The sequence below is a fragment of the Myxocyprinus asiaticus genome, chromosome 25 (genome assembly GCF_019703515.2).
Source record: "Myxocyprinus asiaticus isolate MX2 ecotype Aquarium Trade chromosome 25, UBuf_Myxa_2, whole genome shotgun sequence".
Classification (NCBI taxonomy): Eukaryota; Metazoa; Chordata; class Actinopteri; order Cypriniformes; family Catostomidae; genus Myxocyprinus; species Myxocyprinus asiaticus.
The window spans coordinates 36,548,015-36,666,353 of record NC_059368.1 but is presented as its reverse complement, the minus strand read 5'-3'; the positions used below and the strand labels follow the sequence as shown (position 1 = coordinate 36,666,353).

The following is a 118,339-nucleotide window of genomic DNA, read 5'->3' as shown; positions in this document are numbered from 1 at the left end:
TTTGGTACAATAAAATTGGAATTTCACAATTCTTGGTATTTGAAATTCAATACCACAGTAAAAATGGATAATATGCTATTGAATACACTCCTTGATTTAGTACTGAAATAATAAAATATTAATGTAAATATAAATACAATAAATAAAACAATGGCATGCTGCCTTAGTGTTTCTTAACCAAGTAAACACTGCTTCATGCTTTTTTGTAATTTTTTTTATTTATTATTCAGTTAAATAGTCATTATAACAAAGAAGTAGCTTAAGTATAAAGTAAACTTAAAGAACATAGTAGGCTAATAACAACAAATAAATAAAGAGCAGTCAGTGGCTTTCTTTTCAATATTGTTGTTTGATTAATATTAACAACCTATTAGACAGCGGCAGACCTATTAGGCTGCGTTAATGTATTTACACTGCAAAGACTTATGCACAGATCCAATATTTTGACACATACCTGATTTGTTACACCTGTTTGCATGCACGTAAGACATAAGTGACTGTTTATGCCAATCACTCGCAGGATGGGCACTGACCATGAAGCATATTTTACCTTTGGGGCGTGCAGCCGCATTTCTGCATTCACCAATAGCGCTCACACTTCACGGAAAATGCGGCTGTTTCACATCTCTACCTTGTTTACACACAAGATTTCACTCAAAGCTTCAGCTCTATAATGGAAAAAATGCATTCATATGGACTCCAGTTGAAACACAGACCATGCATTTTGCTCTGTTTCAGGAAAATGTCTAGGTTTTCCCACACACTTGAGTTCGCTATCTATGCAGATGTTTTCTCCATCTGCGCGGGAGCAACATCAGAAGTGTGCAACACTACACTCAATGCGCTTTACATAGAGGACAGGGGACTCATATTCTTTCATTCATTCATTCATTCATTCAGATACGCTACATAGATAAAGCTGTGTTGCTTGATGGTGTCTCAACAGGGGCTGTTCAGTGAGGCCATGATTGCCTTCTCCAAAAGTTTCCAAGCAGCTAAAAGCAGTCACAGGACAACAAACAGCTCTTGCAGAGGCGAGGGCATTCTGTAGCGCAACAGACTCGCTTGCATTCCTCCTCAGGTCAACGTCCCCCTAAGCTCAGTGCCCCTGCTACTCCACCTCCCAAGATGCAAGTCAGCGGTTAGGCCCCATTGGCTCTGGCCAAATTGCAAGATTGCACTTCTGAAATGCCGTTGTCCCAGCAGGAAGACTCCACCTGGGCAAGGACAACATTCCTGACGGCACAAGCACCAAGTGGGGACCAGAGCTCATGCACCTGTAACTGTTCACTCAGGCTCCCAATAAGACCCGAACAACTCATCAATGTCCCCGTAGAGTTTCATGGTTGCCAGGATCGAAATGATGTCAGCAGCACTGTGTGTGTTTGTACTGTTGTTGGCTCCATGCCAAAATGTTGTCACATTCCAATAAAGTTTTCATGCCCCATTGAAATTGCTCAAGGCACATACATGTGCACAAAAATTCGCTTATTTCCAAAAAACAGCATGTCAAAACACGACCGATGATGGGAGGTGCGCAGTTCCAGGTGGACACGGGGCTCCTGTGTCCTCTGGCCAGTTACACATATGCATGGTGAGGTCTTCCGGGCCTTTCCAGTTGGGTGCTGAGCATGAGCGAACATGGCTGCATGTTGCAGTTCGTGAGGCGGCAGCCTTTTTTCAACTGTGTTGTATCCCCCACAGTCATGGTGCGAGACGCGCTGGATCACATTTTGAACTACCTCAGTGGCTGGTTGCTTTTAGCGCAGTCAGAGGAACAAGCTTGCAAACACAGGGATTTGTTGCTCGCACATTTGGAGCATTTGGCTAAGAGCGTGTTGGTGTCCAGCTCTCGGGTTTCCTTTTTAGTAATGACACTCGACTCGACTGCGACCATTTGCGTTTGATCGATGATCGCACTCAGTCTATCCTCCAGTGCTTGATGCATTTCAAGCTAGGGAGAGCTTTTCCACTGAAACACTTTCAGTGGGTCTTGGAGCTGATGGCCACTGATGCAGCCGCTATCCCCCTGGGCTTGTTACATATGAGGCCTCTCCAGTGCTGGGTCAACTCGAGAGTACCCCGTTAATCACGGTGACATGGTCGCTTGCGTCTTGTGGTGATGTGCTGCTGCCTAGCTGCGCTAGCCATTTGGAAGACAGCTACGTTTTACCAGAAGGGCATTTGCTCGGTCAAGTGACCAGACGCAAAGTTGTCACAATGGACACGTCCAACACAGGCTCGGGAGCTCTGTGCAAAGGACATTCAACCTTCTCCTCTGGTGCTAGAAGCATATCCTTATGATACATGCAACGCACATCCCTGGTCACATGAACTGTGGCGCAGATATGTATTCATGTCAGGATGTGACACAGGGGGAATGGAGACTTCATCTTCAGACAGTTTGGATGATTTGGGAACTGTTCGGGGAAGCCGAGATGGACCTGTTTGCCTCCAAGGTGACACGCATTGTTGCCTCTGGTACTCCATGACTCACGCTCTGCTGGGCTTGGATGCTCCAGCTCACAGATTGCTCTAGCAAGAGAGAAGCACAATCTGGTATCCGCGTCCAGAATTGTAGAAGCTTCACGTTCGTTTGAAACAGATGGGATGCCATAGCCAGTGCTCAACACTATATTACAGGCCAGAGCCCCCTCTAAGAGGCGGTTATATGCCATAAATGGTGAATTTTTGCTGACTGGTGTTTCTCTCTAGGTGTAAACCTGGCACATCACCCTGTGCAGTCAACATTTCACTTCCTGCAGGAGCGTTTGGATGCAGGACTCACTCCATCCATGCTCCAATGTTGCTGTTATAGCGACTGGCCGTGACCCCATTGGTGGTTTGTCAGTAGGCAAACACCCATTGGTCATAAAATTTTTGTGAGATGCATGGCAGCTGAGGCCCCCTTGTCCTGCTACCATTATGGTCTGGGATTTAGCGCTTGTGCTAAAGGCGCTTACAGGTCCCCCATTCGAGGGCTTTCTTTAAAGACTGCACTTCGTCTTGCATTGGCTTCAGTTAAATGCATCGGGGATCTTCTGGACATATCGTCAACAACTCTAGCTTGGAGTTTGGACCGGGCTTGTAGTCAGATGAATTTATTCTCAAGCCTAGGAAAGGTTATGTGCCCATGGTTTTGGCCACTCCTTTCATGTCTCAGGTGGTTATCTTACAGGATTTCTTCCCTCCTCCTTCCACATCAGATGAGACTCAGAAGCTGCACATGCACTTCCCTGTGAGGGCGCTACACATTTACATTGAATGTACGAGTCAAACAAGGTTGACAGATGCTATTGTGCTCGCACACGATTCGCAAGGCAAAAAATGTCCTATGGGAGTTAAAGGTTACTCTACCAGAAGTATGGCCTCCTCCTAGGCGTGGTCTAAGTGCTTGTCCCTGAAGGACATCTGCTTGGTCACTGGTTGGGCTTCCCTCACACCTTTGCCCGGTTTTACAACTTGGACGTCGTCTTCCTTATCTTCCCTGGTGCTTGCTGTGAAGGAGGGTTAAATTTTCAGTGTTCACCACCATACTAGCTAGTGCATTTTTTCTTGACTAATTGCCCTTCAGACCGCATTAATTAGCACTACCAGCAGCTTATCTAAGTTTAATGTCATACTACCATTTTGGCTAGTGATATTATGCTAGCAGACGGTTATGGGCCACCCTACATCTTCCTCACCATGAACTGACATAGTTTGCCATGCTTCACTACCCGGGAGGGGAAAATTATCATTGAACATTGACTTGGAACTAAATTTGATCTGTTTCTCACAAGTTGTGGGGCTTCAGAGGACTTGAAACATAGCACACAAGTCGTATGTTTTTACTGACATGATCCACCATAGCAGAGTAAAAAAACAAGTAACAGAAGACCTTTACTCAAGGTTAATTTAAATGCATGCATTTGTTTTGAGCCTAAGTATTTTGTTAAGCATTTTCACAAAGATTTAAGATGGAATACACTAGAAAAACATTATCAAGCCAAGCAAAGTTGAAAAAGTAATACAATTCTGCCATTTACTCACTAGTACAAAAACAGTAGAGAACAGTGGTATTTAACCAGTAAGAAGTTCATGAGGATCAGCGGTCATTGAAAGCGGGCACAGATGTTCCTCTGAGGGCCTGGCTGAGGCCCAGTCTGCTGCTCCTGTAACTGATGGCGCAGCTGCTGGGAGTAAGGGTCTTCAAGGGACTTTACCGATACAGTGGTTTTTGGTCCTGTCTTCCATTCAATCCCACTGGTGTCTACAAGTGAAGCCTCCACAGAGACAATGTGGGTGCCCAGGATGGAGAAGTTCAGCAGGAATTGTGTGCTGAAGTAATCATTATGAGGCTCCACCTTCTGTTCAATCTCATTCATCTTGGAATCAAGAGGAATCTAGAATCATGCAGAAATGAAAGCATAAGAGTACTGCACACAATCTTTCATTACTGCTGTCCCTAAGACCAAGTTTAACACTTGTAATTTACACATCGAAACATTATAGTTCAAGGCACTTCTTCTAGTACAAACATTAACTTTAAGTCTTTATTAAAACAAAGGCTTTTTAACATTTGTATCAGACAAAGTGTCTTGAACTATAATTTTCCATTTAAGTTATTCCATGCAAAATCAACCAAATTTCAGAAACTTTCCCGGCTGAAATGTTTTTTTGTTTTTTTTAATACTTTTTATGAAGAAAGATATACATGAATGATGAAAGCCAAATTATTAAATGCCATGGATCAATATTTACGGACTAATCAATTTTTTTTTGTAGAGGGGGCCAAAATGACAATTTTTGCCTTTGATTTGGGAGCAAAACTATAGGTAAAAAAAATAACCATAGAAAGGTAGAAGTGTCTTTTTTTTATTTTTATTATTTTAATACAGAGACAGATAGGCCCATAAATAAAATACGTTTTTTTCAGCACCCCTTGTTGCATTGTCAATGATGTGAGCCCAAAAATTTTAAGAAAAATAAAATAAAAAATGGCTTGCTTTCCCAAAGCTGTAACTGTAGAAGTATTAAAAAATATTAGGGGTGGGTAAAAATATAGTTTTTCCGATGCATCGCGATCTTCATTTGAACGATATCGATCCTTAAATCCCAAAATCGATCTTTCACTCAATGCGCAACCTTCCACTATAATGAGAGGAAATCACTTGCATTTGCAACCAAATTTCACACTATGCGACTAAAGTGAATTTATGTGGCAGCTGGCTGGTAAACGTTTACATTTCACTCACCAGTAATTGTGTAGTTTAGTCGTGAAGTGTTCAGCAGCGAGATCCTTTCACAGTGTGTTGAGAGTAAAAGTTGTTCCGTGTAATGTGTGTTCAAGGACGAGATCCATGCGACCTATTTGTCTCTTTTAATACCCTTTCTGTTCTTTACAGTCAGTTGTTGATCAAAAACAACTACAAAAAAACATTTAATTCTAATCATGCATCACACAGATGAGGTAAAGCCATTCGAATCCTCTCTAGTTAATAGAGGTGCTGTTTACAGAAATTCAGTTTTTTTGTTAAAGAGTCAGTACCGGTTTTAACACGTGTTCAACAAATCTATGTAAATAGTACAAATTATGCAAATTAACAATAATTATGTAACAAAAATAATATATGAAATATAATATCTTATTTATTGATTGAATACATTTATTTGTTCATTTTTAAAAAAGCAAAAATGTGACCAAAATGATGAAACAATAAAATAGAATTAGTACAATTATAATTTTACTAATGAACCTAGTTAAAATGTCCCCTGTATAATTAACAGCATTAGCTGGGAGAGAATTTCTTTTATATGCAAGCAAAAGGGATATCATAACTGAAATAAACCCATATGAATCGATATTGAATCGAATCAGGAAATCTGTATCAATACCCAGCCCTACAAAATATCTTAATACTATTAGATTCTGGTTAAGAACAAACTTTCCTTTTTGTATTTTCAAGGCCCTATATGGTTAAAATCCCAGAGATATGGGGCTCTCAATGCGTCTCCATCCGAAAAATTTTTACATTTTACCCATTTTCAATGGTCGAAAACCAAATGTGGGTCACATGGTATGAAGCTAGTTTTTTTCTTTTCCAACAAAACAAAGGTAAAAAGAAAAGACAAGGCCTTAAAATGAAGATACATAAAAGGAAACTTGGCTCTGAAACAGAATCTAAAAGGATATTAAGATATCTATAATACCTCTTAAGTTATAGGCACATAACTCGAGAAGTATGTTTTTTTTCTCACAATTTTTGGACTCTCACCATTAGCATGTAATGCAATAAGTGGTGCTGAAGTCAACTGATTTTAGTAACAGACCTACCTATCTCAGAGTAGAAATAACACTGCCACCTTTCTATGGTTATTTTTTGACCAGCAGTTTTGCTCCAAATTAGGTGAAAATTGTCATTGTGGCCGCCCTCTACAATATAAATATTGATCCATGGCATTTTTTTTTTCTTCCCAATTTGGAATGCCCAACTCCTAATGTGCTCCAAGTCCTCGTGGTGGCGTAGTGACTTGCCTCAATCCGGGTGGTGGTGGAGGACGAATCTCAGTTGCCTCCACGTCTGAGACCATCAATCCGTGCATCTTTTCACATGGCTTGTTGAGTGCGTTACCGCAGAGACACAGCACATGTGGAGGCTTCACTTTATTCTCCACGGCATCCACGCACAACTCACCACGCGCCCCACCGAGAGCGAGAATCACATTATAGCGACCATGAGGAGGTTACCCCGTGTGACTCTACCCTCCCTAGCAACTGGGCCAATTTGGTTGCTTAGGAGACCTGGCTGGAGTCACTCAGCACACCCTGGGATTCAAACTAGCGAACTCCATGGGTGGTAGCCAGCGTCTTTTACCACTGAGCTACCCAGGCCCCCCTACAAGAAGTCTATTATTATAGACTGGTCCCTCACATGGGGATTATCAAATTCAGGGTCCTTGGCCTTAAAGTTTGAAAACCCCATATCTAACCTGTATGTTCTTTCTGGTCCATAAATGAGGAGCTTTTTTAGCCAAAAGCTTGAGGTCCTGAATGGCGAGTCTTTTCACTGCTTTTTTGGGGTTCACTTGGCACAGCATCATAAAAACGCAGTGTTTATGGCTATAGACCCTGAAAACAAGTGAAACGTGATGGGAAAGCACAGTGAGTCATACCACATATGTAAAGACAGAACGCAAGAACGTGTTTACCTCTGAAAGATTGATTAGCTCAATTGCAAAATAGATCATGATAACATAAAACAATATATTGATTTCTAGACACTTTTTTAATTGTCTAATCAATGCTTTACTCGTCTGCCTCAATAATGTAATGTCTTTGAATTATTTAATATTATTCTATATTAATATTATGAAATTTTATTATATATTTGTATTATTATATATTAGCCTAAATTGTCGGTAACACTTTACAATAAGGTTCCATCCGTTAACATTATTTAATGCATTAAGGATCATGAACAAACAATTAAAAATATATATTTTATAGCATTTATTCATCTTTGTTAATGTTAGTTAATAAAAATACAACTGTTCAGTTTTAGTTCATGTTCAATGTGCATTAACTAATGTTAACAAATACAACTTTTGATTTTAAACATTTATTAGTTTATTGATGAAATTAACATTAACTAAGATTAATAAATGCTGTAATAGAATTGTTCATACTTAGTTCATGTTAACTAATGTTGTTAACTAATGGAACATTATAGTAAAGTGTTACCAAATTGTCTTTATTTGGGAGTCCTTTTCAGCAAACACTTGTATATGCGATCGGCATATCATGTAATACATTTTATTAAAAATGTTAGTCGACAGAGACTTTTAAAATGCATCTAGCTTTTTTAACACAAAAATGAATTCGGTTTGAATGGTCCCTAAAGTTCAAAGTATACTTCTGTTTTCTACATTACTGATTACTGATTACTGGTATGCGCATAGTATGTGTGACGTGCATTTATATCAGTCAATCATCAGCACATTCTGAGCGGACTGTCCACGTGCAGCCCAGATTTTCTAGACCAGTCCTCGTCTGCACGCATCGTCGGCACATGCCCATTGTTGACTGCACTAAAGGCGCATCACAAAGCAGACGTAAGGCCCAGGTATCCTTTTTTTAATCTACATTATGGAACGGATGGCGCCCAGTCGACCACATTGGCTTTCAAAGTATACTCTTTTGACCGCGAGTGAATACCAACACGTTTGATGCATGCGCACTACGACTGCTTTGTGATTCTCTTTTAGTGCTGCAATAATGTGCACAGACAAGGACCGCCTGCTTGTTGAGAAAGACGCACAGACTGTGACAAATATAAAATTTGCATCATGCATACTGTGCGCGTTCTGATCAGCAGTGCGGACAGGGGCGGCCTGGCCATCGGGACCACCAGGAGCTTTCCCGGTGGACCCGTCCCAGTGGCCAACAAAAGCCTAATAATATCTTACACTGTGTACCAAAGCACAACATTTCCATATTTATTTTTTCTCCCAATTTGGAATGCCCAATTCCCAATGTGCTTTTAAGTCCTCATGGTCACGTAGTGATTCGCTTCAGTCCGGGTGGCGGAGGACTGAGGCAGAGGACCATTTGCCTCTGCGTCTGAGACCGTCAACCCGCGCATCTTATCACGTGGCTTGTTGAGCGCATTGCCACGGAGACATAGCGCATGTGGAGGCTTCACGCCATCCACTGCGGCAACCACGCTCAACTTGCCATGCGCCCCACTGAGAACGAACCACATTATAGCGACCACGAGGAGGTTACCCCATGTGACTCTACCCTTCCTAGTAACCGGCCAATTTGGTTGCTTAGGAGACCTGGCTGGAGTCACGCAGCACACCCTGGGATTCGAACTAGCGAACTCCAGGGGTGGTAGCCAGCGTCTTTTACCACTGAGCTACCCAGGTCCCCCATGTTATTTTAACTGTATGTCTTCATTCATTTTTACACATTCATAAATTGGGGATTATGTATTGTGTCTACCTGTAAACTTGTCTTAAGTGCATTTCACCCCTTTCTCTCTTTGTTGACCGTGATTGACTCACATGCTGAACTGAATCATTCTCACTTCTCATTTACCTCCATACACTGACTCATATTTCTCATTCACTGATATCTTTCTTTTTGAAGCCCAAAATATACTTTGATTTTGACGCGAATGCTCAGCGTCTGCGTGCTGTTGAACGCGAGCCAGTCAAATTATACTCCATCTGACTGTGCGCGCATACACAGGCGGTTGGCGCATGCGCGCTACGACTGTACGAGACACCGGACAATTTCTCTTCAGGAGTTTAGACCCATAAAGATGTCTTTATATTTCTTCAGACTTGAGTTATACAAATGCAGGTAAAGTATCTCCACACACACGTGTTCTTGATGTACATATTTACTGTTGCTTTTACCTTCATCTCCTGTCATTTACTGGCAATAACGTCTTCTATATTTTCTTCGTGACAGCAACGGCTCAAATGGGAGTATTGCCACCTTGTGGATCCACTAATTCATGCAAAGAATTCCAGGCGCATGCGTATTAGCCACGTACAAAGACGCGAGGTTAGAAAAATCGGGCTGCACGCGGTCAGTGCTCGCGCACTCTGCTGATGACGAGATTTGCGTCACGTGTCCTGCACCGAAGTATACTTTGGGATTTAAGCCACTGAGCTCACGTTTGAAGCACGAGACTGCTTTGGTGGCTTTTCAGGCCTGTAAAGAGTGACTAAAGCATGTGAAAGAGTGACTAAACCCCCTGAAAGAAACCAATACAACCCCTTCACTAAACTAGTACTAGTCGGTCATTTGAGTCTGAATAAGTACTGATAAACTCATTTTGCGAACGAAATGAATGACTCACTCAGTCATCTCATTCGTGATTGAGTATCTGCTTAATGATTAAAAGAGAGGAGGCATATGCCATTCGTTCAGTTTGGCATGTGAGTCAATCGCGGTCAACAAGGAGAGAAAGGCGTGAAATGCACTTAAGACAAGTTGATAGGTATGCACAAAACATAATCCCCAATTTATTAAATATAAATAAAATGAACGAAGACCATACAGTTAAAATGACATGAATTACCAATGGAAATGTTGTGCTTTGATGCACATTGTACGGTATTTTGGCTTTTCTTTTCTTGTCTTTGAAAAAATTAAGCCTAGCATTTGACAAAATACTGTAGAAGCAAACAAAGAAATAAGACCTGGTTATTGTGTTTAAACTCTATTTTTAAAGCGTCTTCGTACATTTGTAGACATGCAAATTCCATTTGTGTTGCTTTGTCCTGCTTTTAAAGACTGACTTTAGCGCGAGCCAATAGCATTCGAAAGCAGGCTGTGAAGAAGCATATCATTGATTTGACCCACTAAACAAATACTCCTCTTGACTGAACTAGCCGGTCATGTAGTTCATGAACTAAATGAATGTACTGGTAAACTCGTTCATGACGAATTGAATGAATCAGTTATTTAGCTCATGAACGATCTGCTGACCGGCTGAACGAGAAGAGGAGCAGCATCTCGTTCAACAACGGGCCGGATGGATAAAAGTGAGTGATGAACACACATAATGACATATGGATGTTATAGCAACTCTATTTTTTAGGCTAGTACTGTTCGCCAGTTTCATCATGATACGATCTTGTATCGATTCTCTTAGCCAGCAATCCAATGTTTGCCGATACCTCAAAGTCTGCCATGATACGATTTGATTCAAGGGCCTGTGATCGATATTACGTGCCTATTTCAAACAACCAATTACATTTATTGTTAAAAATGCAACCAAAAGTATTCGCATTGGGACATCAACAACAAAATAAGGTACTACAGTTAATACAGAAAAAATTATAATATAAAAAATAAAGTCATACAATCACATGCAAGTGAGTGATCATCACTCGTTTGATGACAGCTCAGTGCCTTGTGGAATGAGGTAAACACTACAATGACAACTTGTCATCTCTACAACAGTCAAGCAAGTCTTTTGATCCAAAATACTTAGTTGAAGTCATTAGTTTACATACACCTTAACCAAATACATTTAAACTAAATTTTTCACAATTCCTCACATTTAATCTTAGAAAACATTCCCTGTCTTAGGTCAGTTAGGATCACTACTTTATTTTAAGAATGTGAAATGTCAGAATAATAGTAGAGAGAATGATTTATTTCAGCTTTTATTTCTTTCATCACATACTCAGTGGGTCAGAAGTTTACATACACTTTGTTAGTATTTGGTAGCATAGCCTTTAAATTATTTAACTTGGGTCAAACGTTTTGGGTTGCCTTCCACAAGCTTCTCACAATAAGTTGCCAGAATTTTGGCCCATTCCTCCAGACAGAACTGGTGTAACTGAGTCAGGTTTGTAGGCCTACTTGCTCGCACATGCTTTTTCAGTTCTGCCCACAAATTTTCTATCAGATTGAGGTCAGGGCTTTGTGATGGCCACTCCAATACCTTGACTTTGTTGTCCTTAAGCCATTTTGCCACAACTTTGGAGGTATGCTTGGGGTCATTGTCCATTTGGAAGACCCATTTGCGACCAAGCTTTAAATTCCTGGCTGATGTCTTGAGATGTTGCTTCAATATATCCACATAATTTTCCTTCCTCATGATGCCATCTACAACCCCAATTCTGAAAAATTTGGGACAGTATGAAAAATGCTAATAAAAACCAAAAGGAGTGATTTGTAAATTATATTCACCCTTTGCTATATTGAAAGCACTACAGCTACACATTATATGATGTTTTCCGTTGTGAATTTCATTGTTTTCTGAAAATGTACAGTAATTTCAAATCAGATGATTGCAACACGCTCCAAAAAAGTTGAGACGGGCAATTTAAGACTAATAAAAATTTGACGAGTTTAATAACAAGGTGATGTGAAACCGGAGATGCTAAACAGGTGAGGCAATCGTGTCATAGTATACAAGGAGCCCCTAAAAACAGCCTAGTCCTTCAAGAGCAGGGATCGTTCAAGACGTGTCAATTTGCCAACAGATGCTTCAGCAAATAATCCAGCACTTTGAGACCAATGTTCCCCAAAGACAAATTGGAAGGATTTTGGGCATTTCACCCTCTACAGTGCACAATATAGTTAAAAGATTCAAGTAATATGGTCAAATCTCAGTGCATAAAGGGCAAGACGAAAACCACTTCTGAATGTGCATGATCTCTGATCACTCAGATGCCACCGATTTAAAAAACATCATTCATCTGTAATGGATATCATGAATATGGGCTTGGGATTACTTTAGTAAACCTTTGTTAGTCAACACCATTCGCCGCTGCATCCACAGATGCAAGTTAAGACTTTACTGTGTAAAGCAGAAGCCCTACATCAACACTGACCAGAAGCTCTGCCAACTTCTCTGGGCTCAGTCTCATCTTAGATGGAAAGCAGAACAGTGGAAGTGTGTTTTTTTTGGTCTGGAAAGTCCACATTTCAAAAAGCTTTCGAAAAACAAAGCTGTTGTGTTATCCGGGCCAAAGAAAAGGGCCATCCAAGCGGTTATCGGTGTCAGGTCCAAAAGCCAGTGTCTGTATGGGCAAGGGGTGTGTCAGTACCCATGGCATGGGTAACTTGCACATCTGTGAGAACACCATGAATGCAGAAAGATATGTAAAAATTTTGGAGCAACACTATACTGCCATCCAGCACCGTCTTTTCCAGGAACATCCCTGCATTTTCCAGCAGGACAACTTCAAACCACATACTGCCTGGATTTCTAGTGCATGGCTGTGTAAGCAGAGAGTGTGGGTGCTAGATTGGCCTGCCCGCAGTCCTGACCTGTCTCCAAGTGAGAACGTGTGGTGCATTATGAAGCACACCATACGGCAACGAAGACCCCGTACAATTATGCAGCTATAGACTTAAATAATGGATGGGGGAAAATTCCACTTTCTAAACTTAACAAACTTGTGTCTTCAGTGCCTAAATGCTTAATAAGTGTTATTAGAAGAAATGGTGATGTTACACAGTGGTAAACACTCGACTGACCCAACGTTTTTGGAGCGTGTTGCAATCATCTGATTTGAAATTACTGTACATTTTCAAAAAACAATTAAATTCACAAGGAAAAACATAATATAATTTGTAGTTGTAGTGCTTTCAATATAGAAAAGGGTGAATATAATTTACAAATCATCCCTTTTTGTTTTTATTAGCATTTTTCCTACTGTCCCAACTTTTTTGGAATTGGAGTTGTATTATGTGAAGTGCACCAGTCACCCTACAGCAAAGCACCCCCACAACATGATGCTGCCACCCCCATGCTTCACGGCTGGGATGGTGTTCTTCGGCTTGCAAGCCTCACCCTTTTTCCTCCAAATATAACAATGGTTATTATGGCCAAACAGTTCAATTTTTGTTTCATTAGACCAGAGGACATTTCTCCAAAAAGTAAGATCTTTCTCCCCATATGTACTTGCAAACTGTAGTCTGGCTTTTTTATGGCATTTTTGGAGCAGTGGTTTCTTCCTTGCTGTGCAGCCCTTCAGGTTATGTCGATATAGGACTTGTTTTACTGGGAATATAGATACTTGTCTACCTGTTTCCTCCAGCATCTTCACAAGGTCCTTTGCTGTTGTTCTGGGATTGATTTGCACTTTTCGCACCAAACTACGTTCATCTCTAGGAGACAGAATGCATCTTCTTCCAGAGCATGGTCCCATGGTGTTTATACTTGCATACTATTGTTTGTACAGAAGAACGTGGTACCTTCAGGCATTTGGAAATTGCTCCCAAGGATGAACCAGACCACAATTTTTTTTCTGAGGTCTTGGCTGATTTCTTTTGATTTTCCCATGATGTTAAACAAAGAGGCACCGAGTTTAAAGGTAGGCCTTAAAATACATCCACAGGTACACCTCCAGTTTAGTGCACCTCCTATCAGAAGCTAATTGGCTAATTGCCTAAAGGCTTGACATCATTTTCTGGAATTTTCCAAGCTGCTTTAAGGCATAGTTAACTTAGTGTATGTAAACTTCTGACCCACTAGAATTGTGATATAATCAATTAAATGTGAAACAATCTGTCTGTTAACAATTGTTGGAAAAATGACATGCACGAAGTAGATGTCCTAAACGACTTGCCAAAACTATAGTTTGCTAAATTTAAATCTGTAGAGTGGTTAAAAAAATGAGTTTTAGTGACTTCAGTCTAAGTGTATGTAAACGTCTGACTTCAACTGTACCACAGGAGAGTATATGCCATCCGTGTTTCTTCTTGGCTACATCTTCCACGGTTGTATTGATTCTGTTACAGTTTACTGTGATAAATGTTAGTAAGGGTGTTGATGTGAAGATGTGAAAAGTCTTGTAATTGTTGTTCTCTTTCCCTTGTCAGCACGGTTTTAGAATATAAGGGCTCTTTAGCTGTTTGACATGGTTGAATTGCTCCAAAGCACTTTAAAAGCGAAAATTCTCATGTAGAATTCAAATGTGTCAGATGCGCCACCATATTGAGGGAAGCCCGATTTAATCGCGCATGTGAGCCGCTCTGCACTATCCTGTCACAGGAGCGCGCGTGCACATTGGTAGACCAGAGCGCAATTTAAATCACTTCGCGCACATCCGTGTCCCACGTGAGAAGCCTATTTTTAGCGCTTATAAAGCGATATGAATATCATAAGGTTGCTGCATCGCATGAAGGAAACGCATTCGGACGTTGCTATATTCAAAAAAATACATCGATCTTTATGCGTTGTATCGATGACATTGCATCGTTGGTTAATTGATAGATGCATCGATCCAGATCAATGGATCGTTACACCCCTAATACCCTCACACAGAGTGAATAATAACCAAAATGTCCTATCGGCAAAGATCTGCGCTCTAAGAGGTATGTGTTTATACTTTACATATATTTATATTAGTTTCTTATATATACACTACCATTCAAAAGTTTTGAAACACTTGACCGAAATGTTTCTTATGATCTTAAAAACCTTTTGATCTGAAGGCATATGCTTAAATGTTTGAAATTAGTTTTGTAGACAAAAATATAATTGTGCCAACATATTAATTTATTTCATTATAAAACTAAAATTTAATAAAAAATAAAAAAAGTTTTTGAAATTGATGACTTGGACCAAATAATAAAGAAAAGCAGCTAATAAGTGCCCAGCATAGATGGGAACTCCTTCAATACTGTTTAAAAATCATCCCAGGGTGATACCTCAAGAAGTTGGTTGAGAAAATGTCAAGAGTACATGTCTGCAAATTCTAGGCAAAGGGTGACTACTTTGAAGATGCTAAAATATAACACAGTTTTGATTTATTTTGGATTTTGTTTAGCATAATTCCCATAGTTTAATTTATGTTATTCCATAGTTTTGATGACTTTACTATTATTCTAAAATGTGAAAAAAAATATAATAAAGAATGAGTGTGTTTCAAAACTTTTGACCGGTAGTCATATGTATATATGTATATATATTTATTTATTTATTTTATTTTTTTAAGGTGTTGTGCTTATTTGCCCTATTTAAAATATGTAATTGTATTAAATTTTTTCCCCCAACATTGCTATCTGATTTTAACTGGTGTTTTTAACATTCACTTTTGCACATATTCTGGCCAACTTTCTGGTTTCATTGATTGTTTTACAGTAAATAAACATTAGTTATGTGGGTAACTGAAATTGAAATTTGAAATTGAAATTTCAAGCACTGTCAGCACTGTCCTGCGCTGTGACATGCTTTCTTCATCTAACTCTTTAATAAACAACATCTTGTATAGCTGTAATTATTATTCTTGTTACATATACATTATACTATTATACTACATTAAATGTAACTAAATGTTTCCATGACCTCATACCAACTGAGACAGCAGTTTATTTGCACTTCTAGAAAAACGTTGGGCCATTGCCATGATTTTGCCTAGGGCCCCAAAAACCCACGGGCCGGCCCTGGTAATGATAATATTGCACCTCCTTTCCTTTGGCCCATAATTCAATACAAAATGTTTTAATTGAGCCAGAAAATGAAATCATTGAGCCGGTGTGTTATGGTGTGGTGTGTTGCAAGCCAGGTGTAGTGAGCCGCTCTGGGCCAGAAAGTCCAGGGCAATGTTTTGTCCCAGTCCGCCCCTGAGTGCGGACAACCAATGTACACTTTGGCCTGTAGAGCGCATATGTCGAAAACGTTCGTATTCGCTTGCCATCAAAAAGATTATTTAGAAAAGGCAACGCAGTTGACCAAGAACATGGAAAAACCAAGTACACCCGGGCCTCAATAAACTATTTTTGTGATCTACAAACAGTCTAAATCTTTGGCGTAAACTATTCCAAAAGACAGGTAAAATATTGACAGCCTTTAATTCAGAGGGCTACAGCCATCAACAAAGGACATGGTCTGACCTGCTCGGGGATATCGATAAGTGAGGAGGTGGCCAGCTGGGTGAAGGTGTGCAGGGTGACGATGAGCATAGGTGTGGAGGGGTAGGAGGACACCAGCTCTTGAAGTAACTCCCTGCTGCAGGATGCCAGACAGGCATCATGGTGCATATGTTGTAGCATGGGAATCAACTTCAGCTTCAGTTCCACTGGAGTGTCCAGTCCTTCAGTGAAACACACATAAACAGAACAAATTGAAGTGATGACAGGCAAAATAATTTACACAAAGATATCACTTACCTTGAATCATCTCGCTAATCTTGTTGCAAATTCCTGCAGCAAAATCCCTGTAAAGAACGAGAGAGGCACAAAACCAGATTATCAGATTGGTTTAACACTGAATCTCTGAATGCTCAATACCTGTACTGAATAAAGCACTTGAGTGGTGGTGCTTGATAGTTTAAGGGATAGTCACCAAAAAATTAAAATTCTCACATCACCCTCATACCATCCCAGATGTGTATGACTTTCATCTTCTGCAGAACACTAATGAAGATTTTTAAAAGAATATCTCAGCTCTGTAGGTCCATACAATGCAAGTGTATGGTGACCAGAACTTTGAAGGACCAAAAAGCACATAAAGGAAACATAAAAGAAATCTGTGACGAGGAGGAGGGCGTGGCCGGGCCGTAAAAATGCACGCCTGGCCCTGAATTGTTCTAATCAGCTGCGAGGGGAATAAAGACGAGCCAGAGGCGCCAGTTCGAGAGAGAGAGAGAGAGAGAGAGACACACGCACAGTTGATGTGTGTCTATGTATAAGTTGATTGATATCAATCAAAGTTTTGTCGACTGCTCAGCCGGTTCCCGCCTCCTCCTTGCCCATCCTTACTCGTTACATTGGTGCCGAAACCCGGGAAGGAGGAGGGATGCGCTGTCGTGGAGTCCTCGCCGCTGCTGTCCGCTAGGGGAGGAGCCGCGGCCATCAGCCAGGGGACGTAGTCACCGCTGCCGTCTGCCAGGAAGGGGAGGAGCCGTTCCGTCCGCCAGGGGTCGGAGGACTCACTGCCATACGCCAGGGGAGGAGCGGCTTTCGTCCACCAGAGGGCGGAGGAGTGGCTGAGGACCAGGAGATGGCGTGTCCGGGGACTGGCGTGAGAGTTATTCTCTCTCTCTTTCTGTCTCTCCCCCTCACTTTTTCCCTCTCCCCTCTCCCTCACCTTGTTTCTCCCAGGGCTCCAGAGGCGGGGATGACCTATTGGCAGAAGGACAGCCAGAAGGGCAACACCTCCCCTCCAGGAAGGGAGGAGAGTACATCATGCCATCCCCGGCCTGAGTCGGGCGGTGGAGGAGTGTGACGAGGAGGACGCCCTGAATTGTTCTGATCAGCCGGAAGGGGGATAAAGACGAGCCGGAGGCGCCAGTTCGAGAGAGAGAGAGACACATGCGGCCGCTGTGTGTGTGTCTGTGTGTTTAAGTTGGTTTATGTCATTAAAAGTTTCGTTGACTGCTCAGCCTGTTCCTGCTGCCACCTTGCCCATCCTTACTCATTACATGATCAATATGACTCCAGTGGTTAAATCCATACTTCAGAAGTGATATAATAGGTGTGAGTGAGAAACAGGACAATATTTAACTCCTTCTTTACTATAAATCTCCACTTCACTTCCACTTTTACATCTGAAAGTCACATGTGGTGCCTGTTTAGTTTCACTTTCACATCTGAAAGTGAATGTGAAAGTGGAGATTTAGAGTAAAAAAAGGACTTAAATATTGAACTGCTTCTCATCCACACCTATCATATCGCTTCTGAAGATACAGATATAACCACTGGAGTCTTATGGATTACTTTTATGTTTGCTTTATGTAATTTTTTGAGCTACCATTAAGCCATTCAAAAAGCTGTTTGAAAACTACGTTTATTTTTGCAATTCCATTTGGTTGCACAGAAACTACACACTTCAACTTTAAAGGGATAGTTCATCCAAAAATGAAAATTCTCTCATCATTTACTCACCCTCATGCCATCCCAGATGTGTATGACTTTCTTTCTTCAGGAGAACACAAAGATTTTTAGAAGAATATCTCAGGTCTGTAGGTCCATACAATGCAAGTGAATGGGTGCCAAAATTTAGATGCTCCAAAAATTATATAAAGGGAGTATAAAAGTAATCCATACAACTCCAGTGGTTAAATCCATATTTTCTGAAGCAATATGAAAGGTGTGGGTGAGAAACAGATCAATATTTAAGTCCATTTTTGCTATACATTTTTCCCCTGTGCATGAAGAATGTGAATTGCCAAAAACACAAGAAGAATTTGAAAGTTAAAGTGGAGACTGACTGAGCCGGGAGGAGAATTTATAGTAAAAATTGACTTATTGACTTAAATATTGATCTTTTTCACACCCACACCTATCATATCACTTCTGGAGACATTGCTTTAACCACTGCAGTCTTATGGATAACTTTTATGCTGACTTGTGTGATTTTTGGACCTTCAAAATGTTGGCACCCATTCACTTGCATTCTATGAACCAAAACTGCTAAGAAATTCTTCTAAAAATCTTTATTTGTGTTCTGCTGAAGAACTAAAATCACACAGATCTGGGATGGCATGAGGGTGAGTAAATGGTGAGAGTTTTAATTTTTAGGTGAACTATTCCTTTAAGGAATCATGAGAAGCCAAGTAGCATAGACGAAGCAAAGTCAGTGAATGGATTTGTACCTGAGGGTTATTGCTCTGGCCACAGGATCATTGCCATGAATGACAGAAAACACTCTTTTGATGAACTCATCCACGTTCAGAATCTTCTCCAGGTGTTTCTCACTCAGCTGTGTGACCTTCAGCACACAGAGCCATAGAAAGTTGTTCCTAAAGTGAGAGATTATAATTTTAGAAATTTCACTTCGTACAAAGCTTTAAAATTAAGCATAAATTCAGTTCGGAAGTTAAAATACCAGGTACCTTTGATGCTAACAAAGTCATAATCTCTATTTATACTCAATGAGACAGTATTGTACACAATGAAATTGGTGAAATGCCATTAACTTCAAAAGAACTTCAGTGACTTTGTTTTAGCGAGCACTTTATAAAGTCAAATACACTAAAAATAATAATAATAATTTTTAGCCTATTTTTAAGATTTATGCCTTTTAATTTCATAACAGAATTGAATTGCCTAATCTTTAACAAAATTAGGTTAATAAAACTTGAATTAATTGAAGTTGTATTCATTTAATCGTGTTAAAGTTTAGGCAATTCAATTAGATGGAATTTTGTTATAAAATTGAAATGTGTGAATCTTAAAAATCCACTAAAAAAAGCTTTTACTTTTCAGAGTAGGACATTGGTTTAAGAAAAAGTTATTTTATGATTATCCACCTTTATCCCAAATAACAAGGTGATCTTAGTGACACAAATAACTGTGTTTTCAGCTTTGTATTGAGACAGCTCACACCTGTGATCGCCCTTCTAAAGACAATTTATTAGAATTAATAGAAATCTATTCTGAACAGGTTCTTCAACTGTATTTGTATTGCTTTCTATTTCCCATTATCATTTTCTGATTGTTTGGCAAAGGAGTAAGAAGACCATAATTTATCAGATAAAAAATACACAGTTAAATCCATGTCTTCTGAAGTGATACAAATCATTTTTGGGTGAACTATCCCTTTAAATCACTGCAGTCGTTAGGATTACTTTTATGCTGCCTTTATGTGCTTTTTGGAGCTTCAAAGTTCCAGCCACTATTCATTTGCATTAAATGGACCTACAGAGCTGAGATAATCTTCTAAAAATATCTGTGTTCTGCAGAGGAAAGAAAGTCATACAAGTTGGAGACAACATGGGTGAGTCAATAATGAGAGAATTATCATTTTGGGTTAACTGTTCCTTTAACTTTTTTTTTTTTTTTTTTTTTTAGATCAGAGCAAAAACTGTTTTATCTATCCCTAGAATTTGTCCTTACAAAAACATCTTGTAATATAAAGCAAATCCAAATGTTATGAGCACAGTATATTGTATTTCATTTCTTCTGAATATAAATGAAAAATAATTAATTGCATTGTCAGATAAACAGGTATCATTTAAGAAATGTCTAAATTGATCAGATAAGCGCACGAACAAAATGTGTGCATACAGTAAACAGATACACGTGTGTTGTAAAGCTGCACTTTGTCAAGCTCCATCAGCGCTGAATTCGCGTCCACTTGTTCGCCATACGCCTCAGACAGCGACATTATTTATTATTACGCTGTAGACTGCGAACAATCTGGAGCGCGAAACTGTTATGTTAAATAATTTATTAGTTAGATTAGATAGACTTTGGAACACGAAGTTTGAAACGTATGGCCCGGCTGAAGTGCAGGTCACGTGACACGCGCCGGCAGGACGTTACGTCGGTTGTCACGTGAACTGAACTGAAATGAAATGAACAGTTAGAGGCGAAAACATCAGCTCTCTATGGTGAAACCGACCAAACGCCAGTTTGACGAAAGAGGGCGTTGACTAATGTATCGGAATTAGCTCCGATTGGTCATGATTCGTGAGTTAATAATAATTAAAATACGAGACGGTGACAAGAGGTATTTGTGTTTTATTGCCCCGCCACCAAAGGTTCAAAGTCATTCACAAAATGTAAGAAATTCGGTGTACTAAAATACAATTTTTTTCTTGTTTTTTTTTTTTTTCTGGTATTTTCCCCATAAAATAATTAACAGTTCTATATATTGTTCTTTGCATATAATAAAAAAATAACAGATAAAATAGAACAGATAAAATAAATTAAGATTTTTTTTTGTTATGCAACCCAAGCAAAAAAAAAAAAAATATATATATATATATATATATATATATATATATATATATATATATATATATATATATATATATATATATATATATATAATTATTATTATTATAAAATAAAGAAAATGGTAATAAATAACACATTTTATTAGTATTATCATTTAATTTATTATAATTTATTTTCATTATTATATTGTTATTTTGTATTATTTTTATATTTATTCATTGATTATTATTATGTATTTTAATATTAAATAATAAAAGAGTGTTTTTAATGTTTAATAATGTAATTTTCTTGTGTGTGTGTGTGTGTGTGCTTCACAATCTTCAAAGCTCTGAACTCTGTGCACTTATACTTAATCCCTGTGTCCTAAAGTTTGGATATGTACGTGCATTTTCATGCCTTTTGGTGTACATGTATCTGTCCCCCTGTTGCTGTTATTGTTTTTTATTAGCCTATTGTATGCTATGCTGTGTTTATTATGTTGTTCTGGTATGGCAATTGTAATTTGTTGTCACTGTCATTGTTTTCTGTCATCAATAATGTAAAAGTTTAATATAATATAATCACAATAACAATTACAACGTTATATTGATTCACATTTTAAGTGTACTTATCGAATTCTCTGTTTACACTTTCCTACGATGTGAGTGCACAAAATGACTGGCAGCATTGTCAAATAATATTGATGACATTTTTGTAACTTGGTGAGACAAAACGGAAGCCGCATAACGCCCCCTGTGGAATACTGAGGCGTTTCAAACACCGGAAGCAGCTGTAAGCCAACTGCCGTTCCACTGTTTTCAGTTCTACCGTTTCGGCATTCCTGAGCATTGACCAATCAGAACAGTTGACGAAGTTTCGCGCGTAATTCGTCTTCTCAGCTTATTCATTGTTCGCGGGAAACTGCTCACTTGTGGTTAAAATACAGATCTAAGTGCAGCGATGTCTCTCTTCCACCATGTTATTGATCGAGGACTTTCAAAAAGACGTAACGGTGAGTGTGATTTGAGATGGTTAAAGGAATTGCTTTTGATTTACGCGTTGTCTGTTTTAGTTGGCTATTGATCTGTTGCAAATTCGGTACATCACTTGACGGGTTTCTGATGATCTTATTTTATCATTTAATCGATTTGTACTCAGACCATCGTCGGGGGCTTCCTCTGTCCTCTCTGTTGGATGGATTTCAATGCACTCGACAGGATGAACATGTTTCATATGGATCTTCAGCTGCTGCTGTGCCGCCGTTTGGATGCACGTTTTGCTCTGGTACAAAAATTAAACTCTTGCATGCACAATGAGTTCACATCTACTCATACGGTAACCCAGACTAACATGTTATGTTTTTTTTCTTTGCAAAAATGTTAAAGCCCCCGGCCAGCAGAGCTGCCTAGCTATTGCAAATGAAGAAGGGCTTTTGTCTATCTTAAATGCAGGAGAAAAACAGAGCACTATACTGAAAGGTAGGCTCATTTCTATCAATACTAGTAAAAGAAAAAAGATTTTTGTAAGTATTAATCACACACGTTTTTGTTCAGCTGCAGCATAAATGTATAACTTTGGTTTTGCAGAGTGGCAGGCACATGATAATGCAGTTTTCGACATTGCTTGGGTTCCTGGTGTGAGCAGCTTGGTGAGATTAATTTGCTTCTTTCTTCTTAAGATGTTCTCAATGCTTAATAGTAATAAACTAAACTGTGCCCGGTATATATTGAGAGCTCAAAATGAGAGATTTGAATATATCCATATACAGGTGACCGCCTCGGGTGACCAGACAGCCCGTCTGTGGGATGTGATCACTGGCGACCTGCTGGGAACATTTAAAGGTCATCAGTGCAGTCTTAAATCAGTGGCTTTCTCAAAGCAAGAGAGAGGTAACTCTACTGATCCCATGATGAGACTTTGGAATCACACAGTCCCATACAACTCCAATTGTGCCTGTATGAATACTGTGCATAGAATGCACATTTTCTGTATGTACAGAATACCTGGATGATACGTTTGCCGACATGTGCAGTATCCAACTATAAGTACAACACTGCCCTGTACACCGTATCCCGCAATGGAATGTCCACAATTTCACAACCCATTTTTAGTGACAAAAAACTCAAATAACTTCAAACATGGTTTTAAAGGGGTTTGAATGGTAAAAGTAAAACCAAAATTAAACCGGTAACATACTGAGGTCACATGATAACAATGTGGGATACTACTGTTTGAATTGTTTTTCCTGACACATACATTGCAAGAATATCTCAGCTCTGCTGGTCTATACCAGGGCTCTTTAACTATTTTCTTGCGGGGGCCAGATTATCCAGATGAAAACTAGCGGGGGCCAAAAAAAATTCCGTATTTATTTTAGCTAGCACTTTCATAGCAAGTAACATGTTACTTAAAAAACACCTTTAATACTGTGCATTTATTCATATTAATATAGTCACAGGGTATACTCTATATTGAATTATATTTTTTTAAGGTCTGGCCATAAATTCCTTCATAAGATCTGGCTGAAAAACAAACAGGACTTATACTCTTAACTAACAAATAATTTTTGATAAACTTTACTATGAAAAAAACCCCATCATTTTAACATCTTCGGGCTATTGTTTACAAATTATTAAAACTGAGGAGAAACAATTTGACCTGCTAAAGCCCTTTCACAATATCAACCCACATATGAAAACAATGGTCATAAAAAAAATGTTATGTTTACTTACGAATGCATTTAAAAGTAATTTTCTTTTTGGGGAAAAATTTTCTTTTTTCTCTATAAAGTATCATCCTATTCAGTGAGGAAAAAATTAGTCCTGCAAATATTGTGACTGCACACAATAGCCAGTGCAGGAGTTGATGCTGATAAACCCGTGCATCTTATCACGTGACTTGTTGAGCGCTTTGCCACGGAGACATAGTACGTGTGGCGGCTTCACACCATCCACTGCGGCAACCATGCTCAACTCGCCACACGCCCCACTGAGAACAAACCACATTATAGCGACCACGAGGAGGTTACCCCATGTGACTCTACCCTCCCTAGCAACCGGGCCAATTTGGTTGCTTAGGAGACCTGGCTGGAGTCACACGGCACGCCCTGGGATTCGAAATGGCGAGCTAGCGAACTCCAGGGGTTGTAGCCAGAGTCTTTTACCCCAGTGAGCGTTGTTAAACTCACCGCTGATTGCTGTGGCTCACGTCTATGAATGCTGAATTTTGCACAGAGAGCGCTCTGGTATTTCAGATCGGAGGGCCAGACAACAATGATTGGTGGGGCAGATTTAGCCCGCAGGCCGCCAGTTGACTAGACCTGGACTATACAATGCAAGTGAATGGTTGTCAGAAATTTGAAGCTCCAAAAAGCCCACACAGGCAGTATAAAAGTAATCCATACTAATTCAATGGTTAAATCCATGTGATGTGATGGGTGTAGGCAGGGGCATTCTTGAGCTAATCTGAAGGCCACATGAACTTTGGAGGTCTGTAGCGAATGACTCTGCAGAAAGTTGGCGACCTCTGCGCACTATGCGCCTCAGCATCCGCTGACCCCGCTCTGTCATTTTACGTGGCCTACCACTTCGTGGCTGAGTTGCTGTCATTCCCAATCGCTTCCACTTTGTTATAATACCACTGACAGTTGACTGTGGAATATTTAGTAGCGAGGAAATTTCACGACTGGACTTGTTGCACAGGTGGCATCCTATCACAGTGCCACGCTGGAATTCACTGAGCTCCTGAGAGTGGCCCATTCTTTCACAAATGTTTGTAGAAGCAGTCTGCATGCCTAGGTGCTTCATTTTATACACCTGTGGCCATGGAAGTGATTGGAACACCTGAATTCAATTATTTGGATGGGTGAGCGAATACTTTTGGCAATATAGTGTACATTGAGGGGAACAAGTCCCCCCCCCCCCCCCCCCCCCAATAATTGATATCCTTGTTGCTGTTTTGCTGCAGTCCATTATGCACCGCTGTTTAATTGTCATTAAGTTGTTGCAGGAATAACAGAATGGTTTAAAAAAAGTTAAACTTTTAGCGTGCACAGTAGTCTAACACCGCTCGTTAATGTCATTTGAGATAGCCAATCAAATCGATGAAGACGGGACTCGAATTTAAGAAACTGAGCGGGAACCTCATTGATTATTCCGGCGGCACGCATAACGCACGCATCAGTATTCACATTTTGGTGAAATTTGCCGTTTTTAATTAAAAATGTCACGTCAATACGTGATTTCATATGTTATTCATAATTTTGAATGTGAAAACATTAATGGAGCAGTTTTCAGCGACTCGGCTCAAGACAAAGAGCGAATGTGTGTGTATATTGTAAAGGAATTGAATGATTTCTTTATTTAATTCTGATTTTTGTACAGCATATCTCCTAAGAGTCTACTTTTAAAAGAGACAAATTTATTTTGGGTATGAGCCACCAGTTAAAGGAGTAGTTCACCTAAAAATGGAAAGTGTATTTTTATTCACTCATTTACTCACCCTTATGTTGTTCAAAACCCGTATGCTGGGTTTTTTCTTGGAACGTAAAAACAGAAATTTTAAGCAGCTCTATTCCATAGAACAACAGTTTATAGTGAGATCGAGCTGTCAAGCTTAATAAAGGACAAATACTATAAAGCACTATTAAAGGTTCAGTATAAAGACATCATAACAGTAGTCCATATGTCTTGCATTTTAAAGCCTTTATTCAGAAAATTATTGCATTCAGATCCGTTACTATTTTAAAGGACTAAAGAGGATCATTATATTTGTGACCTCAACAACCATGACCCCACCCACCCACAAAATGGTTTGGTCCCCCCCAATGTTCAAGACGTGGTTACAGCCTTGGGTGTAGGTGAGAAACAGATCAATATTGAAGTCCTTTGTTACTATAAATTCTCCTCCCTCCCTGCCCGGTAGGTGGCGATATGCACGAAGAATACAAATTGCCAAAATACGAAAGTGAAAGGGGACATTTATAGTAAAAATGGACTTCAATATTGATCTGTTTCTCACCCACACCTATCACCCCAAAAAAATAATACAAGTGTATGACTAGAAAAATGTGAATGATTTATGTTCAGAATGAAATACTCACATAAAGCAGCGAAGCTGGCACACTTTTTTCCCAAACAAATGTTATTTTTAACCAAAGAGTTTGTCGACTCTTCTGCATTTTTGTGAGTATTCTATTCTGAACATAACCTACTGGTGTATATAATTTAAAAAAATGTCAAGACTGTTTAAGTGCCATTTTTTTGAAGAATTCCTATTTCTTGTTTTTTTTAATTATGTGTTTGTTTGTTGTATTCCCAACACAGCTGTATTTAGTACTGGTGGAAGGGATGGGAACATAATGGTCTGGGATACAAGATGCAGCAAAAAAGGTACTTTTATTTAAAAACAATTTATTTTCTCCCCTTTTTTTTCCCCAATTTGGAATGCCCAATTCCCAATGCGCTCAAAGTCCTCGTGGTGGCGTAGTGACTCGCCTCAATCCGGGTGGCGGAGGACGAATCTCAGTTGCCTCCCCGTCTGAGACTGTCAATCCACGCATCTTATCACGTGGTTTGTTGAGCGCGTTACCGCGGAGACATCGCGCGTGTGGAGGCTTCACGCCATTCTTCGCAGCGTCAATGCACAACTCGCCACGCGCCCCACCGAAAACGAGAACCACATTATAGTGACCACGAGGAGGTTACCCCATGTGACTCTTACCCTCCCTAGCAACTGGGCCAATTTGGTTGCTTGGGAGACCTGGCTGGAACTTTTTTCTTTATTTATTCAGATCAAGGTGTAAATATATTGGCTGTCGAAAATGATTTAAAGCTTACAAAATATTTTTCATCCATCACAGATGGTTTCTACAGGCAGGTAAAACAGATCAGTGGTGCCCATATGAAACCTGAGAGACACACGCCTCAAACAAAGAAGAGGCGAGGAATGGCGCCCCCTGTGGTGAGTTCAATAAGCGTCTTTTGTTTTATTTTTGTAAGATTAAATGGGGTGTAGATCATAATAGCAGTTGTATTTAATGGGATGTTCTTGGACTTGGCTCTTTCATTAAACATATTACAAAATAAGTGCAGTTTTATTAATCCAGAGATTTTCACTCCTCAGGACTCCCAGCAGGGTGTAACAGTGGTTCTGTTCTGCGATGAGAACAAGCTCATCTCTTCAGGAGCAGTAGACGGGTAGGTTCAAATTAGGGCTTGAGTAGCTTGATCAAATGGAAGTGAAGCCTAATTTTTTTTTTTGGAACTTGATGAATGCAAACCGTTAAGATTAAATGATTAATAAATAAATAAAAAATCTGGCATAAGTGCCAAAACAGCTTCTTTATACTGTATATATGTGTTAAGACTAAGATTGAAAATAGCAAGACTAACATTAATAGGATAGTTCCAATTGTAAAGCTCATGAGCCACATCGCTGTTGCAAAACAACTAAACTCTACGCCGCTTTACACCCCTTAATAACAAGTTCTGCCTCTTCTTGTTTGGGACGTATCCCGTTTCATATTTTCACATTAGTTCATGTTTTCTCATTGCTCTTGCTTGTAATATATGCAAATTAGTCCTGTTTGTAAACCATCCACACATGATGTGACACATTAATGGGTCTCTAATTACTATTATTTTGTCCATTGACTAATCCTATCTGTCTGCCAGAGTAACACTCATATCACCCAATACCAATCTTTGCAGTAGCAATAAATGTCTGTCTTTAATAAAACAAGTATAAAAAACATGTTCTTGCGTGGACTATATTCACACATTCCATCATAAAGTACAATAAAAGAGGATAACAGATGCATACCATAGCCAAGGTTAGCATGTTAGCATTAGCACCATGAATGCAGGATTTAAACATAAAAATTATACTTTGTCTAGTGCATATATCTTTCAGTTATCATGGAGTGGTTATCGAACAGCTCTTTATTTATTTATTTATTTATTTTTTACTGATCTCATGTGGATTCCATTCATAGAATGAGACAGAAAGCATGATTTTTATTGAATATGCCGCCTGAAGCAAATGACGTACAGATGCAGAACTGTTTAAGAATACCGAAAACGGGAGCCTGGGTATCTCAGCGAGTATTGATGCTGACTACCACCCTTGGAGTCGCGAGTTTGAATCCAGGGTGTGCTGAGTGACTCCAGCCAGGTCTCCTAAGCAACCAAATTGGCCTGGTTGCTAGGGAGGGTAGAGTCACATGGGGTAACCTACTCGCGATTAGTGGTTCTCGCTCTCATTGGGGTGTGTGGTAATTTGTGCGTGGATCGTGGAGAGTAGCATGAGCCTCCACATGCTGTGAGTCTCTGCGGTGTCATGCACAATGAGCCACGTGATAAAATATGCGGAATGACGGTCTCAGAAGCAGAGGCAACTGAGACTTGTCCTCAGCCACCTGGATTGAGGTGAGTAACCGCGCCACCACATGGACGTACTAAGTAGTGGGAATTTGGAATTCCAGATTGGGAGAAAAAGGGATAAAAAATAAAAAAAAATACCAAAAACAAACCTATGAAAATGGCTATGGTTGCGAGGAAGGTATAGACAACCACATTTTCTTAATCGGCTATATTTTCACAACATCGCTCCTCAGTCTGAATGTTATTATTACGCTTTACACAGAGTTTATAAGGATGAAAATGGAGTAAAGCAGAGCTTGTGTAGTTACCCTTACAAAAATTGACAGTTCACTGCAAATACTCCGCAAACTTGCCACAAATTGTTCATTGTTGTCAAAGGTTTGCCGGAGGTTCACCACTACCGGTGAAGAGCTACAAACTTCTGGCAAACATTTGTGGCGAATCGCAAGTAAATTTGCATGTGAAAATAACGAGCAGCCAGTTTGTGGCTAGTTTAGATTTTTTTTGTAATGGTAGAACAATCCAGGAGCACACAGTGTCGTTTTCTGCCTTCGGACATCACCATAAATGCACCGGATAATGTACGTCTGATCTGCACTGAAATCAACATGTAAAGAATGTAAGAAGTGCACGTGGCTGTAAAGTTTTCTATGTTGTTGTGGCTGTCTTGCTGTAGCTAACGTCTTTGACATACTACTATAATGCAAAAGGTCAATTGGAAAACGTCTACATCATTTTTTCAGCTGATGTCCTATTTTCACCGATTCGACTGAGCATTGTGTCATGTACTTGGACAGAGAGATTAAGACCGTAGCTTGACAATGCAAAAACCTGCGGTGGTTTGATTATAACTGCACATGTAAATGTACTCGCTGCCTCTTTAAGAAAACCGGCTGTTCTGTAAAGAGCGTCTGTAAATGAGCGCATATTAACGAGAGGGGACTCAAATGGCTTTCTGTAATCTGTGCTCTGCGTGATTATTATATAAATGTTTGTTGTTTTGTTGACATGTTTCTACTGTTGCATGGTGTATATAGTGTATATACGATATAGATTATTCAATATACAGTACAATCATACAACTCGGCTTTAATCGAGTATATACTTATGGCTTTATTTTTGAAGTTGTCTTTGGATGTCAAAAAGCACTCATCAGTAAAATCACAGCAGTTCAGTCTTGCTATGATGAATAACCGTTTGAATTCGTTTGAATTCTGATGTTTGCTTTGAGAACTTGACTGTCCAATAACGGTCCTCTCTCTGCATAGGACCATTAAAATGTGGGATTTGCGGAAGAACTACACTGCATACTATCACAAGCCTCTCCCTCTACAGGCCTATCCTTACCCAGGCTCCTGTACACGCAAACTAGGTATACAACTAATGTCCACCCTCTCTTTTGACCAATATTTATGAGCAGTGGTAATTAGTATTTGAATTTTCACCAATGCTTTCCTCCTGCAGGTTATTCTGGTCTTTCGCTGGACTCCACTGGCTCCAGGCTTTTCTCCAACTGCACAGATGACAACATCTACATGTTCAATATCAGTGGTTTGAAAACAACTCCAGGTAATATAAGAATAAAAAATGAATCCGCAGTGAATTTGTTTTTCAAATGTAATTTTATATGTAAAAAATGAAACGCTCATCTCCTAAAATGTTGAATCTCAACGAAATGGAGTTGCTATGCTCCCTAACACACTTTAAATATTCTCACTGGCGTGCTACATACCATCAGAGTCATGTATAACTTCTTTGTTATAAATAGGATTTTATTTTTTTATTTTAGGGACATGTTTTGAATAAACAAAAGAAAATGTTATTAAACTACCCTCAGATACTACTGTTATTTATAGAATAAAGATTAAAAACATGGAATAATCTTCACATGCTGTTTACCTGGATTTTGCAGTGTTTCATTTTTAATATTTAAAGTAATGGTTCATTCAAAAATTAAATTTCTCATTTACTCGTGCTCATGCCATCCCAGATGTGTATGACTTTCTTTCTTCTTGAGAACACATTAAGATTTTTATAAGAATATTTCGGCTCTGTAGATCCTTTCAATGCAAGTGAATGGTGGCCAGAGCTTTGAAGCTCCATAAAGCACAAAGGCTGCGTAAAAATAATCCATGCGACTCCAGTGGTTAAATCCATGTCTTCAGAAGCGATATGAAGGGTGTGAGTGAGGAAAAGATACATATTTAAGTCCTTTTTTACTTTAAATCTCCACTTTCACATTATTTTGTTTTTTGGCGATTCGCATTCTTCGTGCACCATTCTGGTTGGGGCTGGTTAAAGGTGGAGGTTTATAGTAAACAAAGGACTTAAATATTTATCAGTTTTTCACCTACACCTGTCATATGGCTTCAGAAGACATGGATTAAACCACTGAAGTCGTATGAATTACTTTTATGCTGCCTTCATATGGTTTTTGGAGATTTAAAGTTCTGGCCATCATTCACTTGCATTGTATGGACCAACAGAGCTGAGAGATTCTTCTAAAAAATTTAGTTTGTGTTCTGCAGCAGAAAGAAAGTCATCTACATCTTTAATGGCATGAGGGTGAGTAAATAAGAATTTTCATTTTTGGGTGAACTATTCATTTAAAAAAACATTTTTGGTAATTGACAAGTACTTTGAAATGATAATTGAGGGCTAATAAAGGTCTTTCCCTTTACAGTTGCTGTATTCAGTGGTCACAGTAACTCCTCGTTTTATGTGAAGTCTAGTGTCAGCCCAGATGACCAGTTCCTGGCTAGTGGCTCAAGTGACCATCATGCTTTCATATGGAAGGTGAGGAGTCCTTTGAACACCCACAGAGTCTATGGTGATCTAGAAATCCTTCTGGCATACCCAGATCTCCATGTCTCATCTGAGAATTGGGACATTTGTGGTCACTATCTGCACATTCTTGACTCTTTATCACTGTTGTTCAAGATTTTAGACCCAAAACAAGCTCCCTTGATGCTTCAGGGTCATAGCCAGGAAGTCACTTCAGTGGCCTGGTGCCCCACTGACTTTACCAAGGTAATTTGTTTTTATAAATCTTATTGATGTATTGCAGTCCATTTAAACTGCTGAAGTGCACATTCCCAAATGTTCCAGCAACAGCTGTTAACTAACTTGCATTAGGTTTGCATGCATTTTTCCGAGTGCATATCACTTGAGTGCACCCCCGTTTTGTGACTGAACAACTGATTTTTGGACTATGCAGTTGTTCTTTCACATGCACTCGCACAAAACATTGTTGACCGTTTGCTTCACGTGTTAAGAGATGTGAATATTTAATTTACAGTAAGAAAAAATGGCTTGGATTTTGTTTAACCATTTGTTTTAGAATTGTGAATTGCGACCTTTTCAAAATGTATGGTCATTAAGTAATATAGTTAGCGTTGGGAAACCCTATTTAGAAACTTTCATTTTGTAAATAATACTGGAACTGAATTATCTTTATAACTTTCGATTCAGTGAACGGTTCTCAAATGTGCATTCTTCCGCCGTTGCAGGTGGAACATTGTACTAAAATCCTACCATTCTGCAGCACCGCAAAACATCCAGTGTGACCAGTGTAGTCCGATTCCCAAACAAATGACTCTTATGAGCCGGTTCTTTCGAATCTACACCACAAAACATACAGTGCTACATCCCGGATGCATTACTCCTTAACAGCCAGTTCTTTTTTTTTTTTTTTTTTTTTTCTTGTGAATATAAAAAAATAATTACTGAACCGCAAGCCATTCATTTTGTCATGTTAAAATATCAAATCATCATTTGGTAACATGGCAGCAAATTGCATTTCCTATTTCCATACATTTGTTTCCTCAAGAATTCTAAAATAAGCATTAAAGGAAAAGTTAACCCCCCCAAAATATTTTTTTCTATTTTACTCACCCTCATGCCATCCCAGATGTGTATGACTGACTGACTTCTGCAGAACACAAATGAAGATTTTTAGAAGAATATTTCAGGTCTGTAGGTCCATACAATGCAAGTGAATTGCTGGCCAGAACTTTGAAGCTCCAAAAAGCACAAAGGCAGCATAAAAGTAATCCAAAAGACTCCAGTTGTTTAATCTATGTCTTCAGAAGTAATCCAATCGGTTTTAGGTGAGAACAGACCGAAATGTAACCTTGTTCACTATAAATTTTTCCACTGCTGTCCTTGGTGATCATGATTTAAAGCTCGATTACACTTCCAAGTGTTTGATGCATGCGCAGAACGCTAGATGGCGCTAGGAAGTGTAATCGAGCTTGCGTTCATGATCGCCAAGGGGACTGCTGATATCAAGATTTATAGTGAAAAAGGTGTTCCATTTTGGTCTGTTCTCATCAGAGACCAATTGGATTGCTTTAGAAAACATGGATCAAACCACTGGAGTCATATGGATTACGTTTATGCTGCCTTTATATGCTTTTTGGAGCTTCAAATTTCTGGTCACCATTCACTTGCATTGTATGGACCTACAGAGCTGAGATTCTTCCAAAAATCTTCATTTCTGTTCCGCAGAAGAAAGTCATACAAACTGGGATAGTATGAGGGTGAGTAAATAAGATAATTTTCTTTTTTTGGGTGAACTGTCCCTTTAATGGAACCGTTAATGAACCAGAATTGTTGAGCAGAATCGGAACCAGAATCGTTAAATATAGAGCAGTGTAATATTTGTCACTCTCTCTGCAGATTGCTTCTTGCTCTGATGACAACACTGTTAGGATCTGGCGCCTGAACTGCAGACTAGAAGGAGAAAACGCCGCAAACAGAGATGCCAACATTGTAGGCTGGACACTTCGTAAAATCCGATCACCAGCTAGAACACCCGGTAGGATTTATTTTGATTTGTGTAAAACATTTGACTGTCATATTTCAAACATAAATAATACATTGTGAACATTGCAGGCAGATTTAGCTGGTAAATAAGTTGTTGTTGTTTTTGTTTTTTAAGGGTCTGCAGTATTTTTGAGACATGACACATTGTAATGACATGAATATATTCAATTATACAATTGAAACTGATGGAATTGAATAGTGTTCAGCGAATCATGCACAGTAAAGACTTTTTACAATTGTAATTCAGTTATCATTGTCTTTTCAGACCCTCCCAGCCCTGTTCCACACACTCCCGCCAAAAGTCCCAGGTCAGAGAGGGCTGTCTCTCTGGCTTCACCCCAGCCTGCTGCTTGTGCACCCTCCGGTGCCGATTTACCCCTCCCATCAAACACATCTGCACCTATGGCCAAACTCAGCAGCCCCAAAATCCCTTCATCTATCCAGCAGTGGATCAGCCGCAGTTGTTCTCCAGGTAACCGTGACGCATCTCCACCTCGTAAGGTGCTCCAACCTGTCGTCCAGGGTCCCTCCTCTGAACGGCGTGCCAAGCGACGACTGGAAACGGGTGATGCTGCTGGATCTGGTTTGGGCGAGGAGAATGGAGTATCTGAGTTGTATTCGGATATGAAGAGGAGCAGGAGTTCGGTGAGCTCTCAGAACTGTTCTGATGAGAAGAGCGACTTATTCAGTTGGGAAACTGAAGAGAGGCGCTGCTCAACCGTTGAAGCTGGTAAAGAGAACAGCTCTCCAAGAAGGACTGATTGGTTGTCCGTGATCAGCCAGAGACTTAAAGGATCAGCTCAGCCCAAAAGTCCCAACAGCATCAGCAAACGACAGGATGCTAGAATACACTGCTCCCCAGTGAGTAATGCATGCAAATATACATTTGCGACATGTCACTGCAGCTCTACTGTCTCAATGTACATAATCAGAAAATTGCTCTCGTAATTTTGTAATACACAGCTAACATAGGCGTCACGTTTATTTTGGCATCCAGATTAACAGCTCGACTGCTTCTACTGCGGGTAGAATTTTGGACCTGAGCCTATTTTTGTGCATAGTGTACTGAAATTGTAAGCATTAAATTCAGTGTAAACTTAACTCAAACTTTTGTAATAGGCTTTTATGACAACTTAATGTAGTGAACTTCTCCCATAGTTTGGGGGGAGTTGTCAACAGGAGGGGGTTCGTGAGATAAAAAATATTTACGTAATTTACCGAATTTTTAAAACATTGACGACATTGTTCGCCCTGTAGTCCTGAATAGCAATACCACTTATCAGCCACTTGTGAGTTGGTTCAGTTCACTGCCAACCTGACTGTTTGGTAGAGGCTTCTGGTGGGTCTTAAGGCCTTCAATTTATCTGGACGGATAATATTTTGTTGTACTGCAGCTGAAATGTTTTTAGGGTTAGCTAACCCCTAGCAAACTGGCCAATAGTAAATTGAATAAAATGTATAGTTAATGTAAAAAAAGTACAAAAAATTGAATGAAGGTTTGTGAAAATGTACAGAGAATTCTAAAAATTAAGTGCAAAATTATATTTTAAAAGCTAAAAGGTGCACTCCGTTTAAAAGAAATTTTACTCCCAAAGAAATGAATTGTAATTTAAACGTATGTAAAAAAAAAACAAACAAAAAAATTATGAGCTCTCACATGAGATGAAGACTCGCATCAGTAACCTTATAAAAGCTGTTTTATTCTAAATGGAGTGGGTCACCTCATGGGGGCTGCCATATTAGGGTCACATGACAGCTGAATACTACTCGCTTAAAGGTGAGCTTTTTGTTCATGTCATCTTGGACTGACACCTAGTGGTGTGGAGGCAGCATCATTTAAACACTTTCAGTTACTAATCACAGTAAGCCATGATGAATTTATCCATGAGTAGAGTGTCCAATAAAAGGGTGATTACTGAGATTTAGTGAGTAGTATTTGGCTGGTCATGTGATCCTAACATGGCAGCCCCCATGTGCGGACCCTCTTCATGTAGAATAAAGCGGGTTATTGATATGACTGGAATCTTCATGATTTAATACATGTTTCAAAACTGCTAATATTTTTGAGACGTAAAACTTTTTGTGAGGGGGGAAAAAAAATGGTGTACTTTTTTCTTTTTTTTTTTTTTTTAAATCTCAGTAACCGTCATGTTATTGGACACTTACTCCATGATTTTAGAGGAAGACCTATATATCGGTTTTACCGATTAATCGGTGCCGATAGTTGCTGTTTGGTATGATTGTTTTCGGCAAAAATCTATACCATTAGTTAATTCTTCATTAAATAAGAGTCCCCGTTGTGTTTTGGGCTTGTTTATACTTTTAAAAGTCCTGCGTATATTTACTATTGGGATTTTGGTTGAACCATAAACTGCATCTGGGCTTTTATTCATTTAGGGTTCTTTGTAACCCTAATTATTACAAAGCCCATTATTGTAAGGAAAAAATAAGATCAATTTTTGACGTTCCATAAATTGATTTTAAAAACTATCGTCCGATAAATCGGTTATCAGCCTTTCCCACCACCTTGGTTATCGGTATCAGCAAAATCCACTATCGGTTGACCTCAGTTGATTTAATGAATCATGACTGACTGTGAATAGTGAATTTCTACAATGGCATCGGTAACTCTTTCGTTTGAATGATGCATCCAGGCCACTAGGTGTCTGTGTGAGTCCAAGATGGCATGTTCAAACAATTACTGAGTGCACCTTTAACATTAGTTCAAATATCAGGGGGAACTTCAAGTATGTAATTTTGGTCAAAGGGGCTCAGTTGACAAAGTACTAAACATGAAAATGTTCTTTTCAGTATAGAACCAAAAAACACTGTTAGTGGGAAAGCTCATCGTGAGCATGCTGTTGCAGATAGGTTGCTGCTTCGTTGATGTTGAGCTGTGTAAAACGGGCCTGACACTCTAATTGTTGCCAGATGATCCGATCAGTTTGTGAAATGAAGTTTAATTCGTATTGTTTTCTCTCATTAGGCAGCAGTCTCTCCACTTCCCACGAGAGTCGTCTCCCCTCCATCAGCCCAGAAAACGTCACCTTCCAGACCTATGATAAAAATCTCTAGCTACTTTATGAAAAGGACACAAGACTGATCATTATTTGATCATCAGACAATCCTGCTGAGAACTCTGATGTTTTATGACAAAAATGTATAGTTTAAATTCCATCCCATGTTTCCTTGAAATATGTGGCCTGTATTTATGTATGTGATGCTTAGATTTTTATCTAGTTGTATGTTTTTAAATATGTTTCTTTTAAGAGAGGGATCAAAGTGATGGACAATGTGAACATCGGAGAACTGTCATTTTGACACTGCAATTAAACTCTACAAAAGCTTCCATGGCTTATTGTAATGTTTTCAATATGCAGTTAACTTGCTGCTAGAGCTTTACACTGTTTAACTCGCATTTTAAAGCAGTTGCATCAATAATTTAAGGTCTTCCCTCAATTTGATGAACATAGTGTTTGTACATCCAAATCTGTAATGCTCTTTATTTGTGCTCGTCTCAACTTAAACATGGGTGACATGCTTTTCAGATTTCTACATTGATTTTAAAGCAGCACTTTACATAACTAATCCATATACAGTTAGCTCAGTGCTTTTGAAATATTGAAGAACTGCAAACTGCAGTGAGTTCCAAAATTTTGTATACAAGTTTATTTTTAACTCTATGCTCTTTACTTTAGGATCTGCTGCTTTGAGCAGACTACATGCTGTACCATAAATGTATATATTATTATTATTATTTTTTTTTTTTAAGTTTGTTTGACTGCAAACTTGTCTGGAATCTGACCTGATAATTCTGCTTCCATATTTGTTGTAAAACATGCACATTCAACGTTTGTGGATATTTATGTACTATTTTGTGTGCGTTTAAGGATGCAGTTGTAACCTCTTTCGCTTGTTGTGTATTTCCCGACAATCCATTAAAACACGAATCTGATTGGTCAGAGGGCGGGATTTACTGTCTGCGCGAACGCTGATTGGGTGAACATTCTGTCAGTCCGCCTCTTTTTTTTTTTTTTTTTTTTTTTTTTTTTTAGACCCCAGCGGAGCGCAACAGCAGCTGAATGAAGTTCAGTGGATTTGATAATGTTTTACGGCCCGGAGGATACGCATTAAAGTCTTTCCTTACATCGCCAATAAATGGAGCCTATTCCAAGCGTGTGGATAATTGTGACTCCGTGACTTTCGGGTTAATATTTGCAACCCGAGTTTGAATTGTGCTGCGTAGACGAAGTTAAGGGTTTGTTTTTTTTTTTGCACGCGCGCGCAGGTATACTTAGGCACCGGGGAAATGTTTGAACATTTCATCATGATAAGTGCTGCTATTAACTAATTTCTCCACTTTCATACGTCAGCAAAATATAGACCCGTGATTCCTGTGGCTTGTTTGTGGATCATGCATGAGTGTTGACTCAAATCTACGGGACTGTATTGACTGCATGTCATTAGATGGGGTCTGTAGAGTTTAATAAGCAGCAGGGTCAGTGGGATGTCGGTCAGACTAGAGAACATTTAATGCAAATGCAATCCCTGTAAACTCGGTTTATGGATAGAGCTGCTTCGGAAATGTCGGCGATATCAGCGTCTGAGAAAGTGGACGGATTCACTCGGAAATCGGTGAGGAAGGCTCAGAGACAGAGGATTTGTCAGGGCTCGTCTCAGTTTGCGGCGAACAGCAGCATCAGGCCTGCGGCTCCGGAGATTTCTGCTCTGCCGCAACTCAAAGGTAAGAGGATAAAGGGCTGGAAATAGACACACTGGCTGTGTATTAAAACCGAGTGAGCTGCCTACCTAGACAGCATTGTTGACCAGCATAGGCGCGTGCCGAGTCATTGACAAATAAGATGACAAAAATTAGAGAAAAAAGCAACTCGTGGCTAGTTTAAAACACGTGTCAGGTTCGTAGAAAGGTAATTTCCATTTTTTTATATATATTCTCTAAAAATAACCGAATTAATGATTTCAAAGTATTAAGTGGTGTAACGTTAAATAAAGCTACTAAAATACTTTCCTTGCACATTAAAAACATGAGTGTACAAAACGATATTTTTTTTTTTTTTTTACAAATTTTTTTCAGTCACGACTATAGTTTTCTTAGTTTACCCATTTTACCTGAAAATGTAAAAAAAAAAAAAAAAAAAACAGTCATGAGGGCCTAAAGGGGTCTTCTCTGTTTTTTTTTTTTGTTTTTTTTTGTCAGGTGACATCAAAATGGCTTCCTGCATGTTGGTTACACCACCTGATTTTGATATGGAAAGTTTTTTTTTTTTTTTTTTAAGAAATAAAATATTTTTTCCAAACTAGTTACTGTCTCTGGAAGGTTACACCACAGATATTTTTACTTAAAGGGGTCATGACATGAGGAATACAATTTTCCTGGATTCTTTTGACATAAGAATTAAATGTACTGTAAAAACATACTGTATGTTTCAGAACTCAAAACTTCCTCCTCACTGCAAAAAGAGCATTTGTTGAAACCAAGCTGCCAAAATAACTGGTTCTCTACTTCCTCCACATTGTGATGTCACACTGTGGTAGACATTTGCATCTGACCACCTCCACAACAACACATCAACGCCTACTTTAACTTATCATTTCCGTAGCCCTGCTCGGTAGCAGCAAGCAGTGAGATGCCTAGAGAGCAGGTCAGTCAAGAGCAGAGAGCCAATCATAACAAAAAGTGCCCTATAAAAGTCATTTTGATATGTTTTCTATTAAAACTCAGGAATTGAAAACATATTCATCATAGTAGAGGTGTATTCAAGTAATTATGAGAGCATTTTCTGTATTTTTAAAAAACTTATGGAGACAAAAAAAATAAATAACTGAGTGTCACTTCATTGACCCACATACACTAAACTCACCAGGAATGGATAAAATACAGGAATAGAATGGATAAATTAAGAACAACTTCAGAAGTTTAAGAGCAGGAAAATTGTACTGCAAATAGTATTAGATTTAAAAAAAAATTTTTTTTAATTCTCTCATCATTTACTCACCCCAATGCCATCCCAGATGTGAATGACTTTCTTCTGCAGAACACAAATGAAGATTTTTAGAAGAATATTTCAGGTCTGTAGGTCCATATAATGCAAGTGAATGGTGACCAAAACTTTGAAGCTCCAAAAAGCACAAACGGCATTATAAAAGTAATCCATAAGACTCCAGTGGTTCAATCCATGTCTTCAGAAGGGATATGATAGGTGTGTGTGAGAAACAGAATATTTCAGTTCTTTTTTACTATAAATCTTGACATCTGCATTCAGTCAAGCACTTGGAAGTGTAATCGAGCTTAAAATGATTATCATGCATAGAGACTGCAATGGCAAGATGCACAGTAAAAAAGGAATTACATTTTGGTCTGTTTTCACCCAAATATGATTAGATTCAGAAGTGGATTTAACCACTGGAGTCTTTTGTGCTGCCTTTATGTGATTTTTGGAGCTTCAAAGTTTTGGTCGCTATTCACTTGTATTGTATGGAACAACAGAGCTGAGATATTCTTCTAAAAAGCTTTGTGTTCTGCTGAAGAAAAAAGTCATACACATCTGGGATGGCATCAGGGTGAGTATGATGAGAGAAATTTCATTTTTGGGTGGACTATTCCTTTGAAGTCTGGCCTAAATAATAGCAAGAATAACAATTTCTAAAGTATTATGGCCTTGTTTTTCTTTCTGATTTAGTTTTTATTTATTTTAATGTTAATTTTTATACAACCTCTCTCTCTCTATTTCTCCAATGAAGTGCTAACTGTTCTTTGTTTGTGTAATATGCGAAAAAAAAAAAAAAAAAAAAAAAAAAAAAAATGACATGGAACACGCTAATGATGCCCAAAAATGCTGTCTAGGTAAGTAGCTGTTTTGAGACACAGCCAGTCAGTGCAACTTATGACACCATTTGATGTATAAATGCACTAATCCCTGTCAAATGTGTTCCTCTATATGTGTTTTATTGGTTAAGTCGGACACTAAAGTCTTCTATTTACATCTTTGAATGGCCACAAGTGAAGCATTAACAATAGGCCCTTTACTAGGGAGAGTCATGTTGGGTGTAGACTGTAAATATTGATTGTGTCAAAGTGATCACTGTCGCGTCTTCTTATCAAGGGAAGCATCTTTATTTCATGGTCCAACCTGTGGTTTCCCACATTTCCTGTCCTCATATTGTTGCCTTTGGAAGTCACATGGTTGTCAGTTTTGTAAATCAGTAAATACAGACATGGAGAGAGGGAGGGAGATGAAACTAATGTAATCGCTGTTTTGTCAGAGTCTGTAGTTGAGGTCATGCTTGCCAGTTTCATTGTAGAGTTTTTATTCAAGGTGTTTCATATCTTTCATCTTAAGAAACACAAAAAGAAACATTTACAGTATTTGCTAAAGTCTAGTTAGCCGAGTCAACATGAAGCACAAGTCGACCAGCTGGTACAGCACTGAATTGTGAGTAAAGGCTTGCAGAGTGAGAACATTGAAGATCTGAATGTTTTCCTGTACTGGAAACAGCTGGGCAGCATGTTAAGTCATATTAGAAATACTGACATTATGACTCTCCAGAGACCTGCCATGTAGCTATGGCAACCACACGCTCGGGGTGTTATTGGGAACCTCAACCAATTGAATGATTCATTCTGTGTGTGCTCTTGTGTGAATGAGGGCAAATTAAAGGGAGGCAATCAATGAATGTGTTTCTGATGTTCGCAAAGTGAGCTAGATTCTGTATGGTCATTTGGCTCTATTTTGTGGCAAAAACAGTAAGTCTTGGCAGAAGTTGTCTGGGAAAGACAACAGGGACAGTGGCATTCAGATCGGTTACATAAGGTGTATTAATAGAGCAGCAGTGGGGTTGTGTTACAATCCCCCCAGCTCTGTGTGCGAGTCGCTTCGACTGGTGTTCTCTCACTGATAAATCCTCTCTGAGTGGAAAAAAAGCATCATGAATTGAAGTTTACAGAAGCCTGAAACAGACACTCTGTAAGAACTAGTGCACCGAAAGAGCAGCAAATAATTGAAAAACAAAACTTCCAGTACCTGTTAAAGGGTTAGTTCACCCAAAAATGAAAATTCTCTCATTATTTACTCACCCTCATGATATCCCAGGTGTGTATGACTTTCTTTCTTCACCAGAACACATTTGAAGAAAATTGGAAAAATGTCCTTGCTTAGTAGGTCCTTAAAATGCAAGAGGATGGTGATCAGACTTTTGAAGAGAGCGAGAACCACTAATCGTGACCACGAGGAGGTTACCCCATGTGACTCAACGCTCCCTAGCAACTGGGCCAATTTGGTTGCTTAGGAGACCTGGCTGGAGTCACTCAGCACACCCTGGATTTGAACTTTCGACTCCAGGGGTGGTAGTCAGCGTCTTTGCTTGCTGAGCTAACCAGGCCCCCCCGTTTAATGTAGTTTTGAGATAAACCACAATTACGGCCTAAGGAGGGTGTATGCTGGGTTGAAAACCTCAAGGCTTGAAAGCGGTGTCGTCTTTTTTACAGTACATCATGTTTTGTTCTGAAAGCAAAAAGAAACAAATGAAAAACAAAATGTACACTGTCATTCACTCAACCTCGCAGCATGACCGAAGCAAAGCAGGCGCGATTACTTGCACGATTCAGTTTACTTGCGCGATTCAGTTTACTTGCTGTTGCTTTTGTGCCATTGATTACCCTTCCGCTCGCCAGTGTTGGCATGCGTGCCGTAGGTTGCCAACCCCTGTATTAGTCGGTACTTTTGAATCTACACTGTAAACATACAGTGCTTCCTACCAAGCAAATTACTTTTATCAGCCTGTTATTTTTAGTTAATCATAAACTTACTGAGCCATAAGTAAATTATTTCGTCATGTCAAACTTCAAATGAACCAGGAATTCAGAGTTTAAAGAATTGCTAGATGGTTGTTGTAATGACAGTGTATAGTAGTGATATCAAAAGTACCTTTACTTCGGTGCTAAGTCAATACAAAAATAAAAAATGTCATGATACCAGCGTTTCTGCAGTACTGGTAGTACCGGGCAACGACTCGATTTGGTCCCCGCACACTGTCACATGATTGCTCACATGCTTATTTGAGGGTGTGCTCTGTTACTCCTTTTACACTAAAATCGATAGTTAAATTAAAATCATGATATGTCCTAGTGTGATTATTAAACTGTGAAAGGCTGCAATCTTAGTCTGCATGAGCTTTAAAATGAATTTGTGAAGGAGTGCTCATACACTGGAAACTCCACATTGAGAATCATTCGCACTGCATTAGATGGCAAAGCAGAGCACTAATCCACTGTGAAGCATGCAGCACATGTAGAATATATATTTATGTAATTATGCACTTTAACAATCACACTGGGCCATGTAGCAAACTGTTTATCTGGAGAAGTGAAACTTCCGTCAAAAACACATATCAAAATAAAAGCTAGACGCCTGAAAATAAGGTAATTGCAACATAAATATATTACAACTGTATGTATAGTTGAATGTAATATTCACTGTAGTAATATTAATAAATGATGATTAAAGATAATCTGTAACGTTGTTGGCAGCAATGAAAGGCAGAGGATGATGATGTGAAGAATCCAAGTGCAGTGTTTATTTACATGAAGAGTGAATTCCAAAAACGTGACTACAAAACATAAACATGAACTAAACTAGACATGACATGACTTCCAAAACAACGTTACATAAACAATACCTGACAAGAGACAATGGCAAACATGAGGGTATAAATACATGGACAAGGGTAACAAGACAACCAATGAACAGACAGAACTATAAACAAGATAAGACAAAAACCAATGACAAACTAGAACTGATAACAAATTAACAAGACAGTAAACCAATGAAAACAACACACATGAACATGGAGGGAAACAGGATGATCACATGACTTGACATGGAAACAGGGAATCACATGACATGGCACGACTTTTCAAAATAAAAGACATTAACACAAAACATGAACAAAAACACATCTAGACGTGACAATCAATAATAACAATAATAATAAAATTCACGCAGTATATCACAAGTGCTGTTGTACTGAATACAAGTTTGTTACAGATGCAATAGTTTGTTGAAAAGTAATTGTTCTATTTTCACTAGTTAAAATTTTTACGAATTAATTTCATTAAACTTTAAAATAGTGTTGTCAAAAGTACCAGTACTTCAGTACCAAGTCGATACTAAAATAAAAAAGATGTAACAATACCAGTGTTTCTGCATTACCGGTAGTACTGAACACCGATCTGGTTCCAGTGCGCAGTTTGACTGACACACGACTGCTTTAAAATGCTCACAGGCTTGTTTTGAATGCGTGATGTTACTTCTTGTACACTGAAATAGACAATGAATCAAATTAAAATCGTGACATGTTTTAGTGTGTTTTATTAAACCGCTAAAAGCTGCAATCTTACTGTGGAAGAGCTGCGTACTTTAAATAAATCCGACCATTCATCCACTAAAAACTCCACGGATGTTGAGAATCATTCACGTTGTGTTAGACGACAAAACAAAGCACTTATCCATTGTGAACCATGCGGCACATGTAAAATATACATTTATATAATTAAAATGGCATTAATCTCAGCTTTATTTATATCGCATTTAAAACAACAGAGTTGACCAAAGTGCTTCACAGTAATACAATTTAAAACATTTAAAATATAACATTTCAAAATTACCACATATACAAACACCAGTAATCTAAAATACAAACACTTCAAAACTGTGTCTTACATTTCATTTGTCAGACTCAAAGGACAGTGTAAAGAAATGAGATTTCAGACGTGACTTAAGTCTTCAGTGATCACACTGGACCATGTAGCCAACTGTTTATCCGGTAAAGTGAAGCTTCCGGCAAAAAAAACACCATAATAAAAGCACAATTCAAAATAAAAGCTAGATACATGAAATCGAAGAAATTAAATAATTGAATACAAATATAGTAAAATGTAATATTCACTGTAATAATAATAATTAATCAAAATATTACAAACAAGACAGCTGTTGAATAAAAGTTTGGCAAAAAATGCAGACATGTTGAAAAGTTCTATTTGCAGAATTTATTGATTAGACACCATTTTGATGATGAAATTAGATTAAACTTTAATAAATGTTCTGGAAAGTTCTGGAAAATAATAATAATGATAAAAATTTAATTATTAAAATCATTATTAAATAATTAAAAATAACTAAACTGTTGTGTTCAATAGCATATTAGCATATTTTTGCTGTGGTATTGAAATTGGTATCGAGAACCTTGAAATTTTGCATTACGGTAATGCAACCACTTTTATGAGTTAAAAAACCTCTTCATGTGTCACTAACACAGCTGGAGCCACTGTCTTATGTAAGACAAGATACCTAGAAGCACTTCTTGGAACTCTATGATGATGACCCAGGTCATTGGTTGCCGTAGTAAAGACTTCTGTCATGGCCATCATGTCATCTCACTGTCGTTCTGATCTCATGAGGTGCATCAGACAAAGTGCATTGGAGGCATTACTGCATTTAGTTATTCATGCATATTATGCAGTGTCAGAAACTGTTCACTCATTCACTCATTCTCCATAGTTGCATTTTTGGCAAACTGTGCTGTTGAATGGAACTGTTCTGGACAACGTGTTGTCTGCCACGTCATATAATGTGAGAGACACAGTACACTGTCTTAAGATGGAGAATAGACTTGTATGTTATTTGAAGATCCAGCTGCTGTCTTCCACAGATATGCTCACATTAATTTTATGCTCTGGCTGTTAAAAAGCATTTAAAGTCTTTGTCGGTTAAGATCTGGTGAATAAAGTCGCTCCTCGATTGGATTAGTTTATTTATTAATGTGCCGTAAATTGCGAGGCTATTGGGGAGAAAAGAATGCGGTTGTGATTTTGGTTATTCATTCATACAGACAGTATCCAAGCCGCTACTGTAAGCTATTTTATAAACGGGATATTTCGAGACTCGCACCTGTTAGTAAATATATTTGTCAATCCCAAATTAAGCTGACTGCGATAGCAATCGTGGCCTGATGTGGATTGCCACAAAAATAGTTGTATTTTAACTTGTTACAATAATGTACATGCAGTGCAACAGGAATGGGCAATCAGTAAACATTATGATACTCTACCGTTCCAAACGCCCAACCACTAAGACCTAACCATCAGTGGAGTAACAATGTCATTTTAGAGCAAAAATGCAACTTTTTCTACCAAAAAACTTTTGGTACTGTGTCAGGTCGTGACTTTATTTCCAATGTAAAATCTGGGTCCTGAAGCGAAAGTTGAGAACATCTGCTCTAGGGCTTTTAGGGCTTGTGTGCTTCATACACCTTAAGTCATTTATTCTTATGTAAAGGAATATTCGGGGTTCAAAACAAGTTAAGCTCAATCGACAGCATTTGTGGCATAGATTATTTAACCGCAAAAGCTGCGATTTAATGAGATAAATATATAGTTTGCATGTAATTCAAATGTGAGCGCTTGTGAATGTGTGGAGACAGTGTTGTGCTGACACCGGCTGCTCAACCCTTTTAAAGCTCCTCCTTGGCTCATACAGAGAAAACACCATCATGAGCATTGCACAGGGCGTGAAGCACATATAGAGGACATACTTATTTAATTAAATCAGCAGCCTTTTGCGGTTTAATAGTCACTTTGAGTCACGTAGTGACCGACTTTTCCAGAGTGGGAAACTGCCGTCATAATGTCAGAGCTCCTGGGTCAAAACAAACAGAAATACGTCAAAATAAAAGCTCCGTCAAAATAAAAGCTCCGTCAAAATAAAAGCTAAATGTATTTGAAAAAAATATACAGAAATAAATCACTACTGTAAAGTTACGTAATATTCACTGTAATACTACTACTACTACTAATAATAATAATAAATCAGTAGTAATTATACTTTAGTATTTAACATCTGTGATGCTCTGTTATGCAGCACTTTATTTGACAAACTATAACAAGTGGTATTTTGGATTGTGCTGTGAGGTTCTGTAAATAAGCACTTCATTTGATACAAAAATAATACAATATTATGTTGATATTTACATTTGATTAAATTTTTAATAAATTAATTTATTCAAACACCATTTTGATGATAAAACTGAAATAAACTGTTGATATGGAGTTCAGGAAAAAAAAAAAAAAGGTATCGGACTTGGTATTGGCGAGTACCAAAAATGAAGTACTCGTTCTCAAAAAAATGGTATCGGGACATCCCTACATAATGTAATATTAAAATATCTTTGCCATAAATTCTTCACTTTCACACATTATTTAAGGCTTTCCTGTAAACCCACAAGCCCTTATTTTTCATGAAGGAAGACTGCAAAAATATATTTGGAGTGACTATATTCACCCAACTGTAAATAGCATCTGCCACACAGGGCAGCTATTTGCACCCCAATAGTCTGTTGGAACCACATAAATACACAACAAACTAGACAATAGGTGTCGCTGCAGTGGCGTGGGGTGTAAAGACGGTGTATAGTGTTGTTCTAGCGACCCTGGTTCGATTACACCTATTGTACCACAGTTTTGTTTTCTATCCGATTTCCTGTTTCCACTCTTAATATTTCCTTTCATTCTAATTACAATAATAATTACAAATTAATATAAATTTAGATTTTCATCGCAGTGATTTGGTCACAGTGAATGTCAGGGAGTGCAGAGAACGGTTTGATCCAGAGGCGGAGTATGTCGATTGCACTTATTCCCGTGGCTCGGCATCGCTTGTGGTAGACTGCAGCTCTGTATTACTATAGTAATATTGTAGTATCCATGTTTTTTGGCAGAAACCATAGTTTTAATGCAATTAACATGACTGGATTCTGTGATTCCGTCCATGTTTTCTGCATTGCAGAAATCATAGGGTCCTATATACTAATGTTCATCATTAAACAACACATTGTAAGATTATGAAGCACAGGGTTTATTTGGGGTATAAGACTAAAATGTTTACATGGTCATGAGTACACAGCTTAAGTTTATGTGGAAAATACAGTATTTTTACATTATCATTCCATGTTTTAAGCCCTAAAAAGACCATTTTATATGACAACATAACTGTAACAGTTGTTAAACTTTACCCTTCATTCACAAATGTGTGCGTGCTTGCCTTCTGTGTATCCTGAGCTGACCGTCATTTTGGCTGTTCTAGCAGCTAACAGCACTTGCGGAAAAACAGATATGATCATTGCAGACTTCATTGGGAGGGTAGTTTATGTGTTCTTTAAAGGCGTCATACTCGCCGGTGTACTGGGATGAATGGTGGATAAAATAAATGTCTATGAATGGCAAATTTGGCAATATTTGTGAGACTTGGCATGGATCAAAAGCAATGATGGACATTTTTCTTGATATCATGTCTTGGGTATTTTGTCATTCACTGCCATTGCTTTTCCCCTGCTGATGATGATAAATATGCCAACTGCAAGGAAAAAGTCACGTGGCTGAAACAGATGAACAGTGGAACACAGTGTTCTGATAAAATGAAGAGCATCATTTTGCCCCGCAGCAAAGGAATGCAATGGGTTGTATTGTTTTAAGGTGCAGGGTAGATGGTGTTTGGCATGCTTGAACTATTTTGCTTTAGCGTTGCTTCTCTGCCAGAAACCTACAGTGAGATTGAATTCCTCTCCACCTTTAAAAAAAAAAAAAAAGTTGTAACTTGTTCTTCTTGAGTAGTTTTCTCCAGGAATTCGAGGTTGATGGTCTCTAGCTCATTGGATTGTTTTTCCTCTGTTCATGTGTATCTTATGTTGTTTGTGGTTCTTGATCATTTATGAGAAACTCTCACAGTTCTACTTGACCATCATTTGCTCAGTTACAAGGAATGACTGAAATAAGGTGGCTGATGGGCAGCTGTCAGTTACGAGTAAATTATGTTGTTATCAGCTGAAACATCTTAAGTGACAATGACCCACATTGTGATTATAAGCACCAGTCTCCAGTTTCACATGCAGTAATTTCTGGATGTCATTTTTGGCATATGTGATTATGGCGAATGCCCAGATATCCTGTTTTAACTTATCAAGTCTTCACAGTGTCATTTTTTTAGGCCATATTGAGCTGCATGTTCTTAAAGAATGAAAACAAGAACAAGCAAGAACATCTGCTGGTGGAAGATCATTTTGTTTTCTCCTTAGCTGTTGAATGGCTTCCGTTCTTTTTCCTGGGGAGTTTTTCTGAAATCATTTCTGTGCATTCAAGCATTCTGTTGGCTCTAGGGAAATGGTTTTTCAGCTGTAAATGCGTCAATATCATCTGTGTATGTAAGTGGTGACAAATTAATTGACAGTGAAAGATGAAATGTTTTCCCTTCTTTGTTTCAGATGCATCCTCCACAGAGCAGCATGAGCTGTTCGTGCAGAAACTACAGCAGTGCTGTATAATGTTTGACTTCTTGGACTCAGTCACTGACTTAAAGAGCAAAGAGATCAAACGAGCCACACTCTGCGAACTCGTGGATTATGTGTCAACCAACAGAGGCGTGCTGGTGGAGCCTGTCTATCCTGAGATCACCAACATGGTCAGCATTGAAGTGATGTCGACAAACCTTAAAGGGATAGTTCACCCAAAAAGGAAAATTCTCTCATCATTTACTTGTGATGTGATCCAATTTGTTTTGGGTGAGAAGACCAAAATGTAACTCTTTTTTCACTGTACATCTTGCCATTGCAGTCTCTAGGCACGATCACTATTTCAAGCTTGATTACACTTACCTGTGTTTGATGCATGCGCAGAGCACTAGATGGCACTAGGAAGTGTAATCGAGCATGAAATCATGATCGCCAAGGAGACAGCCGATGATTTATTGTGAAAAGAAAAGGGTCATATTTTGGTCGGTTCTCACCCAAAAACCGATTGGATTGCTTTGGAAGACAAGCATTAAACAATTTGATTCTAATGGATTCTTTTATGCTGCCTTTATGTGCTTTTTGGAGCTTCAGAGGTCTGGTCACCATTCATTTGCATTGTATGGACTTGCAGAGCTGAGATATTCTTCTAAAAATCTTTGTTTTGAGTTCAGCAGAAGAAAGAAAGTCATACACATCTGGGATGGCCTGAGGGTGATTAAATGATGAAAGAATTTTCATTTTTGGGTGAACTATTCCTTTAAAATGTATTTACCATATGTGTCCACTGGCGCAGAGATGAGCGGGTGTTTTTAACGTATTATCTGTGGGATCTTATTGATAGGGGATTGTAAGATTGAGCAAGTGAGAGTGACAGAAAGTTGAGAAATGTTCAACTTTATTCAAATGAGAGGCAAAAAACACCTGGCGGCAGCTAATCGCTGTGGTGAAGACAGTTGTCTGAACCCTCTGGGGTCTGAGGGTGTTTTGGGCCCTGGAGAAGTTTTGACATGCCTTGACATTTGTGCTTTTTTCAGTTGCTTAAAAACATATTAATGGCTAAAGTCTGATAACACTATTCGGCACAAACGGGAGCACAATAATATGTGAGCAACATGTATGTACATGTTTGTATTTTTGAGAAAAAAACGTTTATGCGTGGGTTTTGGGAGAAAAAAATTTAAGTCACTGAAATAAGGCCATATATCACATACTAAACATTTGTTCACAAGACTTTTGAGGACTGGATCTTGTAGCCTAGGGTTTTTGCTACAAAATGATGTGAAAACCATCCTGATCACTCATTCATACAAAACAATATAGTCATTTAACTTTTGTAAGACACTTTACAAAAGTTTAACATTTTAGTGTTAGAAAGGCCATATGCAAGGAGGCGTGGATGATCATGAATATTGATGTGATTCACACCTAAGGAGACAAAGACCCCTCCCCTGAGAGAGAATGAATGTGAGGAGACTTACTGATTGAATGTATTATCTGACTGTACATTTTCTTTACACAAAGACTTTACTTAAAAACTTTAAACCTACACTACCATTTAAAAGTTTTAGATCTGTAAGATTTTTTTATGTTTTTAAAAGAAGTCTCTTCTGCTCACCAAGGCTGCATTTATTTGATCCAAAATACAGCAAAAACAATGATATTGAGAAATGTTTTTACAATTTAAAATAACTTTTCTATTTGAATATATTGTAAAATGCAATTTATTCCTGTGATCAAAGCTGAATTTTCAGCATCATTATTGCAGTCTTCAGTGTCACATGATCCTTCAGAAATCATTCTAATATGCTGATTTTATAATATGGGCATATTTACAGCACATTTTACACATTTACACCCAAACAGATATTTGCAAGCACAGGCTTCGTTGATGATAATGAGGCAGCATAAACACTAATTAAAATATAATCTAAACATTCATATTATTTTTATATAATATTACATATCATATTTATATCATACAGCATACAATTTAAATACCTGCTTTTGCCAAAACAACATTTAAATGTAACTAAAACTTGCCTATTAGGACATATTTCAAATTTTAATACTCTGAATCCTGGCTGGCAAGTTTGAAAATAGTCCAACTTGTAAAATATGTCCATGTTTATATAAAATAGCATGTTTATATAGAATAGCATGACTTACTCATCTGAAATTGTATCCTCGGCTGGATCAAGTCGCTCTTCAAAATGTAAACATTCATCGTCGGATTCCTGCTCTTCTTCTGAGGAAAATGTGAACTCTTCGTCACTATCCAGGACCATCTGTAGAGCTTCCTCACCTGTGTAGCGTGCCATCTTCCAAACGCACAAGAACGTGAGTGAATCTGATGATGAACTTGATGTTTTTTAAGGCATTGTTGGGGGCGTTTACCATTTGCATTGATCACCCCAGCACATTACCGTATGAATAGCGCGCTCTGCTGGTGAGTGTGATCACATTAGAGATAATGAGCTGAGCCAGGAGAAACTGTACATCTCTTTGTTTCATACAGATTACATTGCAGGAGAATATTTGTTTTAAATTGTAATTGTTTTATTTAAAAGTAGACATTTTAAGCTTTCTTTAGACATATGTTTCATGTTTGTGTGATAAGTATTCGCGGAGTTTCAGTTCATTTTTGTGACGTGTTTCAGAAAGATGATCGCGGAGACAGAGACCGCTGAAAGCGCACCCTGTTTATTTTCTTTATTTTAGAAAAGCACAAAGTTTTGTTGTTATTGTGAGTGTACACAAATAGAAGTAGACCCTTTATTAGTCTCTAATGATGTCTTACAATTATCTGTATGCCCAAAAATGGAGTATTTTAAGTTGTTTCCGCTGTTATGCAGAAAAATCCAGCAGGACGCGCCGGCGCGTCCGTCGACCCCAGAGGGCTAAACTACCCTTACCGTACATTTCACAGACACACGTCCAAAGCAGCAGACCTCAAGCGTTTTGAGCGGTATTGAGCAGATGTCTTCTGTACCAGTGGTCACGTTTCTTTGTTTTTATTGAAAATAAACTTTGTGATCTAGTAAAAGCGAAGACAAATAATTTTTCTTCACAGGTTAGCACAAATGTATTCAGAGCGCTTCCACCCAGTGAAAACCCAGACTTTGACCCAGAAGAAGATGAACCCACTCTAGAAGCCTCCTGGCCCCACATACAGGTCAGCTTATGCTCTTATATTTGTTCTGGCTCATTCTGTGCATTTTTAGAATGTAAATATTTATGAAATATATTTAATTTACACTACTTCATGCACAGCAAAGGACTTAAAATCTTGTGGAAAAAGAGTCCTGTGGTGTTTGAAATAAATCAGGCTTTAGTCAGCAGTCATTTTGTAAAGCCGATGGAGAATGTAAATGAATATTGAAATGTTGAAATGTAAATATTACAATGGCAAAAAGTTTAATTTTTTTGGTAATAGCTTTATAATGTTATAATATCTATGTCTTCAGGTTTAATGCACTAGAGGAATAACAAATACTTTTGTTCTCTATTATTACAGTTGGTCTATGAGTTTTTCCTTAGATTCATAGAAAACCCAGACTTTCAACCAAGCACTGCCAAACGTTATATTGACCAGAAGTTTGTGCTACAGGTAAATGTGCTTTGTATTAATAAATGCAAAGAAAAGTTTCTTTGGGGTTCTTTTTATAACCGTTTGCAGAGACTTCTGTGCCATTATTTAAATGTTTTTTCCATCTATTTATTATTGTAGCATGATCAGTTGCAGTTGTTACCTCCCCAAACAGCTTAAAAAACAAAAACTATGGTTAGTCAATTTATACATCGATCACACAGCCTTGTTCCGTCTAAAGGCCAAAGTATAGTTAGTTGTCCGTGTTGCTGTTCGGAATGCGCACAGTATGCGTAGAGCAAATTTGGCCATCAGGACAGTGTGCCTGGTCTGTCCGCGTGCAGCCAAGATTTTCTTGACACAAAGAGAATCCTCGTCTGCATGCTACGCTGGCGCAGGCGCCTGCTGTTGGCTGCACTAAAAGAGTATCAAAAAGCAGATGTAGTGAGCATGAGTCAAACACGTTCTTATTCACTTGTTTTTTAAAAGAGTATACTTTAAAAGGCAACGCGGTCGACCAGGTGTGATCCGGAATGCTGAAAAAAGTTAGCTTTACTTTAGTCTGTGCTTTGTTCACTTTCGGTGATATCCAAAGATACTGTATATGTAAGACAATTGTTTTTCCATTCCTTGAAAAAGAGACCTATTTCATTTTCGAATAGGCAAGATGCAAACAGAAACGTTTTTTGTTTGTTTCTTTCTCTAATAAACATGGGTATAGATGCCTTGAAAAACTTTTTAATATGATTTCTTATTTTCTCTGATGGTCACAGTTCTTAAGTGTAAGATATTTTGAAATATTAAATCATACGCTTGGGAGAGACTTGGCTATTTTCCAATCTTGGATCTCACTCAACCAGTCCCTGTCCCTGCATACAGTACTGGTTCATCAGTTGTCCATATCGACCCACTCATTTCCACTGAGTGCACTGAATGCTCTGGAATGTACATTCAGTGTGGATAGTGGTAAGGGCCAGTTTCCATGATGTGAGAGTTTCCTGGGCTGCTTTAAATAGTGCAATGTTGTTTATGCCACTGGAAGGAAAGAGGCAGAACTGCAGGCTGGGATAGAGAGCATAATGACGGGGGGTTAAAGACAAAAGAAGAGTCATTAGAGGAGAATGTGTTAGTACCTAGGACTTGAGAGTTCTGCTTTTGTTTTCACTTCCAATAGACTGTTGTGCAACCATCTGGTTCTGGAAGTAAAAACACATTTTTCCATAGGGGAACTGATTTTAACGATAACTTAGAAACCTTTAAAGACATCCTCTGAGCTCTCGGTAGGTCTGTTAATCAATGTTTTATGCCTCTGTTGAAGTCATCTGTTAGTGTTATTTCAACTTCATAGGAAAAAAAATCATGTTAATACCAGAATTCCTGGTGAAGAACTACATAATCCATGATCCTTAGAAGTGATCCACCAATCAGAGAATTGCAGCAGAGCGCACCAAACAAGTGCTGCAGTGACAGCACACTCGGTTAAAGTACTGCGAATGATGCGTCTCCCTACACTCATACAGTGGATATAAAAAGTCTACACACCCCTGTTAAAACAGCAGGTTTTTGTGATGTAAAAAATTAAACAAAGATAAATCATATCAGAATTTTTGCACCTTTAATGTAAAAATTACAACCTATGCAATGTCACTGAAAACCAAAGTGACACATTTCAGAGAAAAAAAAACAAACAAAAAACAACTTAGAATAACCTAACTGCATAAGTGTGCACACCCTTTTATAATTGGGTATGTGGCTGTGTTCAGAATCAACCAATCATCAAGCTTATGTGAAATATTACACACCTGTCTTCACCTGAAGTAACTCTGATTAACTCCAAATAAATCTCAGCTGTTCTTGTAGGATTTTTCTGACATCTTCAAAAGCATGCTACTACAAGAGCCATGGGCCACAGAGCTTACAAAGCATCAACGGGATCTCATTGTTGAAATGTATCCCTCAGGTGAGGGCTACAAAAAGATTTCCAAGGCATTAGATATACCATGGAACACAGTGAAGACGGTCATCAGCAAGTAGATAAAGTATGACACAACAGTGACATTATCAAGAACAGGATGTCCCTCCAAAATTGATGAGAAGACAAAGAGGAAACTGGTCAGGGAGGCTGTCAAGAGGCCTACAGCAACATTAAAGGAGCTGCAGCTCTTTCTGGCAAGTACTGGTTGCTCCCTACATGTGACAACTATCTCCCGTATTTTCCCCTGTATGGGCTATGGGGCAGGGTGGCAAGATGCAAGCCTTTTCTGACGAAAAAACATCCAAGCCCGGCTAAACTTTGCAAAACATATATCCAGTCTCCCAAAGCTATGTGGAAAAATGTGGTATGGTCTGATGAGACCAAGATTGAACTTTTTGCCCCAAATTGTAAAAGGTATATTTGGTGCAAAAACAACACGGCACATCAGCAAAAGAACACCATACCCACGGTGAAGCATGGTGGTGGCAGTATCATGCTTTGGAGCTGCTTTTCTTCAGCTGGAACTGGGGCTTTAGTGAAGGTGGAGGGAATCATGAATAGCTCCAAGTACCAGTCAATTTTGGCACAGAACCTTCTGGCGTCTGCTAGAAAGCTGGAAATGAAGAGATCTTTCACCTTTCAGCATGACAATGATCCAAAGCACACATCCAAATCAACAAAAGAATGGCTTCAGCAAAAATAGATGAATGTTTTGGAATGGCCCAGCCAGAGCCCAGACCTGAATCCTATAGAAAATCTGTGGGGGGACCTGAAGAGGGCCGTACACAGGAGATGCCCTCGCAATTTGACCGATCTGGAAAGTTTTTGCAAAGAAGAGTGGGAAAATATTCCCAAGTCAAGATGTGCTAAGCTAGTAGACTCCTATCCAAACAGACTGAGTGCTGTAATAAAACCAAAGTGTGCTTCAGCTAAGTATTAGTTCAGGGATGTGCACATTTATGCAGTTAATCTAAGTGTTTTTTTATTTAATTTATTTTTTTTTATAAATGTGTCACTTTGGTTTTCAGTGGCATTGCATAGTTTTGTTTTGTTTTTTGGCTTCCAATTAAAGTTTGTAATGTTGTGATTAACCTCAGAGCTTGTTAGTTTGGTTCATGGCTTAGAACTCTTTTATGAAGGATTTTTTAAAATCCCTATAAAAGTGTAAATAAATGGGGGAAAATACTTCTGGAACCAAGACAGCTGAAAATAGTGGGTGGGCACTGTTGCGCTGTATTTCATTGTTCAAGAAAGAGATCCAATCAAACAACTAAACTAAAACCCCCAATAATGGATGTATTTTATATAATAATATACCATATTTTTAAAATGTACTGTATGCTTCATCAGTACAAAACATATTTTAAAATTTTATTTTATTGTCATACAAAATGTATGAATGATGGACAAGAAAGGGAGAGAGAAAAGGGGATAGACATAAAATCAACTCAAGTTGTCTTTTTAAATGTAATTTTAGAATGGCATTGTTTATATTATATATCCATGTGCCTTCATATGAACACATTGTATATACAATATTAAATAACAATATGACCTATCGTGAATATCTTATGCTTCTTTTGCATATAACTACATCATAATGCAGGAAGCTTGGACAGAAGTTTATTTTGTCAGAACAAAGAACAATTTGGAAAATGTTATATAGTCAAAACATGCTGTTCCTGTCTGCGTGCATTCACGCATTGACTTCAATCTCACTGTAACAAATTGGATTCACACCTACTATAAAATTTTGGTTGTCTTGATTTATTTATTATCCATGATGATCTGTTATAGTAACGTGCACTATATACTAGTGATGGACCGATATACCGGCCAGGCTGATTAATCGGCTGTTATTTGACCATTCTGCGTTTATCGGCATTGGCCGAAATCCGTGTTCGCTTGGCCGATTAACAGAAGTGTTAACCTTCCCTTGTTTCAGTTCCAAAATCTACCAATAGATTTGTCGAAGGATAGTCAACACTTTCTGTTTTCAAGGTTTTCTCTTTTCAAGTTTATGCAAATTTTGATAAATAATGCTTGAAATAAGTGTTTGTTTCACTTAAGAATTTTTTTTGTACATCTGATTTGCTGTTGTTTAGTTGTATTATTTTTATCTGCATTTACAGTATATCGGCCATCCTTATTTCTAGATATCGATATTGGCATCGGCTTTTGGAAAACACATATCGGTCAACCACTACTATATACATACCTTGGCTTTTCTTTGTCAGTGTTTTAAATTAGCTTCTGAGGTGTGCGTCTCTTTGCATAGCCTAGTCACGTGATGCAACAAACTCAGTGAGGAGTCAGTGACTTTTTTTTTATTTAACCTCCAGTGGGTGCTGTTATACTGTAGAACCAAAAAGTTCCAACTGTAGAACCCTCTAGTGCCACCCAAGGAGGAATAAATCCAAAATAAAAAAAATGTAAAATAAAAAACTATCGTAAACTAAAGGCATTTTTTTCCGATAGCCAATAGTTAAAAATACAACTATCGGCACCGATTAATCGGTAAAACCGATATATTGGTCAACCTCTAATGTATAATAATATGCTATAAGCTTGATTTTATTTTCATAATGTGATGTCTTTCTGAGTGAAATGGGATGTGCAATGCAAAAAAAAAAATCCTGTAGGATGTATACTGTCAATACTGCTTATGATATTTCTTAAATTTATTGATTTAATTGTAAGTGGGATTTCCATACCAGAATGGAGCCAGACCTGAAATCAAGTTTGCAGTCAGTTATGTGATTTTGTAAAGTCATCTGAAAAGCAAAGTCATTTCAGAGGCAGAGCTAGATAAAATGATTGCAAAGACAAACCTTTTTTTCTTTTTTACAGTATTGTACATTTGTGAATTGTGCACATCAAGACCACGAATGTGTATAAAAAATGTATTGGTCAGTTTTCATTTCATTTTGACTTGAAGAGCATAGAACTAAATTAAGCATCCTAAAAAACATGTGACTAATACAGAATATGTAACCAATGTAAGCTATCAGTGCACACTACCAACACTAAACTTACCATCCGGTAGCATCCACTACAAAGGATCTCCTCTGAATAACAAGTCCATGTCCTTTTGTGAGAAGATTCTTGGTTTTCTTCGCATACCTGTACACACACTTATTGCTAATGATCCCTTTATTTTCTTGCAATCAGCTCAGTCACGTGTTTAATCTAAAATCACCATATAGAACCATATTCTAAAACCAGTGTATGTACTGTTGGGTCCTTAGCATGTATTTGGTCCTGATGATAGGTGACCATCAAACTGCTTGAGGAAAATTCCCATTTGAAGGTGCTTCAGTTTAACACTAGAGGGTGATAAAGCTGAAGGTTTAGAGGGTCAGCTGGCCTCTTATCCTAGCTCTTGATCCATTGATTTAACCCTTAAGGTTTAAACATGGCCTACTCTGCATGTGCCAAGTTGAACATTTTTAAACCTGTTTGAATAAACTAAGGTTTTAGACATCATTCATGTCCACATGAATGTAATGCAGGTAGGACTCATTTACAAATGTCATGTTGCATAAAGGCTGTTGGCAAATACATCACTCATGGCAGGGGCTCATTCTCATGGGGCAAATACTTGACTGTGCACACAGTTTAATATGACATAATGGTTGATGCTGCCAGATCAAACCATTCCATAATACATTCAGTCTCGTGGCAACAACAGGGGAAAAAGAATCACACAGCATTATTTTTTTATTTATTAATAATTAATATTCTTTTGTCTTTTCTGAATATTAAAAGTAAAAAAAAATAATAATAATAAAGAAAATAGATTTCAGCATTACAATGTTTATTCGCTCCATAGTAAGGGATGCCAAATAAAATACAAATAAATTGTCACAATATTTAATTTGGTTACATTTATGCTGGTTAGTGCTGATCGAGCTGGTGGACCAGCATAACCATGTTGTTCAAGTGCAAATCTTAGCTGGTGAATCTGGTTGACCAGTATGTATTTCTTAATTTGTTTTTCTGGTAATGCTGGTTAACCAAGGAAGTCTTGCTGGTTAAGCTATCCTTATTAGAACACCTGCATCCAACTGTTTTGTTTCATGGATAGAAGACAAGTGGCATGGAAAAACTCAAGTGAAGAAAAAGACATTAATTTACAATATTTTAGCAATATTAAAATGGTTAATATAGTTATTTTCTTTCTCTTACACTTTTTTCCCTTTGAAGCTTTTGGAACTGTTTGACAGTGAAGATCCTCGTGAGAGAGAGTTCTTAAAAACGATTCTGCATCGCATCTATGGGAAATTTCTGGGTTTGCGTGCCTTTATTCGGAAACAGATCAACAACATTTTTCTGAGGTAAGAAAACACATATGGGTTCCTTGACGTTCTTATTTTGACCTGAGGTTGATCACATAACGGTTATTTTAATTGATTTCCATTTTAAAGGGATAGTTCACCCAAAAATGAAAATTATCTCATCATTTACTCACCCTCATGCCATCCCAGATGTGTATGACTTTCTTCTGCAGAACACAAACAAAGATTTAAAAAAATATCTCCGCTCTATTTGTCCATTCAATGCAAGTGCTTATTTTAGTTCCAAAAAGCACATAAAAACAGCATAAAAGTCATCCATACAACTCCAGTGGTTTAATTCATGTTTTTTAGAAGTGATATGATAGGTGTGGGTGAGAAACAGATCAATATTTAAGTCCTTTTTTACTATAAATGTCCACTTTCAACCACCCTCCTATGTGTTTGTTGTCTTCATGCATATCGCCACCTACTGGGCAGGGAGGAGAATTTACAGTAAAAAAAAAAAAAAAAAAAAGGACTTGAGTAATGATCTGTTTCTCATACACACCTATAATATAGTTTCTGAAGACATGGATTAAACCACTTGAATTGTATGGATTACTTTTATAATTCCTTAATGTGCTTTTTGGAGCTTCAAAGTTCTGGTCACCATTCACTTGTACTGAATGGACCTGCAGAGCTGAAATATTCTTCTAAAAATCTTTGTTTGTGTTCAGCGGAAGAAAGTCATACACATCAGGGATCGCACAAGGGTGAGTAAATGATATGATAATTTTCATTTTTGGGTGAACTATCCCTTTGTCTACTTCCTTAAATTCAAATTTGCATTACAAATCTGCATCCTGTTCAAATCCATGACATGAATTGAAATGTAAAAGGTGTTCTCAATTCTGAATGGCACACAACCTTAATTTGTACAATAAATTATACACCAAATACCCCCCACTTTAACCAAGCAGTGCTGGTATTCTTGTATCCATATGTTTTTAACTGTATGTCTATAGAATGTTCAGAAATGCAGTTCACTGATTGCTGGTCTGATTTCCCAGATTCATCTATGAAACTGAGCACTTTAATGGAGTTGCAGAATTTTTAGAGATTCTGGGCAGGTGAGCTTTTGTTTCATGTTCTTCTCTTGCTTGTTAACAAAGCATCCATTTGTTGAACAGATGCATGCCGTGTGGTTAGAGTGCATTTGGATACAGCAGGTAGTGAGTATGCATGCCAGGTAGAAGTTTGTTTGGGTTCAGGTTCAGTCTGAATATACAGTAGAGGATTATCAGCATTGTAGACTATATTGATCTTATGTAAAAACCTCTCAGGTCATCGTTTCATCAGTTGTGTCACTGTCTTTGTAATTGCAGTATCATCAATGGCTTTGCTCTGCCACTAAAAGCTGAACACAAGCAGTTCCTGATAAAGATTCTCATTCCTCTGCACACTGCCAAAGGACTAGCACTGTTCCATGCACAGGTACTGCAACACCATGCAAACACTAATTCTTAATTGCATTTAAGAAATTTGAGGCAGATGCTGTATTTTTGTATTTGTTGTTTTACATTATGAATTTTCAAAGGCCACAATGTTATTTGCAAAATAAACCTAGACAGGTTAATCAGGATCAGGGGTTTATTTTGCAATAACGACTGACTGACTGTACATTTTCCCACTTATTACATGGCTACTGGCCAAATAAATAAATTTGTACATGAAGTATTGATTTGAGTTAAAATTATTTTATTATGTGAGATGAAAAAGGCCATGGAGAAAAATGAGATACATTAATTTAGCACAGATATAGAGTATTTCAAAGAGCTGTGTAATAAGGGTATTTATTGGACACTCATCATTAATAGAATTCAAAATGCCTCCTTTTATGTATATTTAGTTTTCTGTGTGTTGCTAGAAGTGCAAAGAAAAGTTATTTTTGTAAAGCTAGGTAAGTCACCTTATATTGATTTGTCACATCTAGTGATATGGTTTGTATCCATTTACAGTATTGTAAGCGGATATTTGTTCAGTTAGAAGATAACATTTGCATATTTGCCTCAAGTCTATTGACTGAATTAGCAAATGTTTGTACTGTCACAGCTCTTATCTTGTTCTTTTTCAGCTGGCGTACTGTGTGGTTCAGTTTATAGAAAAGGATCCCACCCTCACTGAGGCGGTACTGCTCACATCCACTTTCACCCTCACACCTCCCCACTACATCCACACCACCCCTTTTTAATTTATTTTAGAACAATGTGTAATCTAAAACTTTAACCCTATATGGCACTCATTATAGGCTGTATGATTGTCTTTTTGGCTACACTCTGGCTGTCTTATGATATTGTAGGTGTGCAAAAAACACATTTTGTGTTTGGTTAATGCAAAATAACTTTCTTTCAGCTGGAAGAAATGTAATACTTTACAGTTGAGATTGTGAGCACTGACGGCAAAACTTTAATTAGATTTTATCGGGGGCCTGGGTAGCTCAGCGAGTTGAAGCTGACTATCACCCCTGGAGTCGCGAGTTCGAAACCAGGGTGTGCTGAGTGACTCCAGCCAGGTCTCCTAAGCAACCAAATTGGCCCGGTTGCTAGGGAGGGTAGAGTCACATGGGGTAACCTCCTAGTGGTCGCGATTAGTGGTTCTCACTCTCATTGGGGCGCATGGTAAGTTGTGCATGGGTCACGGAGAGCAGCATGAGCCTCCACATGCTGTGAGTCTCCGGAGTGTCATGCACAGTGAGCCACGTGATAAGTTGTGTGGATTGCCGGTCTCGGAAGCGGAGGCAACCGAGACTTGTCCTCTGCCACCCAGATTGAGGCGAGTTACCGCGCCGCCATGAGGACCTACTAAGTAGTGGGAATTGGGTATTGCAAGTTGGGAGATTTTTTTTTTTAAATTAGATTTTATCATTGATTTTTGTGGGGAAGCAAGGCAAAAGTTTATATTCTGACCAAGTTAGCTTGTCATGAAATGTTTGTCTTTGAAAAACAACAAACACTAGCTTTTAAAAGTTTGGAAACACTAAGACATTAGTGTTCTTGAACATTATTAATGCTGCAAAATATTATTACTCTTTTAAATAATTGTTAACAATTTAATTAAATATTTTTTAATTAATACATTTTTATTTTTAATAATAAGAAAAATAATAATATTAAAATAAAAGTTTTACTTCAGATTCTAATTTTTAGTAGTCATTACTTTCAGTCTGCTAAGAATCCTTATAGGTGCATTCTGTAATTTCTTTCCTCATTTAAAAAGTTTTACTTCTAAAACATTAATAGTAGTTTTGAAAACATAAATTTAAATTCTTGACCACTCACATGAGATGAGGACTGTAGTCATGTCAGTAACCTTATAAAAGCTGTTTTATTCTACATGGAGAGGGGCACCCTCATGGGGGCAGCCATGTTAGGATACATGACAATCTAAATACTACTTGCTTAATCTCAGTAACTGCCCTGTTATTGGACACTTTCATCCATGGATTAAATTAATCCTGGTTTACTGTGCATAGTGACCCCTTTAAATATAAGTAGTCATTTGTAACATTGTGTCTTTACTGTATTTCTTGGTCAGTTTAATAGTTTCATGTGAAAACATTTCATAGTGATTCAAAACTTTTGAACAGGAGTGTAGATGCCATTAATGGCTGGTAGGTCTGTCCCAGTGATTTTCTCAGCAGTCCTTACAGCTCTCTGAACGAGTTGCGTTGCCAAACCACACAGTGGTGCTCTAGTTGGTGCTGCACGTTTTTTAGTCTGTAATTAGTAGGGAGTTTGCTACTAATTTGTCTTGAAATGACTTGTATTACTGCATACATATTACTGAGAAATTCCCTCTGGAGTGACCTGAGGTGAAGTGACTTGATCAAGGGCACAATGATAGTAGTTCATTGATCACCCCATGTGGTGTTTGACCGTACAACCTTTACCAGACCAGATGTTAAACCACTAGGCTTCGACACTGTCAGAACAGATACTCAAACCACATTTCCTCAGACATCGTATAGAGTGAAGATGCTGAGGGGCTTGTGTTGAATTGGTGTTCGGTGTCGTGTCATTGCCCATCTGCGTTTCAATAAAATATATTTCTCAGCAGAAATGATTATACAGTTGCAGCTGTGTTTGGTTGAACAGCCTTGCGTGAACAGTGACTACATTCCGCAGCAAACACAGGGACCAGTGTTCATCAGTGTAGAACTTGTTACCAATTGTGTTTGACTGGAAGCATTATCATGCTCATGGGTTTGCACAGGACTAGATCCCCCAGTGGTGTTGAAGGCAGAATTGTATACAGTATTTTGTATATGCAAGCAGTGGTGCAAAAACTGTATATGCAACGCATAGGGGCACCACACAGGGAAGGGTAGGGTGGGGTGGGGCAGTCGGATTACGAAACATTTTGTGCAAAATCTTGCTCTGATCATTCAACCACCCACATTAATTCTTTTGGACAGAATTTTAAGGGGGTGTATTTATGAATTGATTGCTGTAAAGATATTTATTTGTACTTATTTTATGATGTACATGCATGTTACTTTTTTCCAACTTCAATTCATGAAAATTGCTGAGTTTACCAGTCTTTTTCTGTTTCCTCTCAGGTGATTCGTGGTCTTCTTAAATTTTGGCCCAAGACATACAGTCAGAAAGAGGTAAGCGCATCTGATAACTCTGACTTATGGTCCAATGGTTACAGAGAATAATGTGTACATGGTAGTGCCAATATAATATACACAGTATATAGTGCCAATATTGCCATTATAAAATAGCATTCCACATTCTCCCCCTCTTCCTTACATTTTCAATAACTGCACATAATTTTACTTAATAATTCTTAAAACTAATTTAAATGTTCATGATTTCATTTATGCTTCAGACTTATATGATAAAATATTAACCATTAACATATAAATTAATTTAAAGCTGTACTATGTAACTTTGTGCTCTTTAGCGACATCTGTGGTTGAAACTTAAAATTGCAAGCAATTTGCAGAAGAACACTGATAGAAGCATCAGTCGTGTTTCGGCACTGCTCTTCTGGCGGATGAAATCTCATGGTTTAAGGTTACCTGGACATCGCCTGTGACCATGACTGGGAGATATTCAGAGCCGGAGTCATAATGTGCTATTTTCATGATGATATTATTTTACATTTAAAACTAAAATATTACTTGTTTGATGAAGATAAACAACACTCATATTTACTAGTGCTGGGAAATTAAATGTTTTTTTACGCGAAAAAAAATAAATGCAATTAATGCAGTATCCGTTTTTTCCCATTCCTGAGCCTTCGCGAGAAGAGAGACAGGTGCCTCAGGTTATTCCTGGTAGGCTACTCAGCCTTACTGGCTCCATATGGTTAGGAATAGGGAGGGGGCGGGGTCATGCATGCTGTCTGCATGAAACAAACAGAGGCACCTTTGTACAATGTGTGAAAATTCACTAATGTTTTCCCCCACTTTCTGTGGCTAATTGACATATATATACATTTTTAGGAGGTACACACTCAACACGACTGCACATCCTAGTACAAAAATGAATTGTGTGGAGCAATGCACATTTCATTATATTTTCCTAACAGTGAGGAGCAATCTCAATCTCTTAACTCTCAGCCTGTAAAATTGTGTCTTATTAACTCTATCCATAAAAAAGGAAAAAATCTTGAACATTTGAACATGTAAATTATTATTTAAAATAAATGATGACTAACCAGTTTCTTGCAAGTTCTTTTAAGACTAAGTATAAATTAAATATATTTATGATGATTTTGCTAATGTTTGTTGTAATGTATCATGTACCATAATTTAATTGCGATTTAATCGCAATTAATTACAGAAAATTGTGCGATTAATTAGTTAAATTTTATTGATTCCCAACCCTAGAATTTACATATTTGGAATGAATGAATTTTACACTTATAGTGCTTTTCCATACAAAACGGGACTCTCCTCAACCACTACCAGTTACCAGTATATATGAATATTTAAGTGTTTTATCTACTATTAATGTTTGTATTTTATTACACTTATCAATTTAATAGGTGAAACTCGTGATATGGATGAAACGAGTTTAATGGAAGACTTTATTATATTTATATTGTACAGCCTCTACATACTACACAGCGACATTAGACATACTATGTCTAATACTACAGTAGTACTTCTATGCAATGCACACAATAACACCGTAAACTAAAAATATTGAAAATGTTCAATAATGGCGATAAAATATGCTTTATTAAACATGAAAATAAAACTCTTAAATATGCAATATAACAATTACAAGAAGTCAATTTCAGAAGTCATACATATTAGTAAACATGTTACAGTAACATTCCCCGACAACGTGGATACACGGCGATTGGTTAACACACGAGTAATGTTCGATTAATAAAAGCATGACAAGCAATATAAGCTTCTACAACTCTACCAGAAAACATAACCAAGCATTATAGCAGGTAAACAAATTCACCAAACGGATAACAGATATACATCCATCCTGACTGCAGCGATGCTGTCCTGAACTTTGTGAGTGTTATTGAACTGAAGTGAAGAGTGTAGTTTCTCCAGCCAGGACATGTGACAGCCGGTTCTTATTTCCTGTGTTTATGGACATGTCGTAATGACATAAGGATGAACAACATAAGCCAGCGACTTCGTGCCAAATCTGACCCAACAGCTCAAAATACAAAGCATTTTTATAGGCTTACCATAGTGAGTCTGGGGAAGGTTAGGACATTGTTTTGAACACAAACTTTTTTATGTACTCAATCAATAATGGCAATTTGTAATTTTTTAACCAAAAAATCTTACATAGTGCAGCTTTAAGCGAAATATTTTTGTATCTGGTTATAAGAAAAAAACAATGATTTTAAAGAATCTACCTGTATTATACCTCAGATTGATCTTAGTGAAATCAGAAACAGTAGGTTGACTTTTCTTTTGGTAAAATCTGTCTGTGCCTAACGAAATTTGACACACTGCCTCCAGTGGCCAAAGCGGTAAGTGTTGTTGTTCGCATGGGCATGTGTGAGCTCCATTTTCTGGGAAAACGTCCATGGAGTGGCGCCAAAAGCGAGTTGCTGAAGTTAGATGTTTTCAGCTGTACAGGATCTAATACAGTGAAGAGGAATGCATATTTTATAAACTGTACTCCCCAACTCAAACCCTAAACCTAACCATCAGTGGAGTAAAAATGTAATGTTTGAGGGGAAAAAATACAGCCTCCGAATCAGGCTCGTCACTGACTATGCAAACACGATTACTTCCTGGTTTCAACGTGGGATCTGAACCTAGGACTCCCTGACACAACCGCTTCTGGTCACGTCACAAGGAAAGGAAATGATGCAAAAATGGGTCTGATGGGAGATAGCACTCAGTATAATGTGGTCGATCCTAGAGTACTGGATCTTCTGGAAACAACATGCGGACTTTCTGTGTGATCCTGTTGCAAATCTTCTAAAGAACATGAGGGAATGTAACACATTTTCAGTTTTATAGATTGTTTGTGTCTCATGGGTTCCTTTGTTTTGTTTCTTCTCTGCTGTATTCAGGTCATGTTTCTTGGTGAAATTGAAGAGATCCTGGACGTTATTGAACCCACCCAGTTCAAGAAGATCCAGGAGCCCTTATTTCAACAAATCTCTAAATGTGTAGCCAGTCCCCATTTTCAGGTACAATGCATCAGTAGGACTGACGATTATGTTTTGCTTCCATAATGCTGCATTCTAGTGTTCTTGATTTACTGAATAAATGGTTGTACCTTTTTGTTTTAAATAGATGTTATTAAACTGGCTCTGATATTTGCAGGTAGCAGAACGAGCACTGTACTACTGGAACAACGAATACATTTTGAGTCTAATTGAAGAGAATAATGCCAAAATCCTGCCCATCATGTTTGGAAGCTTGTACCGGATCTCCAAAGAACACTGGAACCCGTATGTTTTTAGTTTAAACTTCATCTTGTAGTATTGCTGTGGTCCACTGTATTTGAACATTGGAATACATTTTTTTTGTCCAAAATATTCCATGCTAGTGCACACAATATACACAATTACCCATGTCCTAACTGATAATGTATTAAATGGGTTACAGTCATGATTAGCTTAACCTTATAATTTAATATACGCCAAAACTGAACAAACACCATAAGTTGTGAGAGGCTTTGTTATATTTTGAATAAAATCACAGCTAATGGCTGTTTTAGGTACAACATACTTTTATAAAATGAGCCTGATCTCAGATAAATTCTGCTACAGTGGCAGCATTTTTGAGAAATTATATTACATGGGTCCTTAGATGTCTCGCAGCAGGTCCGAGGTGAAATGTCCACTGTGTGATGCTAAAAATTAGTAATGTTTTTGTTTTTAGGTTAATGCTCTTTCGAGTTTTAAGTCAACAAAACCTACCTTCCCACCTTAAACCTAAACTTAACCGATAGTGTCATAAAAAGCAAATGAGATGAAAAACACAATTGCTGAAGCAACCACATCATTTGGTGGTGTTTCTATGACACTCAGCTCACATGTCAACTTGCGTGCTCTTTAGAATTCGTACTCCAGTCATGTGCATCGCCGGTGCGACGCGCTATCAGTTGAGCTACTGCACAATGCAGTCATGTTTGAACAATCTTGCAAATGTAGTTGGTTATGTAATGCAAATGTTAAAATATGTTGCCTGGGGAAAAAAATGGCGGACGGTTGTGTGGGTTAGACGTGTGTGTGTCTTGGTCCTGCTCCTGTGCAATTCTTTCACTTATTTTCATACTCCCCTATACTTTTATTTTAATTTTACTCAGACAGAAACATATTAGAGCCTTTGTATGCTTTCGCCATGGCTTCCAAATCGTCGAAATGAAACAAAAAGGTTTTTAAATCGGATTCTCCCACTGACGACTCCAGTGAACTTAGCATGGCAGCAATTGCTAAATTGCTTGAACAGCATAGGCAGGCCCTCTCTTCGAACTTCAAATCTACCATCTCATCATTAAAGGTTAAGATAGATTTTATTCAGTCCACCGTTTCTGACCATACCCACAAGATCACCTTGCTTGAAACTAATGCTAATGTAACAGACGAACGTCTACTTGCTCTTGGAGGACGTGCACGGCCTTGTCGGATAGCAATGCTAAGCTACAGACTAAAGTCACCGACCTGGAGTCTCGCAGCCACCGGAACAAAGATCTTTTTCTTCACTGGCGGAGGCAGAGGACTTTGTATCTTCGACCTGTGCCGGTTCTTCTTTGTAAAGAGGCTCTGCGCACTTAATCCTGGATTTTGATCTGCAGATGGAGTGTTAAATGTCATAATTGTTTTGCCTATATTCTGTGGTTCGTTAGTATTTCTTGTTGTACTTATTGTTTTAGAGGATTTTAATATATTGTTTTGGGAGTTGAGACTCGAAGGTTAAGTTGGCCATTTTTACAGAGCGTGTTTCACTTGGATTATGTTGTTTTGTGAGTGCTATCTTAAAGGGAGGTGGGACATTCATAAGATATGGGATAGACTAGAGGGTAGGGGAGGTGGGTTGTTAGAAAGTGCACAGTGTTTTTTTGTTTGTTTTGTTTTTCCCCAGACCACTACAGATCATGGCTCCTGGTGTCATTACTCTTTTTGAATGACTAACGCCGCTAAGTTTAAAGATGGGGGGGTTAAGATTCATGTCCTGGAATACTAAAGGGATGAATGCCGGCATTAAAGCTGGTAAGATCTTATCTAATCTGCAGCACCTGAAGGCTGAGATTGTGTTTTTACAAGAAACGCACTTGCGGGGGGCCTGGGTAGCTCAGCGAGTAAAGACGCTGACTACCACACCTGGAGTCGCGAGTTCAAATCAAGGGTGTGCTGAATGACTCCAGCCAGGTCTCCTAACCAACCAAATTGGCCCGGTTGCTAGGGAGGATAGAGTCACATGGGGTAACCTCCTCGTGGTCACTGTAATGTTGTTCTTTCTCAGTGGAGCGCGTGGTGAGTTGTGCATGGTTGTCACGGAGAATAGCGTGAAGTCTCCACACGCACTATGTTTCTGCAGTAACGCGCTCAAGCCACGTGATAAGATGCGCGGGTTGACGGTCTCAGACGTGGAGGCAACTGAGATTCGTCCTCCACTACCCGGATTGAGGCGAGTCACTACGCCACCACGAGGACTTAGAGCGCATTGGGAATTGGGCATTCCAAATTACGGAGAAAAAGGGAGAGAAAAAAAAAACCGCACTTGCGTACAATGGATGTACTCCGTATTAAGAGAGCCTTGATGGGTCATTTATTTCATTCCAAATTTTTCCAAAGAGCTCGTGGGTCTGCCATCATTATTCACAAGTCTGTTCGATTTGAACCAGCTACTACAATGTTTGATCCGAACTGACATTTTGTTATAGTCACAGGTAGGCTCCAGAACATTCCTGTCATTCTTGCCTCCATTTATGCCCTAACAGGGATAATGGCGATTTGTTTATTTAATTTTGTCGCACAACACACCACGCGCCCCACCGAGAGCGAGAACCACTTTATAGCGATCACGTGGTGGTTAGCCCATGTGACTCTACCCTCCCTAGCAACTGGCCCAATTTGGTTGCTTAGGAGACCTGGCTGGAGTCACTCAGCAGGCCTGGATTTGAACTCGCGACTCCAGGGGTGGTAGTCAGCGTCTTTACTCGCTGAGTCTACTGAGTGTAGACGACCATTATATAATCATTGGTGGCGACTTTAACCTAGTGCAGGACGTTTCACTAGACAGTAGGGCTGGGTGATATGTCTTAAATTATATCTCGATATTTTTCAGCAAATTGACGATATATCTCGATAATTACACCACTGGTCAAAAGTTTAGGGTCACTTACTCATTCTTTATTATTATTATTATTATTTTTCACATTTAAGGATAATAGTAAAGTCATCAAAACTATGGAAGAACAGAAATGGAACTATAGGAATTTTGTTGTGACTAAAAAAATCCAAAATAAATCAAAACTATTTTATATTTAACATCTTCAAAGTAGTCACCCTTTGCCTAGAATTTGCAGACATGTACTCTTGACATTTTCTCAACCAGCTTCTTGAGGTATCACCCTGGGATGATTTTTAAACAGTATTGAAGGAGTTCCCATCAATACTGGGCACTTATTAGCTGCTTTTTTTTATTATTCGGTCCAAGTCATCCATTTCAAAAACTTTTTTTTTTTTAAATATAACATTTTAGTTTTGTAATGAAATAAATTAATATGGTAGCACAATTATATTTTTGTCTGCAAAACTAATTTCGTACATTTAAGCATATGCCTTCAAATCAAAAGGTTAAGATCATGAGAAACATTTCAGTCAAGTGACCCCAAACTTTTGAACGGCAGTGTATGTATTTGCTCTAAAATTTCTCAAAAGTGTTTGTTTTTTTTAATCAGAGGAACCATCATTTCATCCCTAACCCCCGCAGCCAAGTAGATTCAATATTTTAAAGACATTAAATTAAAATATAATAATTAGTTTCTCATAAAATAAACACAAGGGAGAATGAAATGTAATCATTTTCATTGATATGCACTTTTATATTTATATTCCAAATACAGTGATACATAGTAGCTTAATAAAAAGCATTATTTACATTCAAATGTTTTCACTAATACATTTTTGTGAATGAACAAGGTGTGCAAAGCTACATCACTGACTTATTTTGAAACCCCAGTTGAACATTGCATTATACTAAATTATTACTGTGGGACACATCAGGTTTATTATCATAATATAATGCTGAATTATCATTATTATTCCGATTATTAGATTTGCGTTATACAGAAGTAATATATTTCTGTCCTGTTTACTTCTCCTCCACCTGGGGCTTTTATTTTGATGCCAAAAGTGCTGTCGTTATTACTTTAACTTCACAATGAGCATTTATTTCAACACAGAAAAGGCAATGTGTATTTGACAGTAGTGTTCTGCATTTCCTGAAATGCTGTAAACTCCTCTTTTCTGTTATACGGTGCCACGTTTGTAGATTTATGTAATATCTTGTAGCGGTTACTATTTGCGCGAATGCTTGAACCTGCATTACTTTGATTTCACAATGCACGTGAACTGATCTGAGAGCGCCGGCATGCGTGCACACAGATCAGCGTGTCACCGGTTTGTTCTAAATCGCACACAGACCGTGTTTATCTGTCTTTAAATCACAGCCTTTGTGGATTAATAATCATATATGACCAACTCGCCATCTTGATGTTATTTTTGTTAATTGCGTTAATATTAACGATATTAATTATCGTTAATATTAACGATATTGGTCAATTTTTCATCGTCAGCAGAATTATCTAGATTATATCGTTAATATTTGATATATCGCCCAGCCCTACTAGACAGACCTTCTGCTAAATAATTCACCCTATCCAAATTGGCCAATGTAGTACTGAATTATTCTTCTTAATTAGGACTCTAAGACCCTTGGAGATTTATGAACCCTCAAGGTAAGGCCTTTTCATACTTTTCCGATGTCCATCATACATTCTCTAGGATACATTTTTTCTTACTGGATAATAAATGATTACGCAATATAAAAATTTGTACATATCATCCCTTGGTCATTTCAGATCATGCCTCAGTATCTATTAACTTAACACGTTTTTCTTGCAGTCCCACGCTTATAACTTGGAGATTTCCTTCCTTTAAATTATCGGATGATACATTCAAAGATTTTATAATGTCTCAAATTGATTTTTACTTCAAACTTAATCAAACATCTGACATTAGCACTCATATTCTATGGGAGGCCTTCAAAGCCTTTATTCGAGGGCAAATTATTTCTCATATCTCGTATACAAGGAAGTTGAATGCCTCTAGGCTATCTAGCATATTCAATGAACTGCAGAAGCTAGACGCTATTTATGCCTCCTCCCCTTCCCCCTCTCTTTACACTAAACGATTACAATTACTTTCAGAGCATGATTTACTTATGACGAGCGTAGTTACTAGACAGCTCTTGCAGTGCAAGCAGCATTTTTTTCGAGCATGGTGATAAAGATGGGAAACTCCTAGAGCACCAAGCGTGTACTTCTAGTGCCTCTAGATGGATCCCATGTGTTAAATCCCTGACAGGTGAGCTGTTGTCTGATCAAGCTGGTATTAATACAGCCTTTGCTAATAATTATGCTAATTTATATACACCGGGAAGCTCCTTGGAAACTCGGGTAAATTTTTATCTTCTTAGTCCACTGAATTGTCCCTCTCTTGATGTAAGCCTTGCTAAAAATTTGGGTGACCCAATTATGGAATTAGAAATATTAGAAGCGATCAAATCTATGCAATCCGGCAAGTCTCCTGGACCAGATGGCTTTACAATAGAATTTTACAAAACCTTTAGTTCTCGTCTATCTCCTGTCTCAGTAAAATTATACAATGATTGCGTTAAGGTATGGTATCTCTCGTCAACTCTTATTGAGGCCTCAATTTCTTTATTTCTTAAAAAGGATAAAAATCCTACCTTATGCAGAAGTTATCAGCCAATTTCTCTTTTAAATGTTGACTTCAAAATTTTGTCTAAGATTTTGTGTCTCCGCCTCCAAAAGGTTTTGCCTTCCTTAATTTGGAAGGCAAAATAACATGACCAAACAGGCTTCACTCCAGAGAGGCATTCTTTTTTTAATACTAGGAGGCTTCTTAATATTATGTTTTCTCCTCCCTCGACATCTCCTGAAGTCATCATATCCTTGGATGCTGAGAAAGCTTTCGATAGAGTTGAATGGGACTATTTATTTTTTGTCTTGGAGAAATGTGGGTTTGGTCCTAAGTTTATTTCTTGGATAAGGCTTCTTTACACTTCATCGTTCGCTTCTGTGCATACTAACGGCACGCAATCCCTCTCTTTTCCACTACATCAGGGGACACGCCAGGGATGCCTCTTTCCCCCCTCCTCTTTAATTTGGCTATAGAACCATTAGCAATATGGCTCTGCAACCTTGAGACTTATGAAGGTATCTCTCATTGTGGGTTAACGCACAAACTTTCTCTCTATGCTGATGAACTTTTACTCTTTGTCTCTAATCCCTAGGTGTATTTTTCACAAATTTGTATGGTCAGCTATTTAGCAATACATTTCTATCAATAATTGATCGAGCTAAGGAGGAAATGGCAAGGTAGTCTACGCTCCCGTTATCCTTTGCTGGCCGTGCCATCTTAATAAAATTATTACTCTCCCAAAATCTTATCTCTTTTAACATATCCCGATTTACATCAATAGGCCTTTTTAAAAAAAAACAAATATCTAGATGGTACGATACAATCCTTTCTCTGGAGTAACAAACCCTCACATCTTAAGAAATGTATTCTTCCACTTCTAAGTTGAAAGGCGGCCTCGCACTTCCGAACTTCCAGCACTGTTACTGGGCTTGCAGTATCAGTAAGAAACTATATTGGAATAATACCCGCTTATCCAACGATTGCCCTCCCTGGGTTCACACTGAAATTTCTTCAACTAAATATGCTCTATATTCTATTATATATTCCCAGCTCCCTCTATTGGTCAACAGAATTCCGTCTAATCCAATAGTTTTGAGCTCACTTAGAATTTTGACCCAGTTTAGGAAATCCTTCGGATAGAGTATAGAGTCTCTATACATATGCCTATTTTAAACAATATTTTTTTTCACCATCTAGTTCCGCTTCCGCATTTGGGCATGCAGTGGTCTTCTCACAATTAAAGATTTGTATGGAGAAGGGGTGTTTTCATCCTTTTCTTCTCTGCCAGCTAAATTCAATTTACCAATAGTTATTTTGTTTAGCTTTTTTCAGACTAGACACTTTTTGCAGAAATTGTTCCCTCACTTTCCCAACCATACTCCTGAATATCCATTAGATAACCTTTTTGCTCTAAGGCCTGATCATAAATATCTGATACGATAAAATGTGGCTGTGACGAGTAGGAGGGCGTGGTCGGGCTGTAACAATGGACGCCCGGCACTGAATCAGTCCAATAAGCCGGGAGTGGGAAAAAGAGGAGCCAGAGATACCAGTTCGAGAGAGAGAGAGAGAGACGCATGCAGCAGTCTTGTGTGTGTGTGTGTGTGTTTTGTGTTATGCTGGAAAGCAGTTTTATGTTGTGTTTTGTTCATTTGTTTATTAAAAGTTTACGTTGACTGCTCAGCCGGTTCCCGCCTCCTCCTTTCCCATTGTGTGAATCTGTTACATTGGTGCCGAAACCTGGGAAGGAGGAGGGATGCGCTGTCGGAGAGCCCTCACCGCTGATGAAGGGTCGCGACACCGAGGAGGTATGGTCCGGTGGTACTGGAGTGGTTCGCCAGAAGGAGCAGTTTTTCTCTCTCTCTCTGTCTCTCCTGCTCGCTCTTTCCCTCTCCCTCCCCTCGGAACTATCCATTTTATCATTTGTTACAAATGGTGGTAACAAATCAGTTCCTGTCATCAAGTTACCTGTTATAGTTACCAAAATGATGGTAACTCAGTTTGCAGTAACAAATGTTTTTCAGTATTAAATTGTCGTGTTTTTTTTGTTTTTGTGCTTGATTGTTTTGAATGTGCTCTTTTTTTCTGAATTGTCTCAGGACGATCGTGGCCCTGGTGTACAATGTATTAAAAACATTGATGGAGATGAACAGCAAACTGTTTGATGAACTGACGGCCTCATACAAATCCGAAAGACAACGGTAAGTGCATGTTCTTTACTATTTGCGCATTCTTGCAAGGAGTATTCCGGGTTCAATACAAGTTAAGCTTAATCGACAGCATTTGTGGCATAATATTGTTTATCCCAAAAATGTATTTTGACTTGCCCTCCTTTTCTTTAAAAAAAGCAAAAATCGAGGTTACAGTGAGGCACTTACAATGGAAGTGAATGGGGCCAATCAGTAAACATTAAAATACTCTTGTTTCAAAAGTATAACCACAAGACAAACAATATGCATGCTAACATGAGTTTAGTGTTATAACATCACTTACTAACCTTTTCTGTGTAAAGTTAGAGCCAGTTTGACAACTTTGTTGCCATGACGATGTCAACAAACCCTAAAGTGACTGTAAAAATGACAATTGAAACAACTTTACAGCTCAAATAATTCATGAGTTTTAACAGAAGAATTAATGTTAGTACTTTTATAAACTTCACATTTCTGCCTTTAAACCTTCCAAAAATTAGCCCCATTCACTTCCATTGTAAGTGCCTCACTGTAACACAGAGTTTTGCTTTTTTTTAAAGAAAAGGAGTCAAAATTAATTTTTGTGGTAATCCATATTATGCCACAAATGCTGTCGATTGAGCTTAACTTGTATTGAACCCGTAATATACCTTTAAAATGGCACTCGGCTTATGATTGGCTTTTATGTCTGTCCTCAGAGTGAGGAAGAAAGAGCAGGAACGAGAGGAACTGTGGAGGAAGCTGGATGAACTGAGACTGCAAGAGACATCAAAGATCCAGAATAACAGACATGAGATCCAGTTTACCTTCAACAAGAACAATAACAACAACCTACATAAGGATGAAAACACTTCAGTAGCCATTACTGACAGTGTTGAGAGCGCCACCTGGGCCAAATGACACGGGCCTGTTTATGTTTTCACTACCCATTATTTTGCTGGTTTACAGATGTAAACTGCTGTCCAGAGCAGTAAGGAAATGGACCTTGTGGGAGAAGTAATCTTTATATTTTTTAGTGAGAACATTTAAAAAAAAAAAAAAAAAATCCCCAAAAACTAAATCAAAATGCTATTTTCTTTTGGAAAAGGATAATATATTTTGTGTATGTATGTGTATTTTTTAAGTTAAAGTGTGGGTATAGTAAACTTCCAAACACTTTTGTCTAATCAGAGACTTACACCTCTTATTAGGGACAGTGGGCACAACTAAGGTCCTTTAAATTAATATTCCGGGTTCAATACAAGTTAAGCTCAATCGACAGCGTTTGTGGCATAATGTTGATCACCACAAAAATTTAGACTCTTCTCCCCTTTTCTTTAAAAAAAGCAAAAATCAAGGTTCAAGTGAGGCACTTACAATGGAAGTGAATGGGGGCCAATTTTTTAACATTAAGATACTCACAGTTTCAAACGTTTAGCCACAAGACGTAAACAATATGCATGTAAAAATGATTTTAGTGTGATAAAATCACTTTTCTGTGTGAAGTTATAGGCAATTTTACAACTGTTACCATGACAATGAAATGTCAACAAACCCTAAAACCCTCAAACGACTGTAAAAATGACAATTTAAGCAAATTTACAGCTCAAATAATACATGAGTTTTAACATAAGTATTAATGTTAGTACTTTTATAAAATGATAAGCTTCACATTTCTGCCTTTAAACCCTCCAAAAATTGGCCCCATTCACTTCCATTGTAAGTGCCTCCCTGTTCACAGATTTTTGCTTTTTTTTTTTTAAGAAAAGGAGGGACGAGTCCAAATTAATTTTTGTGCTAATCAACATTATCCACAAATGCTGTCGATTGAGCTTAACTTGTTCCGAACCCGGAATATTCCGTTAATGTAAAGCCTTCTTATTGGGCCCAGTGATAGTAAGCAGGCTATATTTAGATTAATATTTAGCCATGACATGAACTTGAAATATTGTTAATGAGTTCTATAATGGTGCAAGTCTCAAAAAACACCAAAGGGGCCGATCACACTGAACGTGTTATTGTGTTAATCTGCTGTTTTTAATTAAACATGCGCTAGACAGACGTCTTAGTCTGTTGTGTCACGTCTTGCTGTTTTATCAGCACCTCGTGCAGGAGTGTTGTGTTTTTAAGAAGCTGTGTGTCAAGCTAAAAACTTTTAAAAATGTGTTTGGGACACCTGCATTCTGTTCATAAATTGCACTGCGTCTAGCTTTGTGTTTTTTAATTTTTTTATTTTATTTAACATAATGCATTCATTCTGTACGGCCCCTAACATGATTAAAAACCATGCACATGTTTATTGATGCCTATAGTTGACATGATATGTACATTATTGTGTAATTTGACCACTTCCTGGAAGTGTCAAATTTCAGCCTTAGAAATGCTCCCAGAAAGTAAAATTCCTGCTATTTTAAGGAAGCACAAATGTATAGTGGACCTGTCCAGATGTGTGATGGTTCTGTTTCATTGTAGTCCAAGCAGAATCTGCCAGATGCACAAAAGCTGCGTTCTGATAAAACTGATATTGAGTTTTTTGTTGTTTGTTTGTTTTTTGCAAGATGTAACTTGCTAGTTACATTTGTGTTGAAATGAAAATTACTGCCATCATAAGGTTAGTATTTGCATCATAAATGCAACATTTTAAATACAGAGTTTTATTAGAAACCCATTGCTTTCTGGATCACTTTGGCTCCACTGTCTATACGTTTTACAGTACTGGTAAGGACTAATTCTTTAGTGTTACAAAACTCAGGGATAACCTAATGTTCACCAACCACAATAAAAGTGATGGCAAAGAGTTTTTTAACTGCTCAAATAGATCATTCCTAATATTTTAAAGTTGTGTTTACCTATAGATAAACAACTGTAGATGAAACTACTTGACATTCCATTCAACATTCAGGCAGTTTTTGTTTTGCTTCAACAAAAAATAATTACAAAATCGTTCATCGCTATGCAGTTATTATAAGTTCTTGTATTAAGAAATATTTTGTTTTGCTGAAAAGAAGTGTTTTTGTGTGTGTGTGTGTGTGTGTGTAAAAGAACCTTGTTGTAATGTAATATGCATTAAAATGCCCGACTGATTATATTTTTTATTGTGAATCTTTTCTGTTCTGTTCAGGCTTAATTGCCACAGTGAAATGTTATTTACAGTATATAGGGTACAACGGGGCTCCTTTGATTTGATTTTCTCCCAAAACACTAAATAGCATCACAAACTACCACAGGACTTTTCTAAACACCTGTTTGACACTATGAACTGCAAAATGTTCCTGTTCTATGAGATCGTTGCATGTAATGTCTAAAGGTTGATTTTGAGGCAATTTGAGCTAATATTTAATCGTTTTTTTAAATATTGCAAATTTATGTAGCTAATGAATATCCTGGAAATTATCACATTTATTTTGAGACAAAATACTTATGTCATTTTCATTTTTAAGGTGACTTTATATATATATATATATATATATATATATATATATATATATATATATATATATATATATATCAATTTAAATAACTGTATTTGGGGAAAAAAGCCCCCCTGCTAAAGGCACCTATAAAACACACTGTTTTTCTGAAGTGGGGGGAATAGATTTGATATGAAGAATGTTCAAAGTATGCTCACACTGATGGATCTAATCACAATGGAGATTGATTTTTTTTTTCTATATAGAATACTTGAGATGAGGTGAAATGTCAAATGTGATCGAAATGAACAAGAAATGATGCACCCGTTATTTTCAACAAGTATTATCTTAATTTGTTACACAAAAAAGCATCTTGCTGTCTCAAAAGTATTTGCATAAGTTGACAAATTGCTCCCTATAACAATTGCCCTAGTATCTACTCTATATCAGTATTACCCCAAGTGAGGAAGCCTTTTACCCCAGGTTGTGGTGTAAAGGCCCCCTCATCACCTTTTATTTTATTCATTTATTTTTTATACAAAACAAGCTCCTGTTGTTATTTCTTTTCACACAAATTATGTTGCTTCATCAATATTCAGTAAAAATAAATGTATTTCTTGAATCATTATACACTTGTCCCCTACTATATCTGGAAACAACTCTTTTAATGAGGAGACATGTTATTGTCATGACAGATGATGGAAGCAGAGAGCTTCTTTAATCATGGAAGCTTTGAAATAAAGGTCAGTTACCAGTGGAGAGATTAATTTATCACAAATACAGCTCTAAATGTCATCCGCTGATGACCGAGCAGTAATTTAAGTCAATAGTGAATAGGTTTAGTATTTTAACACAATAAACACTTGACTCACACAGAACAATGAAAGGTGGCATCTTTACTTTAGTGCAACAGCTGTAACTGCCACCTACTGGCACAAAAGTGCATTTAACTCTACAAGACTTGCCTGTACATGGTCTGGACAGTTCTCCAAAGCACACAAATCTTTGTGCATTAAATAAAATTAGCAAAAAGTACACTTAGAGACACAAGCAATAAATATAGTTATTTACAGTATAGTTACCACAGATCTGCTTGTAATGCATGGCCCCTGTGAGTAAGCAGACGTCAAAGGTTCCCTTCATGCGTCCAGGATCCCTATTGCTTTCAATTAACCTTTTGCTTAAAACCAATGATGCAAAAGCAAACAAGATGAATGGATGTGTCATGCTATTTATTTATTTATTTACTAAAAAAAAAAAAAAAAAAATCAGTAATAAAATCCAACTGGACAGCTTGTTAAAGGTGTAAAAAGTCCTTAGAAATTATTCTTAAGCTAAAGTACAAATATAGTGTCAAGAGCACATAAGTAATTAAAAAAATTCATTCCTTCAGTATCATTATTGATGATTATTATGAAAGTACTGCTGAATTAATTAATGGTCACAAGCTTGCCCTCACTCTCTTATATCACAAATGAATAAAGTTCAGCCATGAAACTCTACATAGTGCAAGCTGATAGGTTCTTTGAACTTGTTATCTGTTAGCCAGTCGGCTCGCATGGTGTAAGCTGATAGGTTCTTTGACAGGTAATCTGGTAGCCAATCACTCTCTCTTTTTGTCTAACATTTAAATTGCCTAGTTTTGCAGAAAACCTGGTTTCACTGCAGCGCGCTGCGTGAGTTTTCTCTGAAACCCCCCTCCTCCCCGGCACCACCTGTCTAGATTTGAAACATGAGACTGTATGTTTGTTGAATTGTGCAGCAGCATGTCCTACATGCTCAGTGCAACATGTTGTGTGTTTTGTGTAATTGTGCAGCAGCAGCTGCCACATGCTGAAGCATGTATGTGTATGTTCTACCGGTAGCAATTTTCAAACTGAGAAAAAAAATAAACAAATTAGAATATCTGAACGAAAATAAATGCCCTGAAGGGAATGTTGATGTAAAGAAATTACATTTTCTGAGCTGATTCAAATTAATGAAAAAAAATTTTTAGATTATTTTTTACAGGAATGTTCCGGGTTCATTACAAGTTAAGCTCAATCGACAGCATTTGTGGCATTATGTTAATTACCACAGAAAGTTATTTTGATTTGTCCCTCCAGATCTTTAAAAAAAAAAAGAAAAAAAAAAGAAAAAATCTGAGTTATAGTGAGGCACTTACAATTAACGTGAATTGACCAATCCTTTAACATTAAAATACTCACTGTTCCAAGAGTATAGCTACAAGACATATACAATATACGTGTTAACATGATTTTAGTGTGAAAAAATCGCTTACTAACCTTTTCTGTGTAAAGTTACAACAAATTTTACAACTTCATTGCCATGATGACATCATGCCGTAAACACTGTAATCCTGGAAAAATGACAATTTAACAACTTTACAGCTCAAGTAATACACAGTTTTAACAAAAAATGAATGGAAGTTCTTTTATACAATTATAAGCGTCACATTTCTGCCTTCAAACCCTCCAAAAATTGGCCCCATTCACTTCCATTGTAAGTGCCTCATTTTAACCTCGAATTTTGCTTTTTTTTTTTTTTTTTTTTTTTAGAAATATTTTGATCCCGGAATATTCCTTCAAGTTGCTTTGTGCTGAGTCATTAAAGGTGCCGTAAGCTACAGTATGTTAGCTGTTGTGGAACTTCCACCAGACATTAATCAGACAAAACCCCGCCCTCCAAAGACATGCTGACACACAACATGCATGAGCTGTGTCTGATTATGCATACTTTCCTGAAATTTAGAATGGCAAAAACAGTATAGTATATTGTTTACTAACAACAATTAACTAAGTAGTATTTCCGAATCCTCATTATTCATAAAAGTGAGATTTTTTTTTTTTTTTTGTGTGTATTTTTTCCCCTTTTTGTCCCCAAAGCACTTTTAAGTCCTCATGGTCACATAGTGATTCGCCTCAGTCCAGGTGGCAGAGGACGAATCCCAGTTGCCTCCACATCTGAGACCATCAACCCACGCATCTTATCACGTAGCTTGTTGAGCACATTGCCACAGAGACATAGTGCATGTGGAGGCAACCACGCTCAACTCACCACACGCCCCACTGAGAACAAACCATATTATAGCGACCATGAGGAGTTTACCCCATGTGACTCTACCCTCCCTAGCAACCGGGCCAATTTGGTTGCTTAGGAGACCTGGCTGGGGTCACTCAGCATGCCCTGGGATTTGAACTAGCGAGCTAGCGAACTCCAGGGGTGGTAGCCAGCATATTTTTACCACTGAGTTACCACTGATTTGCATATCATCAGGGGAATATTTACTGAACCAATAAAATGCAGGACAGTATAACCTTTCTTTTCAAGCGTATTCTTCAAATACCTTATTCTCCACACATAATATATCGTAATTGGGGAAGAAAAGAACAACAATTAACTAATTTTGCTTGTATGGACACATGCAATTATGAATAATGAGGCATAAATCCAAACTCGGTAGCATAAATGTTCTTAATTTAAAGTGTGCACTTGTTTCCTCAGTCATGCACCCGGCGTCTGTTGCGAGAGTGCACGTGTAAGACAGCCTCTGTAACACATTGGGTATTATTATAGTCATTATAATTGATTATTACATTTCGTAATCGATGCATTGACGTTTCAGCATAATTATGATGCATTTTACACCCCTGCATACTATAATTAAGCATAAAAAAGACACTGTCATTTCAATTAGGTGTGCAAGCTTACGTTTTGGGTGGTAGTGGCACACCCTGGCACACCCTTGGCTATGCCACTGTTTTGCCTAAATGCTGCTTGTTTAACAAAACCAGAGTTGATTTTTTTCATGGTTGTTGTTATTTCGTCATATATTCGAGTAACATGATAAGTAGTTTGAAGATTGTTTATAAATCTCTCATATTGCATATATTATAACAATATATTGCTTTAGATCTTTTTATCAACTTCTTTTTTAGTATATAATATACAGGTGCATCTCAATAAATTAGAATGTCGTGGAAAAGTTCATTTATTTCAGTAATTCAACTCAAATTGTGAAACTCGTGTATTAAATAAATTCAATGCACACAGACTGAAGTAGTTTAAGTCTTTGGTTCTTTTAATTGTGATGATTTTGGCTCACATTTAACAAAAACCCACCAATTCACTATCTCAACAAATTAGAATATGGTGACATGCCAATCAGCTAATCAACTCAAAACACCTGCAGAGGTTTCCTGAGCCTTCAAAATGGTCTCTCAGTTTGGTTCACTAGGCTACACAATCATGGGGAAGACTGCTGATCTGACAGTTGTCCAGAAGACAATCATTGACACCCTTCACAAGGAGGGTAAGCCACAAACATTCATTGCCAAAGAAGCTGGCTGTTCACAGAGTGCTGTATCCAAGCATGTTAACAGAAAGTTGAGTGGAAGGAAAAAGTGTGGAAGAAAAAGATGCACAACCAACCGAGAGAACCGCAGCCTTATGAGGATTGTCAAGCAAAATCGATTCAAGAATTTGGGTGAACTTCACAAAGAATGGACTGAGGCTGGGGTCAAGGCATCAAGAGCCACCACACACAGACATGTCAAGGAATTTGGCTACAGTTGTCGTATTCCTCTTGTTAAGCCACTCCTGAACCACAGACAACGTCAGAGGCGTCTTACCTGGGCTAAGGAGAAGAAGAACTGGACTGTTGCCCAGTGTTCCAAAGTCCTCTTTTCAGATGAGAGCAAGTTTTGTATTTCATTTGGAAACCAAGGTCCTAGAGTCTGGAGGAAGGGTGGAGAAGCTCATAGCCCAAGTTGCTTGAAGTCCAGTGTTAAGTTTCCACAGTCTGTGATGATTTGGGGTGCAATGTCATCTGCTGGTGTTGGTCCATTGTGTTTTTTGAAAACCAAAGTCACTGCACCCGTTTACCAAGAAATTTTGGAGCACTTCATGCTTCCTTCTGCTGACCAGCTTTTTAAAGATGCTGATTTCATTTTCCAGCAGGATTTGGCACCTGCCCACACTGCCAAAAGCACCAAAAGTTGGTTAAATGACACCGATGGTGTTGGTGTGCTTGACTGGCCAGCAAACTCACCAGACCTGAACCCCATAGAGAATCTGTGGGGTATTGTCAAGAGGAAAATGAGAAACAAGAGACCAAAAAATGCAGATGAGCTGAAGGCCACTGTCAAAGAAACCTGGGCTTCCATACCACCTCAGCAGTGCCACAAACTGATCACCTCCATGCCACGCCGAATTGAGGCAGTAATTAAAGCAAAAGGAGCCCCTACCAAGTACTGAGTACATATACAGTAAATGAACATACTTTCCAGAAGGCCAACAATTCACTAAAAATGTTTTTTATTGGTCTTATGATGTATTCTAATTTTTTGAGATAGTGAATTGGTGGGTTTTTGTTAAATGTGAGCCAAAATCATCACAATTAAAAGAACCAAAGACTTAAACTACTTCAGTCTGTGTGCATTGAATTTATTTAATACACGAATTTCACAATTTGAGTTGAATTACTAAAATAAATGAACTTTTCCACGACATTCTAATTTATTGAGATGCACCTGTATATACAGTATATTGAAAGACTGATTAATTGAACTGAACTGAGCTTAAACTGGGTCATTTTAAAGCCTAGAATCTGGACTTTTTAATGCATATACCTGATCCTACCAATTCTTAAATAATGCTTTTTAAATTGCTGACAAATTAGAACTGTTTCGTTCTCATCATTTGAAATTTTGTTATCACAACAATTATATTCAGAGTTGATAAAACCATAAACAAGATGAGATAGCCATGTGTTGCATATCATTGGAAAGGTCTCAATTAGTAGAATACAAAGAGCAAATTTTGTTTTACATTTAGTGGATGAAATTCCTACAGACTCTCATAAATATAATAAACAGAAGTGTCTTTTTGTCACGTTTTTCCTTATTTCTTCCCAAAACATATTTATAACATAGACAATTATGTATTGTAGCTTAAGGCAGACTATCCAGATTCAAACGAGCCCGAACAAAAAAAGAATATGATAAGTAGATCTTGTAAAATTCCACAAAAGTGTACATGGAAAGACGATGCACAAGAGGGCACTCAACACTTATGTGTAAGTGTATTTGTATATATATGTGTGTGTGTGTATATGTGCACACACACACACACACATGCACATACACATATACAAATACAGAGAACAGAGGACTTTGTGTGTGCAACCACACATCCACATATGTGCTCATCTAAAGGATTGGGATGCTCCTGAACACTTTTTTGTATTTCTGTATTTTGTTGTCTAATCCATTCATTTCCAATGGCTGGTCATTTTTGACCAAGAACACAAGTGTAACAAAATAAAATAAAACCAATAAATTGTGAAGAAAATGGTCCAATTTTGTGTGTATGTTGTCTGATACCATATGTGAACAAAGTCAACAAATTTTATTCCAATTGGATTAAGTAAAAAAAAAAAAAAAACGTTTTCTGGTTCAAAATGACTGGAGCACAACTTGAGGTTTAATAACGTAATTCCTGGTGAACAACTACATTACCCATGGTGCAGCAGAGAAAGTTTAATCAATCGGAGAACAAAGCCTGTGAAACAAACCCATCAGCGACTGCCAACTCCCATGACGCACTGTGAATGACGTAAACGAATCGGTCTTCCTTCACTCTTAAACTACTCATGTATTTGTACATATAAGAATATTTTGCCATAAACTTAAAATATATTGTTTCTATACTTAATCAACCACCTGAAACCCTTTGTTTTTTATTCAATGACATCATTCGCAATGCTTCATGGGATTGTAGTTCATTACCTCATTAAAGACATTAAGTACACAGTCTTGTATCTTTGTTTTTTTTTTGTTGTCATATTTTCAAATACTTTTTTGGCCTCAAAACAAAGTTTGTAATGTTATGATTCACCTCGGAGCTGGTTGGTTTGATTCATGGCTTAGATTTCTTTTGAGGATTTTCTGAAAAGTCTATGAAAAAAAATGAATAGGAAAAATATTTCCAGAACCCATACAGCTGAAAAAGTGGACAGGCACTGTTGTGCTCTATTTCAGATGCAGGGTTGGAGACTGTTGCAGTCAGAGATGACGCAGGAGAGCATATCAATGTGTCACATATGATAAAAATAAAGTGAACATGCAGTTTGATGTCTGCAAACCCAAACAATTACACTGACCTTGAACAGTTAGATATAGGACGATAACTGTCAAAAGCAACGGTAGCGAAATAATATATTAATATCTGACAGGTAATTAGGATGTTTTCTTCATGTCGTTTCATTAAAAAATCTCTTTCAGCACCGTTAAGAAAGTTTACATTAATTTAATAATATGTTTGAGTTGTGTAGGCCTCTTTCTTGTTGATGTGTGCGTATTTGCACATCACAGGAAGTGAGAAAAGAACAGGAATATATAAAGCAGTGATGTTGGAGCTGTTAACTGCAGTGCACGTGCTCAGACATCAGTGAAAGGACAGTAGGCAGTGTTACATAACAGTTTCAGGCAAGGACTCATGTGGCCTGAGGGTTTGTCAAATGCATCCAAGGAAACCTTACAGTGTGAAACAAAAAAAGAAAAGGAAAAAAACATAATTTACTGAAACATTATTAAAAGAATGAAATCTTGTGTGTATATTTTTAACGCATATCCAGTGTTTTATGGCTTTTGTTATGATTTTATGATTAAAAACCTGTAGAAATCTTTGAAGAAAAGCTATTAAAATAGATATTTACTACAGTACTGTATATTTAAGTCTTAAGATTTACACATTTCAATTTTTTACTGAATATAAATGAATGTTAGCATAATAATAGCATAATGTATGCATTTAATTTAACTTTAACACATTCATTCTTTGTTCAGAGTAATGTAGATAATTTAAAGATTACTTAATTCAGTTTGATGGACATTTGTCACACAATTGAAATACATAATCCTTAAAAAATAGACTGAAAAATAGTGTTCTTTTTTTCTGGTTCAGTAACATTTTGTTGCTCAATATAGTCTAATGCGATTTTCATTTTATGTTTTCAGTTGAACTGCTTCTGTGTGACTATCAGTCATTAGTTACTGTAATCGAATTACTTTTTTGTCAAAAGTGTAGTCTCAAGTAATGTATTACATTTTAATTTCTTGTTATCAGATTACAGTTACTGACTTTTAATTAAGTCAATAACTTTTAAGTACATTACTTTGGTTGCACATTTTACTAAAATTATATTATGTAGAATACATTTAGATTATGTTCATATGTACATCAGTTTGTTTCTGTGAGAGCTTTCACATAAACATTGTTTTTTATTTGCTGAGCAGAAAACTAAAACTTTTCTGTAAAAAAAGTGCTTTAGAAAGTAACTTACAAGTAAAGTTATCAGTAATGTGATTACTTTTCCCACTAAGTAATCAGAAAAGTAATCTGATTATTTTTTTTAGAGAAGTAATGAGTAATTTGTAGCAAATTACTTTTTTGAGTAACTTACCCAACCCTGGTGTCAATGTGTGCTTTTGGCTAAACATTCCTTCTGCATCTTTAATAAAGCATAAACTCGCTCACAGTCTTTTTTTATGCCTACTTAATTTGAGACCATAGATTTGTCCTCTTCTGAAAATGTGAGGACATCTAATCTCAGCTGACATGGAAAGAGAGTCAAGGTTTTGATGCTAATAGAAGCTGAAGTTAGAGACATGTAAGAGGCTCTCAAAGTCCCTCACGTGACAGAGGAATGTCACAGCTGTGTTTGTATTATTTAATGAATTCTGAAATCCCACAGCTCACCCACTTTTTCAAATACTGTGTAAAATCAGGGCTGGCAGGGCTCTTTAAATGATACAGCTTCTACAAGCTGATACAAGTTGTTTTTTTTATGACATAGTACAAGCACATCAGATTTTAAATCCAAAGATAAGGTAACATTATTGGCCATCCATTTGGTTGCTGACATACACCTCATATTGTTAACATTCAGTGATGTTGTCTATATGCATGTCAACCCTTTAGAATGCTCAGGCTGTAAAACAATTAAAATACTGCTCCCAGTAATTAATAATTAATATTAGTTCAAATTAATTATGAATAGTAGTGGTAGAAGTACTATTATAATTAGTATCAAGGCTGTTGCTTAAGGATTTACTCAGACCAGAACAAAAGATTTGTGGGTGGGCCCCCTCTCCCCTGGGCCCAGTGAGCATGTTACTGCATAGAGTACTTTAGCCCTGTATGGTCCGCGTTATATTCTAGCGATAGAATGTCTTTTCCCATTTGATTTTCTAAAATAAAATAGCTCTAATAAGAAAAATGAAAATACATTTTAAAAGCGCCATATGGCATCTGTGTAACACAATAAAAAAATGGTCCATTCCCCTCCTCTAGATTGTATAGGCTTGTTCTGAAAGACACACCCACCTGCTGGCGATGCCAATCAGAAGATGGGGACACAACCCATGTTTTTTGGTGGTGTATTAAGATCTAAGAATTTTGGTTGAGGGTTCAGAGTTTTATGTTTGACGTGTTGGAAACTCAAATTTCATTTTGCCCCAGACTCTGTATTTTAGGTGATGGGGCATTCATTAATATGGGGATAAACACATTCAAAATTGGGTCCTAGCCAGTGTTATGATTGGCAGACAGATTGTTCTAAGGGGATGGAAGTCGGCTGGAGAGCCCTCATTTCAAGAGTGGTGCACAGAGATGGGGAAGGTGGCGGCGTTCGAGGAAATGTCATGTAGAAGGCTGGGGAACTTAGATTTATTTGATAGGAAATGGGGCAGCTATTTGGCCTTCTTGGAGGGCTCTCAGGGAGGGGCAGTGGAGAGAGAAGTATAGTTTTAAATGTGTGTGATTATTATTCTTTTTTTTTTTTTTTGCATGTATACTCATGTGTGACCACAGGGATGTTTGTTGAGGGTCAGGGTGGGGTTGGGGATTGGGGAGGGGTAATAGTGGGGGTTAAATATTGATTCTGTGAATATATGTTTTGCTTTGTCAATTTTGTGAATCAATAAAAAGTGTTAATCAGAAGAAGAAAAAAAAGATCAATTCCTTCCATTCTTTGATTAATTGGTGTATTTAAACATTTGTAACACTGACAAACTAAAAATAGAGTGAATCATGATCATGCGTTCCTCAGTATTGTCAATTATTTTCACTGTCACTAAAGCCTAGCTCATCTTCATTGTTGTCAATCAGAGATGAACACTGCTGTGTTCATTTTTTGTCTGAAAAAAAAAAAAGAAGAAAACTAAATTATGATTGAATTGTTTATGCATAAATGCAATTGTATTATGGAAAAACTAAATAAATGCAATAATAATTATATTATTGCATTTACTGAGTAAATGCAATAATATAACAGATGCAACTATCTATAAAAAATCCCTCAGGGAAAATGCATTAGTGCAGTTTCTAGTGCAGCATTGCCATTTTCAAGGTCAGTTGATCAGTGAACAACAACATTTAATTAACTTATCAAGGAAGCAGCAAAAAATAATGCTGTTGGAGAAACATACTGAAATGTGTTTAATAACATAATGTTTTGGAGCACTTCAACAAGTGTCTTCCCCATACCGGTGACCCCAAAAAAACAGACTCATGGAGACAAAATCAAATGTCACGTGGCTTAACATAAACAGCATATTATTGGTTACATTAAAGACTGCTGTTTTAATTACACTAATGCATTATGTTTTATTTATTTTTTGAAAGGTGAGAAAGTATAGAAACAAAATTGTTGCCATATGGCTACACCGGACCATAAAGGGTTAGTGGACCCCCCTTGTCACAGTCCCCAGGACAATGTTAACTTCGACAAAATCTGGATACATATTTAACATCATGCATTTATTGAACAAATGACAGGGACATTAATTCAGTTTATTATGAATGCAAAATACAATATTTCTAATATCCAATATTCAATATTAATAATTCAATATTCTTGCTAATTTAAAATACATCCCATAACATTAGCATTTGACAGGCAATTTAACAATGAATGTCTTAAAACTGTTTAAAAAGAGATTATTTCTGTAAAACATGGTTTGAGAAGAAAAGGGCAGTGATATCATGACAATTCTTGCAACTTTTTACAATAAAGCATAATTCAGAAACTCACTGTTCACAGTTGTCGATTTCTGAATCATCCAAATTGCTACCTTTTAAAAACTGACCTGCCAAACTTCTTGAATATTAGGTAGACCTGCTACAGAGAGCATTACATGGAACATGGTACATTATACTGTGTTTGTATATGTGATATGGTATATAAATCTGATGTATATGAAAACTATGAATTGAGGGACAAATCACCTCTACTCATTCCTTCAACTGACGCATAGCAGTGGACAATGTGTCCCCTCCACCCAACCATTTCTCAAAATCTGGATATATTTTGTTGCCTCGTTCCCAAATAGAGAGCAAGAGAGAGATATAAATGGGGTTGGGGAGGAGGAGAGACAAAGACATAAGTGAAGAAGATAGGAACTGACAATTTTGCTGAGAAGCAGCAATATATTTTTTCCTCTTCTGCAGGAGAAAGGGAGGAGGAGGATGTAGGAGAGAGGCAAAACCCACACCAACTCATCCTTCTGAGGTAGAGAAAAATAGCAGGCCAGAGAAGCATGTGGAAAGAGTGACATTAGGATAACTGCTCTTTAACTTCTGGTATGAGAAAGAACAAGCATGGGTCACAGTGGAAGTTTCCATTATCATGGGTATTAAACAATTCAAAATCAATTTTATCATGTAATACATGATACATTATACAAACATTGTTAGCAATCTAAGGCACCCGTTAACAATGCTGAACATATAAAGTCAAACATAATGTCACAAGCACCAAATGATAGGTTATTGATATTATATTTGTAACTATGTGAGACCAAGGTGTTAATACAATAAACATTTATACATGTTCTGCTGAAATTATGCTAGTGTTTACATTAAATATGCTAAAAGTATCAACAAACTAATTTTTCAATAAGTTAAACTAAGTAAAGACAGGCTCACGTGATCTACATATATGGACATTTTATTTCAACCACTATAGATATCCAATTTCTGGTCATGTCCTGAATAGGACATGAGTTTAGAGATTAGGAAACAGCTATGATGACACTTAAAGGTCATTAAAGGGAAAGCAGTGACTTAATCAATTCTAATTTATTTAAAAATTGCAACTAATTACAAAGTTTGAAAAATACAAATACAAGCCACTCATGTTTCCACTTAAGAGTTTTAACACAACTGAGTCCTGATTCTAAAATACACTCACCTTTCATTGCTATCCAGTTTCAAAAAATGAGTGATGTTTTCGGACTTTCATAAATGTGCGGTTTTATGGGGACCCATTTGTGGTTCTTAAAGGAATAGTTCAACCAAAAATGAAAATTCTCTCATCATTTACTCAACCTCATGCCATCCCAGATGTGTATGACTTTCTTTCTTTTGCAAAATGCAAACAGAGATTTTTAGAAGAATATCTTTTATCAATTTAGGAATAGAGGCCAGAGCTTTGAAGCTCCAAAAAGCACATAAATGCAGCATAAAAGTAATCTATACGACTCCATTGTTTTAATCAAAGTCTTCAGATGCAATATGATAAGTGTGGGTGAGAAACAGATAAATATTTAAGTCCTTTTTTACAAAAAGTTCCCCTTCCCGCCCAGTAGGTGGTGACATGCAAGAACAATGCCGATCAGCCAAAACAAAAGAAGAAGAATGAGAAAGGGAAAGTGGAGATTTATAGTAAAAAAATGACCTAAATATTCATCTGTTTCTCACCCATACCTATCCTATCCCTTCTGAAGATACAAATTTAACCGCCGGAGTCATATGGATTACTTTTATGCTGACTTTATGTGCTTTTTGGAGCTTCAAATTTCTGGCCACCATTCCCTTGCATCAAATTGACCTACAAAGCTGAAATATTCTTCTAAAAATCTTTATTTTCTGCAGAAGAAAGAACATCATACACATCTGGGATGGCATGAGGGTGAATAAACAATGAGATAATTTTCATTTTTGGGTGAACTATTCCTTTAATTATCAATCAATTATTCAGCTCCACCAATTGCCCCAAACCACCTCCAACCCCCCCAAAAAATCTTGCCATTAAACCTGATGCTGAAAATATAGATTTTTAACTGCAACTATCAACACTTTCAAATCTGATGTAACTATATGCTAGGTTACAAATTTTTTCTACTAAGAAAAATATTTAAAAACATTACTGCAGTTCAATTAAAGTCAACATGAAACAACATTCACAACTCATTACATCCATAATGTGATGCATTCAAAGTGAAACAGGATGTTCAAAGAAACAAACCAGAGAAGTCTCATACAGCAGACATGCAATGAGGATGTAGTGACTTTTTGCCTTCACCATGAAAACATCACAGACATGAACGGTCTCTCAGTTTGGAGGATTATGTCACAGGCTCTGCAATCTTCGGATATTATTGTGTGTTTAACCGCAATACGTACTGTAGGTTCATTACATAGACACATTATACAATCAAATCTATATTTTAGATCCCCTAACCCACCCTAGCCCCAAACCTACCACTTTTCGACAATATAAAATACAACGTTTTGGTGGCGCAGGGAAAAGTCGCTATAAGGACATATCGTTATGAGAGTGTGATTCACTTGTAGGTGGGACTTGATTTTATTTGTCAGGAATTGATTGGAAAAGTGAGCATTCCATGCCAAAATGGAGCCAGACCTGAATGCAAGTTTGCAGTGGATTGTAAAGGACTACTGTACCTTCCTCCTGAAACACAGCTGGCACCCACTTTTATAGAGGGTTCTTTTTCAAATCTATTGTAATTTGCTATAACTGCCGAACCCTTTATTGCAGTAAGGTCACCGCCATTAAATAATTGCATTAACTATTTAAAAGATTTTAGAAAGGCCACATTACAAACAACATTACCCTTAAACAATTTCTAAATAGCTTTGAAGTCAGTTGACAAGAAAATTTCATTTCAGAGGTGGAGCAAATAATTGCATTTTGATGTACATGTATTTTTTCCCCCCTTTGGTATAACATGCACTGATGAATCGTTCACAATAAGACCAGGAATGTGGAGTAAGAAAGTAAACAGGGTCCATTTTGATTTCATGTTGACCTTAAGAGACTATCTGTGCACTCCTGGCCACAGCCCTGAAGCTAATGTAGTTCTATATCTAAAGTGCAACTGCAAGTACTATGTAATCCTCATCTATTAAAAAATCAGCTTGCATGCCTAAACTGATGTGACAATAGTTGTAATAATGGATTATGAAAAATTTGCAAAATTATCCCAAAAACAAACCTGCAGACAGATAAATGTAAAAAAAAAAAAAAAAAAAAAAAAAAGATGTTAAAAGAAAAAGAAAAGTGTTGATTAAAGAAAGAAGAAAGAGGGAAAACATGGGTAGATAGAAATGTTCAATGAACAATAAAACAATTTAGGTAACACCTATTAAGGTTCTTTTTTTAAGGATTTATTACATGGTTCATAATGACCACTAATTAATTTAAAAATGCATTATAAATCATTGGTATACGGTTATAACAACATGCACAAAAATGGGTGACTTTCATGCAATAACTGCCAAATAGTGAGCCATTTCACCTAACATGTTATAAATGCTTAATAACACTTATTCGACAACATTAATTACCTATGAAAATGTACCTTAATGTAAAATGGGCACATAAAAAGAATGTTTTAATGATTTGCCAACATTAGAAACCTGTGTACATTAAATTAAGTGTTGTTTAATGGTCATCAGGGTTATAACATGATATTTCCTGTGAATGATCATGTCAACCTGAAAAGTGTTTTTGCAGAGGACTTTAAGTAACTAGGACTAGGTAAGTTGGGACACCACTCAGAGTAGCAGCATTCTTTTGACATCAACGTGACAAGGAAACTTTACAGTAATGAATATAAACACAAAGTAGACTGTAGCAAAATGGCATGATCCCTCCTTTAAGTGCATTTATTAAGCATTTATAACATGCAAGTTACAATGCTCATTATTTCGCAAGTATTGTCACCTTTTTATTCATTTTGTTATAAATGCATATAATGCACTTGTAAATGGCTTATTAGTCATTAATAAACCCCTTTATAAGTGTTTATAAACATTTAACAAAGGAAACCTTAATATAAAGTGTCACCAAACTGTCTAAACAATAGAAAAATAGTGAATGTGAGCTTGAGTGTGGAAAAAAAAAAAAATGTAAATACTCATCATTAGTAAAGTTCTTGTTTAAAATGTATTTTAAAAATTATTTTATTTTGCTTTTATAACTATTATTATTTCATAACTCATATATATATATATATATATATATATATATATATATATATATATATATATATATATATATATATGTGTATATATCTATATTTTCTTCCTGCAAATACGTAAAGACAATTAAGTATTCATCGTTGAGGCTGTTAAATCCGAAGATAGATACTAACCTAAGTGAGTTCTCTATCTATTCCTACTTTAAATCAGAAAAGCCTGACACTGTGCAACCTTAAACTGTTGGTTTGTAAATACCTGCATTTGCTCCCATTTCGTTCAACAAAGAGCTCAAAGGAGATCTAGGAGTTTGTGTTCTCCCTTTTCTCCAAAATCTCATTGTGCACTTAATAAAATACAGGCCTTTACTGTGTTTTTATTGCATGCTGCTATGTATGCCTTTTGTTCCAGCAAGCAGGATCTGCAGACAGGCTGCCCTCCCCAGTCTATCACCACATTACATATATTTGACTGACAGAGGATCCAAGCAGCTTAGAAGCAGTAGTTTTTCAACCCCAAGTATAACAGCGGTTGGTTTTATAAGGCAAAAAAGATTCCAATGCGAGGCACCGCGCAGTCCCCCCTAGATAGAGCAGCGGCGTTTGGAGAATCTTTGGTAATGTGCTGAGCTGAGCAGGCCAGTGTAGCTGGTTGCGGAGTGCTCCTGCAAGGCACTGCACACACAGCCGTTGGAGTGCAGAGCGTCAGAGGTCTCGCTGTGCTCCATATAGGTGTCTGAAGTGGACAGATCATGAGAGATGATCATAGGAATGGAGTAACGCATTTTCTCCTGACTTTTGTACCAGAGACAAGAGCACATGGACTGGAAATGCAAAACTTCTGCATAGACATTACACAATCCCTTCCCCGACCCTCCTCCATGGCCCGCACTAGAAGACGATGGTGGGTCAGACATACAGTGGTTGTTTCCAGCCCCTCCAGAGTGCCTGTTGCGGGACAGCAGCGTGCGCTGTTCGGCATCACGACGTTCGTCTTCGGCATTCATGGTCATAAAACGTAGCACCACAAGATTCAGGAAAGCGCCGATGACCGTGAGGCCAGTCAGAATGTACATGAAGCTGAAGGCTACGTACTGGGGGTTGGTTTGTAAAGCATTATCCTTCTGCAGGGCCACGTAATCCCCGAAGCCAATGGTGGTGAGCGTTATGAAGCAGTAGTAGTAGGCATGAAAGAAGCTCCAGTCCTCATAGCGGGAAAAGGCAGCTGCCCCTACACACAGTGTGCTCATGCAAGATATTAAGCCAATGCATACCATGTTGGCCATGGAGACCTCAGTGTGCCGAAGGCCAAGACACTTTTTGACACGATGCAGCAGATACTTCACAAAGGTGTTTATGCGTTCACCCAGACTTTGGAACATCACAAGAGTAAGCGGGATCCCCAGGAGGGCGTAGAACATGCAGAAAACCTTCCCGCCATCCGTGCTGGGTGCTGCATGGCCGTATCCTACAAAATATAATGGGCATAACTTAAACAAACAGACAGAGAGATTGCATACTTTTTGGGCTGTCAAGGCGATTAATCTCATTGTAGTAAGCATTCAGTTCAGCCTGACCTCATGACAATTATTTGACTGTGGCAGCATTTTTGCATAATGTCATAACGTGGTTCATAACACGTATCAAAGCAGTTCAGAGGTCAGATGTCCACTGTAAAGTGCTAAAAGCAAGTTAAATGTTCTCCCAAACAGATGAGGTTTTTAAGGTTAGTTTCTCTATTGAGTTTTAAATCAACAGAAATGTAAGCGCAGCGTAGTTCTAGCGTGGAAGACTAGCAGCTGTACATCATCGCACCATTAGCTAGGTAACTCCTAGCCAATCACATGTAAGCCAATGCTTTATAAGTCTGCTCACAATCTATCACATTGCTGTTTCAGTGTGCTAACACGGCAACCTCCACCACCCCACCACCACAAGTTGAGTCCCGTCCTGCATGGGGGTAGGCTCCTCGCCCCTGCCTCCTATCTCCGGCAGGATATGACGGTTCAACTTCTTCGGACCGCCAGAAGGGGCTCACGCCAAAGAGAGACATTACATTTCTGTTTTATATTCATCAAATAAATGTCATCTTAAATTTCACTCAAGTCTGCAAGTCTTCCTGATAGAACTGAGCTCCCTACCCTAAACCTTAATCCTAAACCTCACCGTTAGTGTCATAAAAGCAAGTGTGAGATGAAAAACATAATTGCTGAAGCAACTAAGTCATTTTGTGACACTTTCGATTCATGCGTCGTCTTGTGTGCTCTTCAGGACTCCCAGTCCATGCATCGGAAGTGCAATCAGTTGAGCTACCAAGCAATTTGTTCAGACTTGAACAAGCTTGTAACTGTAGTTAGTTATGTAATGCAAATGTTAACGTATCTCCTTACAAGTCATGCACTGTAGTTAAAGTGTTTTGATGTCATAAAACAGAATTGTATGAGGATCAGGGCAAAGAGTAACTGTTAATGAACTGATAATTTTACTCATGATTTGTATGAAAGTGAATAAAAGTAATTGTTGTTGCACCGCCTCTAGTATTTTTTTCATCATGGAACTGCCGGAATATGTACAATGAGCCTGTATTAAAATTTTCTTTTCAAAAATGTAGGCTTAAGCTAATGTGATTGATTCTATGAGAGCAGGTTGATTCCGTTTTAATGCATTCACTTCTGAATTTGATAAACAAAATTAAAATGTAACGTGTGTGTAACGGTAGACAGCTGGTACGTGATAGCTGTGCAGTGTGTGTACACTCCCCTGGCCTCAAGAGGCGCACTAGCGACTGACACTAGAGGCTGTAGCATTTATCCTCCCCGTTAGCGTGCCTGCCTCCCATGCCGGCTGACTCCGGTTCGAATCCCGCTCGGAGTGGGTTGAGCAGGACCAGTTACATGTGTAACAAAGATGTTTTGTTGTTGATGTAGCAGTCCGGGTGGTCTCATTAATCTTAGTATCATGAATAGTGTTTTTGGCTTAAATTCCACTTAGCAAAGACTGTAAATGATTTTGCTTTTGTTGAAAATCTTATCTGGATTTAATTGTATTAGGGCTGTCAATTTAATGCATACATTTTGTGTGATTCATTTATAAAAAATAACGTGTTAAAAAAAAGGTAACACAATTAACCACGCCTCCGGACCATAATAAGGAATTTTCTCCTGTCTTTACATGTCTCAGTCAGCATGGGGCAGTAAGCGCAACTGCAGTTGTACACTTATTGGCTGCATCCAAAAACATAGGCAGTTGACTTGCTGCCTAATCAGTAAACAACTTAACCGACAGCATTTTAGAATGAATGGTGCTCTTAAAGGAATAGTTCAACCAAAAATTAAAATTCTCACATAATTTACTCACCCTTGTGCCATCCCAAATATGTATGACTTTCTTTCATCTGCTGAACTCAAATTAAGATTTTTAGAAGAATTTCTCAAATCTTTTGGTCCATACAATGCATGTGAATGGGTGCCAAGATTTTGAAGCTCCAAAAATCACATAGGTCATCATAAAAGTAATCCATAAGACTCCATTGGTTAAATCCATGTCTTCACAAGCAATATGATAGGTGTGGGTGAGAAACAGGTCAATATTTAAGTCCTTTTTTACTATAAATTCTCCTCCCTGCTCAGTCAATCTCAACTTTAACTTTCACATTCTTCCTCTTGTGTTTTTGGTGATTCACATTTTTCATGCATATCACCCCCTACTGGGCAGGGAGAAGCATTTCTAGCATAAAAATGTCTTAAATATTGATCTGTTTCTCACACACCTATCATATCACTTCTGAAGATATGGATTAAAATATTGGAGTTTGGATTACTTTTATGCTGCCTTTATGCACTTTTTGGAGCATCAAAATTTTGCCACTATTTACTTGCATTATATGGACCTAATGAGCTGAGATATTCTACTAAAAAACTTTATTTTGTGTTCAGCAGATAAAAGAAAGTCATATACATCTAGGATGGCTTGAGGGTGAGTAAATTATGAGAGAAGTTTCATTTTTGGGTGAACTATCCCTATAAGGAAACTGGTCTCATGACAGTTTGAAAAGCATCTTGTTTTCATCCTACCTCCATATACAGCCTTCATATGCAGCATTTTCCAGTTTTCAGATGCAGACATAGACAGCAGCTAGCACAAGATGGGGAAACGTTGCTTTCAACTTCAAACACAGCTGGACAGAGCGCAACTTCGAATGAAGGGCACTTGAGATATGTTTGCTGAATGTCCATTAAAGGAGCTGTAACTGCAATAAATTGAACGACGTAAAACATTTTGCAAACACTTTTATCCAGAATGACTTAAAGTGCATTTATCAATGTGTTTACCCTGGGAATCAAACCCATGACCTTGGCAGTGCTATCACCAGGGCTGTCCCAAGCAACAGGCAGGGCCCATGGCAAGGTAGAATGCATGGGGCTCCCTCGATAGCGATCGCCTCCTGGGCAGTACCCTTACAGTATGTTATATACTGTAGATAACAAAAAGAAATGTACTGTATGGTACAAATACAGTATATACCCTCAAAAGGTACATCTGAGTAGTGTAAATGGCACACACCCTTGGTTTATAAAATTGTCCCTATGATAAAGAACAAATTTTACTATTTTGAACATCTGCTATTTAGCTGATGCGTTCTTCTAAAGTGACAGTAGTGTCCAAACAGTGACAGCAGCCAATTGCTAAACTCAGCCATAGTTATAACATATTTCTTCAATTGTATGTATAAAGATTTGTTAGCATTGTCATTATTATTACAAGTCTTGTATTCTGAATGAGATCATTTGAAATTAGAACTGCCCTACACAATGTGAAACTGAATTTGAAATGTTCGCATTTAGCAATAAAATATTATAAGGATAAATAAATGTCTATGGACAAAAAAATGCTGTCATCAGTCTTTTAGACAACAAGTATATTAAGCTATTCCTATTTTGTATGATATAAACAACACAACTAGAATTACACAACATTTCTGCCCTATATTAATATATGTTATAGTCTGAGAAAAACATGGAATGGTTATGAAAGACAAATGTCAAGAAAATGTTTTTGGTAATTGAAAACAATGCTTTTTGATTTAGGTTTAGTTCACTAGTTTGCCTCTAAAAGGCAAAAGGTAGTAGCATTTTGTCTATTTAAAGTTATTACCAAAATAACAGGTCTCGATCTATCTTGTTAAAAGACGGTGTTGGCTCAACTATGCTCAGATTCAGGGAAAACTTCTTCCCCTCAAGCATGCGAGTGATTGGCTGCTGCCAACGAAAAGCCCATCCATCTTCCGGCAGTTACCTCCAGCTGCCAGTTTTTCATAGGTGGCTTTGCACCACCTACCATGCCGAGGTAAAATTGCTTGTCACCTATTGCAAAGGCGTGAATGTAATAAAGGCGATCATTCATGTCACTTTTTACGTGAAAGGACAATTCGTTGGCGATTCACCTCTCATAACCGTGTTGCCTTTGGTGTGCAAAGGCCTTTAGTCACCAATCACTTCCATTTTAAGACAAAAGATGCAATACAATTGAATAGTGACTGAGACTAACATACTGACAAATATCTTTAGTGTTTTGCAAAAGAAAGAAGTTGTATGGGCAACTTTGGAACAACATGAGGGCGAGTAAACAATGGCAGAATTTTCATTTTTTGGTATTGCTTTAATTTGAGAATTGTTCCTTGATAGACTCAATGAAACGAGAATATCAAAAAAGTTCCTTGCTATTGGTGTGAGGGGTAGAATTTAACCCTTATTTATGTAGTCAGAGCACAACATAAGTTCATTTTGAAGAAAAGGTAGACAAAGATTAAACGTAAGAGGTGATTTTTTTTTTTTAACACTGTACACTAAACAAGACGATCCATACCTTCACCTGTTGAAGTTTAACACCTGTTGTATCAAGAGCTCTTTGGATAAACTGAAATCATTTTTGACATCCTCTCTTGCAATGTCTCATTTGTATTTGTATTTGCATTGCATTTCGATGCAGTCTATTGCTCTTATTTTAGAAGCAGCATGAATTATTTCTCTGAAACTAACTCAGCAAGCCATCTGCACAAACAGGGCTGATGTCTAGAGCTCATTTTCATGTCTCTGCTTCTCTCCATCCATTCAGCTTAAATCTCCCAAAATATTTTTTTTTTTGTGAATGTGTGTGTCACCTTATCATCAAATGTACTATAGTCACGGCAAATCCGCACAGTAATTCAACACATTAAAAAGGGGTTGGGGATTAAATACTTAGAGAAGGTGTGAGTGTGTTTGATTGTGTGTGTGCATGTGTTTTGTGTTGGGGGAAGGGATGATGCAAAATAATGGATTAAAGGTGTTTTCCATTGGTTAAACCAAAAGATAAACCACATTAAGGGACAAACACAACTTTAGGACTAATGGTTCAGCTATATCTAGCCACATATACAGTATATGTAGCTAAGTGCATGTTAAGATAGATCAAAGGCAGATCTGGAATACATCCACCTTAATTAGAATTACGTCATTGTCAGCCAACCAGCCCTAAATCAAGGAGTAAAAAAATGATTAATAATCAGATTATCCTAGGGCACGGATAAAACTAAAAATCTAGTGCTGAACAGCTATGTTTAGTATATGTAACTCTAGCAATGGTTTCAGGGCTGACAAGAGTCTGGTCAGATGTCCTGCTGCTGTCACTTTTAATCTTTCACATCTTCTTGAAAATCCAGAATAGCAAATCAGTGCTGCAGAGTTACGTGATTGCATAATGCTATTCGTTTTTCTCTTTTATGTAATAATTTGGTTCCTTGATTATATACACTCACCGGCCACTTTATTAGGTTCACCTGTACACCTACTTATTCATGCGATTATCTAATCAGCCAATCATGTGGCAGCAGTGTAAAGTATATAATCATGCAGATACGTGTCAGGAGCCTCAGTTAATGTTCACATCAACCATCAGAATAGGAAACAAAATGTGATCTCAGTGATTTAGACCGTGGCATGATTGTTGGTTCTAGACAGGCTGGTTTGAGTATTTCTGTAACTGGGATTTTCACATGCAACAGTCTCAAGAATATATAGAGAATGGTGCAAAAACCAAAAAACATGCAGTGAGTGGCAGTTCTGTGGACGAAAACACCTTGTTGATGAAAGAGGTCAACGGAGAATGGCCAGACTGGTTCGAGCTGACAGGAAGGTGACAGTAACCCAAATAAACACGCGTTACTACAGTGCCATGCAGAAAAGCATTCCAGACTGGTTTGAGGTGACAGACAGGCAACAGTAACTCAGATAACCCCTCTGTACAATTGTAGTGAGCAGAATAGCATCCCATAATGCACAACATGTCAAACATTGAGGCAGATGGGTTACAACAGCAGAAGACCACGTTGGGTTCCACTTCTGTCAGCCAAGAACAGAAAACTGGGGTTACAGTGGGCTTACCATTTGTGTACCTCAGCTAAAATCCAGATTTGTCAGACCAGGCGATGTGTTTCCAATCATCTAATGTCCAGTTTTGGTGAGCGTGTGCCCACTGCAGCCTCAGGTTCCTGTTCTAAGCTGACAGTAGTGGTACCCGGAGGGATCTTCTGCTGCTGTAGCCAATCCGCCTCAATGTTTGACGTGTTGTATGTTCATAAATGCTTTTCTGTATAGCGCTGTTGTAACTTGTGATTATTTGGGTTACTGTCACCTTCCTGTCAGCTTGGACGAGTCTGGCCATTTTCCTCTGACCTCTGTCATTTACAAGTCATTTTCACCCACTGAACTGCCACTCACTGGATGTTTTTTGTTTTTCACACCATTCTCTTTACAGTCTAGAGACCATTGTGCATGAAAATCCCAGGAGATCAGCAGTTACAGAAATACTCAAACCAGCCCATCTGGCACCAACAATCATGCCACAGTCTAAATACCTGAGATCACATTTTTCCCCATTCTGATGGTTGATGTGAACATTAACTGAAGATCCTGACCAATATCTGCATTATTTTATGCATTGCACTGCTGCCACACAATTGGCTGATTAGATAATCGCATGAATAAGTAGATGTACAGGAGTACCTAATAATGTGGCCAATGAGTTTATGTATATATATATATATATATATATATATATATATATATATATATATATATATACACACACACACTGGTGGCCAAAAGTTTGGAATAATGTACAGATTTTGCTCTTATGGAAAGAAAATTGGTACTTTTATTCACCAAAGTGGCATTCAACTGATCACAATTGAATGCTTCCGAAACAGCAAAATCTGTACATTATTCAAAACTTTTGGCCGCCAGTGTGTGTGTGTGTGTGTGTGTGTGTGTGTGTGTGTGTATATATATATACACACACACACACACACACACCAATCAGCCACAACATTAAAGCCACCTGCCTAATATTGTGTAGGTCACCCTCGTGCTGCTAAAACAGCGCCAACCTGCATCTCAAAATAGCATTCTGAGATTATATTCTTCTCGCCACAATTGTACAGAGTGTCTATCTGAGTTACCGTAGACTTTGTCAGTTTGAACCAGTCTGGCCATTCTCTATTGACCTCTCTCATCAACAAGGCGTTTCTGTCCACAGAACTGCCGCTCACTGGACGTTTTTTGTTTTTGGCATCATTCTGAGTAAATTCTAGAGACTGTTGTGTGTGAAAATCCCAGGAGATCAGCAGTTACAAAAATACTCAAACAAGCCCGTCTGGCACTAACAATCATCCATGCGATTATCTAATCAGCAAATCGTGTGGCAGCAGTGCAGTGCATGATCTGGGGGTGCTTCAGCAAGGCTGGAATCATGCAGATTCGTCTTTGTGAAGGACGCATGACTCAAGCCACGTACAAGATTATTCTGGGAGAAAACTTGTTTTCTTCTGCTCTGACAATGTTCCCCAACTCTGAGGATTTTTTCCAGCAAGACAATGCTCCATGCCACACAGCCAGGTCAATCAAGGTGTGGATGGAGGACCACCAGATCAAGACCCTGTCATGGCCAGCCCAATCTCCAGACCTGAACCCCACTAAAAACCTCTGGAATGTGATCAAGAGGAAGATGGATGGCCACAAGCCACCAAACAAAGCCGAGCTGTTTGAATTTTTGTGCCAGGAGTGGCATAATGTCACCCAACAGCAATGTGAAAGACTGGTAGAGAGCATGCCAAGACGCATAAAAGCTGTGATTGAAAATCAGGGTTACTCCACCAAATATTGAAGTTAAACCATTAGTATTGTGTAGTTTATAAATGAATATGAACTTCTTTTCTTTGCATTATTCGAGGTCTGAAAACACGGCACATTTTTTGTTTTTTTGACCAGTTGTCATTTTCTGCAAATAAATGCTCTAAATGACAATATTTTTATTTGGAATTTGGGAGAAATGTTGTCAGTACTTTATAGAATAAAACAAAAATATTCATTTTACTCAAACACATACCTATAAATAGTAAATCCAGAGAAACTGATCATTTTGCAGAGCTGTGTGTGTGTGTGTATATATATATATATATATATATATATATATATATATATATATATATATATATATATATATATATATATATATATATATGTGTGTGTGTGTGTGTTAATGTATTTTTTTATGCTGTTTTGTTCTGTAATCTATACTATTAATGCATTTCCAATATAACTTAGTGATATTTATAAAATATATTGTATTTATATATAATGTAATATAAATTGTGTAATATTATACTGTATATAATTTTATAACAGTAACATTGTATATTGTTTTATAGTATTTTTAAGAATATTATTGTAATATTATTAAAAATATTAAATATTATCATTTTTTACCAGTGGTAAATTGGATAGCCTATTTATATTTAATATATTTAAGTTTATGTATTTCTGTGCTGTTTTGTTCAGTGAGCTACTATTAATTCATTTCCAATATATTTTAATATTTAGAATATATAGCATTTTATGCATATATAATTATGCATAATATTATAACAGTATAATTGTATTTTTATGTATTTAATAATATTTTAATAACATTATTTTAATGTTATTAAAATCGTATTAAATATATAAAAATACAATATATTACCAATGTTATTGTACCAGTAAATTTGCCAGTAAATATATATATATATATATATATAGATATATATATATTGTGCATTTTTGTGCTGTTTTAGCTTTAAATTATCTTTTATTATAACTTTCAATATATGGAAAAATCTGTTGTGAAACCGTCTTTCAAATTTTATACAGCTGGTCTTAATTTGTTTATCATGATAATTACTACTAGGCCTGTAATAATATATAAATATTATTATTTATATATTGTGTTGTATGAGGGTAATAGTGTATTTTGGTAATGGGGTTGGGTTTCGGTAATAGGTAATAATGTATAGGGTGACAGCACATCCCAGCCGTCCATATGATCTAAAAGAAAACGTGATTCATCAGACCAGGCCACCTTCTTCCATTGCTCCATGGTCCAGTTCCGACACTCATGTGCCCATTGTAGGTGCTTTCAGCGGTGGACAGGGGTCAGCATGGGCACTCTGACCAGTCTGCGGCTACGCAGCCCCATATGCAGCAAGCTGTGATGCACTGTGTGTTCTGACACCTTTCTATCATGGCCAGCATTAAGTTTTTCAGCCATTTGTGCTCTAGTAGCTCTTCTGTGGGATTGGACCAGACGTGCGAGCCTTCACTCCCCATACGTATCAATGAGCCATGGGCTGCCATGACCCTGTCGCCGGTTCACCGGTTGTCCTTCCTTGGACCACTTTTGGTAGGTACTAACCACTGCATACTGGGAACACCCCAAAAGACCTGTCATTTTGGAGATGTTCTTACCCAGTCGTCTAGCCATCACAATATGGCCCTTGTCAAAGTCACTCAGATCCTTACACTTGCCCATTTTTCCTGCTTCCAGCACATGAAATTCAAGAACTGACTGTTCACTTGCTGCCTAATATATCCCACCCCTTGTCAGGTGCCATTGTAATGAGATAATCGATGTTATTCACTTCACCTGTCAGTGGTTTTAATGTTCTGGCTGAGCAGTGTATATGTATCCATACATATGAGGATCTTACACTGGAGTACAGTCATCCCAAAATAGATATCACAAGGCACTAAAAGTGCTTAAACTTCTCTTTCTTCTCCAACAGAAATCCTGCAGGTTGGTAGTGCAGAGGATTGAATGTTGTGGGGGTTGAAAATTAGGGGGAACCAAATATAATTATTTTAGAATCAACTATTAAAAGACACATTGGTTAACCAAATAACCTGAATACCCGAATCAGTCTTAAGTGTAAATTGCTGTAAAGACTTTTATGGTCAATCAATTGTCCTTTTGAAAAATTAGCTGGAACACTAAAGCTGTCAAGCTGACCAACAGATTCTCTAAGTGAAAAGTCATCCAAAATGTATAAAGTGCAAAAAGCCACAGATTCCGACCGATGTATGAACTGCTGCTCTGCTGGCCAGGGGGGTATTTATTTTTTCAGTTCACATTCTTTCCATCCAAAACACTCCTTCCCTGCAGAGGAGGGCAAGAGAGGAGCTCATGTCCTGCTGTACTGTCGCTGGACCCTGGAACTTTATTGATCCCAAAGTCTTTCACATTCAACATTCTGAACACAAATTCAGAAATCAGAAATGGTTTAGGAAACAAAAACTTTACTAGTGTTGTGGAAATAAATTGCCTTTTCAAAATTTATGTTGAATGATTGATAGGATTATTTTCTTTAAGCAAATTTTGCCCATAATCAAAGGCTAGCTGAAAACACTCAATATTATTAAAATAGTCTCCAAAAATCACATAAGTCAGCATAAAAGTAATCAATAAGACTCCAGTGGTTAAATCCATATCTCCAGAAGTGATATGATAGGTGTGGGTGAGAAACAGATCAATATTTAAGTTCCTTTTTTCCTATAAATTCTCCTCCCTGCTCAGTCAGCCTCCATTTTCACATTCTTCTTCTGGTGTTTTTGGTGACATTCTTCATGCATATTGCCCCCTGCTGGGCAGGGAGGATAATTTGTTTTGCAAAAAGTACTTAAATATTGATCTGTTTCTCACCCACAACTATTATATCACTTCTGAAGATATGGATTAAACCACTGGACTCGAATGGATTACATGTATGATGCCTTTATGTGCTTTTTGAAGCTTCAAAATTTTGGCACCCATTCACTTGCATTGTATGGACCTACAGAGCTGAAATATTCTTCTGAAAATCATAATTGGTGTTCTGCAGAAGAAAGAAAGCCTTACACATCTGGGATGGCACGAGTGTGAGTAAATGATTTTTTGGGTGAACTATCCCTATAAGTTCAACACGTGTGCAGCTTGTGAACGACTACTACAGGTAAAGATTTTACCATCAAAAGTGTATCAAAACACTACACGAAAACATATAAAAAAAGCACTATGGCATTACCAAGTTTTTTGGACATGTACCATTACCTGGGAGCACCATGTAAATACAATGGTAAATTAATATGGATTTCATATACACAAAATTACAGGATAAAATGAATTGTAAATGTATCTAGAGTTTTTTTTTTTACATGCACATTCGTACATTTTATGTTGCACCATACTGAATACTTGTATCCGGTATTGCATTACATTGTACTATGCTGTACCATGGCTTTAAAAACATAATGTGAATAAGTCTTTTAGAAGTTTGTCTATGACTGTGCTCTGTGCATCCAGTTGAAAAGATAATGAAATACAACCCCAATTCCGAAAAAGTTGGGACAGTATGAAAAATGCTAATAAAAACAAAAAGGAGTGATTTGTAAATTATATTCACCCTTTGCTATATTGAAAGCACTACAACTACACATTATATGATATTTTACCTTGTGAATTTCTTTGTTTTTTTTTTTTTAATGTACAGTAATTTCAAATAAAATGATTGCAACACACTCCAAAAAAGTTGGGATAGTTGAGTGTTTACCACTGTGTAACATCACCATTTCTTCTAATAACACTTATTAAGCATTTAGGCACTGAAGACACAAGTTTGTTAAGTTTAGAAAGTGGAATTTTTCCCCATTCATCCATTATGCAGGTCTTCAGCTGCACAATTGTACGGGGTCTTCGTTGTATTGTGCGCTTCCTAATGCACCACACATTCTCAATTGGAGATGGTCAGGACTGCAGGCAGGCCAATCTAGCACCCGCAATCTCTGCTTATTTGGCCAGTATGTGGTTTGAAAATGCCGGAATGCTTTTCCGTCCCTGGAAAAGACGGTGCTGGATGGCAATATATGCTGCTCCAAAATTTGTACCTATCTGTCTGCATTAATGGTGCCCTCACAGATGTGTGAGATACCCATGCCATGGGAACTGACACACCCCTGGCCCATACAGACACTGGCTTTTGGACCTGACGCTGATAATAGCTTGGATGGTCCTTTTCCTCTTTGGCTCGGAGAACACAACGGCTGTGTTTTTCAAAAACTATTTGAAATGTGGACTCATCGGAACAAAAAACACGGTTCCACTGTTCTACTTTCTCTCTAAGATGAGACCGAGCCCAGAGAAGTCAGCAGCACTTCTGGTCAGTGTTGATGTAGGGCTTCTGCTTTGCATAGTAAAGACTTAACTTGCATCTGTGGCTGCAGCGGCGAATGGTGTTGACTAACAAAGGTTTACTAAAGTTATCCCAAGCCCATGTTCATGATATCCATTACAGATGAATGATGTTTTTTAAGACAGTGACGTCTGAGGGATCAGAGATCACACGCATTCAGAAGTGGTTTTCGTCTTGCCCTTTACACACCGACATTTGACCAGATTTCTTGAATCTTTTAACTATATTGTGCACTGTAGAGGGTGAAATGCCCAAAATCCTTCAAATTTGTCTTTGGGGAACATTGTTCTCAAAGTGCTGGATTATTTGCTGAAGTATCTGTTGGCAAATTGACAAGTCTCGAACGATCCCTGCTCTTGAAGGTCTAGGCTGTTTTTGGAGGCTGCTGGTATACTATGACCAGTGTTGGGGGTAACTCGATAAAAGCAACGTGCGTTACGTAATCAGATTACTTTTTTGAGTTACGAGTAAAGTAACGCAATATTCTAACGAGTTACTTTTAAAAGTAACGTTACCTAACACTGATTATGACACGATTGCCTCACCTGTTTAACATCTCCTGTTTCACATTGCCTTGTTATTTGAACTCGTCAAATTGCTATTAGTCTTAAATTGCCCGTCTCAAATTTTTTTGGAGTGTGTTGTAATCATCTGATTTGAAATTACTTTGTACATTTTCATAAAACAATGACGTTCACAAGGTAAAATATCATATAATGTTTAGTTGTAGTGCTTTCAATACAGCAAAGGGTGAATATAATTTACAAATCACTACCTTTTTTTTTATTAGCATATTTCATACTGTCCCAACATTTTTGGAATTGGGGTTGTAGCTTAAATGTAGTAAGCTACTTTTGGCATGTAGCTTGTAGTGTAACTTGCTAGTTTCTCTGAAGTGTAGCTTTTATCTTAGCTTAACTAATTTTTCTGTTGAGTTGTTGGTAGCTTAGCTAGCAAATTTTTTTTAAATAGCTTGCCCAACACTGTTTAGATGTCACAAGATTGCATTGTACACAGTACAGGGCAAAAAGTAAGTGTTTATGAACTGCTAATCTGCTGTTTTACTCGTGATTTGTATAAAAGATAATAAAAGTCAATGTTGTTGTAAAGCCTTTAGTGTTAATTTCACCAGAAATCTGTCGTGACACATACAACAAACAACTAAGAAATCATGTTGCAAAAATGTAGGTATACTGTAGTAATGTGATTCTGGGAGCAGATTGGAGACAATGACAAAAGTGGGTTGAAGCTTTTGGTAGAGTTTGTTAGTCTCATCTAAGCTGCTTTTTTGAAAGCTTTTTAAACGATCAAATGCTCTTTTTTTCTGGAACTATGAAGATAATCTGAGGGTGAGTCCATTGCAATAAAGCCTCCTATCTTTATACCAATCGATTATGCCACCTGGTCACTGTGCAGTGCTACAACACTTGCCTGGTGGCAACAATGAATGGGGGGGGATCAGGTTTTCTATACCACAGACCACTGACAGTAAACAGTGCCATGTTTACAGAGTGCCTTGCATTGACAATAAGGTGCTGGCAGGCTGGTTCCTTTACTGATGATTAAATTACTCATGGCAAGTGTACACGGTAACCTGATCCATACTAGACTCATGAAACAGATCTTACCATGAATGTGTCTGATAAGAGGGAACACAGCATTCATGACAATGAAAAATGAATTCAGTTGTGTTAACTTATTAAATTGTGTATTTAGTTACGAATCCTAGTTTTGGTAATATGATTTACAGTAAATTACATAATGACATAAGTTCAAAAAGTAATCAATATCTATATGATTATTTCAAGAAAGATGATAAGAGGAAAGTATCATTGAATAAGAAATATTTGTCTTTTTAGTTGCTGACAAATAAAATGGACATTAACGTATTTTGAAAGTGTAAGAGAAAGTGTTTCGTTTAGGCAGCCTGATCTCACAAACACACGTGACCTTGGCAACATTTTTGCTAATTGAAATTACGTGCTTCATTACATGTTTCGCTGCAGTTTACCATTGAAATGTCCAGCGGTGGGCGACAAAAGCGAGTGAAATGGGCCACGTACACATTACAGAGTTTCAGGAGTGACAACCATATTTACATGCAGGACTAAAATCCCCTAAATTTTCGTTCCATGTGTGTACAGAATACAGGAGTTACTCCCACAACTGCGGTGATTGACAAGTGATAACCATAGCAAACATGAATGATACAGGTTTAACCCATTTTGTGTTTCCTATTTCTGAGGAAAGAGATTCTCCACCCAGAGACGTATTATCAAACTGCAATATTCAGTTAGCTGCCGTTGACAAAGTCGCCATGTTTTGTTTATGCGCATCTAAGCGGCTGCTGTTAGACAGTGCGCACACTCTGTTTATGTTATTTACACCAGGAGAGCACGGACACATCTCGCGTGCTACTGATAATGTCATTGAAAACTAGTTGTTCGGTTTGGTTCTGTACACACTACGTGAAATTATCGGGAGTCGCCAGTGTCACAAATCAACAATCTGATGAAGTTCAGGTTGCAAAAAGGATTTAATGTGACTGTTACACATGATTCCAAATTGTTTTTCACCTGGCAAAGTTTCAGCGCTTGATAAACGGTGAGCTAATGTTGTTTTGATTTTATCATTTGAAGATCTGTGTATTGTTCTTTTTAGCTCACTAAAAAGCTAAAAAAAAAAAAAAAGAAAAAAGAATAGCTCACTCCACTTTATTCCCTGCTATTCTGAGTTTGTGTTTGACGAATCCATGGCAATACATTTTTTAATCCCGAGTCCTTACAAACAACAGAATAACAGTTCGTGAACTCTCACAGTTAACCAAATATTACAAACGGTTACCTTGCACATATTTAGGGTATTAAGGCATCTTTCGCTTTATCATTATACATTAAATACATGCAGGTGTCACATATTCCCTGTTTTTGTGCTGACTTTTATGTTGAAATTCTTGTTTAGTTCCTGTTTCCTATTAGTTTGTAGTCTTTTTGTAGTTTCATTTTATGATTGGTTTTCCCCTGATTGTTTCCCCAGGTGCTCCTCGTTTCCTTGTTTGCCCCTGTTTATTTAAGCCCTTGTTTCCCCTGGTTTCTTTGTCAGTCTTTACATGTGTCATGTTCTGTGCATGGTTTCCCGTGTTTTTGTTTCGTTTTATTCTGAGTTACTTTGTTCATCTTTTGCTTTTCATTAAAGCTGCATTTAGATCCTCATTTCTCATCTGCCTCATCACAGCAGGACTTAAATATTTTAAACTCCTCCATACTGTTGGACTAATTCTGTCGCTTATTTGAATTTAAACTATCAGCTTTGTACACAAAGTAAACTGCACCTTATCTTTGTGTTTGGAAGCCTTTTGTGAATCTAAGGGCCCAAACATACTTCATGCAAGTACACAAACGCGAGCGCTTCGCAACTCATGGCCAAAGCGTGGTCCCATTGTACATACGTCACATGCGATCTTGTGTTGCTCTGGCTGTTACAAACCTTGGACCACAAGGGGGCGAAAGAGTTTTTTAAGCGCCACGAAACTGGATGTGGTGGAGTTGAGTGTGCTTTTGTATTTGCTAAAAAGACTACAGAAAACGATGTATTATCTAACTTGTTTGGCAAGATTCTCCTCAAATTGCTGCTCCGCCATGACAGTTGTTGATTGAAAAAGAAAATTTTTGAAAAAGACATTGAGAATATAGCGCATACTTGCGTTAGGTTATGAATTGCACTCTGACACATTTCGCAATGCAACGACGTGTGAAATCGAGCTTGCGTAGCAAGATGCATCTGCGTTCGAGTATGCTTGGGCCTTCAGGCTGTTCTCTGTAGTCCTCCAAATAAACACGCTGCACCTGTGAGACGTGGATTCCCTGAGCGTGCACTCGAGTGCATGTGCTCGTGCTGCTGTAGTCCATCACGCATTTGGCCGAAAAAATTGTATTTTACATAAGGCTGACATTTACTTGAATTTATAAAAGATATCTCAAAATAAATAGATAAATAATTGATTTGGGGGGGGGTGATTGTATGGCGCCTTGGTATGTGTGGGGGCCTGGGTAGCTTAGTGGTAAAATACGCTGGCTACCAACCATGGAGTTCGCTAGCTCGCTAGTTCAAATCCCAGGGTGTGCTGAGTGACTCCAGCCAGGTCTCCAAAGCAACCAAATTGGCCCAGTTGCTAGGGAGGGTCGTGGTCACTATAATGTGGTTTGTTCTCAGTGTGGTGAGTTGAGCGTGGATGGCGTGAAGCCTCCACACATGCTATGTTTCCGTGGCAATGCACTCAACAAGCCATGTGATAAGATGCGCGGGTTGAGGGTCTCAGTTGCGGAGGCAGCTGGGATTGGTCCTCTGCCACCTGGATTGAGGTGAATCACTATGCGACCACGAGGACTTAAAAGCACGTTTGGAATTGGGCATTCCAAACTGGGAGGAAAAAAAAAAGAAACCCTAAAACCTTTTTTTTTTTTTTTTTTTTAAGAAAACGAGGGACAAGATGAAATTCATTTTTGTGGTAATCAACATTATGCCACAAATGCATGCTGTCGATTGAGCTTAACGTGTATTGAACCCAGAATATTCCTTTAACTTTAAACGGCGTCAAAGTATGTTTACAAAGAAAAACAACTGAAAAACAGCGCTGACTGACGCAAACACGGATTCGGCGGGAACGGCCCCGAGTCTTCAACATAGGAGGCCAATTGCTCATAGACTGTATGGTGTATTATGTTAATAACGATTATTTGGGCATTCGTGTGTAAGGAAACTGAACAAAATAAAACGTATCAAAGTTTGCTTTATGGAAACTCGGCTGTACCGTGTTTCTGGCTTACCTATAGTGGTGATAACAGTGATGGCGAAATAAAACGATCCAGCGAACTTCCACTGGACCCCAGCCTTGTGCGGCTTCAGCTGCAGCACGACCCGCTCCAGCTCGTCAAAATTCACTTTGCTCAAGTTGTACTTGTCCATGAGCTCCCGTTTCCGATCGTGCAGGACCTTCTTCTGCGTGATCTCCATCTTCGACTCTAAAGCGTCGAAAACGGCCGCTCCGACGAGCAAATAAGTGAAAGTGCAGATGATTAACACGAGGGTCCTAATGTTTTGTCTCTTCATGGTCAGGGCAAATTGAATGAGCCACAAACTTTGAAGACTGATGGTGATGAGGGAGCACCGGACTGTTTCATTGCGACAGACTCTGTGAGGAGTGAAGCAACGGGACTCACTGAGCTGTTCCTTCAGCACCACGGGTGGACATGTGTCTACTGAGTCAACAGATTTCAGACGGGTTTCATCTTTATAACCTCCCATTGGCAGGCTATATATGCGTCAAATCAGAGTTCCTTTACAAAAACATTTTAAAGGCACCTCTGAATGTCCTGTTGTAGATTTGTATTCCATTTATGGTCTTATTATTATTATTATTATTTATTATTATGCCTAATATAGACTAAAATAATCTTGAAATTGTATGCCTATGCAATAACATTATATACAACAGAAATTCCTCTGATGCGCATCAATAACTGAGCTCAGTGTAATGCCTTCTCTTTGCATTGTTCATTCTAATTAGGTTCGTTTGATGAAGGATGCGGTAAGTGCCACTAAATGAATTAGGAAAGTGACACTGTCAGCTCAGATAATCAGCACCGATGGCTCTGCCCAGATTTCAGACAACAGATAGGCTACCCAATGATAAAAGGAAAGATATTGACATCTTCATTTGAGTTGAAACATTTAAGAGTTGAACATTCAAATGCCATGACAGAATCAATCTGTGATTCTTTTGTGAAATTAATGACAAAAGGACCAGAAATTAGCTATGTGCCAACTACCAACCAACCCCTGTAGCCAGCCAACCCCAGGTCTCTCCTGAAAATCAGATGCACTGTGACCTGTACATGCGGTGACTGTCCACGAGAGGGCGTTGTTGTGCAATGTATCCATACGCATTGTGAGGTCATACTTAATTTAATTTGCGAAAGGGCTCATTCGTTGATGTTGTAGGCCCTATAAATATATATATATATATATATATATATATATATATATATATATATATATATATATATATATATATAAAATTTTTTTTTGAACAAATAAAGGTATTAACATTGCCTGCGTAATTTGCATTTTAACATGTTTTAATATCTTTTTGTTGTTGTTCATTTGTCATTCAAGTCACAGCTGTAGAGGCTACTCTAAAGTCATTAAAACAAACTAGCGATAAAGCCTATTATCTCGGTGTTAATCCATCATTGCATTGCCTACTCTTTTCAGAAGACTTCAGTGACACTTTTTATTTTTTAGGCTATTATTATAGCCAACTTATACTATATGGAGCACTAACATTATATATGCTACTACTTTATTTAAAATAAATAAATAAATAAAAATAAAATAAAATAAAACAGGCCTATCTATACAAATCACACTTTTTTCAAACCCAACCAATTTTTATAGGCTTTAAAGTTGCACTCTGTATTTTTTGGACTTACACTGACACCTAGGGTCCTGGATGGGCCCCCATGAGGAGACCCTCTCAAAAGAGCTTTTGAGGTGGTCAGTCTTCATTTCATGTGAATGGTCATGATATTAGCCTGTACCAGAGGTTCTTAAACTTTCTTGGCCCAGGGCCCAAATTAGACATTTCGTGGGACCCACCTGGGACTCACACTTTCAAAACCGTGTAATACACTGTATTTGCTATATCCTTTAATTTATTAACTTTTTATGACTAAAACAATTGTGATATAGACAGACTCTTACAGAAACCATTATTATCCTTTCACAGACTTAAAAAAAACAAACTAAAATTAAACATTTGAACATACACACAAGCATGCAAACCCTCAAATTGTATAAATAAAGAAACAAAATCTGTTGAAAATGACAAAAAAACAATTACAAATCCAGTTTGAACTGGAAAGCATCATATTTTGCAATCACTACAAAACCACTTCTAAAGTTATATATATATATATATTTAGCTCTAACAAGGACAGAAAGAGATGTGGAAGGACCAGATGTACAACTAAACAAGATTATAAGTACATCAGAGTCTCTAGTTTGAGAAATAGATGCCTCACATGTCCTCAGCTGACAGCTTCATTGAATTCTACCCACTAAACACCAGTTTCATGTATAACAGTAAAGAGAAGACTCAGGGGTGCAGGCCTTATGGAAGAATTGCAAAGAAAAAAACACTTTTGAAACAGAAAAACAAAAAGAAACGGTTAGAGTGGGCAAAGAAACACAGACATTGGACAACAGATAATTGGAAAAGTGTGTTATGGATCTTAACCACATTGAGCTTTTGTGGGATCAGCTAGACTGTAAGGTGCATGAGAAGACAGCCACATCTATGGCAAGTGCTACAGGAAGTGTGGGGTGTAATGTCACCTGAGTATCTGGACAAACTGACAGCTAGAATGCCACATATATATATTGCTTTTTACTCAGTTTAAAGGTGATACCATTTGAATTTCAAGTTTTATAGTAGGCCTGGAAACAATAATTGCAATAACTATGGTATTTTGGCAGAAAACATTGGTTGCCATGGTAAATGGTTCATACATTTGTGAATAATAGTTTCAACAGAAGAGACAAGATCAAGAAATTAATGTCAAGCTGAACATTATTCGTCGTACTGATGTCTTTCTCTTTATTTATGATGTGAAAATTGAACTGCGAGACACAAATCTGATGGTTCGTAAACAACTCACTTATCCCACTTTGATTGACAGTAATTGCATATTTCTGCTTATCTTCCCCGCTACATCCATTTTTATTATTATATTCTTCTATTTATTTATTTATTTATTTTTTACTTACTTGAACATTTCGTCTTGTTCTGACATAATTTTCACAGCTTTCTCTCCACCTGCGGGTGCCATGTGAGGAGATGTCATCTTATCAAAAGCGACTCAATACTTTGAACTTGCCCACATAACGCTTTGTTGGCGCTCCTCGCTCTTTCTGATACTTTGTTATCTTTCTGTTTGGCGAGTATGCACGGTAACAGTGGTGTGTCATGATAATGGCAGCCCCTCGGCCTCGCTTGATATCGCAGTGAGAGAGGGAGTCTATCAAATGATATTGTGGAAAAGAGCCTAAAAACAGTCCAGGCCAACACAACAGCGTGGAAGAGTGCACTCACTGAACAGACCGCAGTCACTCTTAGCAAATTAATTTACTCTTACTATAAGGAAATAATGACACATATATTTAAATACGTTGCGACCCAACATGTATGGCTATGCAGCCCAGAGGCGTTGCTAGGTTTGGAAGAGATAAGGGGCTTGGCCCCCAGAGGACAATTGGAATTTGGTTTGGCATCTTCCCCATAAATGTATTGACTAATAAAAATATTACATAAATGCTATCCCTGTAATAGTATGTTTTATTTAAAAGCGCCCCAGAGATGGCTTTCTTTTTACTCAAAAGGTAAGATATTTTATTGATATGGTTTATGTATAGTTGTGTAATCACACACACACGTCTGTGGGTGTGTGTAGTGAAATACAATAATTATATTCTGTAATCGGTGCAGAACTTTTCACTTGCTCAAAATCAAAATCAAATCAATCAAATCCTTTTATTGTCACTCAACCATATACACAAGTGCAACAGTGGGTGAAAGTCTTGGGTGCAGTTCCAAGCAACATAGCAGTATGACAATTACAATAAACATCTGATTTACACATAACACAGTTTACACATCTTGTTACACAACACAATATATAATATACACCTAATAATATACAATATACAGTATACACAAACATTGTGTTGACATTCAGCTGTCGGTTGATAGTCAGTTGCCAGTGTGTTATTAAGTGATGTATAAAATTTGAGTCCAGTCTGAGGCTAATAAAGTGCAGTGCTGATGTATATTGATCATGAGAGATCAAGAGTTCAAAAGTCTGATTGCTTGGGGGAAGAAGCTGTCATGAAGTCAGTTGGTGCGGGTCCTGATGCTGCGATACCGCGTGCCTGATGGTAGCAGTGAGAGCAGCCCATGGCTCGGGTGGCTGGAGTCTCTGATGATCCTCCGAGCTTTTTTCATACGCCGCCTGGTATATATGTCCTGGAGGGAGGGAAGCTCACCTCCGATGATGTGTCTTGCAGTTCGCACCTTTGCAGGGCTTTGCGGTTGTGGGCGGTGCTGTTGCCGTACCAGGCGGTGATGCAGCCAGTCAGGATGCTCTCTACAGTGCTGGTGTAGAACCTTGTGAGGATGTGGTGGTTCATTCCAAACTTCCTCAGCCGTCTCAGGAAGAAGAGGCGCTGGTGAGCCTTCTTCACAACGACTTCAGTGTGGACGGACCATGTGAGTTCCTCAGTGATGTGGACACTGAGGAACTTGAAGCTGCTGACTCTCTCCACTGGTGCTCCATTGATGGTGATGGGACTGTGTTCTCTGTCTTTTCTTCTGAAGTCCACCACAAGCTCCTTTGTCTTACTGACGTTGAGGGAGAGGTTGTGCTCCTAACACCAGTGTGTCAGAGTGTGCACCTCCTCTCTGTAGGCTGTTTCATCATTGTCAGTGATCAGACCTACCACCGTCATGTCATCAGAAAACTTAATGATGGCATTAGAGCTGTGTGTTGCCACACAATCATGTGTGTACAGGGAATACAGGAGTGGGATGAGAACACAGCCCTGCGGGGCTCCAGTGTTGAGGGTCAGTGATGAGGAGATGTTGCTGCCCATTCTAACCACCTGGACAGGAAGTCCAGGATCCAGCTGCACAGCGAGCTGTTTAAGCCCAGGGCCCGGAGTTTCACATCAAATACACACGTGCTAGCACACATGTGTATTTTTCTTTATAACAGCAATCATTTATATAAATAAATCCTTTAGTCCTAGGCTTGCCAAGGACATGTGAGTCTTGAAATGATGTTGACCACTGGTTGGTAACAATGACAATCTATAAATTAGTTTAAAAAATAAGTCTATTTGGCCAGAATATCCTGCAGATATAAAAACTTTACAACGTTTGACCTTATCAGACTAGCAGTCGTTATGTCTGATGTTAACGAACGTTGCCAAACTTTTGTAACATCATTTATTTCAAAACATCAATGTTTCCAATAAGTCAAAACAACAGCATAAGATATGGCACTTACCTGCTCAGATGACGTTTTCGGATATCCGTCTTTTCCTTTCTTTCGTTATTTATTTGTCCATTCGCTCTGATAAGATGTCCTGTATCCAGTGTACACCGGTGCCTCAAACCACATTCATCCGCGCAGAGGAGCAGAGCCGAAGCACAACCAAAACAATGTTCTTCCGCAAGACGCATGCAGTTTTATTTTTTAACTGCTAGAGGGCCAAAAGTTACATAATGTAGCTTTAAACTTAAAAATATTTCAAATATCTAGCTTAAAAATATTTCAAATATTTAGCTTTTTAAAATTTCCAAAAACCGTAACTATCGTTACAATGTACGTGAGTTATTTATACATTTATAACGTATTTTATTGAATAATGTTAATTAATTTCCCCCAAATAATGTCTAAATATAGCTTAAACTTACCAGGTCACATTGTAAACTGTTCACAATTAAGCACAGAAGTCAGACATGCAATCAAAATTTCGCTGAACAGTGGATAATACCTGGTTTCGCATGTTTAATACCTCATTAGGTCTTTGAAACTATGATGGTTTGTTGAAACCTGCCAAATCACACCAGTCCCACCTACTTTCTGGAACAGGTAGTGTTCAACGGCTTGCTAGAAATGGCTTTAAAACCCATCTGACGATCATTTTTGAAGTGAACTGAATGAACGTGCAAGCAACATTCTTCCATGGCCAGCACCCATTGCTTTTCATTACAGACAGACGTACTACTGGCAAACAAATTCATTCAACATATTTTATTTGTGAATTGAAACGTGTGTGAATCTTCAAGAAAAGATCAGGGGCTTGGCATAAAACATCAGGGGCTCAAGCCCCCGAAAAGGGGCTCTATTTTCGTGAGGTTAATGAAGGTTAATGAAGTGGCGCAAAGCACAATTTTATATTTTCCCGAGAAAGGTCATTGTGCTAATACTTTGAAAACCACGTCTTCGGTGCAGTTTAAATAAAGTTCCTTCAATTGCAGTTTGGAAATTCCACCAGCAGGTGGTGATAAAGTTCATGTTCAAACTCTGAAAATATAGTAGAAAATGAAATTATGCCCCTGACGATCAGAGTTGTAGCCGTTGTAAATGAAACACAAATTTATGAGATTTGTGTTAAACTATCAATAGGTCATGGTTTATTTTTCAGTTATAATTATGTTTAAATTTACAGTTGTATTTATGATCTAATGTGTAATGGTATTTTTCCACCTGTTGTCGTAGATTTTTAAGTCACTCCAAAATGGGCCGAAGGAAGGAGAGACCAAAATGTTTTTGAATTTGTATGATTTTTTGACCACTTTTTTTATTTTGATTATATTTTCATTTCGTTTGAAGTGTAATTTCAATTTAGAAATATTTTTGGTATAATTTTTTTGTTTATCACTAAATTAATTTCATATTTCAACAATCTGAATCAACCGTTAGAATTGAACTGTGTGCCGATACAGTAACTTTTCATAGGCTACTAGCCATGATTTGTATGTCAGTTGATGAAAATGATTAATAATAATTATATTCCTTATAATTTAGTTTGCATCCAAATTCTGCCGAGAATCACATTTTCTATGTGTATAAATGTAGCGTAACACTGACAGTCATCATGCAATTAATAATATACTCAGTGTCTGTGTTTCCCATGATAGTCCCAAACAGTATGTACTATAGGCCTATATAGGGAATAGGGAGCAATTGATCAGACTGTTTGGGAACTGACAAAAAGCTAAATGCCAGCTGATTAAAGTCATGTGTGTCTGAGTGGTCAATGACACGCAGAGCTGTGAAAAGATAACA

General features: G+C 37.8%; 4 protein-coding genes across 4 annotated transcripts; 2 read left to right on the top strand and 2 right to left on the bottom strand.

Moving 5' to 3' along the window:
- Positions 1 to 2,274: 2,274 nt before the first annotated feature.
- LOC127415874 (integrator complex subunit 7-like) lies at positions 2,275 to 20,672 on the bottom strand. Its single transcript, XM_051654886.1, has 6 exons — positions 20,474 to 20,672; positions 19,060 to 19,206; positions 16,634 to 16,680; positions 16,358 to 16,557; positions 6,973 to 7,111; positions 2,275 to 4,385 (listed from the first exon to the last, which is right to left on the bottom strand). The coding sequence occupies exons 4-6, from the start codon at positions 16,495 to 16,497 to the stop codon at positions 4,095 to 4,097; spliced, it is 570 nt and encodes a 189-aa protein (XP_051510846.1). The 5' UTR covers positions 16,498 to 16,557; positions 16,634 to 16,680; positions 19,060 to 19,206; positions 20,474 to 20,672; the 3' UTR covers positions 2,275 to 4,094.
- Positions 20,673 to 22,006: 1,334 nt separating this feature from the next.
- On the top strand, positions 22,007 to 37,285 carry dtl (denticleless E3 ubiquitin protein ligase homolog (Drosophila)). The gene is made up of 15 exons (XM_051654770.1): positions 22,007 to 22,139; positions 22,286 to 22,411; positions 22,513 to 22,605; positions 22,714 to 22,775; positions 22,896 to 23,016; positions 26,452 to 26,517; positions 26,988 to 27,088; positions 27,251 to 27,324; positions 29,778 to 29,881; positions 29,974 to 30,078; positions 31,193 to 31,305; positions 31,450 to 31,539; positions 33,190 to 33,328; positions 33,602 to 34,197; positions 36,323 to 37,285. The coding sequence occupies exons 1-15, from the start codon at positions 22,088 to 22,090 to the stop codon at positions 36,437 to 36,439; spliced, it is 1,959 nt and encodes a 652-aa protein (XP_051510730.1). The 5' UTR covers positions 22,007 to 22,087; the 3' UTR covers positions 36,440 to 37,285.
- Positions 37,286 to 37,402: 117 nt separating this feature from the next.
- LOC127415830 (serine/threonine-protein phosphatase 2A 56 kDa regulatory subunit alpha isoform-like) lies at positions 37,403 to 77,525 on the top strand. The gene is made up of 13 exons (XM_051654810.1): positions 37,403 to 38,080; positions 48,667 to 48,863; positions 51,764 to 51,865; positions 52,208 to 52,300; positions 58,461 to 58,591; positions 59,602 to 59,661; positions 59,917 to 60,025; positions 60,666 to 60,719; positions 63,150 to 63,200; positions 66,101 to 66,220; positions 66,357 to 66,484; positions 74,089 to 74,190; positions 74,877 to 77,525. Exons 1-13 carry the CDS (start codon positions 37,900 to 37,902, stop codon positions 75,076 to 75,078), a joined length of 1,530 nt encoding a protein of 509 aa, XP_051510770.1. The 5' UTR covers positions 37,403 to 37,899; the 3' UTR covers positions 75,079 to 77,525.
- Positions 77,526 to 93,435: 15,910 nt separating this feature from the next.
- Positions 93,436 to 111,536, bottom strand: LOC127415850 (potassium channel subfamily K member 3-like). Its single transcript, XM_051654845.1, has 2 exons — positions 111,254 to 111,536; positions 93,436 to 94,319 (listed from the first exon to the last, which is right to left on the bottom strand). The coding sequence occupies exons 1-2, from the start codon at positions 111,534 to 111,536 to the stop codon at positions 93,436 to 93,438; spliced, it is 1,167 nt and encodes a 388-aa protein (XP_051510805.1).
- Positions 111,537 to 118,339: the final 6,803 nt, after the last annotated feature.

What these genes read in the sequence shown, in the direction of transcription:
- LOC127415874 (XM_051654886.1), bottom strand. Translation starts at nt 16,497, where the DNA reads ATGATGCCTGTCTGGCATCCTGCAGCAGGGAGTTACTTCAAGAGCTGG. An exon ending in TTATCGATATCCCCGAGCAG is followed by an intron (nt 7,112 to 16,357) that starts GTCAGACCATGT and finishes ACTTGTTTTCAG; the next exon opens with GGTCTATAGCCATAAACACT. An exon ending in GGACCAGAAAGAACATACAG is followed by an intron (nt 4,386 to 6,972) that starts GTTAGATATGGG and finishes GCATGATTCTAG; the next exon opens with ATTCCTCTTGATTCCAAGAT.
- dtl (XM_051654770.1), top strand. Translation starts at nt 22,088, where the DNA reads ATGTCTCTCTTCCACCATGTTATTGATCGAGGACTTTCAAAAAGACGT. An exon ending in TCTTCAGGAGCAGTAGACGG is followed by an intron (nt 27,325 to 29,777) that starts GTAGGTTCAAAT and finishes CTCTCTGCATAG; the next exon opens with GACCATTAAAATGTGGGATT. An exon ending in CTCCTGTACACGCAAACTAG is followed by an intron (nt 29,882 to 29,973) that starts GTATACAACTAA and finishes TTCCTCCTGCAG; the next exon opens with GTTATTCTGGTCTTTCGCTG.
- LOC127415830 (XM_051654810.1), top strand. Translation starts at nt 37,900, where the DNA reads ATGGATAGAGCTGCTTCGGAAATGTCGGCGATATCAGCGTCTGAGAAA. An exon ending in TTTTTAGAGATTCTGGGCAG is followed by an intron (nt 59,662 to 59,916) that starts GTGAGCTTTTGT and finishes TTGTAATTGCAG; the next exon opens with TATCATCAATGGCTTTGCTC. An exon ending in TAGCCAGTCCCCATTTTCAG is followed by an intron (nt 66,221 to 66,356) that starts GTACAATGCATC and finishes TGATATTTGCAG; the next exon opens with GTAGCAGAACGAGCACTGTA.
- LOC127415850 (XM_051654845.1), bottom strand. Translation starts at nt 111,536, where the DNA reads ATGAAGAGACAAAACATTAGGACCCTCGTGTTAATCATCTGCACTTTC. An exon ending in CACTGTTATCACCACTATAG is followed by an intron (nt 94,320 to 111,253) that starts GTAAGCCAGAAA and finishes TATATTTTGTAG; the next exon opens with GATACGGCCATGCAGCACCC.